Source organism: Anser brachyrhynchus (genome assembly GCF_964034855.1).
Source record: "Anser brachyrhynchus genome assembly, chromosome: 2".
In the NCBI taxonomy this organism is placed as follows: domain Eukaryota; kingdom Metazoa; phylum Chordata; class Aves; order Anseriformes; family Anatidae; genus Anser; species Anser brachyrhynchus.
The window spans coordinates 2902996-3043113 of record NC_137695.1 but is presented as its reverse complement, the minus strand read 5'-3'; the positions used below and the strand labels follow the sequence as shown (position 1 = coordinate 3043113).

The 140118-nt window shown below is 45.3% G+C and overlaps 1 protein-coding gene and 2 long non-coding RNA genes across 6 annotated transcripts in view; all 3 read left to right on the top strand.

Moving 5' to 3' along the window:
- The first annotated feature begins 23252 nt into the window (after positions 1-23252).
- WNT9A (Wnt family member 9A) lies at positions 23253-79323 on the top strand. The gene is made up of 4 exons (XM_080579619.1): positions 23253-23411; positions 57127-57386; positions 61067-61329; positions 72486-79323. The coding sequence occupies exons 1-4, from the start codon at positions 23317-23319 to the stop codon at positions 72957-72959; spliced, it is 1092 nt and encodes a 363-aa protein (XP_080435745.1). The 5' UTR covers positions 23253-23316; the 3' UTR covers positions 72960-79323.
- Positions 79324-105017: 25694 nt separating this feature from the next.
- On the top strand, positions 105018-112407 carry LOC308191216. 3 transcript variants are annotated; one of them, XR_013947809.1, is made up of 4 exons: positions 105018-105933; positions 108579-108653; positions 108732-108823; positions 109095-112407. It is a non-coding gene; the product is annotated as an uncharacterized lncRNA (long non-coding RNA). The 3 variants fall into 3 exon arrangements; XR_013947808.1 differs by lacking the exon at positions 108579-108653; XR_013947810.1 differs by having other exon boundaries at positions 108579-108823.
- A 14617-nt stretch (positions 112408-127024) lies between these two features.
- Positions 127025-140118, top strand: part of LOC308191217 — a 15104-nt gene continuing 2010 nt past the window's right edge. The window contains exons 1-5 of one of the 2 annotated variants that reach the window (XR_013947812.1): positions 127025-127464; positions 128003-128096; positions 137774-137924; positions 138780-138983; positions 139521-140118. The exon at positions 139521-140118 is cut by the window's right edge and continues 2010 nt beyond it. This is a non-coding gene — a long non-coding RNA (uncharacterized lncRNA). The remainder of the gene's footprint in view (positions 127465-128002; positions 128097-137773; positions 137925-138779; positions 138984-139520) is intronic. The other variant, XR_013947811.1, reaches the window with a different exon arrangement.

The window sequence follows — 140118 nt, the reverse complement described above, 5'->3', positions numbered from 1 at the left end:
TCTGATGACTTTTTAAAACTTGGATTGTTTCATGTTTCTCAAGAACAAATGGAGAATGAAATATATTTTCCTTAACCATACAAAAAAAAATATTTTGAAGATGTACTTTTCATTCCCCAGTGTTTTCTGCATGGCACTGACCACCTCCATGGGCTCATGGTGCTCATGTGGTCAGTCCCCTGGAAGAGCAGAGGGCAGTGCCATCACTTGGGGAGCAGACCCCTTCTTCCCCCACCTCCTCTCCATCTGTCAGGGCCCTTTAGACAACACTATGGACAACATTTTCTGTCCTCCTGGCCCCTTGCTCCATCAGGGGCACAGTGATGTCCACCTGAAGTCATTGAAGAAAGCCACCCCTTGTAGAGCTGGAAAAACCTGTGAAGACCACCAGGCTGAGGACTAAGCTGGGAAGGAACATGCATCTCCACCCATGCTCTGTATTCAGACAGAAAGGCAAAATGTCACGTTCAGATGTGGCTTCAACATCTCAGAGCCAGCTCTTCAGAGATGTCAGAGCAGTGGTTAACCAATGAGAGATAGGTTCCTCCGTGTCCTGAGGCCCAGATTCTCAAAGGTTTCCTTATTTCACCCAAGGCTTTTCTACCTCAGGAGATAAATATAAGTGGTGAAAATGCAACCATTGGGCCAACCATAATTGATCAGATTAGTTGCCTACTTCATTTAATAGCTAACTACAAACTGTGCCCAATTAAGTGTTCTCCTTGGGAATGATCTTGTGGGAGATCACTCACATGCAGAAGTAATGAGTTGCTTTCTGCCCTGGAATGGGAACACTTTTCTCCTTGTCACAATGCTGGTTTTATTTATTATTTATTTCATTATTTTATTTTATTTTATTTTATTTTATATTTTATTTTATTTTATTTTATTTTATTTTATTTTATTTTATTTTATTTTATTTTATTTTATTTTATTTTATTTTATTTTATTTTAATTTCATTTCATTTCATTTCATTTCATTTCAATTCAATTTATTTTATTTTAATTTCATTGTATTGCATTGCACTGCATTGCATTTGCTGTTACACCTCCTATGCTTTTGTAACGAGCAAAAATGTGTAATCCATTTTGGTATTGGAATAAATTATTGGCTGTCATCTTGCCTCAGTATCTTGCAGTGCTGACTTCCAATGGTGAAAAAATCCCCTTACAGGCTTCAGAAATGTAGGTGCATTTTAAAGAGTGCCTGGATCAGCACTGCAAACTTTTTGCCAATGATTCCCAAATTGTTATCCACAACCATGTCCAGAATGTGCCTGTAATGTGGGATTTATGGAGGGAAAGAAGGGTCACCATCGAAATACTCTGCTTAATCCTTGTAAGGCAAGGACCGAGGGATTCCCAGCGTGGTTTTTGGGCAGCACCAGCAGTTGGGACACTGACCAAAATTTGCTCTTAGCCTCTGAAGGAGCTTCACTGCCTCGCTGAGTAGGTTTTCCCGCTGGGTTGCCAGTCATCGTCCGTCTCCGCACCCCACCGAAATGTCCTCGCTGAGAAGGGTTTCTCCAAGTTGCTGTGATTTCTTCTCACCCTCAGATGCCCCTCAGAGCTCAAGATTTGCCAAATGTAAACAGTCACTGCCATCTAGTGACCGTGACGGAGCTCACAGCGTCTGGAAATCTGGCTTCTTTAGGGTCCATCTCAAGGGATGTGGGAACGGAGGACACCATTGTGCCTCAAAGACCCTAATCCTAGGTACTTTAGAGTATCATCTGGAGCAAGTGTTTCACTGTCCATTGGTTTGCCTTTTCTTGGGCAGGTAGGAAGGGAACAGGAGCTTCACCAAAGCATCCTTAAGGGTAGAGTCTGTGGGGTTAGTAGCCCAGATCCTCAGGAAAAACTGGGCTGAGATTCAACTCTTCAGATTCTAGTGTGACAAAATATATGAGCACATCTGAATGGCCCCTGCAAGACCCTCTGTAGGAAGCAATGTGCGTTTCTGAGCTGAGATTTGTCCCACTGGTTGTAGTTGTCTGCCACTGGGTGACTGAATCATGCCCTGCCGAGCAGCAGCACGGACTCGCTCTCTACCAATGCTCAGAAATGTCTGGATGCTTATGCAGTCAATATCTGCGCTCAGCTGGAGGTGTCTTATCCATAGAGAGGGTGTTTTAGTGGATGTGGGCACCTATTGCCTGTTCAGCTCCTACAGTTGTCCTTGAGCTACGAGTTAGTAACATAGGTTGCATCCAATGGTTTCAATTAGTAGACCATTAAAGTCATTAAATTAATTGATAGCTCTGCCTTCTGCAGTGTAAGCAGGACCCACGGCTAGGAAGGACTGTGATTTGAAGGGGCTCTTTCCCAGCTGTTCATCCTCAGCATCCCGTGAGATGTGTTCCTTTAGGATGGTCCCAAGCCACTTCCCAGAACCAAATTTCTGTCTCATTCTCAAAACCCTGTGGGACACTGGGTTAGCAAAATGGAACCAAAAGTGCTACCACATCCTGGCTCGTTCATGGTGAAAGCTGAAGTGAGTCTGTGTTAATCTGTCTCCATTGCATTGTCTCTGAGAAGCCAAAAACTGAGCTAGCATCTCATGGTATAATCATATAATACTGCACAGATGAGGAAAAGGGGTGGATTTCCCAGCTCTTCTGGGCAGGGATAAGCTTTTATTCTACACAAATGCGCGTTAAAAACCAGTGTTCTGCATTGACCATCAGGCAATGACCAGGCTGTGTGCTGCCTGCCTGCTGGAGCTGGGCTGGGAAAGGTCTCATCTGCCAGAAGATGGCAGTGGTTTGCCAGAAGATGGCACTGGTTCTCCATGGAGCACGGTGTGGGAACAGGTGCATCGCCCCCATACCAGCAGCTTGTGCTCCTCAGCTTGGGGTAAAGCCCCTCTTCAGGGTGTTCCCAGGGACCTTGTGGGTTGCTGCTTGTTAGAAACGTAAATGTAGCTTTGTCCCCACCTAGCTGGAGCCCAGGTTCTGGAGATCCACGTCTCCAACATAAGAAATGCCTTGCATCCCAGATCCATTCTTTGCAGACAGTCCCAAAATCTAGACAAAGGACAATTACGCTGGGGTGAGCATGAGAAAAGCAGGAGACTAAGGACTGTTATCCAGTGATAGCTGAGCATTTCAGTTTGGTTTGACCATCTCTGTGCTTGGGATCTATTCTGTGGCCAATAGATGGGGCCATTTTCCCACCTACCACCTTCAGGTTCACCAGAGAAGGTTCGCCCAGTACTCACAGATGTGGTTCCTGAGTACCTGGCATGAAGGCTTCGCATGAGTGTGGTTATGAAATGCAGTCATGGGGGAAGGTCTGTGCTTAGAGTCTCCTTCATACCTTTGCAAAAGACCAGAAGACAGGCAGGAGCAAATCTGTTGCTGCACTTCTTTTCCGTTGTAAAAGCCTCTTGGATCTCCTCCCAGTATAGTCTGGAGCTACCTGAGGGCAGCACTGGTTCCTCAGGCTGAGGCTTTCCTGTGTCCCCAGGAGTGAACAGCACTGAGCTTTCCCCAGCACTTTCCACACCCCCCAGTGCCAAGGGTGACCCATTCGTTTCCCTGAACTCTTCACCTTCAGAGATACTACAGCTCTGGTCTGTGCCCCGAGAAAATTAAGCTATTAATACTTGGGTGACTCAAGGCACTTGGAAGAGGTCATCAGCTGCTCTTCCTCTCTGCATCGGTGAATCACAGGACTCCCAGAACAGCATCCAAGAGCAGCAGTGGATCTGTCAGAATGGTGGAAGATCCCAGTTCTCCCACCTCTGGGGGAAATAGAGAAACACTCGTTGGAGAGGAAGGCAGGAACTCCTCTTTTGTTCCAGTTTCAGCAGTCATTTTCACTCCCATGGGCACTAAGACCTCAACACGCAGAAAGCTGAAATAAAGACACCCACAGCAGATTTTTCCTGCTGATTAACTGCCCTTAGACATGATGAAGTGGCCAAGTTGAAAAGAGTGGTGCTCTGACTTGCTTCGGCCTGCTAGCTACCATTTGCTGGGTGGATTTCATTGTCTGAACTTTTGAATTATTGCTTATGTCCTATGAAAAAAAGACATCAAAGAATATCCCTGTCAGCCTCACTTTTAATCTGGGGCATGTCTAAGTCACCCAGCCATAATTCAGCATAGGTGACCACTTGTCCTATAATTTTGCAAGGCTACAGCCAGTCACAGTTGGGGAGGTGCTTCTGTTTCCAGCCTTGTGTCCGCTAACAACATCACTCTTGGTCAGAAATCATCACAAGACAGGGGTGTATGGCTCTGGTGTCCATCAGAAAGGAAAGTTCATCAGGACAATATGGTCCAGGACATCTCCATTGGCTACAGAGCAATGGGGTGGTGTTGCTTGAGAGCTAACACCAGGCTTCCATTCATCAAGTGCAGGACTCTAAAATGATTTTGAATCGCTTAGTCCATGCAGTTTAACTCTCACTAATAATATTTTCAATGTGACTTTGCTCAGACCTGCACAGACACCAATCCTGCCCTAAAACATCCAGACACATATAACCAAGAGGAGAAAAGATTTACACCATTTGGGAATACATCATTCATATATGTGCCAGATGCAGATCAGGCATCCCATCAACGTCTCTGTGAACTTATGCACACCACAGACTTAGTTAAATGCTCAGCTGAGGGATCCTCCCTTCCTAGAGGACTACACTGCATTCGTTTCTCCAGAGCAGGGAAAGGTGAAGTTTCAATGGGCCCCTTCCACCATCTGGAAATAAAAGTCTTCCTGGCTGCCAAAAATAAGGAGAAACCTATTCTCACTCTCTGGATATTTAAGCCTTGGGTTTCTCAGGGTGAAAATACCCATTTTTTTCACTGCAATTAATGCTGTTGTATCCTAGTTCTTCTCTTCCATGTTCTGCATCCTCTCTCAAGGCCAATTAGTTCATCCTGAAGCCTCTTCCCAGGCTTTAGGCTCCTGTTGTCCAGGACTACAGGACTAGATCCTTTCAGCACGAAGGCTGCCCTCAGCAGCTAAACCTTCATTCCTTGTAACAGCTGGACCTGCCAGTCCCAGATTTGCTGTAACTTGCAATTGCACGAGCCCTTACACATTTCAGGATGGCTTTGCTTCAAGACAGGACCTGAAGAAGGATGGACTAGGTCCAGCCTGTGCGAAAAGTGCCAGCAAACCTTGGCCAACTCACACATACCTCTGAGGATTTGAGGCAGGTGGGTAAAACACAAGAGAATTGCTTTTACCTGCCCAGCAGCAAGGGCCGGCAGAAACACGCATTTGGAGGCTGCACATGCCTTTGACTTTTTAAAATGCCATGGTGAAGGGAACGAAAGGCACACAGATACTTTTTTTTTTCTTTTTTTTTTTTTTCTTTTGGCAGGAAGCCACTGCTGCACCCTCTCCCTGAACATGGGGTAGCAAAGACTTAGCAGGACACTCATTCCAGCCCCTTTCTGCCACCGTCGTGGTGGAAACCCTACCATAGCCCCATTCAAACCAGGCCAAGCTCCCTATGAATTGTGGGATGTCAGAATAATTTGGATTGGGAAAGGTCTCAGGAGGTGTCTGGTCGAGTGAGGGGTGAGGAGAGATGTGGGGAGATGGCTGGGAGGCACTTGTTTGTCGTGGAGGTGGGATGCAGAAAGAATGTAGGGTTGGAGAAAAGAATACCTGGGCTGATAAAAAGGTTAAGAAGGGGATTAAGAGAGGCTTATGCAAGCTGATCATGGTGATCTTTGTGTTTTCCATCCACATTGCTGTTTGCCTGGCTCCAGCTGACATTAACCATCAACATTGTGCTTAGGAACCACGAAATCTCTCAGCAGATAACCTGGAGGAGACTCTTGGCACACGGCCGATGGACTGCGGTGTTCTGAGCCTTGCCATGGCTCATCCACACAAATCACAAGCCTGAAAGTGTGGTCACGGAGTGGCCAAATGCTCAAGTGGGTGCCGACAACTGACTTGGTCTCACTCCTGGTTGATGCTGTAGGTGTGCTCTGTCACTTTGGCCACCAGTGAAATCAGCATCGTCCATGTGCAAGGCACCCCGACGTGACAAGGCTGCATTTCAACCCAATGGTTTTATTCCCCGCAGCCCAACACCCCTCTGAGCATGAGGAACCACCCCGGGAGCGCTGTGCTGGGACTGCTGGTAAATCAGGGGTGCAATGGCATGTTTGGGAGTGGATGCTTCATTGGTTAGTCCCTGAACTATGGCCTAATATGTGTGAACGTTGACAATGATTTACAGGCCAGGAGCGCTTTGCATGCTCACACACACACACTCGCAGGTGCTGAAATGTCCCATGTGTGCTGACAGCTCTCCATCCTGGCACGGGACAGGCAGGCTCTGCCTCTTCAGTGCCACCAGCTGTGCAGGGCAAGGGGGACAAGCAGATTGCTTCCCTCTTGCTCTGCTTTGAGGTTTGTCAGCAGGGCAGGGGAGGGGATGGCAGGCAGGTAACGGGGAGCAGGCTGCAGGAGGAACTTGGGGTGAGCCCTGCACCCCAGAGAGAGGCCACCACATTACATATGTAATCCCACAGTCATAAACACCATGTCCCCTTCTGAATTCATGGACCAGGATGGCTGGATGCTGATGGTGTTTACCCCAAATCCTGAAGCCATCTCAAGAACCCTGTGGCAAAATCTCTGCCACTAAGTAGAATGAGCTGGAGTGGGTAGTCTTCATCTAAAGGCAGGCAGAGTGGTGCAAAACACAGCCTGATACCTGCATGGCATCCCCCCTCCGAACAGGGTGGCTGCCCCAAGCTGATCAGACCCGGGGAAACTACATTTTCCCTCCAAGTTGTCTGGAAGTTAAAAGTCCCCATCAATTGCATACTGGTATATATACACGTATATAATCTGATCCCTTTCTCATTTGCGTGCACTATTTTTATACAAAAATGAAAAGCTTGGGCAAATGTTTCTGGGCAAAGCACCTGACCTGTGACTCGTACACATGGTCGCGTGCTGTGGTGTGACTATTTCTGAGCAACACAGAGAAACAGGACTGAGTGTTCAGTGCCTGCAGGGCACACCGCTGAACATTTTCCTACTAGCTCATCCTTGGAAATCCAGCACTGGTCTACGAAAGATGGACAGGAAAAGTAAACTGGAGATAAAGTAAACTGGAAATTAGTGATCAGGGCTCCCATAACATCCCTGGCAGGAAGGATGCAAATGCAGAACCACAAGGAGGCTGTTTTGTGGCTCCTTCCAAGGTCAAAATTTGCTTCTCACACCAGGTCAAAGGTGAGGACATTAGGCAGTGATGTGCAAGTTACGTGCCACTTGTGGAAAAAAGCATCCCCAAAAAAGGCAGCGATGAATCCAGTGAATTTAAGTGATATTTCCTTGCATTCAGGCAATTCCACTCGGCTCCATCGGGTCCGGCACGTGAGCAGAAGATAAGCAGTCGCTGCGTGTTTGCCCAGATCAGCTGGTGATTGCCCGTGTCCTTCATGACGGTGGCAAATGCCATGGTATCTGAGTCCCTGAGCTGACATCAATCCCTGGCAGGAGCAAGAGACCCAGAGACACCAGCACGTGGATGGCTAAAGCACTCCACAGTCCCCAGTGACCAGATCTCCGCTGGTTATAATGGGAGCTCAGATATCCACTCAGATGGAGACCTCAAAGCTTGATTCAATTGTCTTGATGTGGGAATCTGCTGCTATCTGAGGACCCCCAGGGCATTCGGGACATCTTGAGGACGCAGGGATGTTCGGATGCCTGCATTCAGATGGAGTGGCAGCTGGAGGCTGGTGGGATATGATGCAGGACATCTTAGGTGGCAGCACGTATTTATGATTAGGCAACTGAACTGTGCCTCGAGATGCACATAGCAAAATTCAGGCTCTTTTGTGAATAACCAAATCCAGCCTCTACTGCTCCTGCAAGGTAGAGGTTAATCCAAAAGCATCCTATTGTCAGCAGGGCCTTAACCAGCAGTGGCAAATGTCAGAAGACCAGCCAAGCTGGTGAATATCTGGTAACCGGGGGCTGGAGGCAGGTCTCCACCATCAGCATCATTTTGTTGGCTACAAGCTCTGTGACCAGCAGTCAGCTACGAATGAGCTGTGCTGGGCTGTAGCCAGCCTTGCCTCTGGCCATGCAGATCCAGAGCTCACGTGGAGCACTTAGGAAGAAGGTGTAAAGTAAAATGGTTTGCTATGGGAAAGTGGCTGACGTTCAGAAGGGGAATCACCGAAAACCAACATCCAGGTAGCTTTACCCACAAGCTTTTTTTTTTTTTTTTTTTTTTTTACAGCAATGACATTGACATTGTAAAGAGAAATCACACTGTAAAGAAATGGAAGTTTGAACTATGGTTTTGTTTTTCCTATTTTGTTTGTTTGTTTGTTTGTTTTTAGCAGACAGTTACAGTGACAAACACCTTGCATCTGTAAGAAGGAGAAATGTGGGTGAGGAGAGACCTGGTTATTTGCATTGCGTTGCAGTGCTCTGTGGTGGGTACTTTCGGAAGGAATACCAGCCTCTATCTTCCCTGGCCTATCCAGGAATTTCAGTTCCTGCCCTTTTCTAAAAGTGCAAAGAAGAGAACAAGCTTTGAAAGAGTGAGACAGGGGAGCTGCTGACTAGCTGCAAGAAGCAGCAGAAAGATCTGAAGGCAGGTATGCTGTTAAAAATGACTGAGGCATGACTCCATTGAATATTTTTTCTATACATTGCAGACTTTTTTTTACAGCAAATGAGGTGGGATTTGGATTTGTGTTGGATTTTAAGAATTGCTGGGGTTGCCTTTTCTCCCTTGGTTAAAATATTGTTTGTTGAACTGATTTATTCACTTTGGTAAAAGGTGGAGTTTTAGCTCCCTGGGCACCAGAATATTTTCCTGGATGTCCTCAGGTCCCTTGGGTGGGAGGCCCAAGCTGCTGTTTTATGAGTGACCCCTTCACACTTGAGCCCGGTCTGTGCTGGTCAGCCTGCAGATGGGTCACACTAATGTTTAACTCCAGCCTGTGTCACTGCATTCAGAGTTTGTTCCCCTCCAGATGAGCAAGCAGTTTATTCCCTCACTTTCCCAGCAGTGCATGTGGATACTCTGACCCCATCTGCCTTCTGCCTTTGGCCTCCCCTGTACCAACAAGTCTATTGCCCTTCACTGGTCCTTTTTTTGATTTCTTTTTTCCTCTTGGTTGCTTTCTCCTCTCTAGAGGATCCACATGAAACAATGGAAAGCCTGAGACAGGTCAAGGCTTGTTTTTGCTAGGAAGCACGCGAGGATTCCTGCCTTGGGATGAGTAGAGGGTCCTGAGCTTTCGTATATGCTAACAGGCCAAATCTGGGACTACAGGGTGAGAGGGCTCTGCTTCATGCAAGAGGGAGGTCAGTGTCCTTGTTGTGCTTTACCCACAGTGGAGTTAGTTATTTTGGCCAAGGCAGTGGGCTCACCTGGGAGAAGCAGGGCTCCATCCCACAGGCTCCTCTGGAAGTGCTGAAACCTCTGGCACAAGGACAAGGGGAGGAACTCATGTCTGAAACCAGGGCATAAGGATCCATGCCAGCTCAGACTGTAAGTGTTATCTCAACCTGCTTCCTTGCAGAGAAACTATAGCCTGCCTCATTCCTCCCGTTTTTAGGATGTGAGTTAAGCACATTTTGTCTCTGGAGACAGGAACTAACTTCTACTGCTGATTCTCCTCTTTATCCTCGTGGCCATGACCTCTCCCCATCATTCATCAAAATGTTCACTGCTTGGCGACAAAAAAAGCTGATGAGGCTGAGGTGTCGGTCTGCCTCTCAGGATGGGAAGGGGATCTTTACTTCAAAGGTTACCCATCCGTGACCTGGAAGGCTTGAAGTACTTCCCAAGTGAAAAGTGTGCCCCGGGAAGGAACAAACACTGCAAGTGTTTGTAGACTGCTCTCCTATTTCCTCTTACCACCCTGGATGATGACATGAAGTCAAAGCTGTTGTTCCTAAGTGGCCTTGAAGAGTATTGACTGTATTGAGTCACAGGCATTTTGAGACTGCTGTGGGGAGCCCTTTGTCTGGCCTGTAAGGTGTTATTGTCTGAGAGGTGTCTTTTTCATCTAGGGTAAGAGCCATTTCCCCCAGCCTCAGGTTGCCAGGCTGTGTGACTTACCAGACAGGCAAGTCATCACATCCTATCGAGGGAGATGGGAACGTGTTGTTGGCGGTTGTAAAAGACATCTCCCCGGTGTGCTGGTGGTTGGTGATTCCTCCCATCGCCTCCTAGAGACACTCTGGACAGACACAGGTCGTGCTCTGGAAGTGATCTTCTGGAGAAAGTGGGGCTAAGATGCTCAGCTTAGGCTACTGTCAAATTAGGGGAGCTTGGAGTGAAATCACCATTGCCTTCAACCACATAAAGACAGAGACTTTTAGGTCAAGACATAATTATGCACTTTGATTGCCTGAATACAGTAAATCAGAAAACTGAACCCAGTGACTCCTGTCTTGACCTTGGCAACCTGTGAATTCTCATCTGGATGCCTCCAGGTGCTCCCAGGACTCGAAGTAGGTGTGTAGTCACTGTTTTAGAGATGTCCAAAGAAGAGACGCTTCCAAAATGACACCAGGAAATCAGAGACAGCTTGGTAACCTGAATCTGAGGTCCAAAGCATCTTTGCTGGGTCTATACAGACAACGCAGGGCCTAGAGGTAGGATTTGTGAATTTGGGATCCAGGAGTTGTATGATTTTAAACAACCAGGAGAGATACAACTGAGACTCTGAAATCCTAAATGGTGATGGCCCTCGACCGGAGTTGGTGCTTAAGAGAGGTTGGACTGAGTTCTGCGTGTCAATTTGCAGCCATTTATGTGGTATCTGATAGTCGTAAAATGGTGTGGGGCTGGCACATTAATTTCACATGGATCAGTGTCTGTTCATACACATATTACTGAATGTACACACATGGTTTTGTACAGACACATCTATGTATTTATGTGCTACTGCTCCAGATGTTTCCACTAAGCTGGAATCAGAGCCCCACGGCTCCACATTTCTCCTCTCTCCCATTATCCCAGTGTCGAATACTTTCCCTGCTCACAGCTGGGAAGTCGGCCTGTCGCATGCGCTGGAGGCAAGGAGCACTATCTGCGTGGGTTTACTCGTTGAACAATGTGAGTAGATGATTAACCATTAAAGCAACAGAGTTTGCTGACCCATTAACCGCATAGGAAGGCCCTCTGATTTGCCAAACAATGGGTCCCATACAGAAAGCACCCCGACTTGCCCATCCCGCCAGCACCACTGCTGACAGAGCCATGAGGATATTGCCATGAAATGGCTCATTTTGGGCTCCCACGCAACAAATCACGTGCCGCAGCCTGGTGTTCCCCACGCTTTCATGGGCACTGTGTTGACCTTGGAAATTAATCCTGCCCCAATCCACACTCTGTATCCAGCCCCTGGAGGCTTAGTAGCTGCTGTTCGTTTTGCACCTTCACTTCTGTTGCTTTGCTGGGGATGCAGAAATGCTGTGCCCGAGGTCAGCAGCGTTGTAGCACAAGGTTTACCCATCAGGTTCATCACAGGTGAAACACAATCGGTTCTTGCATGGGGCAGAATTAATCATTCCTTTCTAGCTTATCATTACTAATTAATCCCTGCATTGTGTGCCGTCATTGCCATGTTTTTAGATGCATCTCCAGTCCAGCCATCCCTTCTGTAATTTTGCTCAATGAGTGCTCATTTATCCAGTAATAATTACCTGTCTTTCTTCTTGGTGCATGCTACTGAAAATTCAGGGAATTGAATTTTCCACTTCTTTAATTTCTAATGAGAAGGAAAATTTGTGTTGTAATAATATGATGGGAGAATCTGTTCGATCAGGATGTCATCAAAGTCATGATGAGACAAAATACCTGATACTGTCATAGAAAGATACCTTTTTTTCTTTAGGCTAGTACATGGATATAGACTGGATGGGTGTTCTGCAAGCTGTGTGTTATATGGGATACTCCTTGGCATATCCCAGGAATCCTGGGAATAGTGAACGAGGAAGTTCCCCAAATGCAGAACTAAGTCTGGGATCCTCAAAGGTGTCTGAGAGCTGGATTTCCAAAGGTTTTTAGTATAATAAAGAGGAAAACAGAAGACAAAAGTTCTGTTTTAAGACAGGGAAGAAAGAGACAAAACGTGGAAGTCCAGCATTTGAATTGAAACTTCAAAATAAAACGTATATTTGAAACAAATAAAGAGAAACACTTCAACATATTGAGCTTCAATTCTACTTCTCTTTTCCCCCAAATAGCTTTATAAATAAAACAAAACCTTCATTTCCAGCAACCACCCTCCTTTTAGATAGGAAACCTTGCCCAGCTGTTTCAAACTGATGCACATATACTTTTCGAAGATATGGAGAGTTAGATTTAAGCACACCTTCAGCTCAGCTCAGGCAGCAGATGTTCTGCATGCACACAATATTGCATCTTTGGATGCTAAAGGAACATTTTACAAGATCTTTTAAATCCCCAGCATGCTCAATATGCCAGTGTCAGGCAGGGCGTGGGTTATTTTGCTTTCTCATGTGCTCCTGGGTCTACTTGCCAATACTCTGCCTGGGTTGCTCAGTAAGAGACTCAGTGTATTTTGGCTCTCCAACCCTAGCTTTCAGGGCTGTGTCTCTGGAGATGTTGTCTCAGTCAGTCTTGCGTGGCCTACAACTGCTGATCCAGGAGGGCCTGAGTCATATCTGCCAGCTACATGCTGGTGCCTTGGATATCCTAGGTTCCCTCAAGTGGCTAAAGATGCTTGTATTAAGACAACTGATTTCCACATATAGATTGTACTGACTAGAATGAGGCCTTAGATGCTTAAAGGGAGAAGAATTACTATCTAGGTCCTGCCACACGTATTGTGTAGATCTCCAATAGCTATAGTGGAAGCCTGCCGTGGGTGTTTAACTTAGATGGAGTCATCTACACTGCAAACATCTACATGCAACTCATGAACCTCATTTAAGGATTGGGTGGAATTCAGATTAACCAGACATATACTGACTGCTGGATTTGGGAATAGATCTGGAGAGACCCAGTTGGTACCTCCAGGATGAGGATTCTGCCCTATAGACTGCACTCAGATGACAGCTTATCCTTGTGAACGGAGAAGGCAATAGGCTGCAGAGAGGGAAGAGAACAGAAGGAAACAGTGAGATGACACTGCTCAGTAAGGGCTTACATTGTAAGAAGCATTACATGCTATTATCATCTTTGTTCATCACGATGGTGTCCCACCATCAGTGGTATCCGAATGCCTAAGTATGAAGGCATCACTCAGTTCAGCCCTGAGTCATTGCAACGGCTGTGTTTGGAGACCACCCCAGCTGCACCAGCTACCTCAGCAGTGATATTCAGATTTTCCCCAGAAGTGAGTTCCCTATTGAGATCTGCATTTTTATTCTGCCTCTTAGATGGAAAGAAGTGGTAAAGGATTTCAGTGGTGGGCTGGGATAAGGTTTGCAAGAGCCTGAGCAGCAGCTGGCACATTGCAAAATGATTATTTCATCACCCTGGCTGTGCAGGGAGGAATTAAACATTGAACAAGCAGGCAGAGAGCAGCACTAGCAGCTGACAGGTAGCATAGCATGCATGATCCTGTACTCTCTGCTCAGGCAGTCCTAACCCTAAAAAAATTGAAGTCTTTACTAGCAACCTGGGTGTACAAGCTCCCTTTACAGCCAATGGAGACACTCAGTGCAGCCAATGGGGTGGGATTCAAGGGTCCAGACATGGTCATCTGGTATTGTTTGAGATGCCCCAGTGTGTCCTGGTGTCCTTCAGCTGCTGCTGCAGAAGACATATGGATCTGGGTCCCATTGATGGGTTCTGTGTTTTGCCCAGTATCCATCCAGGAGCATCACTGCTGACCAACCCAATGACTGTGATGCTGACTTCCGAGCTTGAGTTTTTATTTATTTATTTATTTATTTATTTTTCCAAACTGCTCACTTTGCTTATGGGAGTGGAGACTCTCTCATGGGAAACTTCTGCCATCTGGGAGTTCATGAGCCAAAATCTGGCAGCCTACTCACACCTTAACACAGGTAAAAACACCCAACTCCTAGACTCTCTGGCCAAAGACCAGAGAGAGGGCAACCTTCAGGACAATGACATTGCAGTTGCAGCCATAAATCATAAACCTGCTTCACTAGACTTTAAAAGAAAACTAAACACTGTGAAATAAAACCCTCTTATTTGTAAGAAATGTCCAAAAACTGAAATAACATGTCCAAAATCACCCTGAGTCTAAAAATAAAAGCAAAGAGAGAGTTTAAGTGGTGCTGGAAAATACCTGATGCACGGTCAATGGGTGGGCTTGATATTGTGACTACAAAAATATTTTCCCTCAGTTTGTTTCTGGCTGTTTTGCAGCTGATCGTTTGCCAGATCTCTTGGCTGGATCCCTTCTGCTTCAGCATTCAGTAGGATGGGTTTGCTAGCTAACCTGCCTGGCGTGAACAGACAGTGGCGTGGCTGGACTTGGGAAATGGCTCCCTGGTATATATCCTAGAAATATTCCCCCGTTCGGAGCCTCCACAACTGCCAACAGTTTGAGACAAAATGGCCAGAGCTGCTTGAAGGACAACCTGTGGCTTCTTAGTCCTGCTTCAGTATCACAAACGGGATGTAGTGGGACCGAGGAGCAGCAGGTTTTCCTTTTCTTTAAATAAGTGTGCCTGCTCGCAGGACGGAGGAGCAGGAGAGGTCTCTGGGGACACGTCTGCCATCCAGGCACTGGCAGTGACAGGTTTTGGATCACATTTTTGGCTCCTCTCTGCAAACCTCAAGCAGCCCTAGCATGGGGTGAAGAGCGATGGTTCTGAGTGAGAGCCAAAGGGAGGCCGAGCCCCAAATGGGGGGCTGGAAAGTGGGGATAGAAACAAGTACAGGTAGATTGGAAAGACCAAAGGTATTTTTATTTATTTTTTTCTCACCGAGTTTTTCCAGAAAAAAAAAAAAAGTGAAATTGGAGAACAGCAAATGTCCTTTTGGCTCAGTTTGTAACTGTGCATTTGAGCCCAGTTACTGATTTTGTTTCTTTCTGAGGGCATTGTGTTCCTCCCTTTGCTGCCTTTGCTTTGCACGCAAGGATTTTTTATTTTTTATTTTTTTAAAGACAGTGTGTTATTAAAAAAAAAAAAAGGTCATATTTGGAAATGTTTAAGGAAATCTGTTAGCATTTTGGACCTGCCTTGAGACCATGGCAAGGAATTTTTTTTTTTATTTTTATTTTTTTCCAGAAATTTTCTCCCAACTTTTCTCCAGCCCAAACCATTTCAACATGAATTTGTATCGTCTGTCACTTCCAAATGTCCATTTCCAGAAAATTCACTATCCAAATAAAAGACACTATCCAAATCTGCTCCTCATCCTCTGTTATGATGTCTTGTTCTTTGACGTGTCCAGAATTGACCTAGCATCCTGTAGCCTTTTACAGTGAAACAGTGGAAGGAACTGGATCCAAGATGAGCTTCTCCACCCCATGCACCCACACTTTTTCCTTCCTTCCTTCCTTCCTTCCTTCCTTCCTTCCTTCCTTCCTTCCTTCCTTCCTTCCTTCCTTCCTTCCTTCCTTCCTTCCTTCCTTCCTTCCTTCCTTCCTTCCTTCCTTCCTTCCTTCCTTCCTTCCTTCCTTCCTTCCTTCCTTCCTTCCTTCCTTCCTTCCTTCCTTCCTTCCCCTGACCACTCGCTGACATTCAACACACACCAGCCCATTTCAGCCTCATCTGGCCTCATGCTGCAAACCATGTGCAGAAGGGCACTCCAGGAAAAGCAGATGCAATGACTTGTCCGCTACCAGCAAGGAGAAACACGAAATGAGATGGTGGCAAGAAACTAGGAGTCAATAAAAGGATGGTGATGGTTTTTATTTTTAAACGAGAGCAGCAGTTTGTCAGAGGAACTTCAAAAAACTCGTGCATGGCCACATCTGGAGACTGGGGTGGCTAGAAAATCACAATCCATTAAAAAACTTCAACTGAAAATTTATTTCCATGGATTTGATGGGATTTCTTCTTGAGAGGGCTTGCACATTTCTCTGCACTTCCCTCTGAGGGGACAGCAGTGAGCACTGCCAGGGCACACAAACAGGGTCCTGCTGGGCTGCAGAAATCAGCCTCTTCTCCCTGCTCTCCCTCTCTCTGTCTGCCTCTTTCCCCCTTTTCCCACATTATCGTATCTCCCTTTTTCCCTCCCTGGGCCCTTGCACAGTTAATATATGTTCAAGGTCAAAGACCCTTGACTTGGGCATATCCCTGGTCATTGCCATCCGTCCCTAAGATACAGAGGCAAGGTGTGTGACCTTAAAGATAGAGGAATAGGTTACCCCAGGGCACCTGTCACCCTAAGGATGAGGTAAACAAGAGGTTTTATGGGAACAGAGCTAATGAGGTCTCCTATGGATCTGCAGGCCGTGTCCTGACATCTGTCCGTGCAGTAACCCTGACTGTACTTTCAGCTCCCCTAAAGCCTCCCCCACATATGTACAACCTCAGTTTCCCGATTTCCCCATCTCTGGTTGCTTCCCAACCACCTGCAGCAGCCCCCAGCAACACAGCCAGGGGCTGGCACCACACTTGTGGCATTATCAGCAGGCTAAAAAGGGCTTCTGAGCTCACCCAGGGGCCTCACAGTGCACAGATCCAGGTCTCTCTCTTCTATCTGGCTGCTGATTTTCCCGAGGAAGCAAACTATCAGTAAACACCCTTGAATACTGGCTGGTCAATCACTGCATTTTACAGCACAGGCTCAGGCAGATTGTGAAAAGAGTCCAAGCTTGCTTGGCACTATTCCTTCAGACCTAAAAAACACCTCCTGCAGCTCTGCCTAACAAAAACACATTCATTCCTAACATGCCTGATTGTCATAAAGACACTAATGACCTTATTTTGTACTGGGACTAGTTGCATTAAAAAAGTCACTTTGGTCCATGCTATAAAGTCCCTGATTCTCCATGAAATCATGAGAAGAGAGGTGTCAATGCTAAGGACAACCCATAGAGGTCTACTTGAAGGGGCTATTTTGATGGTACTTTAGCAGAAAAACCTTTGCAAGTGCAAAGCACAACTCAGGAATGATACACGTGGAAGCAAGAGGAAAAAAATCCCATTTTTAGGTCATTTTAAAGTAATTTTGCCAGCTCTTGGGAAGATCAGCAAACAGAGATGTCCTTTGCTGCCAGAGAGGAATGCTTGGACCTTCAGAAAAAACATTTGCTGGGCTTTCCAAGAGGGTGAGATAATTTATGGTTCCTTTATTTATTTATTTTTTCAATGATGAAGAAAAAATCAAAAGTAAAACATTTGAAAACATTTGGTTTCACACACATCCATATAATATCAGCAAGCCCCAAGGTTTGGGGGACCCCTATGGGTGCTTTCCTGTGACTCAAGTCCATCAAAAAGATTTAGGGGAGACCCACCAACTCATCCTATGCTCTCCATATCACTGAAAGTCCCTGTTGCTTGCATGAGTTAATCTCATCAATGGATAAAGAGCCCTGACAAAGCATCATTCTTTACCCCCATGGAGACCTTGAAGCCCAGCTGATACTTTTTTTTTTTTTTTTTAAAAAAAAAAAAAAGAAAAAAGAAAATAAATAAGGGAGCTGCTCCTGCTGGGGAGTGGGGGCTGGACCAGGTGACCTCCTGAGGCCCCTTGTAAACATATTTTATGAGATTGCCTGATTATACCAAGAGCTGGCAATGCTGAGAAAGGATCTGCGTGAGCCTGTTACCACGGGCCAGGAGTAAGGTGCTTGCTAATGCTTAATAAGATTTAGCTGCTGCTGTGTAACAGATGCCTATTGGGACCTGTTGGGTAAGTCTCTTTCAAAGTATTTTAATGTGGGTCCTGTAATTAGTTAAGAAAAGGAACCTCTGATGGCAGGGGTGTTAGAGAAACCCATTGCTTGTGGGGATTTGGTGTGAGGGGCCCTGCCAGAGGTCTGGCCTATGGCAGCTCTGTGCCCTGGCCTGGTTCTGATTATTTTCATCAGATCAGCTCATTCTGGGGTAGAATCACAGAGAAGCAAGCAAAAACTTGGTAGGCATAGTCCTATGGGCTACGGCTCAGTCTGGTGGTCCTCGACCTTCTGTAATTGGGGTGGGCACCCAGCACCCTCGTGTCCCTGCATCTTTGTCCTTGATGGAAGGGGAAAGGTGGTGGATAACTACACACAGACCATCACAGCATGACAGGCTCTCCTTTTTGCCTCGAATAGCCCCAGAGTAACAGGCTGCTGCAGGTTTCAGGGCCTTTTCTTCCTTTGGAGAGGTGGGGACACACGGGATGGGGGCAATCAGAGCCAGGCTGCTCCTTGCTTGCGGTGATTCGCCCTCCCCAGAGGCCTGGGAAAAGGGGGATGTTCTCAGGCTGGTTCCCAGCAGCCTGGCTGGAAGCAATGGGCACATTTTGGGCACATCTTTCCCCCCAGAAACGTTGGTCTTGGAGGGCTGGGCAACAGCAGGTCCAATACAACACAACTCAACACAACACAACAAACACAACACAACACTATACAACACAACACAACCATGGTGCTGAAGTTCAGAGCTGTCCCCAGGGTGACTCTGGCTGCCTGCTGGAAAAGAAGCATGGAGCTGGCTCTGAGTCCATGTGTGGTCACTTGGAGGGAGGGAACACCCTGGAAGTCCCTGTGACGGCGAAAAAAGAGTAACTGGAAACGAAGGCGGTGGCGGCTGGAGGAGCTTGTACGGTGTGGTCCCTGAGATGGTGGAATAACCAACGACCCGTGAGCAGGCAGAGCTCCTGGATCTTGTCTGTTATTTCAGACCATATCCGGAGGGCAGATAAATGCCAGGCCCACTTCTAATTAAGGAAACTGAGGAAAGGAAATGTGAATGGCTCATCTCGGAGGTGATTTGCCAGGAGGAAATGCAGCTGAAGGCTTCTCACCAAGGTCCCCACCTCTCGCTGCCTTTCTGGAGTTACTCCCGTCTGGGGAGCAAGTGCCAAGGATCTGGTGGGGAACCCATGCAGAACTGGCAGCGAGGGATGAGCCAGATGACTTCATGGGTATTTTCCTTCCCTCTTGCACTCCTGTGACTCAGCCGCCCCACTGAGCTGGCAAGGTTTGGGTCGTGCAGCGAGACCTGGGTGAGCTTGGAGGGCAGATGGCTCTGTGGGGAAAATGATGTGGAACAGAAGCATAGGGAGAGAAGGGAAGCCCCAAGGGAAAAAAAATAAAAAAGAGCCAAGCTTCCTTCTAAAATCCTAGCAAGGATGGTGGCGAGGTCTCCTCTGGGACACGGAAGCCTCTGGAGCACTGGGCACAGGCTGAGCCCCGGGAGCCACTTGAGAGCTGAGTCACGGAGCAGGAAAACTTAAAGCCACCCTCCAGATCCCCTGTGCCCTCACGTGCCCAAAAAGCTTGGCGGGGCGGCCACAGCTGGATTTGCTGCCTGAGGATGTCCCGGTGGCTGTCAGGGGTCAGAGTCACCCCTGGGGCTGGGAGGCAGGTGGGCAGTGGGTGCAGGATGCTGGGGCCCTTTGCGGGACCCCAGGTTTGCTGCTGCTCCCCAAGTTCCCCAACCTCCTTGACCCGCATTCACGTTGTGCCCTGTCTTGCTTCGATCCTAAAGACTTTGCAGTGCCGGCAGCAGCACTGTTTTCTGATGTGACCTTGTCACTAAAAGCACAAAACTCGGCTGCTTCACTTCACCCTGGAAATAAAACGCCTGCTCAAAGTGCCGAGTGCTTCCATGCCTGTGCCGATGTGCCACTGCCCTCTGCTGTCGGTAGCTCTGGAGACACCGGCCAAGGCCACCTCGCTGAGCAGAAACACCCAGCTTCTGTGTCACCCCAGGAACTGCTGAAGGACCTGAAAAGCCTCAAGGCTGCCCGGGGAGGATGCTACACCCAGGACCGGTGCACGGTCTCCCAGCACCACAAGCAGCATCAGCGGCGAAGTCAGCATCTGTTTAGGCTTCCCCTTCCCCCTGGCCGAAAGCAGAAGCACCGACTATTTTCGGTGCTGTCTCACTTTGGAAAGAGTCACGCACACCCCGGCACATCTTCCCAGCCCTGGCACCCTGCTGCAGGCAGAGGAAATGAGTAAGGGCCAGGGCTGCGCTGCCTTCCCAGGAACCGGTCTCACACCTCTGCCATGGGGCTGCTTGGAGCAAGCCTGGCTTCTTTCCACTCTCCCCTTGCTGAGCACACCAGCTTCTTGGGTACGTGCATGAAGGATGATTCTTGCACTTTTCCAGCAGGGAAACACGCAGGCAAAGCCTCCTGCTGAGATGTATTTACCCCTGCTTGTCCTCCCCTCCATCCACAGCCTGGTTTTGCTTTTATTTAAGCTGGAGGAGCTCAGGTGGGAGCATGAGGACACCCAACGTGACCCCAGAGCTGGTCCCTGCCTCCCAAAGTCTCCTCGGTGAAAGGCCTCTAGATGGGGCTTTAATGCAACGTTGCTGCCGGCTGCCCGCGGAGCCCAGGAGCCAGTCATCTTCCAGCACCCTGTGAAGAAGCTGGGATGGAGCTGTGCTGCTTTGTCCCGACCATCAAGATAAGGGGACTGAGATACTGCTGGGCCCTGGGGGGTCACACAGGTGATGAATTAATTTGTTGCATTGGAGTTGACCCCCTGAACCCCCATGTTTTGCACCCATTGATGCTGAGTGTCCTTGGGACCACCCCGTGCATGGATGTGCAAAGCTTGGCAGGGTGCAAACCAGGCTGTGATATCACAGGGCTGCTTTGCAAAGGTTGAGGTACGGAATGGCTGAGATGTTTTATGGGATCCTGGAAATTAAAACAACCTCCCCCCCTTCCCTTTTCTCCCTCCCATGATTTTATTCTGAAAATAAACAAAACCCAAATAGTTTGCTCAGTGTTGGGAAGGCTGGACATGGCACAGTGCATGAAAAGCAGAGAGAATAAATTCCTGATGCTGTTCCAGGGCCTGTTCCGAGGGTTATCTGAGGGTCCCGCTGCCTCACCCCTTTGGGCATAGCTCAGCAGACCTGAGAGGTTTAAACCTCTGGGGATGGTGGCTGGCAGATGAGGGTGCCAAGTACCATCCCCTCCCGTGTCCGTCCCCGTGGGACGTGAGGCCGTTCCCACAGCATGACACACACACACGCACGCTCGGGAGGAAAACCTTTTTGTTCTCGGTCCGTGGCAGGTGCAGAAGTTGCTTTGAGCGTGACGGTGAGAGTGACGTGGAGAGCAACGCTGCCACCAAGCGCGGATCCAAAGGCTGACATTTAGGGCATTAACTGCTTCCCAGCCACGTCCTCGTCCTTGTGCCCACGCACCGGGGGCTCTGCGCTCCCCTCTGTTGCATGCCACCTTGCACGGTGGATCAGCCCCTGTCCCTCTTGCCTTTAAAGGGCTGAATAGGCCGTGCATAACTTAGTTCTTGCATGAGGGATCAGCACTGTCCTAGCGTGCCTTGCCCAGCCTTTGCACACCCAGTGCTTGTGTGGAGAGATTGGCCCCTGCATGCCTGGTCTGTGCACGGCTGGCCAGCCCTCGCACAGCTCCTCTCTCTTGGCATGCCCCAGTTAGCCCTGGTGTGTGGACAACCCTTGCAGGTTTGCCTAGCCCTTTTATTTATAGCCTTGCATGCCTTGCATGTGCAAGCCTGCTTAGCCCTTGCACAAATGGTAAGAGCTTGCAAGAGCATCTGGCCTTTGCATGGCTGGCCAGCCTTGCGCGCTTAGCCCTTGCACAGCCTTTTGGCCTTTGCATGACTACTGAGCCCTTGCACAGCTGGTCAGCCCTTGCACGTCTAGCCTTTGTGTCACTGCTGCTCTCTGACCGTGGCATATTCTGTGCTTGCACACCAGTGCACTCCTGTCTGGCTGTGGCACGTCCAAACCTTGCATGATGGGTGCTGGCACAGCTGACCAGCCCTGGCACAAACACCAAGCCATTGCACATGGCCTGGCCCTGGCATGTCCAGCCCTTGCACACTCAGCCCTTGCACACCCAGACCTCACACCCCCAGACCTTGCACAACTGCCCAGCCCTTGCACAAGCAGTTTTTTTGCACACCCGGCTCTCACACACCTGCCCTGCCACATCACACACCTAACCCTCGCACAGATGTCCAGCCCTTGCACACCTGTCCAGCCCCCGTACATCCAATTCTTGCACAGCCAGCTCTTGCCTGCCTGCCTGTGTCCCAGCTCTGGGACACCCGTCCTTGTCCATGTCCCTGTCACATCCCTGTCCTGTCCCCATCCCCATTCTGTGCCCGTCTCCTCCCTGTCCCTTTCCTGTCACCAGCCCTGTCTCATCCATGTCCCCATCCCTGCCCTGTCCCCATTCCTGTCCCCGTCCTGTCTCCATCCCATCCCTGTCACTGTCCCTGTCCTGTCCTGGTCCCTGTTCCCACCCCCATCCCTGTCCTCATTCCCATTCCATCCTCGTCCCCGTCCTATCCCCAACTTGTCCCCATCCTGTTCCCATCCCGTCCCGGTCCCATCCCTGTCCCTGTCCCGTCCCCATCCCTGTCCTGTCCATATCCCCATCCCATCCCTGTCCCCATTCCGACCCCATCCCCATCCCTTTCCCTGTCCCCATCCTGTATCATCCCATCCCTGTCCACGTCCCCATCCCCATCCCCATCCCGCCCCTGTCCCCGTCCCCGTCCCCATCCCCATCCCCATCCCTGTCCTGTCCTTATCCCCGTCCCGTCCCCGTCCTGTCCCTGTCCCCGTCCTGTCCCTGTCCCCAACCCTGTCCCCATCCCTATCCCATCTCTGTCCCTGTCCCTGCCCCTGTGCCCATCCCATCCCTGTCCTTGTCCCTGTCCCTGTCCGGTCCCCATCGTTGTGCCCATCCCATCCCTGTCCCCGTCCCGTCCTTGTCCCCCTCCCGTCCCTATCCCATCGCATCCCTGTCCCTGTCTCTGTCCTGTCCCTGTCCTGTCCCCATCCCGTCTCTGTCCCCATCTCCATCCCCGTCCCGTCCCCGTCCCCATCCTTTCCCTGTCCTGTCCCCATTCCTGTCCCTATCCCACCCCTGTCCCTCTCCCTGTCCCTGTCCCTATCCCATCGCATCCCTGTCCCTGTCCTGTCCCCCCCAACCCTGTCCCTGTCCCTGTCCCTGTCCCTGTCCCCGTCCCCGTCCCATCCCGTCCCGTCCCTCCCCGTCCTTCCCCTCTCCGCCCGCCTCCCGGAGGAGGGGGAGGACGGACCTCAGGGCGTGCCCACCCCTCCCCTTCCCCTCCCCTCCCCTTGACCCCTCCCCTCCCCTTTAGCCCCTCCCCACACCCCACGGCCCCTCCCCTCGCCGGCCGGGCGCTATAAGAGGCGGCGCGGGGCGGCCGGGGCGCAGCGGGCGCGGCGGGGGAACGAGATGAGCAGCGCCGGCGCCGCTGCAAGATGCTGGATGGACACGTCCTGCTGGGATGGCTCTCCTCTTGCGCGCTCCTAGGGCTGCTCGCCTGCGCCCCGCGGCCCTCCGCCGCCTACTTCGGGTAGGTGCCGGCTCCTCCGCTTTTTTCCTTTTTTTTTTAAAGTTTTTTTTTTTTTTTTGAAAAATGAGGTTCTGCACCTTGCTCGCCCCGAGGAGGGGATGCTGTGCATGCCTGCTGTCTTCTCTCGCTGGAAGGTGCTGGGCATCCCCTGCTGACAGCCGGCACCCGCTCCGTGCTGTCCCGGGGCCGGACCCCCCCTATCCCACCACCGGCTCGCAGGGAAGGGTTTGGGTCCGCCCTGCCCCGATCGGACGGGTGGCCGTGCCCTGCACGGAGGGTGCCGGGATCTTTTCTAGGGGTGCTGCCAGCACGGGGCACCCCAAATCCTCTCTTTCCCCCTACTTTGCGCACAGGTGCTGTCAGCATCCCCCCAGCGGGGTTATTTCCCATAGCAGGAGGTGCATCCCGCTGTCCTCAGCCTGAGCAGGGCTTGCACCCCAAAAAGCCGAGGGTCCCCCCGTCCCCTCCCGGGGCTGCCCCGCATCCTGGTGCCCCCGGCGCTCACCTGAGCGCTGCGCAGCGGTCGGCAGGGGGCGGCACCGGCCCGCGCCCGCTCCGCACCCCGCAGGTGGATCCGAGCCCCCTGTCCCGGCCGGGGGCTGAGCCCCACGAACTCCCCCCGGCCCCCTTAAACCCACCCCATAATCGTAGCCCCTTTACAAAACCCTCTCCTGCACGGAGGGTCCGCTGATTTTTCTTCTCCTATTGTCCCCGCCTTGATTTTTTTTTTGGGGGGGGGGGTTGTGTTTTGTTGTCGGGAAGACTCTACCCAAATAATGAGGTCGGGGCCAGGGTGTGAGCACCTGGCTCAGCTGGAGGAGCGGTGGTTCTCGCTTCGGTTTGGGATGGTGTGCTGTGGCCGCTGGTAGGAGCCACTGGACTGGCCCCGAGGAAGCCGGAGCAGAGTTGAGGTTTCCCCCCCTCTTTCCAGTAAAACAAATCCTGGTGTCGAGGCTTGTCCATTGCTTGTGGTCTGGCAAAGTTCTCCGAGCAGTGCTACTTACATCTTCTCTTTCCAACTCGAGAGCTGTTTAACTTCCTGCTGCTGGGGCTGCTTTAGTGAGGAAACCGCCTGTCCTGTGTGTGCAGGTTTGGGGGAAAAATATTCCTTTTCTTCTGCTTCAGCACACGGTGAGGTCTGCACTGAGCCAGGGAGCTCGTGTATCTGCTGAAGACCACCGGCACCGAGCAGTTGTAGTGTGCCTGGGGGACTGTTGGGGCTTGTAAGGAGCTTGGCTGTAACCTTGCTGTTAATCCGTGCGGCGCTGGTATCTGCGGTGCAGCAGGTAACTCCTCCTGCTCGCTGGCTTATGGGATTTTGCTCCTGGCCTCATGGGGCTGGTGTAGACTTAAATTCAGGGTGAAGGTGTTGAGCCGAGGGCAGTGTGCTGATGGTTTGGTGTCCCGACCGTCCCCGGGGTTATTCCCTGTGCACCAGGACAGCTGCTGTTTCTGATTTGAGGCTCCCTCCCTGGCGAGAAGAAGGGAGAGGAGATGCTGCCAGATGTGCGCCCACTCAGATGCGCTCTCCAGCGCTCCGAGGCTGCTGCGGTACGGGGAGAAGCTTGCTTATGCAAAGCATCCTGCTCACCCCTTAGCAGCATCTGTTGCTAATCTCCTCTTTGTTCTTCCTAGGGGCCCGCATCGGAGCCTGCACTTGCTGGGCTGCTGGGGATGGGGGGAATAGTCAGTACAGAGGTCCTTGGTCCCCACTGATCCCACTGATGTGTGATCCCACGAGGGTGTGGGAGAGGTGAGCCCTGCTTGCTGCTGGCTTCCTTACCCCTGATAAAGGAGCCTGCTCTTCCTGGAAGTCTCACCAGGAAAAAACTGTGTGTTCCTGCACAGCTCCTGATGCTTCAAGTGCCCTGTGATGTCTGGCATTAGTCCTTCTTGCTACCCTGCTTATAGAAAGGTAGATGTGTGCCTGGAGGATCTGCCCTAGGTGTTATTTGGTTGTGAATCTTTCATCCCCAAAAAATGGGATTCATCACCCCTTGCTTTGGGACTGAGCTGAAATGCCAAGGTGGGCTCAGCTAATGCGACACCTTGTCTAGGCAGGGGAAGGGATGCTCCTTCCTGCTCCAAGGTGCCATCAGAGCCACCGTGACACCCTTTGGTGGCCTGCTAGAGCCTCTGCTCCAGGTGCTGACATCCCTGCTGGAGCAGAGCTGCTGCATAAAGCAGATGTCGTGCTGCAGCTTCGCTGCCCCCTTCTGCAGGCTGCTGGGGGATAGGGACAGCTGTGGGTGATCCCTTCCCCCCCAGCCCCAATGTCTTATTTCAGGGAAAGAATTTGGTGTCTCCAAATATGTGGCCTGCCAGGGAATTAGTGCGGGGGGGGGGGGGGGGGGGGGGGGGGGGGGAGACAGAAATGGGGCACGGTTACATGATAACGAGATTGTGTCAGCATGTAGTTATGTCTGCGCCTGCCCCGTGGGGCGGGGGTGATGCTGGGCTGGGGAGGCCACAGCTGGAGGCTGCTGCCTTCTCCATCCCCAGGCTGCCTAGTTAGGACATGGGCTGAAGGTGACAGGGAGGGACGGGCTTGTCCCTTGCTTGGGGTTATGCTGGCAGCCTCAGAGCTGCTCGCTGGGTGTTGCTGACCTCCTCCCTGGTGCAGGAGGGGAGAAGCTGCCAGCTTGACCTGACCCACCAAAGGCAGGGGCTGAAGGGATACTGGTGCTTTCCCCAGTGAGCAGGGCTGAGTCCCTTACAGACCTATAGGATCAGAAGGGACTTGTTGGTCCTAGTCACAGAAAGCAGCTGAAGGAGGCTGGCCTTGGGGATGTGGTGATGGAGCATCTCCTGAGCCCTGTCTGATGGGACTTGCTGGTGTTATGGAGGGGACAGCGTGCTTGTGACACTGCCCAGGAGCTGGTGGCTTGTGGCAGGCTCAACGTTACCCATTGGGATGCCTGCTGGTGAGGGTGCATGTTAGGATAGGGATATGTGTGGGAGATGTGACCCCAGAAGGGGACGCATTGCCCTGTGACAAGCCTGGTGAGATGCACAGGCTGTGCCCCAAGCCAGCCTGCTTGTAAGTTCAGCCCTCTCCTCTGCAGCTGGGCTGTCTTAAAACTAATTTTCACTGTATTAGTGCTGGCTGATGGGGGATTGCTTGGAGCAGCCCCAGGCTGCTGGGATCCCTGAGAAGGCATTGCATTTCACTTGCCTCCCCTTCCTGCTTCTCTTGTGCCTTGCAGCCTTGGGTGTGGGCACCTCCCTTTCCGCCCACAAAATTGGGGGTGGTGGAAATGCCACAGCAGCATCTGGGAGCTGCATTGGGCCCTGCAGTACCGGGCTTTGGAGGTGGCAGATGACAAGATCAGCTCTGCTGGGGTGACAGGCAGGCTGATTAACTCCAGCCCTGCGGTGCCCTAGGATGGAGAACTGGCCCGCAGGAGCTTGCTGCTTTCCTGAGCCGCCTGCTCTGCGGCTCTGAGATTGCATCGTGTCAGGGCCATAAATCAAAACCCCTCTGTTTCTTTCTGGGCGTTCTGATTTACGGCCTGACTCCGTTTTGATACACCCCTAACTTTTTGCTGAGGGAAGCGTTGCTCTCTGCAGCTCGGCGTTTGCTCTGCTCTCCTCCCTCTGCAGAAGGAGCTGAGCAGCTCTGCCCCCTCTGCAAACACTTGTCAAGACAGTAGTAATGTTACAAGTGGCTCATGCTCACATAGTGTTTATATTGACAGATTGCAATGTTCTTCGTAAATGAAACTGATCTGTACCCTGCACGCAGGCAACAGGAACCCTGAAATGCTTGCGTGGGGGAGAGGGAGGGAGGGGAGCATAGCTTGCCCTAATTTACCAACACGCTGCTACTGAGAGCGGGTGCTGAATTGCATGGTGGGGTTCTTGGTGCAGGAAGTGCAGAATGGTTTTGCTGCCCATGGCAGGTGCAGGATAGATGCCCGAGCTACACTTTAGGCGCTGCTGGGGTGGACGCTTGATGTGCCATGTATTCTGGGGGATTTTTGGCAAAACAATGAAGAAAATTGCTGTGAACACTGGACTAGAATGGATGTCTGGGTGCTGGTGACCACCCACATGGGGTGGGCTTCTCGGGAGGGTCTGAGTTAACAAGAGCTTCTGGATGGGGTTGCTACAAGTGCTTGAACGTCCCCTCCAATAAAAGCAAACCCCATGGGTGCTGGCCCTTTGCTGACCAGCTACTGCAGCCTGTGGATGTGCTAGGTGCTCACCCAGCTGCTGCACATCCAGGCTCTCTGTACCTGTCACTTGATGGTGGTGTGGGGCCATGCACCCGCCTGGTGGCTCCCACCCGCTGCCTGTGAACTCGCCGCAGCCAGGCCGCCCCGGGTTTGCTTTCCAGACACGCTGGCCGTCCCCGGCGTGTGTGTGAGATGGAGCAGCTGGTTCTCGGCACAACCCAAAAACAAAACCTGGGCTCGGGTGGTGAGGGAGGAATGCAGCGCACAGTTGAGCGCAGCTGGAGCGCCGGGAGGCGGCTCTGCCATCCTGCACTGCCGCCAGGAGCTTCTCTGCCTTTCCCCCAGATGGTGAGGCTGGGGTTTAAGGTGCTGGATTTCTGGGTTTGCTTGGAATAGAAAGGGTGGGCCTGGCTGCTTTCCCTGCTCCTTTTCAGCTGGGTGAGTTGTCACGTAGAGGCTCTGCCTGCCTTGATGGGCTGCTCTCCTTCACTTAGCCTCTCTGTGCCAGCTGAAAGCAGCATTTAACCCCCGTTCCTTTGCAAAGGGGAGCCCCCTGTCCAGATGAAGCACTTGCTTTGTAGGTACTTGAAGGTGGAATTGATGAAGTGCCCTAAGGATGATGACAAACCTGGGAATATTGGAGAAGTAGCTCTGAGAGTGCATATGAGGTCCCCCAGACCTGCATCGTCAGGCTGGGGGGTGCCTGGCGGTTCTATCCATCTGTAGCGTGGTGCTGGAGCAGAGCTTCATTCAGACAGGTTTATGCCTTGGACTCATGCCCTGGGTTGACCATGTTGCTTGAGACATGAGGACAGTTGCCTTGTGCCTCAGTTTCCCTTAGCTGCAAGGTCAGCAGCTAAACCAAGCTGGTTAATGGGGAGTGTTGTACATACCCTATGTCCAAATACTGTCCCCTTTTTGGGATGGACACCAACACTACAGATGACTCCTGGGGGAGAGGGTGGCTCGTTAGGAGACCATTAAGTGAATACTTGGCAAAGCAGGAGGCAGCCAGTGACTTCCTTTAATGTGACTAGTGATGCAGAACCGGAGACCAGAGATCTATAGGACTCTGGTCTCCTGGTGAAAGGCTTGGTCAATGATTAACTTGCTTTCTTGGAAGCTGCTAACAACAATAAAAGGGAGTCCAGCCCCACAACCCCAACACAAAAAGCCCATGAGTGTTTAATTATTAAAGGCCTTGTGCTTTATCGAAGGGTAATGAGAATTGCCTTAAGGCTTATTCAGTGGTGGGTAATTGAATTAGGCTGTGGGATTTTAAGGGGGGAGGGTTGAGAGGAAGGTCTAGGGGGCTGCATGGAGAATCCAATGTGATGCTCCTTGGTCTGAATCTTTCCAGCTGGACTGGGTTTTGTCAGTTTGCTTTCTTTTTGTCTGCTTAATGCTCTCTGCTGGTGGTGTAGTTGCTTCTTGGAGATGTTCCTGCCCCAGGGATGCTCCCTTCCTCTCGTTTAAGTGGATGCTGACAGTGTTTTCATTCCTGGTGTCTTCCTTTGGTGAAATGCTGATATTTAATGATTCCTTGAGATTTTCTAGTGGGAGAGCCAAGCCAGAAGATGCTCAACTAAACCGTCTGTACTCGTGGAGCAGTCTGAGAGGCAGTACAGAACTAGAGGGCATCCCCTGTGTTTCCAGTGCACAAGGTGGCTTCTGCTGCAGAGCTGCATGGGGATGGCGGGGCCTAGGAAGCTCAGAAGAGTTGAGGACATCCGTCTGTGCTGTCTTCCACTTATGTCCCTGTTCATGCCTCTTAATTCAAGAGAGGGATTTGGGTTGGAAGGAAGATTTGCAGGTTTTTTTGAGGTGGTTGAGCTTTCCTGTTAGAATATTCCTATGAGGGGGAAGCATCTTGAACACTGACTCTTGGGTCAGGTTACTGCAGGTGTAAAGACTTCTACTGCCAGAAGCTCCACATAGATCCTCAGCTCCAGTTACATGGAGCAGTGACATCTTCAGCATGTGGCTGAATCTCTGGCCACTTGGTCTGTGGTACTGATGGACAAGTCCCTCCCAAATTTTGGTATTTAAGCAGAGGCGGCTTAAAGCATTAAAACTGTTTTGCTCTGCTGTATATGAAAACTCTGATTTTTGCCTAACCATGCAGCTACAGCTGTGTCCTGCAGACAGTACTCCTGGGTGGGATGGCACTTTATATACTAAAGCATATGTTAAACCTCATCCCAAGCTCCCTGACCGTCCAGGTAGGAACCTGCCAGGTTCCCAGTGTTTTCCTGAGGGGGTGTGGTGTTGAAGCAATCCCAAAAGTTTAGCATACCTGGCTCTCTGGACTGCAACCACACGGAGCCCCTGGCTTCCCTCCATAAGGAAGCAGCCTCACTCCGTGCAGACAGAAAAGCTCTCTAGTGGCTTGTGGCGTGTTAATGCAGCTGGTTTCTCAGTCTGAGCAGCCCTCAGCCACCAGGACCGGGGGGAACGCTGTCCCTCCTGCAGGATGTGGTTGCATGAGACTGCTGCAGGTCCTGGAGCAGCACACCAGGCAGGGCATGTGTTCCTGAAAGACTGGACCCAGAGCTGGGAGTAGGAGTTAGAAGTTATGATGCTGGATGGAAAGGGTTAACCCTTTTGGAACTAGATGTCAAAAATCCTGTTTCCCGCCCCCCCCCCCCCCCTGTTTGACTGTGCTTTTTAAGGTTCCCTCAGATCATGGCTGTAAGTGCTAATGAGCCTTATCTCTCGAGATACGGTCATAAAATACACTTATGAAGTTTATCAGCTCAGTAAGCTTTACATTTTATTGTAATGTGTGTTTGCAGTGTGCTAAGTGGAACAGGGAGTATTTTGTGACTACATGGATAAACACAGCAGGTATGGGATTTGCTTTAGCTGATAGAGTTCTTTGCAACAGCTACGGGGGGAAAAATATCAGAATAGATTTTTCTATTTCCAGTGGATCAAACAGCTCCCGTATGTGCCCTGTGGTCCTCCAGTCTGCTTGTGACCTGAAATCCTCCTTCTGCAAGGTGGGGGGAATATTTTGCTGGTTCAGTTGCTGAAGGGCTTCTTTTGGGGGAAGGGGAAATGGCAGGTTAAAAAAACTTGAACTCTTCCTTTGGAAAGAACATGGAGCAGAACAGCGCTCCTATACACCCGCTGCAGAACATGCAAACTCAACAGTATCTGACATTAATGCTGAGTCTGTGCTGGCTTGGAAGGTAACATGGAGCGTGCAGTTCATGTTGATGGGATGTCATGAAGTATGGGAGTTGGCAGGGATTTTATGAGCAGATTCATTTGGCCTAGCTCATTAAAACAGCATTAATTGGATAGCCAGACGCTTATAGAGCTTGGGGAAAAAACTAGCTTGCTCTAACTTCTGCATTTGCCTTGCACTAGGTGGACGTGTTTCACAACAGCAGCAAAAGTTTCCTTTCTTGGAAAAACTGTTCAGAGAGCTACAGAGACTGAAGGAACACAACTGGCCATTTAATGTGCGTGGTAGGAGGTAGCTGCTTGTGCTCTGGAGCAACAAGTGACTTTGTCTGGAGGTGAATAATGAAGTACTGAGATGCACAGAGGCATAGCTGAGCTTAAAAACATGTTGACTGGCTGTCCCCTGGCTATGGAAATACTGGGAGGCATGGGCAGAAATTTAGCCAAGGCCTTGGCCTGCTGTTGGGAAACCCCTGTGGGACCAAATTGTAGAGCAGCCTCCCAAAGCAAGCTAGGGTCTAGCAGCCTCTGGATTCAAGACCAAATCCTTGTGGAGGAGGTCAGCTTAGGAGTAAAAGAATGAGCTTCTGTTTCCTCTTGGTCTACTTTCAGTTTTCTTTCATCCTTAATGTCCAACAAAATTAAGCTTGAGGTAAAAGGGTGTGTCCTGAGTGACCTCTGGGTGGTGTATTCATGTGTAACATAGTTAGGTGGGACAGGTTGAGGTGAAATATTTTGGTGTACAGAGCTTGTGGCTTGACACTTTTATTTTGTATCTTAAGCCCTTCAACATGTCCAAAAGGAGCTGGCCACAATTCCTCTCCAAAAGCATCTGCACTGCCAGGTGGGCACTGATAGAGGTGGGCTCTTCCACAGCTTCAGTAAAACCTATTCTAACCTCCAGTCAGAGGAAGTTATTACCCTTTATATTCCACCTCCAAGTGCTCTATTTCTGTTCCCTGCTGCCACCACTCAGCTGTAGGTGCCAGCTTCCCCAGCCCTGGATGTGGGTATGAGCTGGTGCTGCTGACCTCTTTGTGGGCTCAGCTGTGGGATGACACAAGGGCTTGTGTTAGAGTGCCCACTTCCAGGCTCTGACATCCGTGGCCTGGCAGGTTGCTCTCATGACATTGTTTGATGCAACCTTTGTAGGCTCCCCACCTTGTTACTGGACAGGGACGGTGCAGATCTGCCTGCAGCTAATTCCCAGTGTAGATCTTGCTCTGTGAACCCCTGCTGAGCTGAGTGCATTGACTGGCTGTCAATGCTATGGTGAGCTCAGACCTTTAGATATCATCACTGTAATGTTTTCTCTCTACAGGTTGATTTTTTTTGTCTTGATCTTGTTGCAATAAAACAAAACCGGGGGCACAGCAACACTTGCTAGAGTTTGCAGGTGAAGACTGTAGGTGGAGCTGGTTCTGCTGTGCAGGTGGACCTGTTGCAGAGGATTTCTTGTGGAGCTTTCCAGCTCTGTCTTCAAGGATTACTGTTGGCAAACACTTTGGTCTGAACTCTGAAGCTGCCAAGTGTTCAATCTTCTGGATGCTCAAATAGTGCTCCTGGGCTGTGCCTTGAGCTGAGCTTAGAGGGGCTGTATTTTAGCCTGGTCACCAACATGAGCGCATCGCTTTGGATCTGTGCTAATACTTCTGGCAGGGTGTGTTTTTGGGGATCAGTGCTCTGCCCAGCCCTCCCACTGAAACTCCCCAATACCTGCAGGAGGTCTGCTGCATCCTTTCCCTGGTGACTTTCAGGTCAAATCCTGCTTTCAATGGAATCAGGAGACACTGAAATTGAAGGACAGTGGGAAGCACCAGTCCTGCCTCTTATGGACCTGAGTCTCTTCCAGGACAGTACCTTTTAGTGCTGGGGAGCTTGTCGTGTTATGGCATTTAGGATGAGGATCCAACCTTTTGCACTAGCTCCATTGGTGTTGGTTTTGGGGACCTCTCCCACAGCAGTTGGCTTCAGCTGGGCTTGTCCAGCTCAGCTCAGCTTGCAGGCTGCTGTGAGCCCTACAGTGCCACAGCTCCTGGGGGCTGCCCATCTCCTCTGACCAGAAACCCTACCCTGGAGCCCAAACCCCTCTAGGGACAGTTCACCACAACTGATACTTTATTTAACAGAACTGGCTTGTTTTTACTTAATCTTGACAAAATTCTTTCCTAGCCCTAATCCTCTTCCAGTGTAAGGTGAGATCCTGAAATACCTGGCAAACTAATAGCACAGCTCTTTCTGCATCTCTGGGCCTCTCTGTAATCAGAAGTGGGAGGTGGGGGGGGGCAGGGATGTTTTCAGCCCCTGCCAAAGATAAATCTCCTGCTGGGAGCTAGCAGGGAGCTATTTCCCAGTCTGTGGTTAGCAAGCTGATCTGACAGGCCAGAGGTGAAACAGCCACTTGAGCTGAATTACAGGGTCTAACCAAAGATCCAACACTTCCTTTGGCTCATTAGTCCACTGTGTTGCATCCCTGGTGACTATTTCTATCTTCTGGCTTGTCCCATGTTGACTCTGGAGAATCCAGAGGCTTAGCATGAGTTTGAAGAGAAGACTAAAGAGCTGCTCTCAGGAGAGAGAAAACTGGACGAAACGAGGCTTTGAGCAGTCCCTGCTGTCAGTGTTACATGCCTGTTCCTCCTGTTTTTCCCATTTGAAGCCAAAACCTCCATGCTGGCTTCTGTAGCTGTTGCAATGTGTTTATAGACAGATGTGTCTGCAAGATGCAGGACTGACATTGCTCCAAAGAGCTGGCATCTGGAGGGGAGTGGGACCATATATAACCTTGCATTTGTTTCCTGAGCTTGCAGAGGGATCGGCAGTTGTGCAGAAACAAATCTCACTTGAGGTACTGGGGATGCCTTCAAATTAATTGCATTTTGGCTCTGGGGAGCTTGTGATGGGTTGGGTTCCCTCTGTGCTGTCCCAGAGGCTGCCTCCCAGATGTACTGGGGAAGAGAAGGGCATCTTTGTTCAGCACCACATCCCCTGCAGCACTCGCTTGGGCTGCTGCAAGGTTTATGGAAAGCCTGAGCTGGTGCTGGGAAAGGGGAGCTTAAAGGCTTGGCCTTCTCTGACCCATCTGAATTTGAGACTGCCACAGGCTTGATGGCCTCATGCAGTGACACCGGCATTGTTTTACCATGTCCCTGCCCAGCTGGCAGGGGCTGGGCTCTCTACCTTGCAGACCAGGCTGTAGGCAGGGGAGCACCTCGTGGTGGGGAGCTGGGTGCTGACCCCATCTGCTTGCAGGGACTGATGGCTCCTGTGGTGGGTGCCATACGAGGCTGGTGAGCTGCTCTCCATGATGCTAAGCTTTGCCTGCTGTTGGACAGCTCAGCAGCACAGGGGCAGAGGTGGGGAGCAGAGGGACTGCCACAGCTATCTGCGTGGGTTTGGGCATAAGCCTCAGGGTGCCTCAGTTTGTAAAACAGAGCTGTTACTGGGGGAGCAGGCTGTGAGCAGAGTCAGGGACTCAGTTCACATCTGTTGGGTGGCTGGGATTTTCTCAGGAGCCTTCTGATGGGATGGGAGTTACTGCTACTCTTGCAGCAATAAAGAGGGTGCCAGGACAAATGTTGGGGGTGGATGCACTGATTGCTTGATCTCTAAAATGCCCAGTCAGCAGGAATCCCTGGCTTCACCTGGCAAGGTCTGCTGGTGAAGCTAGCCCTGTAGTTGAGGCTTTACTTTAGGGGTGCAGTGTTGCACCGCTATCCTCCTCCAGAGCCCTGCTGGGAAAGCACGGCTGGATTTTCAGTGCAGCTGCTGCTGTTGCATAAAGCACTGGCCATGTATTGCTCACTACTGTCAGCTGCCTGAGCGCCTCTGTTTATGTATCTAAAGCTTGAAGGCTGGACAAGGAAGAAATCTGACCAGTGCAATGGAAACCTTCAATTCCCTGCAGTCCCAGGAGGAGACGAGTAGCTTCAGGCTGGGGCTAGGAATGAACTCCATTTGTACACTGCCTCGTCTCTCCAGGAGGAGCAGCCAGGAAAAATATCAACAGTTCCATTAAAAAGTCTGCTGGTTTGCTAAAGTAGTGAAATAAACATACCTGGAGGCATAACAGCCTGAACCACACAGGAAACATTAACTAGAACGAACACACGCAGGCTTGCTCCCTCTCCCCCTGTATATGTACCAGATAAAAACACTCTGCGTCCATGGTAATGTGGAAATCAAACAGCAGCTGGGGGGATTATTCTTAGCTGGGGAAGAACGGGCTGGGATCAAACAGGGCTTTCCTAGAAAGGCAAAACCTGTGCAGAGCCTGCTCTGTGCTGCTGCCAGCTTGGTCTGGGGGGGACCTCCTGTAGGAACTGGGGTGAGCTGGGGATGTCAGTCCTCTCCTTGATTTGTTGCCCTTTCTTAGTGTCCCCTTTCCTAGTTCTGTGGGAACTGTGTGGGGCCGGACTGGTTTTGCTCCAACCAGTTGAAAATCTGGGGTGGGAACTGGTGGGAAGTGTTTAGCACCTGGGAACACAGGAGTGGGGTGGATGTGATAGTACCAAATTAGAAATTAATAGATTAATGCAGGGTGGAGATGGGGCCCTTCAGTCCTTCCCTAAAGCATCTCTGAGGCAGGGAGAGGGCAGACAAGTGAATGTCTTGGTGGCGTTCAAGTATGGTCTGAATGAGAGATGGTGCCAATGCTTTTTGGAGCGGTGACCCCGGTCCCTTAGCTGCCCATAAAAACAGCAACCCCTTGGCCATAGCCAGTGTATATGGCACGTAGAGAAAATACATGTGGAAAATGCCTTCGCTTGCAACCAGATGGCACCTGTCAAGCACAAGTAGACATTTCTATTACAGTAGTCTTATTTGAGTGTCTTGGACCACTCCCAGCTTTGCAAAGCAAAATATCCCTGCTCTAGCTGTCCTCCCAAAGCAGCCCCGGAGGCAGATTGATGTGATCCTTGCATGCTAGAGACAGTCCCTGTGCTCCCGGGCCTCATCTGCACAGCCACTTAGCACAACTAATCTGAGCTGACTTTTAAAGTGGATTAGTTCAATTACTCTTAACTAGCCCTGGTGGAAACACTCTCCTTGGGGATTAAAGAGCCTTAATTCACTTTAACATACTTGATTTCAGTGCAAATTGGGCTAAACTGAATTAAGAGCACTTTAGAGCCCTGTGTGAAGGCAGTCCTTCAAATTGATGTGGTTTAACCAACCCACTTTGCATTCCTGTGCTCAATTCATTCCTGTTAGCATTGCTGGAGTGTCTCCTTACAGATGGCTAATATAAGCAGCCTCTCAGATATAAAGCTGCAAACACGTTACCAGGCTAATGTGTGAACCAGCTCCTGTGCAGAGCTGCATCTGATGATTCAGTGCTCAAAAGTGCCTGGCCAGAGTGTTTTAGAGGTGTTTGCTGTCCTTTTCCTCTGTATTTCTTACTCTGCATTTTCTTTTCCAGATTTTTCTTTTTTTTCTTTTAACTGAACTCTTTGCTTTTTCACTTAAAGTCAGGACAGTGAGTCACACACTAGTTTTTCTCTGCTGTCCTTAACCCCCTGGATAAAACGACAATATTTCACTAATAGCACATTTCCAGCTGAAGATGAGCTGTGGTTGTAAAAGAGCTTGGCCTCTGTTTCCCTGAAGCTTGGCTGAAAAACTGTCTTTATGCCTGTGATGCACTAAGCAAGATAATTCTTGCTTTGGAGAGAGCTGGGCAGGACAGGGAATTTCTCGTGGGTTTTACACATCAGGTGATGTGTGCTGGGAAGAAGAGGGGAATCCTACCAGTAGCAAGTGGGGAGAAGATTCCTGAACAGGGGGGAAAAATGTCACAATTTTTTCCTGTATTCTGACACTAAATGTCTTGGCTCTGTTTTCCTAAGGGAGAGGGATGCTGCAGTCCCCCTGCAGCTGAAGCTTTCCATCCGTCTAGTCCATGACCCCATTTAATACCAACCTGACCCCCCTCAGGCTTCACTTGGGACCGTGGTTTTGCTGCTCTGCACCCAAATTTATCCACTGAGTGGGTCCCAGCAGGCTGGGGTGGAATGGTTATGTGGCACAGCTTTGCCACCCTTCACAGGGAAGGGAGAAGAAAGGATTAAACCCCATGACTGCACCGAGCATCAGCACTGCTCCTGGTCCTGCTTCTTCAGCCTGCCAGGGTGAAAGTTTATTTTGCTAATCACCCTGAGTAATGTCTCTCCCCTGTTTGTGATATTTCAACTCCTCTACTTAGTTCACCATCATTTAAGAAATAGGTGAGCAGTTTGGGTGGTCATAGGAGCAGCTGGGCAGCCAGCTTTTCCACACCAACCTTTCAAATGCTCAATGAAAGGTGCTCCGCAGTGAAACCAGCCACTTTCATTGGTGCTTCACCTCCCAGCAATTCAGGCTTTTCTCTAATTGATGGCAGTTTCTCTGGCTGAACCATAAGCTGATTATTTTCATGCTGTTGAGGAACTGCTCCTTCCCTCCCTTGTAGCAGCATGTGTGTTGCTGAACACCATTGCTGTGGGGCTCCTCAGTCCTCTGCCTCCTTCATGCATGGTCATGAGATGGGTACAAATGATGACAACGTGGATATTTACTGATATAATCAGGTGTTAAACTTGATTTCTCTGGCTAAGTTTCCTGTAGCAGTAAAGTAAATCTGGTCCTCTGTCTTGCTGGGTTTTGGTGACCAGCTCCAATGAAGTCAGCACCCCAAAGTGATGATGTTTTTTTTTTTGAGGCCATTAACCTCATTTAGCATCTTGAGATTTTTCTGGAGGCTATTGCTGTGGGCAGTACTGAAAAGAATTACTACTGGGCAGCCGTCACCTTTTGTGTGAGCAGCAAATTTTTTAACTTCGCTCCTGAGAAAAGGCCAAGGCCTTGCTGAATGGAGATGCTAATTTTTACTTCGGGATGACACGGCCTTCCAGCCTTATGATGCATGAAGAGGCACATCAATACATCCTGCCACGCTGTGCCATGTGCAAAACCTCCTCTCCTAGGGATGTCAGGCCAGGCCGGGGGGATCTTTCTGAGGTAGCTCTTTGAAGGCTTCTCTGATGAAGCCATGCTTTTAAGTAGGCTTTTCAGCAGAAGGCAACAAATAGGGTTGCAGGTGCTGGGAGAAATGGTATCACATTAGACAAGAAGCCGGATCCCCTGAGGCACTGGCGTCTCTCTTTGCAGTAAGTTAGAGATGAAGATCTTCACTGGCTAATTAGTCTCGGGCCTCTATCTCAGGGGCATCACCCTTATGCAGAGTCTGCAGCCAAAAGGCCTCGGACTCCAGTGGCTGAAGGCAGCTGGCCTTTAATTGAGTTTGTAACCACCATCTGAATGAGGGAGGTTAATGAGCTGCTTTTGTGAAGTGGGAGCTGATCACATCAAAGAACAGCCCCATATCGTGGCTTTCCTCCCCTCGGGGCCTGCCAAGCTGGTGGTGGGGAGCTCCAGGGCTGCTCTTGTGTTGAGGAGTGCTGGAAACCTAAATGTGAGACCCTCGGAGATTTGTGAGTGGCATTTTGGCCCCAAGTTAAGAATCCCAAGATTCTGCTTGAGATGCGACCTCCATTGCGTATTGCTACCACCACTGGGCAAATGTCAAAGGAGCTGCTGGAACTGGCCCTTAAAATGGGTTTTCAGTAGGCAGAAAAAATCTGGCAAGGCCTGAACTGAAGTCTCCCTACTATCAGTCTGTAGTCTGAGGGATACTTCTCTGTCATATTTGTGGGGTCTGCGGGGTTTCCATGATTTGGTTGCAGGCTGTGGGAATGGACCATTTCTTTATACTGCAACTTGTCCAAAGGTTTGGAAGGTAACTGCTGTAGAAAATGCCCAACTTTAGAAATGAGCTAAGTGGTGTCAGAACTAGGAGCAGTGCTCAAGTGAGTTGTTGGTAAGAGGGTTTTGTGGCTTTTTGTGGTTTCATGTTGTTAAGTATGAGCCCCAGAAGTTGAGTTCTTGCTGTGATCAAGTGAGGAGGAGGTGAAGGAGTGGATGAAGGAGCTGAACGACAGATCCAAATCTAATGTAGCATCCAGACTGCTGCCAGGTTCTGGCGGGTTCTGGCGCTGGCTACAGGGACTGGTTTATAGGATACCGGAAAGACAATTATTTGTAGACTAAGCTGACTAAGCTCTAGTCCAGTTAGATGATGAGGGCAGCATCTTCTTGAGTACTTATAAATGTATGCTTAGCAGAAAGATGGTTCTCTAAAAATCCCTGAATATTGCTGTCACTTGTTGTGGGATTTTTGTACGTCCTACTTAATGGATTTGGACTGAAACACCTCCTGATCTCTTGCTGCCCTGTTTTCAGTAGCCTCTGGATGCCCTGAGGGCTGTTGCATTTAGATGCTGGTATAATTTTGTAAGGATTTGTCCTTTCTAATGGTTTCTTTCCCATCTCGCTTTTTAAAGCTGTTCTAATTCCAAATTGCCCTAATTATGATATGCAAATTTTACAAGGAAAACTGCAGCCAATGTATTTTAAGATTCTTATGGGCCAGCAGCCCCCTGCTTAACTTGATAAATTTGGACAGCTTTTCTCACTAAGGAAAATAAAAAGCCTTCCAAATCAGAAAATTACGTAAGCAAATCTGATGAGCGTGCTCTAAAATTAAACCTGCCTTGCAAGCTCTGGGGCCTTCAGTGTGAAACCAACAAAGACTAATCTGGGGAGGCTGTAAAGCCTTGTCTGGGGTAAGTCTAATGATGTCCTGAAATTCTGCCCCTCCATTGATCCTATCTGATGTAACCAGATGTGTAGGAACCTAAAACGGATGGGGACCTTCTTTGTCCTGTGACCACCTCCCCAGAACTGTAATTTGGTGACATTAGGTGTTTAGCCCAAAACTTAACAGAGGTGCTGGCTAACTCGTTCCTTGCCCTCATGCACCTCCTGCTGTGCAGTGTCCTGCTCCGATGAGTGACTTTGAGTGCAGTTTTAGGTTGGGGTGGTTTTGGCTGTGGTGGAGCAAAGCAGCATCTCACCTGTGATGCCTTGCATGAGCTTCCTATGCCTGGAGTTTGCAGGCTGTTATATGCACTCTGCAAATGATAATTATTTTAAGATGAAGTTGGCAAATGGTGTTAGAGGGGTTTTACTTGTCTTCTTGCCATAAACCGATATCCTCCCACCACTTCCCACATCTCTGTGTGTAAGGATCCCTCTTGTACTGCTGTCTTCACCCTCCCTCTTGCTGTATTTTTTCCTTTTCTCCTTTTTGCGGTTTCATAAAGCATCCTGTCAGCATTATCCTCCAGGGATTTGAGTGTCTCCCCATGGGCATTCTGGTGCCGAATTCCCTTCCAGCTTGGAGTGGGAGAAGGGGAGACCTTTGTCTCTGTGTGCAGTTGCTAGCACAGTATCTCCAGCCACAGCAGTAGCTATTTGACCTCCTCCTTAGAGTTTGTGCTGAGATAGCATTGAGCTTTTGATAGGCTGGGGTGATCTCAGGGGGTTCATGGCACTTCTGGCTGAAGCCAGATATAAACACCTGGAAAGTTTTAGCAGGGAGCAACCCTCACGTTATGCTTAGTTCTCGTTATGCCCAATAGATCTGTCAACTCAGCCGCAAAAGGTATTTCCATCTGGGGAAAAATCTCCCCTAATTTTGTTTTACTCTCTTATTTGCAGACTGGTGACAGGTTTCTAGCAAACACACAAAGCACTTGTTAGAGTTGCTCTCCTTCCCCCTTTGCCTGAGTCGTTCTCTTTCTTTCTTGGCCTGTGGTCCCCCTGAGTTCTTGCAGCCAGGAGACACTGAAATCACAAATGTGCAAAATACAAGATGGATAAACATCTTAATCTCATGGATACCTCAATCTAAATGTTTTCCGAGGCCTTCCTTCAAGAGGGATTAGCCAGTAACCACGTCTGAAAGGTCGCAGCCTTGCTTCTACTTGCTCTGCTGCTCAGGATGCTGAACGTGTGTGAGAGCTTCAGCAAAAGGCCTGAGATGCCATCACCATTCTCTAAGGCTACAGGGAGCATCTGTGTGTCCTCTTAGGCTTTGGACATTCATCTTGGAGCTCTGCCTGCCTCTATTAGCCATTGTGATAGCGTTGCCTGGAGCACCCAAATGTGACATGTATCAACTGGCATTTTGGCTGCACTAAGTGTAAGATTTTTCCAGTGTTGGTTTATATCTTTTTTTTCCTCAAGTGTGTGCATATTACTGCTATGATTTATTTTCAGGCTGTAACTTTGGTTTTATCACTTGAAATACTTTGGAAACTTGGAGGGCGTTTTTAATTAGTTGCAAGCCCTCTTTTAACTTGGAGGAAAGTTCCAATGTGAAGAATGCTTTTGATTCACAAAGAAATTAGGTTGCTGAGCTCAGGTCGAAAGGTTTCCTCTCATCTCTGCGTTATTTGGGCCTAACTTTCCTCCCTAAAGCTGCTGTTTGCATTGATAAAGTTGACTTTGCTTCTTGCTAGCTCCAGATTAGATCAGAGTTTGTTATTGAAGTGTCAAGATTATCCATGTGGATGTGCAGCGAAAAGCTGGGTTGGAAGTCATGAGCATACAAAACTAATGTCTACTTAAACACTCAGAGGAGGGATGAAGTAAATTGGTATAAGCTTACATAAATAGTTTTTGATGTGGTAGCAATAGTTTTGTGCTAGGACGGGTTACTCCTTCTCCTTTCTGCTTTGAAACCTATTGGTCAGCCTGTAGCGCAAAAAAAAAAAGTGACTGTCTTCTGGTGATTCCTTTGCTATAAAATAAAATGTCTGTCCCTGATTTTAGTTTCAGTATTTCTTGTTGCTCCAGCTGCACAAGCAATATGCTGTTGGGGCACTTTCAACCACTACTATTTTGAGGCTGGAGAGGGGTAAACTAGAGGGATTCCTTTCTCCGCCACTCAGAAAACAAACGTCACTCTGGGGCTCGTGGTGGAGAGAAAGCTGGCAAAGCAAGCGGGATCCTGCCACTCTTGTTCCTGTGGTTCATTCTGCAGATCTGCAAGTGTAACCCACCCTCGTGGGGCTGCAAGGAAAGGAGGTGTGAGACTTGTGGGTTTGTGTCCCTTGGGGTTGGGGAGCAGGCATGGGAACTCTGGATATCTCTGTAACCTCGGGGAGAGCAGGGGAACGCTTGGCACAAGTTGTGTGCTCTTGCGGAGATGAGGGACGAAGGTTGGGGGTGGGATGGTTTTCTTGATAACGGGCCAACTGGAAAGTCTCAAGTGCAGACGAAGAAAAGGGAAGGGGAATCTGATACTGTCTACCAGGGCAGGACGTACACTCTGGGAGAAGGATGTAGCCAAGTTTCATTGCAGTGCTATGGGCTTTCAGCTTGGGATTAAATAGCAGTGCTGTTTTCCAGCGATTTGCTTAAATTTTCTGAGAAATCTTCACGTTTGTAGAGAAGACCAAAGACATGCCTTATCTGGGTGCATGCATCTTTTTTAAGCTTAAATATCCTGGAATCTCCTAAGTATCAGCTTGCATTCATAGCCCTCCTTTCAAATATGCTTTGCCACAGGTTTTGAGGGCAAACATAGCTCACGCTAAACTGAAGTGCAAAGTATTGCTGGTGGTTCAGCTGGCTTTGGACTTCTTTTGTCCTGACTTTCGTCCTCTACATGTTACCTGGTGTTGAGTGGACAGCCTGCTTTCCCTGTACTTTAAGAAAACATGCTGAGCATGCTGGGGAGACTTCTTCATAGGGAAATTTTATCTTTTCATGAACAAACAACAGAATTTGCTTCTGCTTCAGGATCACTCTTTAGTTTTTGAGATTTGACTGTGTAGCTGCGTGTCTTTGCAATGCTTAGAAATTAAGTTAGATTCTACCAGCCTGACTTTTTTTCAGCTCATTGGCTCTAATTCTAGATTCTGTGTAGTAATGTCCTGCATCACCCTGGGGACAATGCCTCAGTCTCCAGGCCCACTGAACGAGGTGGCATGTGGGAATTGTAAAGTGAGCCCAAGTGCATTTTGAAGACAGATGGGAACTCTGTTTTGGGCTGGAGCTGCTCTGGTTGAGAGTGGCTCTAATGAATATCTGTTGATGGAATAGTCCACGGAGGGGGTTCTCAGTGTTCGTTCCTACAATCGCATTAGGACATGAAGGGCTAAAGTAAAAAGGAAGGTAGAGGTTGTTCATGCAGACTTAGAGAGAAATGATTTTGCTTAGGGAGTATGCCTGATCTGTCTTATAATTTGTCTTTGGCTGTTTGTAGCATTTTCAAATCAGACAAATTCCACCTGCACTAAAGCATTGTCACAGGTGTAGCTTCATTTGATTGTATGTATATGCCACAAATCTCCCTGGTGTATATACTGTATGGGTATAGGTTGGAGTCCCTGGAATTTGCTTGTCCCTTGTAGTGCTGAACACAAGTTTCTGATAAACACATGGGAAAACCGAACATAACTATTGGAATGCATCTGCAAATGAATCCAGAAACAGTGTGAATTATTGTGAGTGCATAAAGCATCTGGAGATGCTTTTTAAATACAGAATTATTGCTAATGTAAAGCTCCACAGTTACATTTGAGAAACTTCAGAAGTAAGCTGCATGAGTAAACTCAGTCATCTCCTTTGTGCGTGTAGACTGCAACAGAATTTTGTTTCTGGATTGCATGCTAGTTTTGTTCTGCAGTGAATTGACAATTATTAAATATTTCTTTTCTCATTAACCATGGCTTATTTAGAACATGTTTTCCAGATTCTGTACACAATTAAAAAATGCATTTGGTTCCTTGTGGGTGTTTTAAAGATGCTGAGACAGAGCTCAGACAATGCTATTGAGAGTCCACATAAGCATCCTGTCAGATTCTTAAAGTCAGCTTTTATTTCATTACTTCTGATTACTTAAAATTTTATTATAGCTTATTCCATGATTAGTTGCTGTCATTAGGGGTTCACAAAAACTCAGTACTCAGGAAAATAAGGTGTGCTAATGACTTGTGAAAGGCTATAAAAACTGATTGACTGAATTTGCCTTGTACAGTTCCTTGCTTCAGTGGGTTTTAACTTCCCAGCATGTTACTTGTCACAGTTGGTGCTTCCCTGCCTCCTTTCTGGAGGGAATCACTCTTTCTGGAGGGAACGAAGACAAGATGGAAGTCTGGAAGAGAACATCTATCTAACACAGTGCTCCTTTGTAGAATGTTGTCACATGGCCGTTTGAGATAAAAACTGATTTCCTAAGGTGTGCATATAGTTATGTTGATGTTTCCTGGCCCTTGAATGGATGAATTGCAAGTGACTTGTATAAAAAATTTTCTCCATGACCACTTCTAGTTCTCAAAACAGTTCACAAGGAATAATTTAAATATAAGGCTTTCAAATCACCATCTGTTTCACAGATGGACTCAAAAACATACTGAATTCAAGAGAAGTTTAGGATTATAAATCATAGTTACTTTAAATGGGATGTTAGCTAAATGTCTTTGTGAATGTGGGCAAAACCAATCATCCAGTTCTGGGCCGGGAGATGAATTGTGTGTTTTCAGACCTTAAAAAATTTATCCTGTAAGATGGACTATCAACCTAGGTCATTTTAGTAGAGGTGACTTCAGAAAGTGCACTGGTTGGATTTTGTTCTTCCCTGCTGGATGTTTCCCTGATGTGTAGATTTATGGAGCATCTCTCAAAGCTGCTGACCTCACTACAGTTTCTCAAAGTCAACTGAAATCTCTTGCCATTTGTTCAGATGGAACTTGATAAACTTTTTGTGAGAAATAGAAAATCCTGCTCTGTAGGTTGGTTGAAGAGAGTGGACCCAAAGTAATCTGGGGGATTTAAGGAGTAAAAATATTAAGACAAAGGGAAATGGGCTGTACTTTCCTTTTACCATAAGCACTGTGGGGCAGTGTGCTGCATCAGATATGTAACCATCGTCTTCCCCTTTGAACTCTGGAAACTGCCATACCGACATTGAAATGGAATACTCGGTGTTCTGTGACATTGTTTTATATGACTTAATGCTATTCAGTAGGTGAAAACAGAGGATCAAGGATCACGGTGCTGTGCACCAATGTATCTCATAGTGTACCTCCAAGGCATTTTTGGGTAACCAATGATTTTAGGGCAGCCTTCCTGCTGTGTTGTTTGGCTAGCTGTTGGTAGGTAGTTTAGAAGTGCGAGCTGGCACCAATTGGTTGAAGGTATCTTGGATGAGGTTTGCATGCTAGGATAAATCCCAGTGTGTGGATCTCCTTCCCAGGAGAACTGTTGGTTTTTTTTTTCTCCTTTAGATGTTTTCTAGCTGCTTTTGTTGCACATCTTCCTTCAGTATTGAAAATGTTTCTCCGTTCAGATGTCTGCAGGGCAATGGGAAGGAGTGGGGTACTGTAGCTCTGCATTTGCTGGGACTTCTCTGTCAAGCATGTTCAACCTGCAAATCAAGTTACTTCCTCTCCTGGTTTGCTGTTCCTGAGGTCATCTTTTGCAGGCAGTGATTATACCTGAAGGCCTGCTCTGAGCTTCTTCTTGGGAGTGAGATGGAACAGTCCCAGCTTCATGAAGCATACATGTCATGGGGCTGGGGAACAGTTCTCTGCAACACGAGCTAAATGAATATGGATGCAGCTGTGGCATCCCACAGTGCTGTGACTTTATGTCCAGTCTTAAAGTGAGGCTTTATTCCCCCCGCTAAATTACCTTGAAATCTGTCAAAATGCTGTGAAGAACAGCTTTCGTGTTTGGTGAGGATTAGGTGGCAAGGCGCAGTGTGACATAATGTCTTTGCTCTCTGTAATCTTCTACCCCTTCCAACATCCAGGAACACAAGAGCCGATTCAATTCTTAATCTTGGTGTAACGAAACCACCTCGTGGTTTCTGTATTTGGGTTGATCTAAATTGGGATGGCAGCAGTTCCTGAATCCAACAGCTTTGGGCTATTTTAGGTGGTGAAAATCTGCCATTGGCACTATGTAAGGCATTTATAATTAACAAGCTAATTATGTAAAATGCACACTGTCCACTTGTTAAGATCTTCTTAAAGTTTCATAATCTAATCAGAATTTGCTATGTATAACACTTGGCTTGTTGTCCTCCTCCCTGCCTTTTCAATGCAACTTGGATGGATGGATGATCGATACAGGAAGGAAGTGCTTTCCTTAATACTGGTTCAGGGAGTGTGCCCCACATACTTTTTTAATACAGTGGATAAAGGATTTTCTTAATTCTTGAGCACAACCACATTGCTCTGATGGACAATTTCTTTCCTTCTGCTAAGCAGCACTCAGAATAAAACTTTGGGCCTCCCTGGGTTTTTGTACTCTGGTTAATTTGACTTCTGTTTGTATAAATTCTATATAGTGTAATAAAAAGATGTGCTTGCTGCAGTCACAAAGCATCCTGAGGTTATTTACCTGAAGTGTTGGCTGAGGTAGGTCTGGCTGAGGTTTGTGCTGATATTCTGTAGTCCAGTCACCTTCAAAAGGTAAGTGAGGATCCTGCCAGCAGCACAGGTCTGTTAAAGATGTCTTGGCTATCTATATCAATTTATTCATCATGTGTGATTGGCCACTGTTGCAGTGTCTGCATCTTCCACAAAGCTGTGCATGGATTCACTCTTTTGAGGAAGGGCTGTGCTGTTTCTATAGTGTTGGGCCTGGGTCTTTTTTAGTGGTGGGGAATGGACGTTGGGAAGTTGATAGCTGGTGTTCACATTGTTGGTTCTTTCCTCCTTGCTCTCATTGGGATAAATTGTGGATTGGATGGTGGTGTTTTGGGGTTCAGGGGAGATCGAGAAGAGGGAGAGCGGTGTTGTTCAATAGATGGCAGTGAGGGAAGGCCCTTGCATCTGGAGTAGAAAACAACAAGGATTATGGTGTTGGCTGGCTTCAAGGGAACTTGTCCTGCAGTGTGGGATACCTCACAAGAATGCTGCCTCCTTCCCTGTTAACTTATCTTTATCTGGTGAGTCTGAAACCTTGGCCAGAGCTAGTTCGTTTGGCTGGAGGCCTGACCCTTGGAGTTTCATTTGGAGCTTGTAAAACCCCAGAACTGCAAAGCTTCTTCAGAAAGGCATGCATGAGACACCTCTTGTCACAGAAAGGCATTAATGTGAGAACCTTTCAAGGTCTTCCTGTCTAGTTTTGTAAGGAACCAGCCTCTGCTCACAGTTGATTCTCACAGTCTCTGGGCTCAGAACGAGGATAAACCTGTACCATCCCATCAGCATAACATGTTGCATGCATCCTGCTCTCTCCAGTGCCCAGAAAGTTTGTTTTTTCACCTGTTTAGTTTTTAAATCTTCCACGAGGATAATGTGACATTAGAGTGGAAAAGCTATCGCTGCTGTGCAGGGGAGGAATTGCAGAGCTGTAAACTGCTCCTAAAATAGATCAGATGATGTGTCAAACCGCCCAACCATCTAAATACTCCACGAGCTGACCTCCATGTGATATCAAATAGGGGCTGGGTGAAATGTTTTGAGGGGAGGGGGAGGTGACCCCCCCCCCGTCCAGCCTGAACCTGCACACTTGTTGCTAGAAGTTGTCATTAGTCCGTGAGCTGATTAGGAAAATGTTGAGCCAGTCTCTGTGGCTGGGACCTTCAGGTTCTGAGTGTTATGTCTGGGGGTGGGGAGGGAGGAGAAAACTCCTTCTCCAGTTGTTTTTCTGTCCTGAGGAGCCCTGCATTCACTGTGACTTCCCCAGAGGGTTAATTTCAGCCTTTCAGCCCCCCAGTTTTTGGGGTTTGTGTTGTCTGTAACCTTTATTTTTTGTTGTCACTGCAGCGCTGCTGGAACGTGCGTGCACATAGGGCTATCTACAGGCAGTGAGGGAAGCGGCTGTGCTGGCTACGAGGAGTTTCTTCCCTTGCTGCCAATCTCTGTGGTCTGGGCAAGGGCAGCTCCATAACTGTGGCATCTGCTGAGAACAGACCAGGCAGTGTTTGGGACGGACAGCACGATTTATACGACAGACAGACTGAGGAGGGGAGGAAAGGAAGAAGCCGAGTCCTGCAGTGTGATGCGTGCTGTGGAGCTGTTAAATTTGGGAGATAAGGCTTAACAAAGGGCTGGCCGAGGTGTTAGGGAGACAAATGGGCGATTCATTACAAAGTCAGATGCGTTCCCTGGCAGGGGTGGGTGGGAGAGACTGACACTGACACATGGCTGGCCGTGCTGGCGCTGGAGCCGTGTGAGGCATGCCCACGTCCCGGCGTGCTGGGGGCTGCCGTGGGTGGGAGGCTTGCTGGGGACGTGGTAGGGTGCTGGGGTTGCAGAGCTGGGGTGGACAAAGCGAGCACAGCAGCAGGAACCGCTCCGAGGAAAGAGGGGGGTGCTCTGATCGTGTGAATCCATCTGCACGGTGTTGGTGGTGTGTGCTTGGGGTTGCTGGGATGGTTCATACTTCCATCCAGAGTGCAGGTGGGTTAAATGCTGCACCCAAGGCAAGGTCCTGCAGTGCATCTCGAGCAGGTTACTGGCTCAAGTGCCGAGAACATAGCAGAATCACAGCGGGTGAGGTTGGCAGGATCTCTGGGTCCATCAGGTCCAACCCCTGCTCCAGCAGGGCCACCCAGAGCAGGGTGCCCAGGACCATGGCCAGACATCTTTTTTAGATCCCCAAGGAGCTTTCAAGGAGATGTAATTCTGCCATACAGGGTAAAACTGAAGGTCTGATCCCTGCATTACCCTGAGCAAAACTGCCCAGCCCTGGGCAGGTCTGCAGGGCTTCGGTGGGCTTCATGAAGAAGCCTGAGTGGTAGAGAGCCAGAAGGATGGACAGAAATTGCTTTGGGCACCTTGTGAAGGAGTGCCCTTACCCCACGTGGGATGCTTTCCATTGCCCTCTTTGTGAACATAACAGAACACCAGTGCAAAAAGCACAATTAGCAGACATCTACGGGGTTTATTTTTAGTCCTCACTGTTTACGTTTCAAATTCTAAATATCCTTTGCTTAAGGGCAACTCTTCCCAGACAAGGGCATGTACCAAGAAAGACCATGAACTTGGATTTCCTTTGCTTAGAACAGGAAAGCAAAGTTGTTGCTGTAGGTTTATATCACAGATGACTTTCTGCCTTTTGGGAATTTGGTCTTCATTGTAGGAGTAGACGTAACAGTTTGATGTGGCTTAACCCTTTGTTGCAAGAAAATTGTGCAAATGCTGTGTTCCCTTGGGTGATCTGTTAGATATGTGGTATTCTGGTCCTCAGCCCCACCAGAAATGATTCAAAAGCAAGGGGAGGGATGCTTATGTAGATTTCTGTAAAGATGATCTAGAAATGTTCCTTGTTTTTATGTTATGGGGAGCTGTTAGGCCCATTTCTGGATTAAAGTGAGCTGCTGTAATCCCCCTGTCAGGGAGGGAGCAGAGTTGCTGTGCTTTTTTCTTTTTTACTGCAGCAGGGATCTGAGGCCCTGGGATGTGGGGGGTGTCTGTCAGTGTAAACAACAACAACAAAAATGCCCCTCCTTCCTAAAAACAAAAAACAAGTCAAAAAAAGCCACCGCAAGGTGATTATGTTCCTGCTAGGAGGGGAAGCTTGGTGTTACTACAGGGCATAAACGTGTGTACAGTCATCTCTCAGCATTTCGTCCTATCACAGAAAATATTCTGAAAACCTCTTTCCTCCTTCCACCCCATGTGGTACTAAAAGGGTTAAAATAAACCTTTCATTCTCTTCTCCAGGCTCATTCCTTCATCTTCTCCCATCGCACTGCTCCCCTCTTCCCTTTTCCCTGCACCAAAACCCCCAGCTACGGGTTGCCTACGGTCTAGTAGGACACGTGCCAAGTAACTTTTTTTATAAAGCCAAAAAAAAATAAAATAAAAATCAAGCAGTGGCCAGAACAGCAGGCAGGCGGGGGGCCAGGAGCTGTCCCAGCTGGGGAGGGGGGCACCGGTGGGGGGCTGATTCCTGGCAGAAGCTGAGGAGGGTGAAGTTTAAAGCTGTCTTAAATTGGGAGCGAAAGCCCTTGCTGCCGCCTGGCCCATGCATTCCACTGGCACCGCAGTTCACCGGCTGGTTTTAAGTTGGGTTAAAAATCCCCCATAAATCTGGCTGATTGCTGCTTCATTCTTGAGAGGATGAAGGGGAGAGGAAACAATTCTCCCCTCCTCTTCTCCCCCCACCTCCCTCCTCCAGCTCTGCCCACTTGCAGGCACAGGCAGTTCTTGGGGTCGAGGGACCTGCGAGCTCCCAGCTGATGGCCACCGGGTTGTAACAACACCACCTGAAGGTGTATAGTTTAGTGACACTTCCAAAGGTCATCTGGGAGCTGTTCAGCCCCTTCTGGCATGAGCCATGTAAATTACAAGGGCATATTGCAAAGACTCACAGAGCTGGCCCTACATCTGCCCTCACCCTGTGTCATCTCCTTGCTGGTAAATTTTGGCTCTGCCACTTGCCTAAAATAAGACGCCCCTTGCTCCCGTGGACAGGAAACTTGCTGAATACGGTTTGTTGTAAGGAGAGGGAGGAAGAAGGGAGCGGTAGCTTAGCCTTGTGGTTCAGGCACAAGCCATGGGCTGAAAGACCAGAGCTTGGTTCCTTCATCTGCTGTCGGGTTCCTCTGATTGCTCATGTCCTCCTCGCTGGGGAAGGAGGGGGGAGGGAGAAGGGAAGACACACTTCCTTCAGGGAGTGCTGTCATTCATAACCTGCTCTGCTCTCCTGCCCTACATGGGTGGGAAATGCTGCAGCCGAAGTATTTGCTTGTGGTGTTTCTGGTTGCCACAGGGCAAAAATAGCTGTTGCTCATGGCACCTTGGTTCCATAGGTTGTACACAGGAATGTGCCTTCCCAAGAACATCCCCAGCCCCCCACGTCTCCATATCTGAACAAAGTCACGTATCCCCTGCTTTCTTTGTACTATTTTGCCTTTAGTAGCTAAACCTTTATATGCTGTGTGCTGATTTTTTTGGTAATTTGTGCAGAAGTTAAGGGCATGCTTTGGCATGAGTTTATATGGAAGCTTATTTATACACACAGCAAGTGTTCTGTATGTGGGAGGCAACCCTCCCTGTCTTGCCCCATTCACAGAAAAATCCCTTCTGATCTGCTGTGAGAACTTCTCTGTTGGGCTGGTGGGGCCACCTCTCTTCTCGGGTAGGATGGCTGGCTTGTGGGGTGGATTTCTCTTGCTTGGACCACTGCATTCAGCAGCCTGGGAGAAGTCCTCTGACTCCTGGGTGAACTTCAGCTAAGGCAGGAAACTTGGATGTAAATGATTTCTGTGGTAATGCCTGGGTCTGAAAAGAGCTTACTGACTTGGGATCAAAGAGCGGTGAATGCTAGAAGCGTTGCTCCAACCTTGCACGTGTGAGTGTGAGAAGCATTCAGGAGGGCTGTGTGGGACAGGAAAAGCTAGAGATTTGCAGCAAAATCTCCTCCATCCCCTTAGCCAGGATGATGAGAGCCTGGAGGGAACCTCTGTGCAGGTCTGTCCAGGCAGAGGAGTGATTCAAGACAGGTTAAATGACCAAAGCCTACAAGAATCTACACATTTTTATCTCCTTAAAAAGAAAATATGAGCATACTTCTTAAGTCTGATGGAGACTGATGCTTCCTTCCCTGGTAAGTGGGGTCTATTGGTCTGGAAATTCCCCCAGGCTGTAGTTTGTCTCCTCTTTATACTCCTGATTCACACATTGAGAAGCAGAACCAGGGCATTGAAGACATTTCCCATCCTTTACTTGCAAGGATCATGAGCGTAGGGTATGGCTGCTTTCCATCTGCTCCTGCCATGTGCTGCTGGAAGCATGTCATGTTGTAGTTGTCTATCTGGTGGGGGCTGCTGCTTGCTTCTTTGCAACCAGAAGCTGCAACCGAGTTGTGTGTGCTACTGGCTAAAGAGGACACCCATGTCTGAGGGGTTTCCATCTAGAGAAAAGCTCTGGGGTTGTGTACCATGCTACTGAGGAGGAGATAAGGATCAGATTAACAGTTAGGACATACATGTCTTGAGAATCACAGCATTTGTAACTTAGGTTTCCAAATGTTTTTTTGTTTTGTTTAATGTCTCCAACGGCAAGGCACTATTGTTTGTGGAGAATGGCATGGAGAGTAAAAACGGGTGCGCACAAAACAGCGGGGTAGTTAGGATTGACCTTGAAGGATGTGCACAAAGGGCAGTGCTCTGTGGATGATGGAAAGAAGAAGGAACCAAATACCTTCAAGGGTTATCTTCATGGAGGCACTTACTTCATGCTAAGATTTCAGGATATTGTAGAAGCTGAAAAATCCTTGCTGAGGTTTGAAGAATACCTTGCATTATTTTTTTGAAGGGGTTCCATGGGACATGGGATTTTTATTTATTTTTTTGGCATGTGTTCATTAGCCAAAGTAGGAAATATTTGGTTTTGTAGCTTGGAGGATTGCAGTGGATTTTTAAACCAGTTTGTGTGGTGTTGGGTTTTGTGATCTTGGTAAGGCGGCAATAGATGCCACTACCTGAATGCTGGGGTGAGCACTGTGTATTGGAGCAAAAATGCTTAGTTCTGACTTTAAGGAACAGAAAGAAAACTGGGGAACTAATGTTTTAGTATCACAGGGGAAAAGACTTCTCTGACTTGAAGTGATTTGGGGCTCACCTGTGTTTTGCAAGCTCTGGCAAGAGCAGAGCTGAGTTTGGTGGGTGCCTTTTTGACAGTTCTGTCCGAAGGATGTTGAGTTACAGTGTGGGCACAATGGTGGCATCTGTACATGTGAATGCTTAAAAAAAAAAATCCACAACACACCACACACAGTCCAGAATGAGATGGTTGGCCATGGAAGAATCAACTGTTTTACCAAATATCTATTCCTAGTTTTCTTGGACTTTTGACCTGTTATATTTCAAACAGCAATTACCCTTTTTGGGATGGGGAGGGAGCATGGTAGATCAGCTTAGGAAAGCCTCTTCGTAGCGTGGCAGTGGGGGAGAGAGAGGACAACTGTAGGTTGTTGGATGCAAGAACCAATTATATGCCTGGTGGTCCAGCATAACTCGATCTGGCTCCTTGAGTTTTGGAGTCATTAGTTTAGGTATTGCAGTGACAACGGCTAGTGTGTGCTGTTTGTCAACTTGTCAGAACCTATTTTTATTATTAGAAGAAATGAAAGAAGCAGTGGAAAGAGAAGAACAAGGATTGGAAGAGTGGCGATACCACAAGAAAAGCATTCAAGTAAAAAGTGAAAATACAATTACCTGAGTCCTCGTCCAGGTGTACCAAAGATAAATCTCCCAGCAGAGGAGGAAGCTCTGGGATAGGAATGCAGTATTTCAGCAGGCTGGCCTTTGGGGGTGCATATAGCAGAGGTGTTTTCTCTCAGGAAAGCAGTTCACCTTGGCTCATGTCTCTGGCACTTGCAGAGGAAACTCTTGAGCATGTCAAAAATGAGAATACACTCACAGGTCTGTGCAGATGTCATCCTTCTGTCTTGTCCCCCTCAAATTCCCATCAGGAAAATCCCCAGTTAAATACAGGTATGCTTAGGAAAGAATGAGCTGATGAGGCAATGAAAACCCTTGACTTCCAAAATGAGCTGAAAATGGGATCCACCTGAAATTACCTCTCTGGCAGGGCAATGAGTCCATGTTGCTACAGGCACTTATCGGTGTGGGATGTGCAACGTGGGATTGTGCAGTGCACAACAAAGGCAGCTGAATGCCACCAGCAGTGGTTGTGCAAACCTAACAGTTCTTGCTGCTCACAGCCAGTGATAATAAACCTTCTGGCCTCAAACCAGCAAGGGATTGAACTGGAAGGAGATCTGGAAGGCAAAAAATGCACATGATGTTGCAAACTTCCTCTGAGATAGGCAATGTGGCACTGAGCAACCAGGTCCTTCCTGAGGGCTGAACAGTGCAAGCATGCTGCTCAGAGCAGAAGTCAGGTGAGGTGCACTGAGAAAGATCCGGATGAGATCTGAAGCACAGGTTGATTCCTTTGGCTTTTTAGCCCTCAGATTGCCCTCAGTTAAATTTCACAGTTAGAGCTTCCTGGGTTGGGTGAAATGAGCTATTTGGTCTCTGTCCAGTTTTCTAGAGGACAAACACCTTTGCCTGATGTTCAGCCCCCTCAATTCAAAATAATACAATAGCACAGAGTGCTGGCTGGCACTTTAATCATAATTATGGATTGGGTGAACATAAATATACATATTAAAAATAGGGGAAAAGGGAGGCTGGCTATCGTGAAAGATTTTCATGGAAGAAACACTTGGTCTTTGTGAGGAGTTGAGAAAGCATCCCACTCTGACACCGTTGCCTTATGGGACCTCACTCAGCCTAGGTTGCATAAAAGGGCTTTATGGGATTACAAAGGTTCCATGCAGTGGCAGCTCCAAGGCAGCATTTCAGGTGGGGGCACTGGCTCTGCCTGTGCGTGTTTATGATTGATGCCATGCTCTGAGGAGTGCCACCTCACTGCTGGAGCTGAGGCTGCTGCATGGGTCCCCCTGTGAAAACGGGCACGAATCCAGCGTCGGGAGGAGAAAACATGTTCGTGTGTGTTTATGCTGCTGGTTTCACTCATGGAGGTCTTCACCTGGAGGAGCTTCCTTGCCTGATGTTTGGAAGAAGTCCCTTTCCACTCTCCCCTAAATTTTCTCCTCCTCGTGTTGTCCTGGAGATGCTTTCCAAATTCACTTGCTTCTCTCTGATTCACAGCAGCTTGAAAGCCAGTGCAGTTAGCCTGAGCAGTAAGTCAGGCAGGGGCGGACAGGTCCCCATTGAGCTACATGTTGCACGGCTGGTTCGTCACCTGGTTGTATGTTATGTCCCCTTTTCTGTACTGGGCAAGGACTTGGGGAGAATGTGCTCCTCAGCATGGAGATAAGTCAGGAAACAGGCTGAAGGGGTGGAAAAAAGTGTTCTTCTGCCTTTCTTCCAGATCATCGTGCTGGAGGAATTATTTTCGTGACGTTCGTCAGGGGTGAAGTGGGAGTTTGCCCTCTGGCCCACCATGTGCACCTTGCTGTGGTGTCTGTGTGTCCCAGTTATCAGAGCTGGTGAGCTTCTTCCTGAGCCTTTGAAAATGGACATCGATAATTAGTCCATTTAATGTCTCAATTTCCTATTGTTTCCCAGGACCTTCCATCAGCTCATCGTAAGCAGGTGCTGGAAGCCTGTCCTCTGGCTCTGTGCAGCACATACATGAATCTGATTTTCTATCTTCTCCTTGTCCCAGGCTCTTTACTTTGTTTTTATTCAGGAGATTCTTACTGGGATCCCCTTAGAACTGCGTGCAGTTGGGCTGTGCTCTCAGCAAGTTTTACCAGACTGCTCTATGAGAAACCACACACCAAAATATCTGGAAGCCAAGCCTCCAAGGGGAGGGTGAGGAAGGGGCTCCAAAGCACTGATTGCTCTGCAGAAATCGTGGCCGTGGGATCAATTCCTGTACGGCTGCTCCCTGCAGTAACTGACCTGCTACGTGATATTCAGAGCTTATGTTTTCCAGAGCATGCAGCTGACTGGTACCAGCTCAGCTGGAAAGGTAAACTGGGCGAGGGGGAGCTGTGGGAAATGCTCCTACACTTCCTCCCTCTCCTTTGCCAGCTGAGGGTATCCCTTGCACTAGTTATGGTGCCTGCAGGAATGAACCCTCCAAGAAAAAGTATTGATGAGGTCCAGGAATGAAAGTCCTCGAGATTTTGTTACAGGTCTCTGCTACTACGAAGCTTGGACCAAGCCACCTTTCTCATAAACAAGCCACGGGGGCCGGGTGACGTGCTGTTTCCTTGGGCAGCGGTCGAGCCCGAGGGTTAATATTTGCCTGTGTTTCAGATGGAGCTTGCTGCTTGGATGTATTTATCTGTTTTAGGAGCAAAAGTTTTTCTTGAAAAAAACTATTCTGGGAAACTTACATCGGTCACGCTAGTTTTCCATTTTTCCCACAAATCATTTTGACTCTTCATTTTTTACCACTGCAGCTTTTTTTCCTTGAAATCCATGTACTTTTAAAAGTAACTGAAGGAGAGCATTTCCCTGACCATGTGCTTATTAAAAACAAAAACACAACTAAACCCACAAATTTTACTTTTTTTGTATTTTTTTTGCTCTGTTCTTTTGACCTCAGATGTTAAATCACCTCATTAAACAATTAGTAACAATTGTCATCTGTCCTCGACGTTGCTTGGCTGTGGCTCATGTCATGATTGTGTGCATGTTGTGCACGGGGGTTTGGGAATTCAAGCACCCTAGCTGTGGGCCCTGAGGGACTGCACTCCTGGCAAGATGTGTCCCATTGATTGCACCAAAATCCTCATTTTAAAAAAAGGACAACAGAGCACTGTTCCTGGGATTTTTGAGGGGGTTTTTAAGGGTTTCCAGGCTTGCTCTGTGTTTGGTGAAGTGGGTGAGCTTGTGCTCCACTCCTGTGCCCACTGCCCCACTTACCTTGGTGACCCTGCAGCGGTGGAGGCTGCGCAACCCCTGCTTGTGTCTGCCTGTGCAGGGCTGTGATGTTCCAGTGTGTTCTCAATTCCGGCTTTCAGCAATTCTTCCTTTTTGGCTGGGTAAATGTGTCTTCGGGACCTTCGAAACCCTACATAGTGATTCCCATTGACTGCGTGGACTGGCACCTGGCCGGAAGAGGGCAGAGCCAGGAGAGTGGGGTGCGGGCAGCCTGGCCAACAAACCGCTCATGAGCCCAGCAGATGTTCCTGCAGCCTCTCTGCTCCATGGGGCCGATGCCAGCCTGGTCCTTTTCCAGCAGCTCGTCACTTGACACCGGGAACAGTCCGCTGGCTGCTTTTGTTTCACATTGGAGTCAAGGACCTTGTGCTCGGAGGAGGCAGGGGAGGGGAGAAGGCAGCGGGACATATATTTCTTCAGGTCGTTTTTTAGTCATTCCTCATTAAAAGCTTTTGGCAGCATTGCCTCTGAAAGCATATCCTGCTCGCGAGCCTCGGGCTGTGGCTTGCTGGGTTTTACGTACGGATCTCTTCTGCTGAGGGCAAAGTGGCTGTACATGCTTTCTTGGTGTGTCCCTTGGGGTCTGGTGGGACAAGTCACCCTCTTCCAATTCCCAAGCCGGTTCTGGCTCTGCCTGATACCCGAAAATGATTTGTGGAGGGCACAGGAGAGTGGCTGCAGTGTTCTTGTCTTGCTGGTTTCCTGAGTTTCTGTGCTTATGTACCTTGTCATTTTTTCCCTATTTCGGTTTTAAATGAACTGTCCTGTGGCAGTTCTGAGTTTGGCAGGGAGGTGGCAATTGCCAAGGTCTTACATCCAAGCGAGCTCTGTGAGAGCTGGTGGAGAAAATTAATCCAAATATTGCTTCTTACCCTTCTTCTCCTGCTCCCGCCCTGTGCACACACAGCAGAGAGCCTTGCTGCAAAAAACACTTCTCGCCCCAGTGCTGGTGAACCCAGATGGGTGCTCAGCCACACTGAGCCTGTTCCCATCACAGCTCCCATGTCTGCTGCAGGCTCTATTTGTCTCCTCACCGCTGTGCCCCTCTGTCCCTCTGCAGGCTGACGGGGAACGAACCCCTGACCATCCTCCCTCTGACCTCAGAAATGGAGGAAGCTGCCGTCAAAGCCCACTACAAAGTCTGTGATCGCCTGAAGCTGGAGAAGAAGCAGCGCAGGATGTGCCGGCGGGACCCCGGCGTGGCCGAGACCCTGATGGAGGCCATCAGCATGAGCGCGCTTGAGTGCCAGTACCAGTTCCGCTTCGAGCGGTGGAACTGCACCCTTGAAGGCAGATACCGGGCCAGCTTGCTAAAGAGAGGTGAGCGGGACAGGGGGCTCATCAGGGCTGCTGGCACCTCCTGCATCTGGCATTTCGCAGGGTGGTCTCCCTTGGGTGCATCCTCTGCTGCTGGTGGGTGGTCACCTCCCCAGAGGCTCAACAAGAGTTCAAAGAAGGTAAAGACCAGGGTAAAGCTAATCTCAGGTCATCTATGAAAGCACGCAGGAGGCAAAGCATGAGCCGTGTGGCTGCAATTTGTGTTCTTGCAGTGGCAAAGCAACCCCTGTCTGTTTCCTACCGCTGGCACAGCTCCTCTGCATGGGGGCTGGAGATGTCGGTGCAGGCACCTGCAGCCGGCTGCTCTGCTTGCTCCTCGCTCCTGCTGGAAGTCGAGCCCTTGCTGGAGAGGAAGGGGTTAAAGTTCCCAAAGCTGTGTCCTCTTCTTTTAATAAGTTCATTTTTTTTCTATTTATTATATTAATCTTTCAAGAAAGAAATTGGGGAAAAAAGCTTGGTTAGGGAATGGAGACAAAATGGACCGTTCTGTGCTGGTTTGGTGGTGTAGTCAGGGGGAACCCAATCATTATGCACGTCAAAAACTCCAAATGCTCCTGTGCTCTGCTGCTGCTCTGCCTGGGGAAAAGTTCCCTGGACATGCATGGGGGCAGTTCCCACAGCCTGTCCCCGCAGTGCAGGTGGAGGTGACCAGAAGCTGAGGAGGAGAAGGTGGTATTTTCTATCTCCTTCCTTTGCACAGCCTCGTATAGTCCAGTTTTCCTGCAGCCTCCCAGTAAAATCCAGTTCTTATTTCTGTCCTGAAGCTAATGATGCAGCAGGCCCATTTCGCAGGTGGCTTTCCTGGGACTCAGGGGCTTCAGCGACTCTCAGAAAGTCCCAGGCTCAGTGATGGAGCTGGACCTAGAAACCCAGGGTGTGACATGCTCAAAGATAAGGGCAGAGGTCTGCAGTGCCCCCCTGTCTTGCTAATAAATGGCAATAAATTCAGAAGCGCTGGGGCTTAACTCATGCACTGTCACTGATGGCGGTGGAAACAAGGAAAGTCCTTATGAAACCCAAGAGGTCCAGCCAGAGCTGCAAGACGTTTAAAAATATCTCTGCATGCCAGAGGAGTCCCTGGATTAGTGGCGCCTAGGGAAACCCAAGCACTTTCTCATGCTGACACCTGGAGGCCACAGCTTGTTCCTTCAGACGTGCCTGCCCCCGTGGACAGCCCTCGGCAAGGGGAGGGGGTATTTCAAAGCAGCCTGAAGGTTTGCCGCTGGAAAACACCAGCGAGAACCATCCCACCCCCCTTGTCAGGACCCCGTGTAATGAATGGTAGTGCTGAGGGTTGCAGGGCTCTGTCTGCTGTCTCATTCTTCCATGTTTTATGCCCCTGCAACATCTCAGCCTTCCACCGATGCTGTAAATCCTTCAGCCGTTGTTCCCGCGGCATAGCACCCTGTCCTGTAAATCTTTCTCCTCCTCTTCCGAGAGCTGCTGGTTCCTGGTTCAGCATTGCAGTGAGTGATACCCCAGGGCAAAGTGTGCGTGTGCAGCCCACTAAGACACAGCTATTCAGATAGATCAGTGTGGGCTTGTTTTCTCTCCTCCAGGGCAGGACCATTGCAACTTTTTAAAGAGAGGAAAATAAAGGGGGGGAAAAAATCGCTTAAAGTTTCCCCCTCCATTATTCCACTTGGTCATCCGAACAGCTTGGCTGCTGGTTTGCAGTTTGGGCTGATGTGGCCTGTTTCTTAAAATAACAGGGGATTGTTTAAGGGACTTGTTATCCTCTTCGGATACTCACAAACAATTTTGGAAATGGCTGAAATGGGATAGCCATGGATGGCAGGCTGTCGATGCACTGGGGGTTAGAATGCCTGCATTGATTTAAAGCTCATTATCTTGTTACAAAATATCTCGGTGCAATCAAATAGTGCATGGCGGAGATGGCTTTAAATCTGGCCAGAGCCAAATGTCACATGGACTAGCTTGGAAGCTGCCTGCGGGTGAGATGATACCTGTGCTGATGGGCGCTGGGAATCTGTGGGGCTTTCAGTGATGGAGGATGGGAGGAGGAGAGCTGAAGCTGATGCAGAGATTGACAGGGGAAAGCCTGGTGAATGAGCCGTTCCTCCTGGCTTCATGTCAAACCTGGTATGCAGGGTGGTGGCAGGGCACCGACGTCCCTCGGTGATTTCACAATTTCAGTGCTTCGAACCAAGAGACCTTCCTGCAGATTGTGGATTTGTGGTGGCCGCTAAACTGTGCCAAGCCCTGGCTGGCTGCTGCTAATTGCAGTGCCTCAGGCTCTCAGGGGAGAGAGTGTGCATGCCCTGTTCCGTCGAGGACTTTGTTAGCGCTCTGGTACCTCCCCATGTCATAGCACAAGTAGTTGCAGTGGCAAAAGGCCAGTTCTACAACCTGGGAGCATGGAGGCTTTGAGACTCTCTTTAGCATCCTTACAGCGTAGCCTAGAAAAAAGTTGAATCAGCCTACAAAAGATGAGAACTGCTAAGGTGATGTTTAGTGGTCAACATATCCATGAGTTTTTGTTGTTATGAATTAAATAAATCTGCTCTTCTTCAGGTGAGCAGGAATGGTATGACAATTCTTAACAGTTTGGTTTGAGACAGCCCCAGTGGGAGGACCAAGCCTCTGTCTCCTGGACTGGATTTTCACCTTTTTTCTGCTGACTTTCTGGACTGTGCACCTGGCAGTGCTATGGGAAGGCAGGCTCTGGGGACGGGCCAGCCTAGTGCCCCATGAGCTCGCTTGGACTACCGTGAACCTCCCAAGGACCAGTTCCAAAAATGACCTGGCAGTGTCTCTGCATGTCCTTGGTTGACACACCAGTTTACAGATATATCCACTACTGTCACCATCCACTTGTGTTATTTTTGAGTGGGGGATTTCTTGAGTCACATCCAAAGCTGTTCTGGAATTGCATCTCAAATATGCAGTCGTTTACTGCTTCCATAGCTGGAGAATGGGGAGCTATAAATACTGGCATGTTTGCTTTTTATTTTTGTCTTTTTCATTTGTATTGAATTCATTAATCTCTCTGGGCCTCAGTTTACCTGTATGGGGGAGGCGGATGCTGTTGCAACCCTGCAGGTGAGCATAGAGGTGTTTAAAATAATAACAAGAGAAAAAAAAGGTTGTACACGAATGGTTTGAGCTGTAAACAACTTCTTCAGGTATTTGGGGTACTGCCTTGAGTGACAGGCTGGCTATGAAGTGCTTCCAGTCCTCAGGTGCCTTTTGTTAACAATTTTGTTGGACTTGATTAGGTCCTGGTGACTTTTGTGAGGGAGAAGGAAACCCTCAAGCTTTCTACCCCAATCACCTGACTGGAAGTTAGTGCTGGGCTCCTATTATTTGGTGGCCCCTTGGTAGGAGCACTGCTGTACAGTAATGATGGTACCTCCACAGCCTGACCAGATCTTGCTCACCTCCTGTTCTCAGGTACAGACTGAAGAGTGACAGCCACAAAGCTGTTTATTCGATTTGGTTTTGTTTCAATCCTGGTTTGTGCCACCTCAATCCATCATTCCCTGTTCTCCACCACATCCTCTCCACCACCAACAATGTCTGTAGAGCTTGACATGTTCCGATGTCGCTCAGACCTTCCCATTATGTTTTTTCTACCTCAGTTTTTATTTCTTTTAACCCTCGCTCTGGGTGCAATTCAAGCTGCCTCCTCTCTCCCTCAGGCTTTAAGGAGACAGCCTTCCTGTACGCCATTTCCTCGGCGGGGCTGACGCACGCCATGGCTAAGGCATGCAGCGCGGGCCGGATGGAGCGCTGCACCTGTGATGAGGCCCCCGACCTGGAGAACCGCGAGGCCTGGCAGTGGGGTGGCTGCGGCGACAACCTGAAATACAGCAACAAGTTTGTCAAGGAGTTCCTGGGGAGGAAGCCCAACAAGGACCTGCGAGCCAGGGTGGACTTCCACAACAACCTCGTGGGCATGAAGGTGAGCCATGGGTGGGTGCGAGGCCTGCAGAGAGGTGGGGTTGGGGGACTTCTTGGTGGTGGTAGGGTTTGTGAGGGAAATAAGATTGTGAGGGAAATAAGGAAACAAGGTGCTGTCCTGCTTGGAAACGGGATGCAAAATATGTGGAGTCATCCTTTTTTTTTTTTTTTTTTTCCCTGAAGTGGTGAAGTCTTATTAGGGACTTATTAGGGACCCTGTTTTGGTCACTGTGCTTCAAGAATTGTACAAAGCCATTGGATAGAGAGCAGAGGGAAAGAAAAAGGACTCTCCAGAAAACACGAGCTGTGTGAAAGACCCCTGGCTTTTGCTCTTTTTTTTTTTTCATTTTTTCTTCTCCCACCCTTATCCTGGAGGACTTGGAGGGTTTCCCACTCCTTACTTCATACTCCTCCCCATGAGGCTTTGTGCTCCTGCCTGGGGCCTCCACCAGGAGCGATGTAAAGAACAAATTATCTGCAACTGCTGGCTCATCCCAGCAAGAGATGAGAAAGGAAAGGACTTTCCACCTTCTCCCATCAACTGCTTGGATGTACCTAGCCTAGAGCTGCTCAAACACTAAAATCCCCCAGACTGGCCAGCACAGGTGCCTAGGATCAGTGTTTCATTGCGCCAACCTCGAAGGGGGACATACTGTAAGGCTATAAATAGCCTTCAAGCCTCGTTATTGTCCTTGTGATTGGATGGAGGGTTGGGGCAGGGATGGGGACCTGGGTCTCCAGTTTCCCAGGCAAATGCTGCCGAGCCAGTTGTGCATTCTAGGAATCACCATCCCAGCTCAGTTGTTCCTGTGTGTATGCATAAAATGTCATTCCTCGCGACAGAGCTGGGGCATCAGAGAATGCCACCAGTGAGTGCTGGCCAGCAAAAAAGTTTCCCCCTCTCCCCACCACCAGATGCTCCTCGACAGCACTGAGATCAGGATTAGAAATATCCTGGATTTAGCTGGTGTCTGGCTTTGGCTGACAGCTTTTCTGCCTCTGGATTAAAAGGCTCAGTGCCTCTGAACTCCTGTTGCAGCTCTCTGGCGTGTGAAACAGGCTCTGCAGAGTGATGAAATCTGTTTTAATCCTTGTGGTTGATCGTTCCCGAGGGCCTGTCCTATAGCTCTTTGGAGTTGGCTGTGTAACAAATGGAACAGAAAATGGGGAAGGTGGTCCATGAAGGCTGTTATTTCATGCTGTAGAGAGCTGTGAGATGTCCCTGCTGTACTCCTTTTCCAGAGTTACATAATGCAGTCTTCTCAGAACCCAGATGGCTGTGGCTTTAGGTACCACTGACATGTTCTTGTAAATCCATATACATCTCCCCTCCAGCACTGGTGGGGCTAAAACACTTGCCCAAGAGATTTGACCTAACTCCCAGTGCTTTCCATCCCAGTAGCTGCAGGCAGGATGCCCATATGGCTGAGAGCCAGTCCCATATGGCTGAGACCCAGTCTTGGATTTTGGTTAGGTGGCCTTATTTGTCAGCTCTGCTCTCCACTGTCTGTGCGGCTTTGAGCTAAATGAACTCCAAGGATAAGCTGGAGGGAGCGAATCTCTCCATTCTGTCTGCGCTTTCTTGTCCTGATCCTACTGTGAGTTAGGCCCTGGGGCAATGGGAGATATCAGGGACTCTCTTGCATCCTCTGCCTCCACTTTACTTGGCACGGTCAGGCCCTGGTCATTGGCAGTGGTTTCTGAGCGCTAGTGTAATATCTGCAGCTAAACAGCTGAGTAACAGTTGTGACGGTTGTCCAGACACCGAGAGCCCTCATGGCAATCCAAGTCAGAGACCTTTGCTGCAGGTCAGTGATCCGGTGTTCCTATTTTAGTCCACCCACGCTGTGCCTGTTGAGTTGGTATTGCTGTCTGACAGCTTTGCCTTGCCTGTTTGTGGCAGTGGTTGAAATGATTTCTCTGTTTATGCTCCTGGAATAATTGTACCTTAGTGTGGTTGAAAGGCAAGCTAAGCAGCCCACCAGATTCACAGCGGCACCGCAAAGCACGGCAGAGAACAAGAGAATTGCATGTTAAGAAGGAAGCTTTTATGAGGATGGTGGTTAATGATCAGGGGAACATATATCTATGTAGTCAGGATTTGTGGATCTAATGTATTGGCACAATATCATGTCATTAAGTTGATGGTCGGAGATGTTTGAGTCGGAGGTGAGGCTGGCTTTGTAACTGCAAGGTCAAAACCTGCAACACTTGCTTCAGGCTTCAAAATGTTGAAACTGATTTGAAGCCTGAGCCTTCTTGGTGGGGTGGTTGGATTGTCTCTGGCACTGCTTACGCTTGGGTCTATAGTACTATCAGGTTTAATCCGCTTGCTTCCTGCCAGCCCTGTTTTTCACTTATGCTGCTGGTGTAACATTGGTGGGGGATGAGAGTGGTCCAGCATTCAGTACCAGGCTCCCTTACTGAGTTACTGATATCTTCCTTGACAAAGGCAGTGGGTGAAATATGAAATGATTCTATGAAACTTGACATGCATCCTTTACTTTTCTTTCTCCGGTTAGCTGCCCATCAGCTAACTGCTGTCGTACAGACTTACCAACCATTGCATAGCAGGAGATGCTAACCTGGTGGCTGTGAAGATCTAATACTGCTTTGAATTAACCTAGTTTATTTATTTTGATAATAAATCATGTATTTGATGTGAATGAAAAGTCATATAGAACGAGTGCAGATAGCCTTGATTTGTGCCATTTTGGAACAGAACAATTTTGAAACAGTTTGTTAAATGACTAAGTTACTCTCACAGACCTTGGTGCATTAAATATCCCCATGAGCTACAAAAGGATGATTTTGGTGATTTTGAGCAGGAGCTGAGATACAAACTGGGTGCCTTTCCCGAGGTTATGCAGCATGCTGAGGATGGAGCAGGAGAGTGAGGCCACCTCTCCCGAATTCCTGCTCAGCACCCGTTGTTTTTCCTCTAACCAAGCTGCAGATTTTATGTCTATTAGTGAAGCCATACAGGTATGAACCGAAACCTTAGCTGTGCTACACACTATTTTGGACTGTGCTGGGAGTGGACAAGGAGACTTTCTTTTCCAGTACTTTGCTTTGCTGCAGGAGCTTGCTGCTGCGCCTGCCCACGTTGGTGTAGGTACAGCCTATGTATGGATGTGTGTGTGTTTGCTGGGGAGTGGAGGAATATCTATCAAAGATATAGCACAAGCTTGGTGGTCTCTCACTGATTCTTAGCAACATATAATCCTTCCCGTCTAATTACTCCCAACCATGGCTAAATGTATAAATAGTCCCTTGAGACCCAGAAAAAATAGGACCTGTGCTTAATTGACTGAATTGGCAACAAACTCTTCCCTCCTGGTCGGCACGGCAGTTTCTCCATGGTGTCACGCTAGCAAACAATCCGCGTATTTCTGGGAGGGTGACATTATCCTATCCCACCTAGTTTTAGTGTCTCTTGGTAGAAGTTCTCATTTAATTATTATTTTACTTCTGCTTTTTACAACCTTGATGGGCCGACTATAATTTTGCTGCCACCAATGAAATAATCACAGAGCATGTTGTGCCCGTGATGGCTCACAAAGTTATATGATATGACCTCAATCGCTAATGAAAGGGTGAGCTTGTCTAGCGTGAGGATGAGGTAATTAGACCAGAACTTCTCCAGCCTTCTCTTTATTGAAAAGTAGGAGCTCTGAATAGACCACTTATTAAAAAAGCAATTTCCCTTCCTTTGCCAAATCTGCTCTTGCTCATTCAGCTATTCTTTCAGAGAGGTCTTGGGTGGAGAGGGTGTGTGCTGGGGGGAGCTGTCTATGCGTCAAGGGGATGGGGGGTGGTGGTGGTGAGAGAAGTCAACTGTATTAAAGCTCTGTTGCCAGCAATGAAGTTTCTTGGTTATATTAAATGAAGTACAGGCAGCCTTGCTAAGGCTCTCTTCTTCTTTATATCCTCCCCCTTTTCTCCCCCTTGTACACACAAGTGCAGCCCTCTTTTGTAACCCATTAATGAAAAGTCGGAATATTAGAGCACTCAATTAGTTCCACTGGGCTTGAGTAAGTGATGTTTTAATTAAATTTGCCTGGTTTCTCAGTAAAGTATCATTAAACATGACTTTCCAACTCTCTCTCTGGAGCGTTGCTAAGTTTCTTAATCCCAGGAGTGCTGACCTCTTCCAGAGGTATGTCTGGTCAAGCATGTCTTGCAGATCCAAGGGGCACTATTAAAGGGGGCTGCTATTACCCAAGGAAAAAAGAAAAAAAAAAAAAGTCATGTTCTCATTCCCTTTTTCCTTTATGCTTCCAGAAGGAGGGACACAAGCAAGCCTTTGCCTTCAGGACCCTGAAGTCAGGGGTTTAGCCACAGGCTGCTTGAGATCCAACAGTGCAAAACTATGGGAAGACAGAAAAGGAGAACAAGAAAATTCCCCCCTAAAAATTTCTCATCAGGCAGTATTCCCCTTTGAAATTGGTTCCCTTCATGAAGGAACCATTCCTTAATTATTTTCACACATCATCATCCCACGTGTTTTGGTCTGCACAGATTATCCACACAGTTTGGAAGGATCCTTGTCACCTTGTTGCTGCAGGGTTCAAGTCCAGACCTACCCCAAGACATGGTATGCCTGCATCCCCGAGACTGTTTGGGATGCTCTGCAGAGGTCTATGGGAAGTGCGTGGACTTTTCCTGCTGCTGGCTTGCTTGTTTTGGAAGTCCATGCAAGGAATGGCTTTGCCCCTTAGGCAGTCCTGGCAGGGATCTCAAGGGCTGAGCATGCCGTCTGCTCTGGAGATGGGTTCTCCTTATCAAGTAGATGTTTGCCCAGCTATCATCTGTCTGAGGAACTTCACAAGGTATCACGTAACGTGTTATCAGAGCACACCACCCTCTTCTTTGCTGTATCTCCATTTTACAGAGGGGAAATTGAGACCCTGAAAGATTAAGTGACTTGCTAAAGGTCACACACCAGCGTAGCAAAGCAGAGACTTGCACCCTGGTCTCCTGTTGCAGAGCCGGTGTTTGCAAGCACTGCCAATCCCATCTCATATGGTTCCCACTAGAAAACATGACACCAGTCAACCTCCAGAGTTTGTTGAACAGGCACCTTTAGTATGAATCTCTGTTTTTTCAACACTCTGAAAAACTGTCTAATAATTGCTCATTTTGATGAGGCAAATCCATATGAACTTACTGATTCAGTTGGTGCGTTAAAAAAAATAAGGATGCAAAATGCATCCTTTATGTGGTTTCTTCAGAGGTGCATTTGCAGTGTGAAATCTAGCATCATGCTTTAATTGAGGTACAAATCAAACCTAGCAAACAGCCTCTCTGAGACCAGCTCCTGACTTTGTACGTACAGATCAGTTTGCAGGGCCAGCACTAGTATTAATTGCTCCAGGTTATGACAGGTAGGAATGCACAGGCATGCTGTCTGGATTTTCCCCTCCTTCCTTCAGGCTAAGATTGGCTCAGCCAAAGTCTTTCTAAGGCCTGGAAATCAACACTATGGAGAAAAGTGTTTGCTCTGTCCCATAAGTAATCTCAGTTAGTTGTTTTTGCAGAACTTTCTCAGCATGTGAAGCATACTAGGAATACAGAAAATTACTTTAATGTTCTCAACTTAAAGTAGGGTTATGATATTCTATGTTTCTTAAGTGTTTGTATTTTAAATCGTAGTTTGCTAAAATAAGAGTTGCACAGAAGGTTAGTGGCAAGGGAAAACTTCTGAAAAAACAGTTTGAGATAGGCTCAGTAGAAGAGCTTTTTAGAACAAGATAGAGAAAGGAAGAGAAAACAAAGGAAAAGAAAATTTCTAGCAATCTGTGAAGCTCTTATACTTCAGCCACTGGCGATGACCAGTGTTAAGGCAGAAGTCTTTGAGTGGTTTGGGCACTGTGAAGAAATGGCTGTCGTCCAAACCAAATATTAATATTTGAGCTGAGACAATATCTAAGCCTACTTAAGTTGAAGGAGGATCTGTATGCCGAGGATGGAAGCATCTCAAAGCCCTGTCTGAAGCCAGGCTAGGCAAGGGCAGGCTTTTCCTGGATGCACTAAGGTTCATCTGCTCCCTCCTCTCCCCCGAACCATGGCGAATGGTTTGAAGCCTTGGAGCCGCAGACCAGCCATGACGACAGCGGAGCTCAAACCGAGGAATTCCCACGGCTGCGTCCCCGCTTCGGACTGCTGCTGCCCAGACGAGAGTTGTCTGAAAACCACCGCCGGAGCCCCGTGACCCAGCTGGGAATGAATGGGAATCTGTCCTCAGCATTTCAGCTAAAACACTGAGAAATTGTGTGTTGCAGCATGTCTGAGACTGATCATTACAGGGGCACTTAGTCTGAGCTTCGTAGCAAACCATTGTTGTGAGGAAGGATTACATGTTGCATAGCAATGCTCTGCTGTGATCCCTTTTCCCTATGGCTCTTATAAAGCCATTTGGGCGGGTGGTCCTGCAGTGCTATCTAATTTCCTCAGAGCAGCAAGCACCAATAAAGATGGTTCAGTCTTGCTGTATCATAATTGTTTTCCTCATTGTGCTTTTGTCAGTATTTGCTATTCTCACGACAAGATCAATGGGGGGTTTTGTTCCTAAGTCAAACGAACTAATTTGCTTACAGAGCTTTATTTTCCTCCCAAACTGCTGTCCTATTTGTGAGACTGCCAGAGCAGGTGGTTATTCAGAGGAGAGTGGGAGGACATAATTTCAATGTGTGATGCTACCCCTGACCCAGTGGTTGTCTTTGTTCAACTTCTCTTTCATGGTTTTGTACAGCATGTAGCGCACTGAGGATTCAAATGCACTGCTATGTTGGTGCTCCTCTGAGTTACCGTCACTCTGCTGACGTGTGGTAGTTGTAGTGTTTAAGACACGGAGCATGAAGTATTTTACAATTTAGATTTAAGTTAATACAAGCATGTGGCAAGATAGAGGCACACGTGGCCACTTAGCATGGTGTGCATGAAATATGGTTATTAAGTGATGGTGTGAGCGTGCAAGAGAGGCTCAAGTCTATGTAGGATGGAGCCAGATCAGGCTCTGAGCTGTGTGATGTGTCTCAAACAGGACAGGGGAGCTACCAGTGGCTCTTGAAATAGCCGGTGTTAAAGTTTTGTTCTGCCTCATGCATCCTAGACTTTTTTGTTAGCAAAAGCTAAGTTATTCTGGCCTGGAAGTCCCTCCAGGTCTAAAAGCGTGATGTAGGCATCTTCCCATTTATCCCAGGGCTTGGCCAGAAAAGGCTTCTCCAAGCAATGTGCTGGCATTTCATTGGAATAAGCCTGAGTATTCTGTAAGGATGAGATGGATTTAAATGTCTCTGACAGGACCATTCAACAAGAGGAGGAAAGTCTTTGTGGAAGCTGAGGAATGAGACAGGAAACAGAGGCTTTGCCAAGATTCATGTTGGCTGGTGGGTGGTGAGGGGGCCCGTAGGCAGCAGTGCTCCATCACACGTTGCCTTGAGTAGCTGCATCGTGACTGACAGCGGCAGGGGAGGCTGTCTGGGGAAGAAATTTTTCTAGGATTTTCACCATCGCTGCCTCATAACATTCTTGAGCCCTTCCCTGCCCTTCAAGGAGGTTTATGGGGCGGTTGGGATGCACTGCACTTGCACAGTGGCCATATGAAAATCCACGTGCTGGATTTCATGAACTGGTCCATTCTTAAGAATGGAAACTTTTTGTGCTTTTGTTCACCAGTGCACGACACCTAAGATCTTCCAGCCACTGGTCAACAAGGAGCTAGAAGTGGGTCAGGAAAAACAAAATGAAAAGCAACAATAACAAAACCACAACAGCAGATTGGGATTCATTAGGGGCTTTGTTCTTCACTATTTAAGTCCAGGTAAAGAGAATGGGAATTGTTGTCTTAGGGCACCTGTACAATTTGGGATGCCCTGGCAGTTAGGACACAGCATGTATGAGAGACCTTTATGCTTCTGGAGAGGCATCTGGTGGCAAAGTGCAATGTTTCAGTTTTACAGGGCCTAAAGTAACTTTAGATGCTAATTTTTAGACACCTGAATTGCACCCAGAGGGTGGGATTGTGCTCACAGGTTCACCTATATAAATTTAGGCATCTCCATGCGAGCGGAGTCCCTAAGCTCCTGTTAGCAAGTGGAGATGTGGCCAGAACAGTCGGGAGAAACTGGCGAGCTGTTCAGCCAAGCTTGTGCAGGTGTCTGCAGTGCTGCAGGATCCCCTGCCTGCCTTGGCTCCAGCCGGTCAGATGGGAGTTTAGAGGTGTTTCTTGAATGTAGGCATTTAAAGTCATATGTCTGCCTCGGTGAGGTCAGCCCTGGCTGGATGGTGTGCTTCAGGTGCCTAAACCTACGTGTCTGTTCCTACTTGAAGGTCTCCCGCCATCTGCTAGCTGCCAATCCATCAGGATGTGGATTTCCAACACGTATTGTGCCGCATGTACCAGCCCCGTGTGGGTGCTTTGGATACACTGCACCTGCAGCATCAGCCCTCCCCCTGGGCTCTGGAGAGGTGGCTCCTGACAAGAACAACCCCCTGCTGAAGTTTCCTTTCTGCATTTCATGACTGTGCCTTGTTCAACCAGCTCTAAATCCAGCCAAGGCTGTGCACAGGAGTGTGCGTACCAGCCGAGACAACTTCTGCTGGTTGCTTGCTTTCCCATCCTGCACAATGGTGGTCGTCTCCTTTTCCAGGTGGAGCAGATGCAAGTGGGTGTTGGGGGAGGTGGAAGGGTTGAGAAAAGCCTGAATGGATGAATGACTGCAGTGTGTAGCCCTTCTGCAAGTATCTCAGCAATTTTGCCCAGTTTGCTGATGGTCTGGGCGTGAAATCAGGTATGGGAGCTTTGTTTCACATGAGCTCAGTTCTCACTTCTAGACAACCAGTGAAATGTGACTTTATACGAGGGAGAGCATGGGCGAGTTGTGTTTTTTTTTTTCTTTTTTTTTTTCTCGGTGTTGAAATGTGTTCTGTACGCTCTTGTCTAACATTGTGGGATTTCTTGCAGAGTTGGCTAGACACTTTGGCACGCAAAGCGTGACAGCCCCTAACCAAGCCGGCCCAGCTGAGTACTATAAGCAGTAACACATCTCTCTCTGTAACCCGTCACTTGTTTGAATGCTACTGTGTATTATTGGATTGCATTTGAAAAGGTCTTGGCTGTCACAGGAATGAAGTGTGACCATTGGCCAGGCTTTGCTGAAGGCCGTATTATGCATAGTGTCTTTCTAAAAATGTCTCTGTAATATCAGGATTGGGCCAGACCCCAATTCTGAGTCCATGACCTATTGCACATTTGTACATGGTGCTCAGCAGGACTCATGTAGCCAAATAATTAAGAACCGGATGGTCAGGAAATGGATTGGAGCCAGTCCTCTGCTGTCATGAGGCCATAATGTAGGCAGATGCCATAATGGGCAGAAGGGGGAGATTTTTTTTCTTTTTTAGGTACCGTAGATGCCCAAAGGAAGGGCACTTCTCAGCAGTACCTTGTCAGGAGGCAGCTCTATAAAACACGCTCTGTTCTAACTTGCTATTTTAAGGGGTGGTTATACCTCACCCATTTAAAGTCAAAATGTAAACTATTTTAGGGGGAGGGAGAACTAGAGCTATAAATATCTGTTTATAATCTGTGGGCAAAATGCAGGTTATCTGTGACCGACCAAACAACGTGTCTGCTCTCATGTTGCCCACGGAGGAGTCCCAGTAGTAAATCCCTCTGGAGAAGGTGGGGGAGAACATTCAGATGCCATTTAAAGGAAGATGGATATGCTTTTGTGCCAAAGAGCATCTTTATTGCTACCTCTCTTGAAAAGGATGGAGTCCTTTGTTAGCAGCATTCAGCTTATGGGCTTGGGGTTCCTTATAGCACCTAGGGAGCTGGTACCAGCTCTTGCCCTTGTGAGTTATCCCCATGCAAGATCTAGGCGTCTTCCCATATGGAGGCTGACTTGCTTATGCTTTGGGAATGTCACACACGGGTACTTTCTGATATCTTGAAGAAATTACTTTCCTCCTTTAGGGATCTGTGAGATGAGCCTTATTCCTAGCAACAGCACCCACTGCAAGTATTTGAACATTGACATAATAAAATATAAAACTAGATTAAGAAAGGATGTGAATCAAACCTTGCCCTTGGTATTTGTAGTCAAGAGGTGCTGTACTGGGTCTGGCTACCTGGACTTGCTGAACCTTTCACCCAGGTGTCTGTTTTCCATTCCTTCACATCTTAAATTTTTGGGGAAAGAGAAGGCACAGAGGAGACTGACACAGCCTTGGCTTTTACTCTGTAAGAAAACGTACATTGTTAAGTGCGTGTTTGGTCAGTAAGCAATGGCACTCTTTCTAAGATATGTGCAGGCTTCTTCAATGCTAGCAGGAAAAAAATTGTCATCTCCTTTACGACGTGCTGCCACACTGCAGAATAGGATCTATTAGGTGGATATATAGGATAACAGGATATATAGGTGGAAGCTACCTGTGTGCTTCTGGAGCTGCTGGTTTTGGTAGAGGCAATTCAAGATCTTGTTCTCGAGGGCTTATATACTTTTCAGCTACGTAAAGGCTTTTCCTCAGTTGCAAAGTGAACTGGGGGGATGCTATGCCTAGCTGTTACTGTTGGAAACAGCACAGTTTTAACTGCATTTCCACTGAGCCTGTGCTGCTAATTTGAAGCTAGCTACATGGGTTTAAGTTGGCAACCTGAGTGTTGGGAAGAAGGTTCCTGCTGTTCATGCTCATGTTCCGGAGCACATGCCACCACCTGTCTGTGTGGGCTGCAGCAGCATCTCCCCATTAGCTATGCTAAACCAACTCACTTTTGTTGCATCTTATCTCCATGTTCTTATTGAAATGTATAAATAGGTGTTAAAATATGTATTGATCTCTATGTAAGATGAGTGCAAGTACTGGACAGTCTTTGCACTTTCACTAGTACCATTAACTATCCAAGTAAAGCAACATTCTGACAGGTAAGTGTCATTTCCGGAAGCTGAGACTCTTCTAAAACAAGTCTTTCCTGTAGTGTGCATTTTTTGTCTTCTTCCAAAAGATAGTATTTGAGTTGTCATCAGCTCAGTGATTCAGGAATGTTCTTCTAGCAAATGTTATTTTATTTATTTATTTATTTATTTTTCCTCTGTGCCTTGATTTGTTTCCCCACAACTGATTTTCTTCTGGGGCTGTGTGTGTCCGCAGGTCATCAAAGCTGGAGTGGAGACAACCTGTAAGTGCCATGGTGTATCTGGATCCTGCACTGTCCGAACGTGCTGGAGGCAGCTCTCTCCATTCCATGAAATAGGGAAGCAGCTGAAGCAGAAGTATGAGACGTCGCTCAAAGTGGGCAGCACTACCAACGAGGCCACGGGTGAAGGAGACATTTCCCCACCCAAGAAATCCATCCCTGGTCACAGTGATCAAATCCCAAGGACTACGGATCTTGTCTACATTGACGATTCCCCGAGCTTCTGTCTGATGAGCAGATACTCGCCTGGGACTTCGGGAAGGAAATGTTACAAAGACAAGAACTGCGACAGCATCTGCTGTGGGCGAGGGCACAACACGCAGAGCCGGGTGGTCACCCGCCCGTGCCAGTGCCAGGTCCGTTGGTGCTGCTATGTCGAATGCAAGCAGTGCACCCAGAGAGAAGAGGTTTACACCTGCAAAGACTGACGCGTCTCCTGCCTGATGGCAACCCTCAGTGACGGGCGATCGTGATCTATGAGAACTACATATGGAGACAAACAGGGTTTGATTGACCTTCTGGGATCTGAAAGCTATGTCGAGACATAAGCACTTTGTAGGGTACAGGTGACCCAGCTGTGTTGCTGTTTTGTTTTTGTTTTGTTTTGTTTTCCTGTAGACTGAATTTTAATGAGGTCCAACCATGTGGAAATAAGTGCCTGTCACACTGGGGTTAGACACCAGTTGACCTTCAGCTTAGTCGTCCACGCAGTTTGACAGATCATTTATCCTTGGAACATCTTGATCATTTCACCAATCCTCCATGAACTTATGGGCTAATGTATTCTCTGGAATAAATAACCTATATTACTTTATTCCTGAAGCTTACCCAACAGCTTAGAGAGCTGAACAGATAAGATAGAAAGATCTTTCTGCTTTGAACGCAGTGGTACGGGAAGTGTTCATTTTTTCCCTTCTGAAACTGGAGAGAGGTGTGGGGTAAGCAGGAACAGCCCTGATTGTTCCTCTAGTGGAATTTCTGCACATCCAGCAAACAAGGCTCTAACAAAGAGACTCACTTGGAGGGTAAGCTTTTTAATGACAGCTCCGTATCCACATGCTTTGATCACCAAATACAGCTCCAAAAATGTCGGGTCCACCATGTTGCGGATGGCAATGTGTCCAAGAAAGAGGTTGGGAAGACAGTAGAAAACCAGACGTGCCTGTCCCTTTCAGTTGTGTTATTTTTTCATACATTTTCTTCAAAGCAGTTCCTTTTTATTTTAAGACTATTACTGTCTTAAATTTTATTTAAAAACAAACAAACAAACCACTAGATACATTTGTTTTATTTTCACTTTTGTGCATGACATTTTTCTGTCCTCTTCCCACCTCTTGTTGATTGATTTCACCCTGTGGAAACTGCTTCAGAAATCTGAACTGGAACTTTTTTGTTTTATGTCAGCTGAATTTGGACGTATTTTTGAGGAGGACAAGAGAAATTCCAGTGCATCTTGGAAGGCAGTGATGTCTTGCATTGTTTAGCAGCCGTTTTGGACTGGATCGGACCTTTGGAGGATTCAACTTTTCTTTACTAGGTCATCATTCCATTTACCCTAAACCATGGCAGTGGTACATGACACAAGCTGTATGTAGTGAACCCAATGACCTTAAGATTTTTTTAACCACTAGATTGAGAACTGTATTTTAAAAATACAACTGCTAAATTCTAACCAACTATTGGATTCGGAACAGCTAACTGACAGAGAGACAAACCGTCAAGTGGCCAGAGAAGCCAAAAATCAACTGCAGTGGTAGATATATCTCTGATGCTGTGAAATAGATGACGATCTTCAGCATTTCTTTTCCCTTTGAAGAGGATACTTACAATCCAGGACTTGACGCGGCAATACCCTTTAATCATATAAAAGTGCTTCTGGGACTGGAAGCAGCCAGTGAATGCCTCAACGAAGCTTTCTAAGGAAACACTGGAGAGTGGAGGGCATTGTATTTTATTTTTGATAGCAGTTTTTGATTGTCCAGTAGTAGCAATTTCCACCAATTTTCTATAAACCATTGATCTGGTTCTCAATGGAGGAAAGCTGGCTGGAGTTCTTCAAGTAGTAGTAGATGTTGGCCAAGCAAAAAGAGGAGAGCAGTTTTCCAAAATGGACCATTATTTTTACTTTTTTTTTAACTTTATTTTTTTCTTTCCCCAAATAGTAGCCACTAACATTTAAGCTGTTTATGTGCATCTACTGGGAGGAGAAAATATATATTTTTTTCTTGGTAACAAATAATTGCAGCCCAGCCTGGCTTGTTGGCATCAAATCTGGAGGTAGAGTACTGGGGATGGACTTTTACGAAGTTACTTTTAGTAGTGCTATGGTCCTGGAAAGTAAAGCATACTGGCTCTTTTTTTGATGTTTGTTTATTTGCTGTACAATTCTGGAGGTTGGGATAGTGCTGTAGAAGGAGTAATCCACACACAGTATTTGTCCCTTTCCACCAAGGCAGAAGCACAGTGGAGCATCCGACGCAGAGGGTTTGCAGGAAGGTCTCGCGGCTTCTGGGAGATGCACTGCTTTGAAAGTCACCCACAAGCAGTTTATCTAATGGTTTAAAAAATAAACTGACTAGAAAACTATTATTCAGTGTGTGCATGTGTGTATATATATACACACACGCAGACACGTAAATATATATATATAAATATTGAACAAACATTTATTTATTGTAAAGCCCTTCAGAAGGACCTTCTTATGGTTTCAATGTGGTATTATGTTAAATTCTTTCTCCCTCTCTCTTTCTTTCACACACATGTGCAAGCTCACTGTTACATTTGTGTGTGTGCTAGAATAGCTCTTCCCCTCCAAAGTAAGGCGGGATCCAAATGTGCTCAAAACATGAGGATTTTTGGGTCTGAATTACTATTTCTGGCCTCATTCTTTTTTTAAATGTGTGTTCTTAATTAAAGAATGGGCTGCAATTTATGTGCATTATTATTATTATTATTAATTATTATTATTGTTATATTTAAACCATGGGCCTCATTTTCCTTCTTTTCACTGGTGTCTCTGTCTCTGTTGACCTTGCTGGAGTAACTCCACATTGCACTGGTGTGAGAGGAGAATGAGTCCCTAGATGCAGAAGAGAGGGCAGTGCTGGCATGGAGATCGTTGCAGAGAAAATGCCTGTGTCGGATGGGATAGGATAGCTTGGTGTGTTTGCAGAGAGAGAGGGGTGGGCAATGAGGCAGACTGTTAAGGCTAGACTAGAAGAAAGAGGCAAAGAGTGAATGAACTACTGAGTGAAAGAGCTCTTCTGTGTATTATAACTCACGCACTGAAGCCTGGATGCTTTCTGTAAGTATTTAAAAAAAAAAAAGAAAAAAAAAACACAAAAAACAAATTGTATTTATGTTAATGTGGATATATTACTTGCCTGTTATATATTGTAAATAGCAAGGTTTATTCTCCTGTGGTTAAAAAAAATATATAACTAAATAGTAGCGAGGCACATGTGTTAAATGTATAGGCAGTGTATAAAATATACTAACACTCTGAAATCAGGAGAACTTGTCTTCTTGGCCTTTTGACCTAGGGTGGTAAAACATATGTGGGTTATTTCTCTTCTCCCTCCACCTTGTTGTGTGTGATTTTTGGGGGGCACGGGGAGATGTTTAGGTCCAGCATTTTCCAATGTTTGCCTTATCTTTGAATTAAGAATGGGGAAAAAAAGCCTCATTTTGGAAAAAAACAATGGAGCTTGAGTAGCGTGATGCAAGTAGCAGCTGGTAGAAATGTTGTTAAACCCTCTCAAAACCCTTTTGAGTGCTTGGTCTGGGTTTTCTGTTTATGAAGGTTGTGTTTTGGAATTTAATTGATCTGTGGAGCTGTACAGGAGCTTCTGCTTGTGCTGCTCCACATGCACCTTCAGAAAACCCTGGATAAGAAAGTTGAAGTCCTCTGCCAGACACTGAGCTGTGTCCTGTAAAACCCTTTTGCTTCCAGCTGTTTGAAATTGGATTTTTCCAGAGAGGCTAATTCTACTGCCACACCATTGGATCTCCAGTGCAATTGACTGAAATTGCCCATTTTTGTAAAATGACAAGAGTTCATTTAGGCTCTAAATCTTTCATGGTGCCATTTCATTAAAAAAATAAAACAACAACCAAACAAAAACCAAGTGTGAAACAACTTCCCCCCCACACACACTCACACCCTGAGAAAGTGTTTTTTGTGGCAGATATAACTGGAGAAGGATGGATTGGTGTAGGGGAAGTCTCTGGTTTCTGATTCCCTTTTAGCCCCTGTCCCCCCAAAATGTCAAAGTGTTGGTTCTCCTAAGCTGATCCAGCAAGACTTGCATGATCAGTTTTGGGGTGGGGGGGTGCAACCATTATTTATATAACTTTTTTATTAATTTTTTAAAAGAGAAGTTAGCTGATGGAAGAATATTTTTATTGAATAGTGCATTTAGTTATGTCAGAAATATAAAAAAAAAAATATTTTTGTAAACAAGGCAAACTGAAAATGTTTGCTGTTTTATATTAGAATTTTCTATTAAAAGAAATAAAACCCCACACAAATAATTGTTGCACCCGTCATCTGTTTTTTAACAAGCTTCTATTCTGTGTGACTGACTCATATATACCGGATGTGGAGACGTGCAAAACAAGTCCTAAACATTACGTTCTCATTGTCTTCCAGCTCGCAAATGACTCCAGTTAGTGAAATGTAGGCTTTTTTTTTTTTTCCCCTCCAAATTTTATTTTTATTCCTGACACAGAAAATGACTTGTGGAGAGTGACAGGCTTCAAGCTCACACTTTTTAGTTGTGTTTACTGGTCCTGGAATAGCTTTGACTGGAGGAAAACCTAAATCTATTCACAATAACTAGATATTTGCCATTTATCTCAGTTGGCCTGGGAAAAAGACTCTTAAAAGTTAGATGGAAAAAAAAAATACCTGAGTGCATGGGAAGGTTAAACAAAGAGGACCAAATTCCAGGCTTGATCTAACTGAAACAATTTTTATCATTTTGAATGGGGTATTGTAACACTGGGGAACTGGAACTTGGTCTGCTGCAGTTCAGGAAGGCTGTTGTTCACCTTTGGAAGCTATGATGAGCTATGAACCAACTGTTTTCAAGAGAACTGCTGTGGAGATCTGGGCAGGGGAGAAACAATTTCTGTCAATTTTTCATGGTTGGCCAGCTCATATGCATCTGCCTTCCTTCAGCCCAGGTCTTGAATTTTTTTGTTAGTGACTTTTCAGCTGCCCTACTTTAGCCAATATATGAGAAGAAATTAAGTTGGTCTGGCCCATGGTAGGGTTGGATGAGAATCCAGATGAAGGGGCAGATTTCTCAAGGGTACTTTCATGGTGTAGATGCTGCTTAAGGTAATTTTCTGGTGGATTATAGTGCCTGTGAAAAATTCCTCAGTTGCTGCTGCAGTAAAATTAGGTCTATACTGTGCTTGCTAAAACAGGTGCAGCAAAGCTCTGCATTCCCGGTCTTTTTGGCTCTGCATGCACATCTGGTGGGGTGAGTCTGGCTTCCATGGCCAGCTTGTCCTGGTTGTCTTTTTTAAGGATGCTAACTAGGTGATGACTTTTGAAGAGCAATATTTTCGTGCAAAATGACCAGTGTGTTTTATGACCATTACTGTCCATGTAACTCAAAGGAGGCTTAGTGTAGCACAGGATCAGCCGTGTAGAAATCTAGTTATTGCTAAAGCAGTCAAGCTTAGGGTCATGATTATCAATGAATATCTTTTCAATCCAGTTGCCACTGATAAGACTGGATTTGGCCAAATTATTTTAGAAACTATTTTAGAGGTTCCAGGAAACAGAATATGTCCAAATGGAAAGGAGAAAAAATAAATAAAAAAATCTCTAGTATTTGTGGAAGGAGAGGAAAAGAAAATGGATATCTCAAGCATATTTTAGATCTGGCATTATGGTAGGCTTCCTGTAACTACATTTCTTCAGGGGCAGGGTACGAGAAGAGTGTAAGACCATAAATGATTCAGACACACGAAAATTCAGCAGGGTAGCAGAGGACACGTCTGAACAACACATTTTTCTCAGTTGTTGCTGAATGTTTTCAGAAATGGGAAAACCCTGCTCAGCAATATTTGACAAGGTGACCCAAAGGGACAGCAGATCCCCCTCCTTCACCCAGTTCTGCTTTCACTGGGGAGTTGCTCAGGAAAGTCAGAGGTGCTGACATGTTTGGCATTGTGGGGCATTTGCAGTGGGCCTGGAGTCATCACCCCTTAGCTAAGGAAAACATTAAAAGCTTGGTTGTCCAGGCTTTTGTCTGTTGGTATAAGCAACTCTACAGGTGTATTGGTCAGTGTGGAGGTGCCAGTTTCTCCCAAATGACAGCAAAAGGAGATAAAGCACAGGTGAGAGAGGCGGAGATGAATTGAGGCCTAAGCAAGGTCATTGTGGAAACCCTGCCAAGATCCCCTTAGGCATGAACCCATCCCAAAGCACAATCACCAAACTAGCATGGGAATTTTCCCTTGTTCCACCCACCCCACTGTGGTCTCTAACAGTGACCTTTGAGACCTGAATGTAAAGTCTAGGATTTGTTTTGCACACTTGGGATGGCATTTCCTTTTAAAGGGAGGTGGGAATACTAACATGAAGGATTAGTGTATTTCTTTTTTTTTTTCCAATGTCTTATGGGAGCCTAAGTTATTTTTCTCTACCTCATATGTACAGCTTGTAGGTATAAATCTGATTCTGAGTGACTGTTGAGAATGTATTTAAGTTATTTAACATCTTTGTATAACAAAAAAGCCAGAACAAATGAAACAATAAATGTATTTTAAATTATACTTGAAGCGTGCTCCTCTTTCTTCACATCTGTTGAAAAAGGTCTAATTTCAGTGGTTGTGGGAGCCCCTGCCCCTCCCTCAGCATTACTCCTCACCACTGGTCCTGCAGCCAGCCTGTACCTGTGGCTAATGCAAGCCTTAAAAGGCTGGAAAGGCTATCAAGGAAGCATGCTGCCCTAGATTCCAGTCTGAGGTCCCATATCCTTGTTTATTTGGGCTCATTCCAGGCTGCCCCTCTTTGAAAGCCCTCAGGATTTCAGGAGAAGGGGTGCTCATGACCGTCGTAGAAGCAAGCGTTCTTCTTTTCTCTCAGGAAAGAAATCCTTAGCAAGCCTAGCCTTGGGGACACTTAACCCAAGTGACCTCTAAGGTCTATCCATTGTAGCTCCTTGAGCTTGGCCTCCAATCACAGCCAACCTACTGCCTCACAAGTCAAAACATAATTGTCCTTGTAATATCATCATTGGTTAAAAAAGTGCCTCTATCCCAATTTTGAATGATGTTGGAGTGACCCACAGCTAGGACAAAACTCCATGCTTCCTTCTCTTCCCCCCTCAGATCTTCTACTCTGCATGAAACACCTCACAAACGATGATCAGGTTCAGGACTGCTACAGGCTGCTCTGGCTGGGGCCAGTTGCTGTCCCAGTGTCTTGGCCAATACAGTGTTAATTGCAAGGGGCTGATGAGCTCTGTCAGCTTTTCATGGGATTGCCTTGTCATCGTATTGAGCTGGAGAAGCCACGGTACCTTGGCAGAATGTCGCTGTCACGATGTGACTTCAGTTCCTCTGACTGGAGCTCAGAATGAGGACACTGCCAAATATAATCTGTCTGAATGACAACAGTTCTCTAAAATTCATTTCAGTTGAGCTTTAAATATCCAGAGACTGTTGCTGTTCCTCTCACAACCTACTGACATGAACGTGGGCGATTTGGCTTTGCAAAGCCTCTCAGAAACAACCCCATGCCTGTATGTATATGCATGCAATGAAATGATGCCTTCTTGTGCTACAGCTGTGCAGAGGTTCACAGATGTTGCTTTTTTGTGAGGATGAGGAGAAAGATGAGAAACCAACCAGTAGCAACCTGAAGTCTAACTCATCAAGATGTTTAAAAAAATCAACCAGACAAAAACAAATCAAACCAATCTAAACCAAAACCAAGCCCTGGAACAGACTGAACTTGTGGCTGAGAAAATATTATTGGGAGAGTAGGTGGTAGGCTGTTAAGAAGCTATTTAGCTTACTGGGCTGCTGTTTTTTTGAGGCAGGATATCAGGCACCAGCACCCTTGTTATCTCATTTTCCACTTTGGTGGAGCAATCACATCCAGGCCTTTAACCAAACCTTTAAGAAATGGCTCCTTAGTGCTTTTGACACTCAGCATTGCCTGTCCTCGGAGATGCTGATACTTTCATCCAGTATTTTGCTCATGTTTGTGCATTATGCACACTACTGCACTTTCTCACAGCTTATTATCTATAGCATCTACCTAAGGAAAAGTGCATTAAATTAGTCAGATCTCTGCACAACCAATGAGCCTTCCACTTCTTGTTTTGATTTGCTTTGCTTTTTAAAAAAGTTTCAGTTGAAAGCTTCCAGTGCATCAACATCTGTAATAAACAAGTCCTGTAGGAAGTGTTATGTCACCCTTGCAGGGCATCAAAATGTGAAGTCCTGGTGGTTTTGCATGCATCAGCATCCTAGGGTGCTCACCATTTTATACAATGATCTGATGAAGGGACTGCATACACTGAACAATGTTTTCTACTTTAAACCTGATGTCTGAGGGTGAACAGAAGATTCATCTGCTTAAATGCAGGTATTTACACTGCAACTGGATACACAGGGGCTGGTCACCTCCTGTGCCTTTTATAGTCAGTGGATAGCCAGTTAATGAAGCTACTGGAGTTGGGACCAAAATTCCTCTTTTCTTATAAACCATTAAACACCTTGCTTTGATCTTCACCATCTCCACTCACTGATGGAGAGCTGACGTGTCAAAACTCACACTTAGCCACATACAACCCCATCCAGAGGAGTGCCTTTACAAACATCCAAAAGCCCATCCTTCTGAGCAACCTCCACGGATCACCTGAGCTAATGTGGTGCAGGTGAGTTGTACACAGAGCTGTTAGTTCCAGGGAGACCACCTGGAGGAGTTGTATGATGACAGCATTGAGCAGGGGCCATATCCATGAAGAAAGAGTTGAGGTAGGCAAAGGATAGTTAGTCTACATGAGGTAAGGGATGGAAGGATGGACTTACTCCCGATATACTTGCATGAATCAAATCATTTGGTCACAGACAGAAATGAAAGGAGGAGGAGTTTCCAGGACTCACTTTCTGTTGGTCTTACAAAACTTGCACAGTGGGTGTTCCTCAGTTGGCAGTAGACCAAACCCAACAGGCAAGCATGACTCTTGTCATGATGAGAATGATCAGCACGAGGCCCTGAGGAACCTGGCCGATATTTTGTTTGATATTTAGCCCAGGCGGTTTTTAAGCAAGAAGAGTGGAGGACTGGAGGTGATAGGGTTGGACATGGGGGATCCAGGGAGCTACGTTTGGTCTACATCCCATCAAACCCTGCAACATACCTCCCTGGCTTCTTCAACTTCCCATCTGACCTTGCATTACACTTCCTGCCAGTTGGGTAATGAGAAATCGCAGGCTTGAAACCTCACAGCCAGCCTCCGCCAGACCCTTAAAGAGCTGCTAATGTGAGTCGTAAAGCCGCAGTAGCCTAGGATGTAACAGCGTTTTGACAGCTGTTCCCACAGAGGAAGTGGGTGAAGCTAGAATGCATATTGTAAGAATATGGGATTAAAAAAAAAAAAAAAAAGTATCAAATGAGAGTCTACGCCTCCAAAAAAATAAAATGGGTTTTCTTTCGCCTTCTCTCCCATTGCTTTCCTTAAGGCCAATGCTAGGTCTTCACAAGAAAGTGGTTTCAGCCTGCATCTGTGGATGTGCTGAGCAGCAGGGAAGCATGAGAACAAATTAAATCCATCAAACAACAAAAACGTCTTTAGCCTAGAAAGAAATAAAGACTTGCCTGAACCTCTTACAAGTACTGAGAGCAGCCCTGCTGAACTGAAAGTAACCCTGCCAAGAAGGACTTGGGGGTATTGGTGGACGAAAAACTGAGCATGAGCCAGCAATGTGTGCTTGCAGCCCAAAAAGCCAACCGTGTCCTGGGCTGTACCAAAAGCAGTGTGGGCAGCAGGGGAGGGAGGGGGTTGTCCCTTCTCTGCTCTGCTCTCATCAGACCCCACCTGGAGCCTGCGCTCAGCTCTGGCCCCCAGCACACGAAGGACAGGGACCTGTTGGAGTGAGTCCAGAGAAGAGGCATGAAGGTGATCTAGGGGCTTGGAGCATCTCTGCTATGGAACCAGGCTGAGGGAGTTGGGGTCATTCAGCCTGGAGAGGAGAAGGCTCCAGGGAGACCTCACAGTGGCCTGCCAGGGCCTGAAGGGGGCTGCAGGAGAGCTGGGGAGGGACTCTTGGTCAGGGGTGTAGGGATAGAACAAGGGCGAATGGCTTTAAGCTAAAAGAGGGTAGATTTAGATTAGTTATGAGGAAGAAATCCTTCACTCAGAGGGCGGTGAGGCCCAGGCCCAGGCTGCCCCCAGGAGCTGTGGGTGCCCCATCCCTGGCAGTGCCCAAGGCCAGGCTGGATGGGGCTGGGGGCAGCCTGGGCTGGAGGAAAAGAGAATTATAATAATGGGGGGACACATTCTATACAGAGCGTCCCATGAAGCAAGCAAGCAAGATGAAAATCTGACTGTTACAAGGACAATAAAAACAAAAAATCTAATCACTGAGAGAAGAGTTGGCAGAGTCAGGTTGTAGTTATTGATTCATCATCACCATTAACACAGCTCAAAGCCCACAGGTGCTTTCGAATCACAGATGTCCCACCTGAGTTATTTAAGACAGAGATGTTATGTCTACCCTCTTTTTGTCCAAGTAGAAGTACAGGCACAGGGTTTGAAAGGTGAAAGAGGCCTAGAGAGTAGCTGTGACATACCCAAACTTATGTCTTGGTTGTTTTGAGAGCTCAGCCAGAACGAGTGGTAAGGGCCATCAACTTTGAGATGTGGAGTTACCACCAGTGGCCAGGACTAATATACATGCCACACTTCGGTGTTTATATTCTGCTTTTCTGCAATGGGAAGCAGGCAGGTGACGACAGCATGGTTCATGTGTTTCACTATGGATTTTCTTCAAGCCTGGCTCTCCAGGCTTATGCTCGAGGCTGCCTCCTCCACTTCTGCCAATTGCCAGTCTTGCAGGGGGAATCAAAGCTGGCTGGAGATGATGCTAAACATATGACTCCCTCATGTGCTGCTGGCTACAGTACTGGTGTGCTGTAGCCAGGCTAATAAAGGGTATAGCTGTCAAATGCAAAATGGAGCATTTCCTTCAGGACCTGGGATATAGAGATAGTGGCTGAAGATGCTGCCAGCTGCTCAGAAAAGCAAAGGAGCCATTTCATTTTCTACATCCTCTCCCAGGTCATTTATGCTGCTACTTCCAGAAGTTATGTTGTCAGTATAGGGAATTCTGGCTACATCTCCACTAGTTAATTAAACATAGCTCTGATGCTGATGCCTCCTGGCATAAAGCACACCACATCTAGCCTATTAAATGCTCTGACCTTCCAGAACAAAGTGGTTCTATTCAAAATGCCTTTTGGGAATGGCCTTTGGTCTATACTAACACTTGATCCATGCCCATAAATTGCTTGGGAATGTGCTTTTAACTGACCTAAAAGCAGGCTGGAGAATTCCTAGTATTTTCACAATATTAATGCCTCGTATGTGTGATTTTGTGTGTGTCCATGCACCTGTGCTTGTACGCATATATTTACATTCACATATTCTCCAATTTCATGGCTGGCAGCAGTGACTATAAGAATGCCAAACCCCGGCACTGACACAAAACCTTCTAAACAGAAAAATCCTGAGGAGCTTTGATCAGTCTGAAATCCCACTTCCACATAACTGGCATTTAGGTGAGGTAGGGAATACTGAAGTTCTAGTCCAGAACTTGTATTGAATTCATTCTCCATCTCTTTTGATGATGAACTACCAGTACAAAGTCTCTGATAGAAGCCCCAGTTTGCTAAGTGCACACAGCTCCTGCCTTAAAAAGCCTGTCCCAGCAATGCTTTCATTTATATCCTTCTCATCTTCCCCAAGCAGCTTCATTTCCAAGGTGCTAATTGCAAGGGCATTCATCATAAATTATCACTCATTTCTCTCCCTCACTTGCATGGAAGTATCCCTCAAGGGATTATGCTCATTAAAACAGGACCAAGCTCTACGTGAGCAATGCCGCAGGATAACTAGGCAGCCTGCTGGGAGGGTTGGGGGAATAAGAAGAAAACAAAGGTGGTTGGGCACTGAGGTGTAAATATGAGGGAGCTTCAGCCCTGGGGAATCCTCCAACATCTGCTGGGAAAATCTGTCAGCTAACCCTACTTGATTCACTCAGAAGGACAGAAGGCTACGCGTGTCTGAGATTTCACTATTTTTGTAAGGATTAAAGATGGAAAAAATAGGTTTAGTTACTTCCAACAAGGTAGCACTTAAATTGAAGTATTTGACAAATAAAAATTAAAAAAAAAAAAAAAAAGAAGCATAAGGAGGACTTTTGAGTTACTATTGGGTGGTCTTTACCTGATTTAGTGTCTTGGTTGATCTTACAGACCAACAAAATAGCCCAAGCCTCAAGGCTGGTCTGCTATCATATCTTCCCTGAGCTACCTCTCATTTGTTCTTCTGTCTGTCACCCCCTGAAGCAAGGAATCCTCAACAAACACATTTTCCCTTCCCCAGGTGTGAATGATCTCAGTTATGCCTGTTAGTGTTTCTTTCTTTATTCCTTGTGACAGACCACTGGGACACGTATCCAGCTCAGAAGCACAGAGCAGCTGTACAATGACACAGCAAGGAGGTGATTTATTTATAACTTAGCTTTATTTCTGGGTTGCATTGGATATTAACGTTAAGTCTGGTCTTTTAGAAAGTTACTTCTATCAGCTGACATTTGCAAAATGAAGAAGCCATCCTTAATTTTTTTATTTTTTATTTTTTAATTTTCTTTTTTGGATGCTCTGGGCAGCCCATCTCAAAGCCCTGCTGGTTATGGTCTTCCCACATCATGCTCAATTGAGTCTTTCACGATTCCTTCTCTCTGCTGGGCTGGCTCATCTACATCACTACAGCTGTGACTGTAACGCTATTAGTCAGCTACCATCAAGAGAAATTACCTTATGGACAATTGAATCATTTGATTCCCAATTTCCAGGTCAGCAAAGTATGCGTGGAGGCCACACACGGCATATTAAGAGCACGCATGATGGACTTGGCATGAAGATGTTTGTCCTAAATTGCCTTTCCTTCATGGGTTGCCATATTAGTGGTGGTGGAAATATTCAGTCAAACAAGCCTTTGAACTCCATTGGGTCTCTTATGCTGTTGCTTCCCTCAAGGATAGTTAGTGGTGCCTCTGAGTAAAGTGGAAATTGTGGAAAAACTGCATATGTGAAAAGAAACAGAGCAAACGGCTGTTTTGTCTAAATCAGATAGGTTCCACGCAGTGAGGTCTCCCTTATATATTGGCCTCCTGGTCACTCCAAACTCCCCTGATGCACAGCATGTACCTCCCTGGGGGCAATGTGGGAGGTGAATTGGCTGGCAAGCTTGGTCTGCATCTCAGAGCAGTGACAGGAGGCATTTGAGATATAATTCTCATAGAATCATAGAATCATCATAGAATCATAGAGTGGTTTAGGTTGGAAGAGACCTTAAAGATCATCTAATTCCACCCCCACTGCCATGGGCAGGGACACCTCCCACCAGACCAGGTTGCCCAAAGCTCCATCCAACGCTTTCAGGGATGAGGCAAAGCTAGCATGGGAAAAAAAGAGTGTTTTCAGTGAGTGGAAGTACAAGGGAAGGGATAGCAGGGAAGATATTGGACGAAAATAACAATGTTGTTCATTGAAATCAGTGCACATTTTGTGAAAAAGGTAACTTAGCTGAAACCAACATTTTCTTATCAAAGTAAGTATTTACGGGAATATTCAACCCACCTGCAGGTAAGAGGGTCCTCAGAGAAGATCATCATTATAATACTGAAGTCTCCTGATTCTATCTCCTGGCTCCTGCTTCCAAGACCCAACCAAGGTTAACATTACTCACACCACCTCAGTTTTATGTCTAGCTCTCACCTGATATTACCTGACATATGGGATGTGATAGAGCACTGTCAGAAAGGGAACGTTATTTACAGATGTATCCACATTCCAGTCTTACTTTGACGTCCTTTATTGTTGATACCTGGCCAAATCCAGATCCCATCATATCAGGTTATACTCACTCAAAATGCAAAGCAAGCAGCTGTTTGATAGACCTTACAATTTAACTGTTTAAGAGTTTAGAACTGAAGATATTTGGGGAATTGTTTCTTTTTAATCAGATATTTAATTGGGTTAACAAGTGTCATCATTTTTTTTTTTCTGTTCCTCTCTTCCTAAATAGGCATTTGGGGACATTCTTGCTTTTCACAGGGCTGCTAGTTCACTATTTAAAAGCATCTGCCTGATACATTTTCTGTAGGTATCACTAATGGAAGAAAACATATGCTGTGATATACAGCTATTCCTAATCACTATGAAGAAAAAATACTGCCCTTGTGAAAAGCATAAAATCTGAATAAGCAACACATGAAAGCTTTTTGCTAAATACTCCCCACTAAACACTCTGTCAAGCCTGTCACTCACCTGAATTTTAATTCAGCTGGAGTTATAAGAGTGATTCTGACTAGTGTCAAAAATGCTTTGGAATTAATGAGCAATTACTGACTTCACCTTGGTCATTTCTAAGCATATGGACTAATTCCAGCATGACGGGAGACAAAGTGGCTCTTGCACTGCCTCTTTTGGCTGGAAATGCCATCAGCACTGTCCTCTGCCTCACAAGAGAACGAAACTCAGCGTTCCTGTTGTGTCCTCAGGACCTCTGCTGCTCACATCGGCACCTCTCCCTTCCCAAAGGGATCTGCTCAAGTGGGTGGAGGACACAGAGCCACAGCGAGCTGCCCTGGAGATCCTGCTGGGCGGGGGTTAGATGAGGACATCTGCTTTGCTGCTCTCCATTCGGCTTTAGCTTAATATATACTTGGGCAGAGTAAGTGGGATTCCAGTAGGATGCAGTCTGTTTTGGAAGGGTCAGCAGCATGGCTTTCCCTCCTCACCCCCCCACTCCACACCCTCTTTTTTTTTTTTTTTTTCCCTTCCTTGTGCTGTATTTTCTCTATACAGCTTCTTCAGAATGCTCACAAACCCAGCATTAGCCCTCTATAGCTTCTATAATTTCCTGCAAAGGCTTCACATCTCACACCCTGATGTTTCACATAGCAGTGACCTCAGCTCCTGGCATGTATAAGCCAGGCCTGGTACTCGTAAGCTGGGGAAAGATCCCTGAAGGAAACAAGGAGCCTTTCTGAATGTTTTCAGCAAGAATTTATCACAGTAATAGTATCTGTAATCACCTTCATGTTAAAAGTCAAAGTATAACCTGCCTGGGTCTGTCGCATCTTAATTAGCAATCAGCCAGTATCAGAACTTTTCGCCACTTGACTATTTTTGATGTTTAGATATCAGATGTTTAATATTTAGGTAAAAAAAAATGAAGACTTCATTTTTTTTTCTCCCTGTTTTCTCAAGAAATATACTTTGTTGTATTTTTTTAAATATCGAGTTTCCAGCATTTGAAGAAGAGCTAAAATTAATTCCTGCATCCAGGAGAGGGATGCTGTGCATTTGGTCTGGAGTTACTGATCGATCTCTTTCTTTTCTCTCTTTTCCCCTCTCTTTCTTTCTCCCTCTTTCTCTTTCTTGTTCTCTTTTTCTTTCCATCTCTTGGAAGGTAACATAGCTAAAAATTGCAGCGATGCTGCAATTGCTGTTCTTACTGTAGCTGGAGAAATTTGTGGTAAGGCCTCCATGAGCTGTATTTTGGACCAGAAGGTGGCCAAATCCTCGAGCTGTCTTGATCAAGATTGGCATCTGACTCGTTGAAAGGCTAAAGGCTTTGAAAGGTCCTGAACTAATATCATGCTATCTGGGGATGTCTGTATCAGTGTCTTGTTTTTCTACAATCCCTTGTTGTTTTGGTCATGTCAAATACACTGAGAGAGCTGAGGTATCTTCACCAGCATGAGGTAGCAGTGCAACTTCTATTCCTTTGTGTCAAAAGGAAAGCAGACCAGGTGAGATAGTATAGGTCACCTCAAAGGACATGGGATGCCTATGTCTGGGCAATTGTGTTCAGCCTTGGACCTCCTAAATGTCAAGCAAGGTTTCTCTGCTCTAACCACCCTCAGAGAAGCCTCTTAACTGTCCTCCATGATCTTTGTCCATCAGAAGTGCCTTAGCCCCAGGCCAAATACTGCAGACAGCTGTGGGCTCTACCTGGCTTCCAGCCCAAGGCACCCTTTGCTTTGATATTAAGAGCCTTCCCGCCAGCTGGGATGCCCCCAGCACACCACAAGCACCATGCACACGTGCAGGAGACCGAGTTTTCTTCCCTACAGAGAGACGGGCTGTGCCCACCTTGCAGGAGGAGGCAAGCCAATGCCATAAGGAATGGAGGGGCACGAATGCAAAATGGCAGCAGCACAAACTGAACCCCCCGTGCCTTAAAGCCTGGCCGGGTGCCCACAGCAAGAAGCCCAAATGCCCTTTTTGCCACCAGGTGGAGCTGGGAGAGAGCTCCTTGGACCAGGCCAGCTGACGACACCCCGGGACGATTGCACAATCCTTGTGGCTAACTGAAAAGAGGATTTTTGGTTTGGTTATTTGTGTGTTATTTTACCCAGCTCATGGCCCAGGAATCTCATGTCTCTTCCACTGAGAAATTCCCTCCTGAAAATCAAGGGAGGGAGGATCATGTGTCATTTCGTTTTCAAAAAATAAAAATAAAAAGGATGTAAATCTGACCGGTCACCAGACCTTGCAATGGCTGACTGTTGACTGGGAGGAACATTTAATGCAACGCTGTTGTTGGCATTTATATTTCATGCACAACTACTAAGTTGGTTCCATGCTTCTGCCAGTGGCCACCTCCCAACTCAGGACTGCCCACTCAGGCTTGCTGGGAGCAAGTTTGGGTTCAGGTTGTCCCTGTGAAGCTCTTACCCACTTTCCTGGGTAGCTGCTTGGGTAACGCCAGCAGCACTGCTGACCACTTCTGTTATTTCAGCCCTGAGCTGAGGTGCGTGGAAATGCCCTGCTGACGCACTTCTCCCATCTTCAAGAGGCTCGTAAGCACAGTAGGCACTGAGACGGCTTCTCCCACTTAACAGCTTATAGGAGCCACTTAAAGTCCCCTGCTGTGCCTCTCCTTTCTTCCACCACCACAGTGGCGGATGTTAAGGCACCGCTGCTTTGTGCTTTTGGTGTTGAGGAACCTTAATGAGACTTAAATTAACGTGCATTATCAGCAGTGGATATCTGTTGCAGGAGGCCTGCCAGGTCTCCACAGATGAAGTCAGCTCACTTCTGCCTGCCCCAGTAACACGCTGGGAAGGTCAAGTGGTGACAGGCTGAGAGCTCAAAGCCATTCTACCAGGTGAACATAGTGCTGTACCTGTGCTACTATCTACTGCTCTTGAACAAGGCTCATCAGATGAATCAGCACTGTTGTAACATGACTACTGACAGCCCAAAAAGGACCTAATTCACCTGCAGCAGGTCAGAGCACATGTCCATTGCTTGCATGTGCCTTTAGGGGTTTGCTGGATGGATAAAAGCCAGCCACCCCGCAGGCTGGACCAGTATTTGCAGTTGGGAATGTGGTGCTGCAGTCAAGGTCCTTCATGGCCAGGAGCTGGAGAAGCCAAGGCTGAAACCAAACTAAGGGTCAGGGCAAGAAGGTGGGTGTCTTGTTAAACTAAACCTGTAGAAATAAGGGAAGGAGAAAGTAAAGGGGAAGGCAAAGAAGAGGTGTGGTCGCGATACAGAGCAAAGGTCAGGAAATAAATTACACAAGGTCAGGATCTGGAAATGAAGGAAGCATGGCTGAGGCAAAGTCAGGTGCTGGAGGTCATTCAAAGAGCCACTCTTATCCACGTTCTGCCCAGCCAAACCTCCAATTCTGTCTAGGTGGAGCTGTGGTGGGTTCACCAGCTGATGAAGAAGTGATGCACAGGTCATTTGGTGGCCTGTTTCCAGACAGGGGTGACCTCAAATGCCATTTGTGTCTTCCACACAAGGTCCAACAGCCCACCTGCTACAAATTTGCTTCTCCTGTGTTTACTTTGGGCCCAATACGGGATAACAGCGTAGGTGATTTCTTGTCTGAACTGGTACCCGTGTGATCTTTGCTCCAAGAACAGGAGGAGTTTCTGCTCTTGTAACACATGGGATAAAACAAAGTGACTTGTTGGCTTGTTTTTATGTTTTTAAACTGGACTGACCCTGAGTTCTCTTACCTTCACCTTATAGTAAATGTTTCCCCTCCCTGTTTCTTTCTTTCTTTCTTTCTTTTTTTTATTGTTATTTTTATTCCAGCAGGATTTACTTTCCTTTTGTTGTATTTTTTAGTGCTGTTGAACTTTAATGTTCAGTTCAGAGACTCATTTGCTTCCTTCCAGCTCGCAGATACTCCCAGTACAAAAAGCTGGAAAAAGAGACCTCTGAGACAGAGCTGGGCTCTAAGAGATGGTTTTGGGGCTTCCTGGGAGTTGTCTCTGGGCTGCAGATCACAGTTTTCCTGTTTCACGTGTTATGACCATATCTCAAGGCCACAGTCAAGGGTCCAAATTTTGCAGTCATAAAAAAGCCCAATTTTGATTTCAACTAAACTGTGCTTTGTGACTTTCTCCTCTGTTTGCATATAAAGTGGTACGTCCTTCACCAAAAATAACAAGCGTTACTTCATGTGAGCTGGCAGTCAGGCCTTTGTGTGATATTTTCAGCACCGTGCAATGGCCTAACCCCCATTTTTGTGCTCACACCAAGCAGGGCTGATTGGCCTCACCCGTACTCAGTACTGGCTGGGTCCAGAGTAGTTGCTCCCAGAGCAGGAGCTGTGCTGCAGGCAGAAGCTGAGCCCCCAGAGGAACCTCTCCAATAAGACCTTCTCACCCTGCAGCTTGGTCCGGGCCCCTTCCTATTAATGCACCTTCTCCATCTGTCAATGCTAAGTGTGTCCATGTCGCATGTATTGCATGGAGGAGATCTGAGCTCACCACAGCTTGCACCTCCTGTTGCTGGTATGATAATCCTCGCTGGGGAGCTGACATTTTGGCAGAGGAGACAAATGTTTTCTCCCAAGGTCCTCACCCACCCAGTTTTATTCACACCCAACCAGTGAGTTTCTGTGCTGTATTTTTTGTTTCACCCAGCCATGCCATTCCTTCCTTAGGCTGGTTTATTTCTTTTCCATATGCTCTGCATCCTTCACAAGGCTGCTGGAAAGGCTTTGCAAGCTAGCATGGAGGTAGCATAGGTAATAAAATACACGTTACCGAATGCTGTGCAAACAAGTGAGGTCACTGTGTTTAGTAAATCTGTTTTTCCCCCTACTGAGGATAAAACCTTGTTCTCTCAAAAAGCTGGAAAGTCTAACGCTTTCCTTCCCCCCCCCACCCTTCTTCTTTTACTCATTTTTAATTCCCTTGTTGGTTCCCTGTGCAAGTATCCCACCTATTTACCCAATGCTTATTATTGTTGTTAGGTAACCAGCAGAGATCGACATCTTGCTGAGCAGTCTCACCCACAATACTGCCTTTTTCTTAGCCCCAGCAAAGAAGCTGAGGACCACTAATATTAGCTTTATTTTCATTGGCACTACCCAGAGCTGGAGCCACCCAGTCTTTCCTTGCAGAGCACTTCTTAATCAATAATAAACAGCTGATAGTGCAAACAGCTTCCCTCTGCAAACAATTATTAATCAACGCTGGGGGGCTTTGGTGGAAAGAAGTATGCAGTAAGGCTTTAGGTCGGGAGCAAAACGGAGCCTGGATGATTGGGGTTTGACAGAGAGGGGTTATGTGTATAATTAGGGATATGCCCACATGATTTTGAGAGCAGAAGGATGGTATCCAGGACCTGACTCCAGTTCTGACAGTGTTCCTTGGGAAAGACTCCTCCTGTATTTGTCAAGTCACATCAAGCCTAGACCTAATTTTAAGTTCAAGAATAGCTTGAGTTATGTATTGAAACTTTGTTAAACGTAAGGAAAATTTAGGTACTTAAGTAAATAAACATGTCTGGAAAATCCAAGGGTACAAGAATTGAAGTTATGAGAAAAGAAAAAGAATCATCTCTACCTAAGGACCATTTGAATTTGGCCTGAACTGCTCCTAAATACACCAAATGAAATAATGAAACTCGTTCAATTTAAAAGGAATCCTTCAACTGCATTATAATCATCTTTTGTGAAATGCAACTTCTGAGAAAAACATAAACGAGCAGTTCAAATTCTTGGACAGCAGAAACAAAAAGTACTCCTTTTGACCTTGATATTGCATAGACCTGTCTGAGAGCCAGTGGGAAATTTTCTGAAGGAATGTTTTCCTGTTGGATGAAGCCAATTTGATAGAACTGAAATGGTTTGCAAATGTTAATTCTAATGAACTTTAATTAAAAAGAAAAAAAAAGTTTTGTTTTTGAATTTCATACTGCATCTTCATTTCCATTTTTAATTTTAGATGCTGTAGCATATTAGTTGCATACAAAAAATAAAACTTGAACTCAGCCTGAAAATTTATCTTTATTGAGATGAGCATTTTTGTCAGAAATTGTCCTTTTTTCTCAAAGTTGTCTTTAGTAGGAAATTTTGAAAATATTTTGATTTCCTTTGGATTCAGACTGGAAAGTTATTTGAAAACAAGGGGTTTACCACAGAATGGAAAATTCAAGTTCTCTCCAGCTATGGTGCTTGCAGGTAACAGGCACTTTATGGTGCTTTTTAGAAAGGATATGGGAACAGATTGTGGAATAGACTTTCCAGGAACATGGTAGAACCCCCCATTGCTTGAGGAATGCTAAAACTGATTTGACAAAGCCCTGGAGAATATGTTCTTGAGAGCAATTTGGTATTGGCAGGCAAGTGGATGAGTTGACTTAAGACATTCTTTATGCTTCCATGAAGGGAGGACAAAATGTTTATTTTGGTTTCAGGGTTTAATAGGTTTGGAGATATTTCAAGCTACTGGAGGCTTCAAAATTAAACTATTCAGCCCAGAGACTTCTCCATTTATTTATTAATTTATTTATTTTCAGGAGGACCAAGACCAATCCGGGCAGTAACAGAACTGCAGTTATCTACACAAAACATATCTCATGTTACACGTTGACTTTGGGCCACAAAACACTTTTCCACCTGAAGAATGAGCATTTATAGGAGAATGTTTTTCCCCCCTCCAGAACCCCATTATTGAATCCCCTCCAATCTTCAGTTGAATTGACATGGTAAAAGTTTAATCAGGGTAAAATAAAATTCCTCAAATGAATATTAATTTGTTGGTTGTTTTCTACAGTAGGGACAGTGTCTCATGGCTTCCTCTTCTTCGTTTCCGTTGGCTGTTGACATTTCCCCAGGGCTTTGCAAGCAGCCGTGTTTTCTTCAGAATGTGAAGACTTTCTTGCCTTTTAATTTTCCAACTGCATGTCAGAAAGCCAAAGTCCTTGGAAATGTCGACTCAAAGGGGAAACAGGTGATGTGAACTCGCCATGAGTAAGGCTGGAGGGTGGTTGCAGAAATGGTGTTCCAAGAGCTTTATATATAAATGCCGATCTGCAGGAGCATGAAATGACCCTGCTGTTTTTTTTTTTTTTTCTACCCAGCCCCCTTTTTTTTTTTTTAATTCTTTTCCTACGTCTTTTAATTGTGTGTGTCCTTTTTGTTGCCCAGTTGGTTGTATGTTTTGGATGAGGAGACACCTTCTGCTCTCTCATGTGACAGGATTCAAGGACGGGTCCACCAAGAGCATTAGGAGAGCAGATAAAACCTCGGGAAATCTCTGAATCCAAGTGTGAGTCATCAGAAGAGTTGATTTGAAAGGACAGCTGTACTAACATTGACTAAGATGCCTATTAAAAATATTGGCAGCCAAAGAAGGATCACTCTGTATTTGATCATCCATTTTGGAAATTAGCAAAACAATCCACAGAGATTCTGAATAATATTTTCACGTCAAGATAAGGACTTTTCATTTGTGGGTGTTTTTTTGCATTTTATGATTTCCTCTCAATTTTATTCAGGAAATTGTAGAAACACAAAATATTCCTTCTTTGGTGGTACTGATATTTGAAACAAAACACAAAGTCTAGGGTACATTTTGTAAGTCTAATTATGACTTTCCCCCATGATCAGTTATTCTTTTTATTAGCCTGTGACAAACTGCCTGAGGGTTCTGGGAAACGAGCAGTTAATTCCGTACCCTCTGGGGCTCAGTTTGTGGGTGGTTTAATGCCTGGGTAATGCACAGGACTTTTGGAATAGTTGTAGCCTTTCTGGGAAAAACCTTAATGTAGAAGACCTCTTTCCCATGGTACCTAATAGGAACTGCAAGCTATGCTTCATCTCCAAAGAGCCTCATGTTCAAGTGTGGTTTTGGGACCAGCTTGCAAGGTTTGTGCCCATACGTGTTGCTCCTCAGCCTCTGTGTATTCTACAGGCTAATTTAGTCCAGTAAGGTGTCCAGTCATTTGGAACATTACTGTATCTCAGGTGAGGAATAACACTGGATCTCAAATGGCTCTTGAAAACAGGAGGATCTGGATGTTTTTCTGTGTTCATTCCAAGGTGGGGTGAGGCTGGCCCCTCTTGGTCCCCAAAACAGGTGGAAATACAGGGCAGAATGTAAGGATGAATTTGATGAAGATCCCACAGCCAGATGCCTGGGACTAGGATGAGCTTCAAGTGTGAGATTTTCCTAGAGTTTCTTTGCATGCAATCCCAGCCTTCACTCCCTGTTGATCTATCCTTTCCACTTTCCCCCTTAATTCATCACCCCTACCAGAGCTGGGATGTAGCAGTGGGGGGGCTTTGCTGGGTGTCCTCTCACTCTGGAGATATGAGAGTGCCAAGGACTGGTTTCATTGTAGAAACCAGGTCTTGGGACATATAGATGTATGTATTGGCCCACATTTCCTCACCAAACTCTTCTGTTCAGGGCTTGTTGTGTTTAAGGGTCACTGTTTGTTTGAATACAAACAATCTCTTTGACCAGAAGAAAATGTTTTTGATGGGGAAATCATCTTTAACTAAAACTTTAACCAAAGAGATAAAAATTTATTTCCAGAGTAGGTGTAAAACCTCCTCTTTCATTTGTGTAAAAACCCAGCCCCAACATTTCTTTAATTGAAAGAATCGAAAAAAGAATGTGTATATTTATCCTGACTGCATAGCCCATTTTTTCCATTAAAACAAACAAATACGTGTTTAATAAAGTAGGTAGTTATACTCATCTTTTTATCAAAGCTAGGTGTGCTTATGCTCCATCAGTGATATTACAGTAGCTCAGCTTTCTGGTGTAAAAATAACCTGATACAGACTGAGCTCTGCTCAGTGCACAAAAAACTCAGCAGAAACAGAACCATAGGCACAACTTTTTTTCCAGCTTTGTGTCATCAAGACCTGGCCTGAATGTTTTGTGTGATTCTGTGTCTAAATGAAAGCAGAGACTAAGTGTAAATAGCATGATCGGGAAACAATTTTTCTTTCAAGTACCATACATATGCTACTGGTTTTTGAGCTTTCATATATTTTCTTACTGTGCATTAAGACAAATGTGAACTCCCAGAGCATTTGTCACAAAATAACAGAGATATGCAGGCACATGCCAGAACAACCAAAGACCTGATGACTTTAAGCCTGACCAAGGACATATAGAAGCTTGATCGTAGACCTCCCATATCCAAGATGAGGCACAGCCCCAACGCAGCAGCTTCTGGAGGAAGGGTGACAGTCTGAGGGTGCTCATGCTGTGACAGCTAAGCCTTTGCTTGGTATTTCCATGTTACCTTCCAGTCAGACCCTCAGTTTTTATATGTGAATGCCATTTTTTAATGGTTCTGTGATGTAGTTTGGTGTTGTCCTCCCTGTTTCAAAGGAGAGGAACAAGGGATAAGGCAAGATCTGCATCCTTTCATTGCTCTGTGCTAATACTTTGAGAAACTCACTCTTTCTTCAAAGATGCTTTACATTGCTGTGGCTCAAGCCACACTTTCAAAAGCTCTCTCCATTCAGCTGTGTCTTGTAAAAAAGTTTTTTTCTTTTTTTTTTTCAACATTTCCAACCTTTGAGGAATATGGGAAGAGCTGAATGAAGAAAGCATCAATAGAGAACCAGGGTGAAAATCTACTAGCAAAGGTTATTAGATACCACCCAGAAAGCCTGTGGTACATTCACCTAATCCGAGGGAATCAAGCAAAAGCCTATCTCCTCCTCAGCCAGAGCCCACTCAGTAAGAAGCAGGCTGGTGGGTTAACTAAATTCAGATTATTTTGTCCAGAAGTCTACACTCTTAATGGATTACACATCTCTGTGTTTTGTGATCATCTTCTAAGAAAAAGCATCATTAAAAGAAGAAAGTTTTGAACTGGTGAATATTTTCCTCTTTTGATTCAGAGTAATTTTTCTTTCCTTTCTCTCCTCCAGCCTTCCACCTCTCCCTCTTTTCTGAGTATAGAGAAGTAAATTTTGTCTCTGTGATATTTCTTTGGCTGAACATGATTCAGCACCACTGGTGCTCTAAATCAAGTTAATCAAAATAATCATGTCTTTTTAATCCATCCACTGGTCCCAACCCTGTGTACTACATACATATTTTTTTTCCTAAGGTTTGGCTCTGACATCACTGGAATACTTCAGCAAAATATCAGGACTAATGTCAGGAATAAACCAGCATTGTTAGTTCCTCCTTTCATCCAAAGCCAAACACCTGCAGCTCTCCGCAGGACTCAAAGAAGACCTCGCTGCCTAGAAATGCCCAAACAGGACTCCTTCTCCGATGCTGTGCTGTTGCAGGAAATGGGTTCATTAATGGGAAAAGCTCAAGTTACAGACTCCAGCAAAACTGCAAAGAAAAGAAAAGAAGAGGCGGGCCAGATCCTCAGCTGATGTCAATTAGCAGAGCTCTGTCAATGTCAAAAACTATCCTGGTTTACAGCAGCTGAAGATTTGGCTTGGGAGCTTCCATCTGAAGCTCCCAGTTGTTATGCAAGGATGTGTTAGTGCTGCTCTTTCTTATGTAGACCTGTAAATGAGCTCCTGGGTTTCTTTTCTGCATGTCCACCAAGTTGTTTCACTGAGCTCTGCTGGCCTGCTCAGCAGAAAGCAATGTGCTCTCCTCTGCCAGGCCACCCAGGCTGCTATACGTTGCTTCCACGGGTGGGGATGGCAGTGGTGCAATGGATTTGCCTCTTGAGAGACTGGGAGCTGATAAGGAGTATGGGAACTCCACCAGAAAGGCGGGAAATATCAGATATCCACAGCTTTGGTGAGGCCCAAGCAAAATGTGTTTATGCTTTAAAGCTGCTGTTTGCTGTCTGAGTAGCCTTCTTTTATTGCTTCCATAGCTCTGAACCAGCTAAACCTACTGGAAGGTAGAGTTTTTCAGCTTACATACAATATCTAATTCTGTACACATGCACTATTTTGTTGAAAGGACTAACCTGGTATCTCCATGTAGTGCCAGACTGCGTTATATCAGACCAGCTGGAAGTTAGTATTAGTGCAGGGATTTGCACCATACCCCACCGCTCAGTCTAAATGTTCCCTACCTTTGATCTTCCCATACAGAAAATAATAATAAAAAAAATGTTTACCTCTATGTGACTACTTCAGGTGGTTACCACAGTTAAGAATAGAGGGGTTGGTGTCTAAGTCTTCATATCCAGGAAATGATATATATGGATGCATGTAAAAATACCTGTAGCTTTTTAAAAGCATTTGCACGCATTTTCTGCTTATGTGTAGCTAGAAAAAACGATGTCTGGGAGTCAGCATGAACAGTTAAATTTTACACCCAGTCCCTGTATGCTGATATCAGGGAGATTGCATCAATTCCTTGTTTGAAAATTTGGCTTTGGTAAATCACTAAAAGTTCCTGGGAAGTAACCAGCTTGAAGTTTCAAGGAATCTCACGGAGCAGCTATGACTAACCGAAAAAAACAAAGGCCAAAATTGGCTTTCTAGCTAACCATTTATTTTCCCAGAGAAGTCCCTTATTAATTTTTATGGTGCATAAATACCAGAAAACCAGACACCATTAATTAGTGACTGGTTTTGGTCTTCATATTCAACTCAGTTCAATCCAAGCCAAAAACTTTTTTTTTCTCCCAAGGTTTTTTTCAAGGTTTAGAGTAAAGTACATATGTGGATAGATTAATTTTGTTGTTTCTTTATTTTTTTCCTATGCCTTTGGCACATTTCTTTATTTTTTAAATTATTATTATTATTTTTAATGATGTATATTCTAAGAAAAGCTAATATTTTTTTATTTTTTATTTTATTTTCCCCTGAAAGCAAGTCTGATCCCCATTTCAATTAGTGGAATTTTTAAATTCATATCACTGGGACCTCATCTCGCGAGATATTACTCTTCATGTGTACCCCATTCATCCTTGTGGTAGCCAACACATGCCATATTGCTTTATGGATAGACACACAGAATGGCTGAGGTTGGAAGGGGCCTCCAGAGATCATCTGGTCCAACCCCCCTGCCCACACTGCACATTGCACAGGATGGCATCCAGGTGGGTTTTGAATATCTTCAAAGAAGGAGACTCCACAACCTCTCTGGGCAGCCTCTTCCAGTTCTCTGGATCTTGAAGTCCATTTATTTTATATCTTGATTTCTATTGATGCAACAGATGCTGTCCCACTGACTTTGGCAGGGATCTCTAGGGTAGCAGGTGAGACCTCTTTTGCGAAGTGTCTTGCTAAGACAGCCACAAGACTTTGTGTGCAGTCTCTCAGCCAATTCTCCTACTCCAGAAATAACAGATCCCCATCCCGTGTGTGCACAGAGGGCTCCAGCAATCATAAGCATTTTGGCTGCCAGAGAAGGGTACATTAACTTCATGCTTCTCAACAACAAAAAACAAACAAACAAACAAACAAACAAAAGCAACAGAAAAACAAAACCACAAATAAATGCACCAAGAAACTGATCTCTGAAATTCTTGGACCTGAGAGGATTTGAATGCAATGAGTTATTGGCCATTGGACTGGGAAAGGGTGAAATTTCTCTGAGCACCACATCTGCCAGTAAATCACACAGAAGTTCCAACTTTTAATTGCTTTGAATGTTGAAAGCATGCCTCAGGTATTGTGTTAACCTTTCTGTTGTCACACTGTTTCAGCACTGTATGTAGAGCTGGACTCTAGCTATCTTGAGAGCACAGGAGAAGTAGAAACATAGGATTTCCAAAGGCCCACAAGAGGCCTAGAAAGGGCTTTCATTAAAAGTGAGTGCCCAGCTCTCTTTGGTCTCAAGACAAAAAGTCAAGCTTAAAGACCTAAGCACAATTTGTTTTGAAAGCCCTGGAGATTGGATCTAGTTAGCAGGATCACACACCAGGGGTATGGCTACATGCCTGTAACACAACCCAACAACATGCTTATGTGAAGACCAATTTTTTTTTTTTTTTTATTTTTCCCTCCCCAGGTCTTATTGCAGGTCTAACATTTCTGTTCTATTTTCCACACAGTCATAATAAATAAATAAATAAATAAATAAATCACCTTACAAAGTATTTTCTGTATCCTCTACCCTCAAGTTTGATGACAGTTTAGATTGGTTACACCTAACACAGTTTTGAAGTGTGAAATTCATGACAGTCTCCTTGTTCATCTGGAACAGATTTGCTTCATTTATGCAGAAGGAATTTATGATATGTGGCTGGTTCCAGCTGAGATAAGAACCTGATGTGCTGCTCACTGTGTGTACGTTGGCTAATGATTCTCAATAGCCAACTTGCATATTTACCTCCCAAATAATTAATTCCTCCTCCTCTTCTTGGGATGAAATATCTCCCTGGCAATGCCTGCCTACTTCTATTGACTGGAGGAGTGTGTATGGTTAACTTAGAGAGATGGGTAAGGCTAGGGCTTAGGGTTGTAAATTCTTCACCCACAAACAGAGGAGGCAAAGAGGCAGGAAGAAGGTGAACAGTGACAGATTTTCTGTGGTATCTCTTATCTGCAGGTCTCAGTGTCACAGCTCATTCTCGCTCCCAAATGTTGTGCAATGAAACCATGAACCAATCTGTTGATCAGTCCATCCATGTAGAATCTCTCCTCTCCTCTCCTCTCCTCTCCTCTCCTCTCCTCTCCTCTCCTCTCCTCTCCTCTCCTCTCCTCTCCTCTCCTCTCCTCTCCTCTCCTCTCCTCTCCTCTCCTCTCCTCTCCTCTCCTCTCCTCTCCTCTCCTCTCCTCTCCTCTCCTCTCCTCTCCTCTCCTCTCCTCTCCTCTCCTCTCCTCTCCTCTCCTCTCCTCTCCTCTCCTCTCCTCTCCTCTCCTCTCCTCTCCTCTCCTCTCCTCTCCTCTCCTCTCCTCTCCTCTCCTCTCCTCTCCTCTCCTCTCCTCTCCTCTCCTCTCCTCTCCTCTCCTCTCCTCTCCTCTCCTCTCCTCTCCTCTCCTCTCCTCTCCTCTCCTCTCCTCTCCATTTGTTTCTCCTCTCTTTGCTTAGTGAATTAGTTTTCAAATAGGGGAGCCAATTCCAGAAGCCAATGTAAATCAGAGCACCGAAATGCAGTGGACTGAAAGTGTTTTGTGAATGGGCACTGCCAGCTCTTTTGAACAAGAAAACGAAGTGAAAATTGGAGATTTGTGTGTTTAGACCACAGAGCTGGGAAAAATGGAGTTGACTGAATGTAGGTTGGTGAGAAATGGTGTGAAAATTACATGTCTTCCAGACTCAAGCACAGCTGTAGAGCACCCAAGGGTATGCACTGCTCTGGGTTTCTGCTATTCTTGGCTCTCTTAGTACCTCTTAAGTGGCAGATGACATCTTGAGAGTCTCCATACGTGACATGATCTGTGTGCTCTGTAAAAACTCCATGCAGGATTAACATGCTGTTTGCTTAGGAGAAAATCTTTAGGTTTTGGAGAGGCTGAAACTCACTGTCATTCAGGGGAATTCACTCACAGAAGTTGCCCGAGTGGAGCACGCAGGAATTTCAGAGCCTTGGGAATGGCTTGTGCCTGTTCAGCTTGACCTTATGTACATAGCACGTGTGATATTATACACAGCAGATGAGCAGATTGTGCAAGGAGTGCTGCATGCACTTTTAGTGGGTTGGTTATTACAGGGGGATAACAGGGGTAAATGGTCTCTCTGGGAACAGCCTGCCTTGCTTTTCTGTTATTCACCAGTGATGAATAGTACGTGTGTGGGCATGGAGATCTCTAAAGAGGCTGGTTTATAACCTGGCGTTTCTGCCGGTAATACTGCACTCATTTTTCGATGTTTGCCTGAAATCTCTGTTGACATTGCAGTTTAAATGAAGGCAGACTGGCTTGTGGCTTAGGAGATCTAGGTGCAAGTCCCGAGTGGGTTTCTGGACAAGCCACTTTAACCTACCCACGCTTTGGCTTTCCTCTTAGAAGTAAAATGTTTTGGTTTTAAACAAAATTTTTTTCCCCTAAATGGTTTTTCCCTCTAGATTTTATGTTTTTTGGATGGAAAATTTCTAAAAGTTTTTTTTTTTTTTTTCCTGGTTCCAGTTCCTGTTGGAAAACATTTTTTGTGGAAAACACAACTTTTCCCATAAAGAGTTCTGAACTCTACTAAAGGAAAGTGCAATGTAAGATCTATTATTCTTGTGGTGCGTTTGGGGTCAGGATGCATTCATTGATCACGTAGCCTTACTCAGTGTGCTTTTCTGGAATGGGAGTGCTGATGGGAGAGAAACCCTCAAGAACGTGTTTTTTTTCTCCTATGTGTTTTGTTTTGTTTTGTTCTGTTTTTAAACATTTCTAACCTCTTCTTAAATACCGTGTTCTGCTTCTTTTTTCAACTATTTCCAAAGGAAGGAATCCCAAACCCGTCTTCAAGATGTTTTGTTTTTTTCTATGTGGAAGTACCACACACAGCTCTTATTACCCTCCTTTACCTCTCCCCCTCCCCATGCTTCATCCTCTCTCCCAGATCCCTCCCAAACACTTGGGTTTGGCTTGCTCCCGAAGCCAGTTTGGTTTTCCTTCAAGAACCCTTTCCACAGCTCTTGTTGCAGACCACAGATTAGCAAGGCAATGAGCTTCTCCAGCTTTTCTTTGTTCCTTACTGGCCGTTGCAAATCCAGGGGGGAAAAAAAATACAAAGAAAAGAAAAAAAAGAAAAAGAAAAAGAAAACCCTACCCCTTGGAATAACAAATATGCTTTTCCTGCCTAGGCTAAAAAGTAGAATGCTCAGATCCTGAACAAGAAGTCCATCAGGTGAAGATCTCAAAGTCCATAGGGTGACAGTGATTTACACTAGCTAAGGAGCTGTGCATCCCAGTCCCATGACACTGAACTCATTTATCTACTGCTTGATGGATTCACTGTCTGGTTTGGAGCAGAATCCACAACCTGGATGGGAGTTTTTAGTTTAAAAGGGAACCTGGTGTCTAATTGTTCTTTGGTTTTGGCTATGCTGTAAGAAAAGCCCTGGTGTGTGTCTTGCAGAGAGGGAGTAAACCCAAAGCTAGTCAGGGCTGATTTGCTTTGGTTTATTTTGTTTAATTGGCATGAATGTAAACCAAGGGAAAAACAGTTAAAGAGTGAGTTTTCTGTGCTGAGAAGCAAGAACGTGATCAAGGAATGAGAATGCAGAATAATTTTACAGCATTTGGTGGTAGATCACTGTGTAGGTGATCATACCCAGCTCTCAGATCTCAAGCCAGGACCTCTGTTTTCTCACTTGCCATCAGACTTGATGGGGTGTTGGGACTCTAAGCAAGATTCTTGAAGCTTCTGTCAGACTAAAGTGATGAAATCAAGTTATTAGTTAGCTGTCTGTGTTTATAGATGAGTTTATACTGGTGCATTCATCCACAGAGAGGAAGACTGGAAGACATCAATATATGTGAGATCTGACTTCAGCTTTGAAGAGAATTCTGTAACTTAAAAAATACTACAAACTTTACCAAGAAGTTAATTTGCTTCCTTATACTCTCTACCTCAGTTCACTCAAATGTCATGAATCATTCCACCCTTACATGCCAGAGAAGGAAATTTTCATCCTAAAGCATTTATTTTCTCTTTGAACAAAGTCTTATCAAAATCATTTTATTCCCATGTAATATTTCCATTTCTTCCTGAAAAAATAAAAAAATAAAAAATTCCAGTATAAAATATCACAGAGGCTCAACAGCCATCTAGGTCCTATCAAATTCTGGACACAGTTCCTTGGTTTTTCACTGCTGTTGATAGTAACCGCTAATAAAACCAACCAAACCACCAACAGAAAATGTTCCAGGACCCTGCTCTGCACCACTGGAAATGAGAAAAAACTGTGCTGAAGAAATCACTGCCTCAAACTTAGGCTCTCTTTTGATGCATGCTGAATCCTTAAGATGTACTTCAGGTCACCACTAACACTTTCATAACTTTCATCCACAGGTATTTTCAAATGCTAGCCCTTCTTTCTCCCTCCTTTTCTGCACTATAGCAAATTTATTAATTGCTCAGACTCCTCCTTTTTCTCTTTGTCCTGTTGAAATCCCCTTTCCTCCCTCTTCATTTTGTGCACGCATAGCCTGAAGACTTGTATTGTCTGATGGCCTTATGGCTCAGATATGCGTCACCGCATGTAACCAGACCCTGACATTCTTACAGTATACAGAGAATGAAATATCTGAGCAGTGAGATTATAGGGACAGATCTGGCTTGTCCTAGGGCTACAACAGACACCTGCTGAAATGGTCTGGGCAGTGGAGCCTGCTAGCAAGGTAAGGTACAGAGCTTTACCTGGCTTATGGCATTACCAACCATCCCCCAGGTGATAGGCAGTACTTTTGGTCATCCCATGCTTAATCTAGAGAGGAGGGCTTCTGAGAGCTGTTTTGGAGCCCTATTGCTCCCCCTGTGCTGAGGAACTTTCCCATCCCACCACGCAGCTCTATCACTGTCCCTCATTGCCAGTCCCTCCCTGGCTCAGGTGGGGACAGCTATTGCCCTGATCCCACAGCCCAGGTGATAAATGCTTGATAACCGTAATGACAGACTGCTGGGAGGGCCTGGGGAGTGGTGTGAAGCCAAAGAGAGGGGCTGAAATTATCATTCTGATAAATCACTCCAGAACCCCCCTGCTCTTTAGTAATTTCTAGATATGCCCAGAAAAATACACTCAAATCTATTTTGGCTTCTTTTTTGTCCTGTCTACTTACCTCCCTTGCAATGACCTCTGTTTCCTTTGGAGTGAACGCATTTTGCACAGTGGGTGATATTTTCACTTCTACTCATCCTTTCCTCATTTTTCAGCCTGCCCTGGAATGCAGGATTAGAGCTTGTAATGCAGCATTAGGAGCCTAAAAGGTTAATATCCTGCCTCCCAAAGTCACTTTTAGGCTCACAGGCTTTAATGAAAGACCCCCATGCCCCTCCCCTGCTCCCCCACACCCCCAAAGAAAGGATTTAGGGAACAGGTCAGGGTCTTGTCAAGGGTGAGAAAGAGGGAGGAAAACAATGATAAATAAAGTAAATAAAGACCAAGCCCTGTTCTTCCATACATAGGACTCAGGACCCCTTTTGCATTTGAGACATCCAGCAATTATTAGCTAATCCATTTGGCAAATGCAAGATGGTGCATAGATCAATTCTTCCCAGCTCAGTTTTTTGTGTGTGTGTGTCTGCAGGGAATGTTTGCTGACTGAATTAAGGGACAAGAAAAGAAAATACCCTCCTTGTTTCCCCCAAGACAGCAAAGTAGCTGGACAAAGCCACTGCCTGCAGCCTTGGGAGCTGGAGGCTGCTGGGCCTCTGGGTGTCTGGGAAGGCTGGAGGAGTAGTGGTGCTGCTGGAGAGAACGCCTGTCTGCACCTTGGTCCCACCTTGGCCACCTCCGTGTCCAACAAAGAAAATTCCTTGCCATTTTATCCACTGCTGGCCACAGCTCGAGGCAGGCTTAAGCAGGAGGCAAGGGGAGAAAGCGAACTGTGTTGTAAAGGAGGAGGGTGGGAAAGCCTGAGAGGAGCTGGTGCAGGTACCTTGAATAGTAACTTATGGACTTGATTCTGGAGGGCTTTGGAGTGGCAAGGATAGCTCTTACATGGAAAAGTGAATCTACATGGGTGAGATTCATTTTTCTGTTCCCTGGGGGTCCTGGGAAGGCCCACGCTCCTCAGAGCACCCAGGAGGGATGTGGAGTATCAGATTCCCCGCTGCAGCTGCAGCTTATTGCCCCGAGGTGTGGGGTGGCTCCTTCACCCTACTCTGCTTCTTCTTTCTGTAAAGGAGCCCTCACTCAGGACTGAGGACTACAGTTGTACATGCCTTTTGGAAAGCATATTTCACACACTGTTCTGAGCCATATGTTAAAATGAAACATTGAATTTGGAGCTGGCATGCTGGTCTGAATCATAGGAAATACAGGTATGGGCTCTTTTTTTTTTTTTCCCCATCCCATGTAGATGCTTTCAGTGTGGTTTTGTGTCCTACCTGTAAAATCAAGAAATTCCATATTTCATTGTCTAAGGAGCTAGTCAGCTGAGCCTTGTAGGAAGCCAAAGAGCTGCACAGCCCAGAAGGTATGAAGGAGAGAGAGGGTTATTGAATACAATTCTGCTCCATGGAAAATATCACAGATGAGTTGCTGACTCTTGTTTTCTCATTCAACCTGTTTCCCTAAGTACTAATACAAAGCAAATTTCTTAGGAAACTTTTTCAGACTCTGATGGGAAATTTTACCCTGAATCTAGCAGACACATAGACAGTAGCTGCCTGGAAATGTAAAAGTTTTTCTGGAATAAAATGACATTTCCTCATTAAAACCAAACAATCAAGCAGCACTTTGAAACAGTGTGTGTCCCACTAGCAAATTCCCAAACAGCCCTGAGTGACAGGCAGGAAAAAACATTTTGAGTAGGTTTGATATGGTCTACTGGGAAGTTATGATTCTGCCACGTCAGACACAGATTAAGGGGAAAATCTCCAGTAGATGATTGCATCTCCAATGCATAATAATTTCATAATAATTCAGACTGCTCTGGATATTTCATGAGCAGTTTCAAAAAATAAGAAGTGTCCTTTCTCCTCCTCTGGACTAGATAGCCTTCGTGCCTGTTTCAGTATTTGAATTCCTATATTATTCTCAGAAAGATGGATCTAAATGATCAATATCTATCTGGATATGTCCAGTAAAGTCTAATACTGAGTAATTGTAGGTGTTTGGAAAAATCTTAAACTGATATTTAAGGCTCCTTGCTTGTTTCTCTTCTTGGTACAATATTTTAACATGGAGAATATTCCCTGTCATAATCCCTACATTCATCACTGATGTCTAGAGCTTTATAAATGATAGGTAAATTAGTAGATAGACAAATCAGTAGATAGACAAATCGGTATACTTAGAAGTGCCTGAGATGTTAGCACCGTGTCCCCCAGACTGACATTTATTATTACCTTTTTTTTTTTTTTTTTTTTTTTTTTTTTGTGGAGCATGCATTTCTCCATGAGAATGGCCCACAGTCACATTTAGTTACCTGAGTTCTGTGTCAGCAGGTACTGAGACAGTTAGTTTTACACTAATTCTAGATTGACTTGCAATATTAAGAGTTGGTCAGGGTTTTTTTGTTTTTGTTTGTTTGTTTGTTTCATTTTCTTTCATTCTCAGATTCCCACAGTCCTCATCAGGTATCTGCTGGAGGCACCCCGCAGGGTATTAAAAATAACTTAGCACCCAGCTCAGCAACTTCAGTAAGCTGCAGTGATCTAGTGGGAGTGACAGTATTTCTCTTACCCAGCCATGGGAAGTAGGGAGAGTTTGAAATGAAAATCCAAGATTTATGGTGCTCATGAGGGCCATATACCTAGAATTACTCCAGTGTTCATAAACTTAGGACATTCCACTCAACAGCTCAGAGGAAAGGTGTCCCTTTGACACCTTGGCTGTCCTCCAGCTTAAACTCCAGAAAGACCTCACACAGGGCCACAAAGAAGGCAAATGAACATGAAATAACCTGAGCCTGAGGCCGTGGCATGTCAAGACCCGAAGGAATGACAGAATAGTTATTAGTCTTGGAGAATTACTTTTTTCCATGAATGTTGTATACAGTGTACATTTGTGAGTTCGATGCTATTTGTAATGTGAGATTATAGTCCTGGATTGAAGGCTTGGAGACCTTATACCCTCTGATTAGCCACAAGACTAATAGACCATAACAAGAGCAAAGAAGCTCTCCCCTATCCTCCTCCACTGTGGGCGATTCAGTTCTGCTGCAGGGGACCTGAACTGCAGGCAAAAATCTTGTTATTCTTAGTTTCTTCTGCCATTGCCTGTCAGATTGGATTTCCTGGCAAGAGCACTAGTAAAGTCTGGTCAGAGTTACTAATTGGGCTAGTAATAACTAAAAAGTTACTACTTATCTATAGGGAGGAGAAGTTTGCCCCATATATTTTGTCTCTCTCGGTCCTGGATTTAACTTAAGACCTGCTGTGGTTTATTGACTTTTTCTCATTGGAAATTTACTAGCTCATTTATTAGCAACTTCTGAATACAAATACAAACAGCTCAGATGTGATGGACAAAGGTGAGACCTTGAGTGGTGTTCCAGAAGAAGGAGATGGGGTAGGTCAATGATTGCTTTGTGCAGGTTCACCTTTCTCTGCTCATCTTTTGTTCAGCATGAGCCTAACAAGCCAAGCAGTCTCCTCTCTTGATGCTGTACGTTGAATAAGGAAGTATTTCTGCAAATAGGAAAGAACAGTGGAAGAAAGAGAGAAAAAGAGAGAAAAAAGAAAACATTATGTTGTGTCTTCACAAAAAAAAAAAAAAAAGAAATTTGCAGGATTTTTCCTGAACTTTTCAGATAATGCTTATGCATTTTTGAGACATTAGTGAATCTTGAACTAATTCCAATAAAACTGCAGCGTATAGGAATTGCATAGAGGTGTGCAGATGATGAGAGGGTATATTGAATGTGTTAGAGGTTTACTGATACCAGAAGACTGTAGGAGAGTATTACTTTGTGCAGCATATCCTGGTGATGATGTGCACAATTTGTCTGGGATGTTTTTAGGCATGGAAAGCCTTATCTGAAGAAAGAAGGAATGGAAAGATCCTGAATGGAGATGGGAAGGATGGTCAAAATGAGGTATCCAATAACATGAGCAAAATTGACTCATCGGGCACAGCTTCTCTTAAGGGTCCCTTCTGTTTCCACATTCTGCAGATCAGCTCCAGACTGCTATTCTTTGCTATTACTGCAGTTCCCAAGTGCAGCTGAGAACATCAGCACACAGAGCACAAAGTAGGTGAATGAAGGTCAGTAATTTATGGTGTTCTCCAACCACTTTACATGGAGCTTACCACAGGCCTAGCAGTGTCGTTGCGGATAATGGAAAGAGCGAGGTGAAGCCTTTGCTTTCATTCTGAACAGTCCCACGGTTCCTGTCAAATGTGGAATTTAAGAACCATCTCTATGTCTAGTTTGAGCCTTTAATTTGGATTTGTTTGATTATTTTGCTTAGTTTTGTTCCAAAACTACTGCACAAACAGAAAGGATCACTTTTTTTTTTTTTCCCCATTGCTTTAGAGAGGAAGACTCAGTTGGGGATTCAAGGGCTGGATCTGGCCTACAGGACTATTCCTTCTACGCTTCTGGAATTGCCTTGAAGAAGAAGGTTGTGAAAACAAAGAATGGAGTCCAGCAGTTAAATAAGTCTTATTATTTGGAATATAATTGGCCCAGACAGTAAACGTCAGCATTTGCTCTTATCCCACCTGTAAAGCTTCTGAGAAAGGGTCCCAATATTGACATCCAGCCCTACCATCTAAGAAGTTAGATCCACTTGTCCTATGGAAAATATAATGCAAAATACACTGCACCTATTTCTTCTAGGTATATAGTTTGAGAGAAGCCTATTTTGACTGTGGTGGTCAAAGGCTTTAGTGTGCTAAGGGTGACTGACGTGAGATGAATTTGTGGTCTCAGCCCATTTCTCAGTACACACAGGGGCTGTGTCATCCTTAACAGCTGGCACTAATTGTCAGGATATTCAGTAGGGAAGCCAAACCCTGCTATGTGTAGGGGGTTAATTAATGGTCTGTGCAAAGGAAGATGCAGTGGTTGGGAAGTGGGAAGAGGTAAGATGCTCTGACCCTGATTAAGTGTGGGTTTGTGGATAAAGCCATCTCCATTTCTGAACCTCTAGGAAAACCAAGGCAAACCAAATAAAACAAAGCAACCATGGGGAAAGCCACTATTTTTTTTTTATTTATTTTATTTTATTTTATTTTATTTTATTTTATTTTATTTTATTTTATTTTATTTTATTTTATTTTATTTTATTTTATTTTATTTTATTTTATCTTTGCAAGAGAAATTTGTAGAATTCAGAATTTACCATCATGGTCTGAAAAAACATCCCACGCTAAGGCAGTAACTAACTCAGAACTATCAGAAACTGTATGTCTGCTTGCCTGTTAGTCCTCAGCTGAGTCTGTGTGTCACCTGTGGACACTCAGTATTTTTAGTCTTAGGTGAAGCTCGGTGAAGTCAATGAACAGTTCTCCGGTGACTTCAAAGGCCACAGAGGTAGACAGCTATTTATGGCCTAGGATTCCCATGAAAGAAAATCTCCTTAAGTGTGTGCTCTGTAAGGCTTTAATGAGACTTGAGTGTTAACTCAGAAACAATGGAGAAAGATGTATATTGTCTTGTGCTGTCTTTACGTTACCACCTGGATGCCATGCCAGGATACAGCCAGCAGCACATCTTTCCTTCCTTGACTCTTCCACTGACTTTGGCTTTCTGTCATATCCCTTCTCTGCCACGTTCAAAATGCTTCAGAAAAGGCCAGTTTGGGATTAACATATCACAAAGAACAGATGAGATCCTCATTTTCAAACTCATTATTTAGACCATGCCTGTTTGTGTTAAGTTGTCTACATTTTGGTCAGAGCAAAGGCTATTTCCTTTGTCAACCATTAGGCAAGGCTGTGGGGTCAAGGCATAATGTGTCTTGAGTGTTGCCCCATAGGGTTGTAAGCTGTGGTGGCTGGGTAGAGGTAGAAAGTAGCTGTTCAAGCCTACATTTGGTTCTCAACTCAGCCTAGGGTGAGGTTTTTGTCATCGACAAGAGTTGTCCTAGATTTACCCCCAAGACAGATGAGACTGGATTTCAGCCCCTTGTTCTTCGGATAGGTGATGTAGTTCATAGCTGAATGAGCTCAGGCCACTCTGAGGTTGTGGTTGGTTATTAGGGCAACCACAAGACTTAGATGACCTGTCTGCATTACATTCATCTTGGAGGGCTTTGAACTGCTCAAACTACTGCCTTGTAAAGGCAACATCTTTTGTTTGCCTCAGATTTTCCCAGGGGCTGTTCCAACAGTGAAATTAAAGGAGGTAAAGGTTAGCAATAGTCCCTCTCATCCATTTGATCATTTGATTTATAGTGAAGCTGGAGAACGTGGTGGTGGTATTTTTAGTCTCTCAGTAGGTATCACACCTGTCTGATAAATCAGTTGTCTTGCCTCATCTTCCTCAACACACACAGACAAAAATAATAATAAGAAGAAAAAGGCATGTGCTGTTAAACATATTTTGTAATATTGTCCATGGTTTTAAAGGCCTTTATTTTCCTTAGCAGCTTGCATGATGTGGCAGATGGCACTGAGTGCTTTAGCAACTCTGCAGTATACCATCTCTCCACACTTCATGGTGACAAACACATCAAGCAAGTTGAGTAAGAGCACTAAAATGCCAGAAATTTCATTGATTCCTGTCCCAGCATTTCACATTTCAGGAATTATTAGTCTGCTGCTTAGTACGTTTATTATAACCCTGCTGCACTGGATGCCAAAGGCTTCCAGCCAGTGATTTCCAGTGGAATGGAAGGAGACAGCTTGACTAGGAAGATCAAAATCAAACCTGGGAGCAGATCCAATATGGAATCATATCTATTTTGAGAATTTGATTTCTAGTTTTAATTAAGGAAATCTTTGGATCATCCAACAGCCCTGTGGCTTTGTGGCAAGCACAGGAGGCTCTTGATTCATGGGTCAGAGACCTGACCCCCCACCTCCCTGTGCAGTGGTGGGATGGGGATTCTTTCAGAGGGTCATCATCTGCATGTCCTGGGGGAGCTGGTTTTACAGGATGGTTCTGACCACCAGCTGCTGATTGAGGGGTGAAGGTTTTCTCCTATGGTGTTGGAGGGGGGAGGTTGACAAGGCCGTTGCAACTTGCATGGGGACAGGACAGTGATTTATCAGAGCTTTAGTGGAAAGGATAGTTGATAGGGATCCTTTGTGCAGTTAAATACCAGCCAGGCTTTGCCTCAAAGGGGTGGTATTCCACTTGGGAGGGAACCCAGCGGCATTAGTAATGTTGTATGACAGTATGCACAAATCATCTGCTGCTGGTATGAATGGTCCTGCAACCCTCGACAGCAACTTGCTGCTGTATTTGGAAATGATCTTACTCATGCCTCCGGGATGCAAATGATCCAACTCCTGGCTCCCCCTCACCCCGCGTCCTTATACCGCGTAGGGCCAGAGGCCAGGGCCACGCTGTGCCCCTGCCATGTGGGGATGGTCTAAGTGACAGGCAGCATGTGGAATGGCTGAGGGTGTGATGCGAGAGCTATAGCATGTGGAAGCGGTGCCGGCGGTGCAAGGCTGTGCTTGTGCCAACTGTGGCTGGGGTGGACGCGCGGGGCAGCCAGCTGTGGCTCCACTCAGGAACGCACCCTCCTTCCCCTCCAGATGTTCCTGCTCACCAGCACGGACAAACCCACTCCCTACCCTCCAAACGGATCAATATTCCCCCGACACCAGCACCCAGTTCCCAGGGCCCCTGTGCCAGGGTGGCAATGGGGAATAGAACAGGGTGTATGTTTTATTTAATAATTTATATGTATATATATAATAACATGATCAGGTCTCAAATAATGAGCTCAGATTTTTTCCTCCTTATTCCTGCTTTCCAGGGAATGCTGGCAGGTTTGGCTCTGTGCATCATACCACAAAAATCTCACTCCTCCAGAAGAGGGCTAATACACGAAGGAGCTTTCTACCAGGCTGATGTATCACACATGCTTTATATATCAGCGTGGATTTCTTTAGTCGAGACAAAAGGATCAAAGACGTAGTGCAAGGCGTGGGTTTCATGGAGTTTTAATTCTTGCAGACGTGGAGAGCAGGGCAGCGTATCATGACTAGAAAGGCCCAGGCACAGCCAAATGTAAGAAATGGTATTTATGAGCTGTGCTTAGAAACTGCCTCTGGAGCTTGCAGAGCAGCTGGTGTCACTTTCAGCTGACATTTGTACAACTGAAATGCTTACAGTGCAGGCAGGAGTAGGAAACAAACTATAGACAAAGGGTTGATGGATGCAGGACCAGGAAATATGTGTCGTGTGGTCCAGTTTCCCTGCTTGCAGATCTCTGTCATTTTATCTTCTTGAAGTTGTGGTGGGTATTAATCCCAGGGTTAAAATGCTGCTGGAGACAAGAGTAAATTTAAACATCTTCAGCTAGACTACTCCACAAAAGGAACCTATTATAGGTTGTGCTGAAGGTTTCCACCTTTCAGCAAGTGAACATCTGAGATCCTGACATCGTTCTTACTCTCTGAGGGTGTCCCCACAGTCACACCCTTGACGCGGAGATGTTACTTGTGAAGGAAAATGAGAGGTGTATCTTTAACAGCAATAAAAAGGAGGATGTCTACAGGAGGAGCTAGCTAATTACAGTAATTTCAAAACTAATTGCAAGTCTCAAATGCATATATTTTCCAAACATAATTTACAAGGTTTTCTATGCACATTAAATGCTTATTAAGAAAGTGCAAGGTGCCTTGTCTTTGAATTTTGACTAGGAATTATGAACACCTACTAAGTGAGGTTTCACATACCTGGATTTTATGTCAGTTTAGTACCTTCAGGAGAGTCTGGGAAAAAAACAAAAAAAAAACAGGTATGTAGCCTGCTGCCAGCTAAACTGACGACAAATGGAGACTTTTGCAAGCCCACCTCCTGTAACTGTCCTCCAGTGAGGAAAGTCTTCTTCCTGGCCTCTCAGAAAACTGAAGAAATAGCTTTTTTATTTTTATTTTCATTTTCATTTTTATTTTTATTTATTTTTATTTTTATTTTTATTTTTATTTTTATTTTTTTAAATGGTAGAGTATGGTGTGGGGGTGAAAGACCCAGCAATGCACAGGGGTGCTCTCAAGCTAGCAGTGATCTGACAATGTCAGCAGGATTTGGAACAAGATGTTTCATTTACTTTCAGTGTGATTGATAGTAGTACCCAACCTAACCATAAAGTGGCCAGTAGGATTTTAGACTGGACTCAATAAATTTGCATATCTTTGCATAGCAAAGGGCAGTATTGCATGGATGTACTGGCTCACCCCAGTGCTAGTTCAGGCCCCTCTCACTGTGTAGACACCCCCACCTCCAAAACTGCCACCAAAATCAACTATGCTTGGGTGTCCCAAAAGGGTAAAGCCTGAGCTAAGCCATGGCCAACCTTCAGGGCTGCCTGCTCTCTAATAGGTTGAGCAGTGCTGAAGGACACCTTCCAGAAGGTCACAGGGCTGCTGTGGGGCCCCTGCTTTCAGGACCTATTAATTCCCTGTCCCTGAGAGCAGTAGAGTCCGTCCATGACAAATCCTGTATTCTCCCTTGCTGGGCCACCCTCTGGTTGAGATAGAATATGAGGGAACAGCACACATCTGGAAAAGTCCTGCAGGTCTCTTGACCTGTTGGCTGTAGAAATTGCTGCTGGCTTCTGCTGCAGAACTGCCTCTTCCTCGTTATCCTTTCACACAGCACTACATACGCAGAGCTTTCACTGGGGACACAAGGATCACAGGAGACCAAATAAGACTTCCCAAGGCCAAGAAGACAAAGTCAGGCTTGTGTTAGTGCTGTGGAAAGAGGGGCGAGAGGTCCTGTTCCACCCCATCCCCATCAACCCAACACAGGTTTTTCTGTTCCTTGATAATATATTTTCATTGCAGGAATAGCTGGAGAACGTGGCGCACATTTTTGTTCGCACTGCCCCTGCATGGATTGGCAGGAGATGTTGCTAGGCAGTCATTGTGAGTGTTTGTATACACTCTGCACCAGGTTACCGTGAAAATTTGGGAAAGCCCCATCCCGGAGGTGATGCTCTCACCACCACGTGGTGACTCCCTGAGCAGTTTTCCATGGATGCAGGGAAATGGTCACTCTTCCCAATCACTGATCTGATTTTTTTTATTTTTTTTTTAAATAGTGCCAAGATTTTTGTTGCTCTTATAGCTTACCATACAGTGGAAAGCTGATGCGATGTCCGCAGGGATAGTGGCAGCCCTGCTTGGAGTAAAAGAGGGAAGGAGCTGTGCCATCAAGTGCTGCAACATTGTCACAACGGATGCATTTACAGCATCACCCCGGGACAGGGAGTGTGCCTGGGATAACCTTATTCCCACCATCAGTGACAAAATTAGGAGAGAATGCAAATATACCACTTCTCTTGGGTGCTTTCAAGATGGGAGGAACTGAGCTCCCCCAAACCTGAGTCAACCATTGTTTTGCAGGGGTAAATCATGATCATGAATATTGTAATACTGGTGCCTTTAGAGGTCTACTGCGGTTGGAATTGGAGATCTCAGGATGGGAAGGGATTCTTAAACCAGAGGTTTCTGGACTCATGGCAGAACAACTGAGTGTGAGAGTGGTTCAAGGGAAGTCTTAACCAGTGGGAGGCCAGAACGACAGGCCTGGTGCTGTATCCTGATCTTGCTTCAGTGGATTTACAGCTGGTTCCTTTCCTGGAATGAAAAGATTAGAATCGCTGGAGCTGTGTGTGCGTCTTCCAGCGAGGAGAACTAGGTATGCAGCAGCTGTAAAAATAAAGAGCCCTCGCAGGCCATCGTAGTAACAAGGTTTGGAAACTGTTGAAAGTGGGGTGGGGTGGGAAATCCTCAAATTTCCTACTTTTTAATTGTTGGTGTTGTTCTGAATTTCAGCTTGTCAGTTTGGAACCTGATTTGAAAGAAATGAGAGATTTACATGAAATTTTTGTTTGGGGAAGCCCTAGAAGAAAAAAAAAAAAGTCTTAACACTTCCTTGAAATCTCTAAAAAATTCTTATTGGTTCTTTCTAGTTTGTCCCGTCACTGCCTTTCCCAGGAGCACTGCTGATTTTGGAGCTCCTGGCTGCAAGAAATCACTGATGTAAAGTCTGATGAGAGGAATTTCAGAGCAACTGGACAATGTTAGACTGTGTGCTTGGTTATGGGGTTAGCTCGTTGCATTTTCATGCCTTAGTACTTCAGCCGAAGATCTATCTACATGGGGGTGACCACATGTGACACCAGACTTGTGATTTCCACTTACTCGTCAGTTACTGAAGGAAACAGAGTAGAAGGACAGACAAATAAGAAAAAATAGTCACTTAACGTAGTCTAGGAAAAGACTGTATTAGGAACTGGAAAAGTGAAATGTCATTTGCTTCTTCTGACAAAATGTTGTATAAATAGGATTGAACAGAATAGCAAATTGCCATTCTGCTGATCAAGACTTGCTGCTGCAAAGCTTCCTATTTGCTTTACTAACTTAAAGATCTCACGAAAGCTGAAGTTTAACACAATGCTAGGGTGAAACTAAAGTAGGAAAGATCTCTTTTCCTCTTTCTTTGCTCTGAACTCTCTTGGACCTGTTCAGAGGAGCTTTCATCTCATAGTGATGGCATCAGTGACACCAGTGGGAGTTACAAGACCCCTTTTCCTTTCCCTTTGACTTGGAGCTGTATAACTGGTAACCTAGCGCTAACCCCTCCACCACAGATGTCCCTCCTAGCCCTGAACTGACTGAGATACCCTCTTCTGGCACTCTGATGAGCAGGAGAAGGAGAGATGCAGGCTAGAGAGGTTCACAGCCCATGGCCAAGGTATCATTAGCTCAGAAGAATGGGTTGATGTTAAGGACTGTTAAGCAATGTTGGTCCACTTAGAATAACTAACGTACTATGTTCCTATGTTCCTTTGCTATTCATGTAGGGGTGTCTGATTTGTCTGGTGTAGAAAGGCTTGACATTGCTGCATGTGGGAGCCTGACTATACATGCTTAAATCTCAGCTTCTGAGTTTGATCATCTGTCTATGCTGGAAACCAAAACCAGGCTGAAACTGCAGAGAAAATAGGAAGGAATGAAAATGTTGACTTCCCAGAGATTATTTTATTGTGGAATTATGCCCCTTTGCCTATATTTCTTCCGACTATTTTTGGGCTCCTTGACCTTTGTTTTGTCTACTTCTTTGTTTAATTCCAGGCATGCCCCTTAGTTTGGGTGGCTGTGGTCTGTCCTTCCAGAAAGGTGCTCTTCAGCTCTGAGCCCTATCAGGCTCCATGTGGGCAGGAAGGCATCATGGCATGTTACTCACTTGGTTTCTTGCATCTTTGTTCTGTTTGTTTTCTGGTCACAGAGGCTGCTACCCTGGCCCAAATGAATGATTCAGAACTTGTTCTGAATCTCAAGCAATGGCAAGCGCCATCTACTCCTGAAAAAAGAAAAAAAAAAAATTGCAAAAAACTTCCAATAGGCAATTAAGGAAAGCTGTCCTTGGAAAGTTTCTTCTTGACTTTCATTAGGAAGAGATCAGTTTATTCTCTAAAGCATGAGAGTTTCCATGCCCTCCCCAAAGTACATTTTAAAATTCCTTATTAATCCAGTTACAAGGTCATTATTGATCAACATATATTTTAATTACGTAAGGACAATGCTAGGATTTGCAGAATTATTTGTTGTGGAAAGACGTTTTTTCCCTTAATATCTTTCCACAGTCCCTCAAAGAATTTGTTGAGCAACCCTTGAGATTAGAGGCTGTTCTGGACTTGGTCCTAGAAAACAAGCCAAGTATGATAAATAAAATAAAACATCTGGAGGTCTAGCCATCAGAATATCATCAGATATCCACTGGTTCTGAGGGAATGTTATGTATGAAAGGTAATAATCTGAAGTATTGTGCTTTTCATAAAACATAACTCTCTGAAAGAATGTAGAAAGAGACAAAAAATAATGTTGATCAGAGCTGATTGTCTAGAAAATTTACTATGGAAAATCATGAGGTCTGTAATGAATAGTTGGATAGCTTTAACAAGCGTCTGTGCCAATAAAATCTAAACATATATTTAAAAAACAAAGATAACAGAAGTCAATCTTGCTAAGCAGAGATGCAAGGAACAATGCGAAGGATAAACACTGTTTAAAGGGGAAAAAAGGCAAATAAGGTTCTAATTAATGGGAGGGACCGAACAGATTACACAAAGAAGATAAAAGCAAGGAAACCTAATTGGAAACACAGCACTGTAGTATCAAACAATCCAAAGTATGTTATCTATCACAAATGGCTTTTCAGCTCTTTTCACAAGCAAGAGGTGAATAAAAAGGTTGATGCTCTTGAGGTTAAGAGACAGGAAGCAAAAGAAGAAAAAATAATAGTCACAATTAAAATGCCCATTGCCCAAATTGACTAAGAATCATATGCACCACAGTGAAGATGGCAGTTTCAGTTTCAGCCCTCATGGAAATACATGAGCATGGAGTGATGTCAAACGTTAGAGTTCACCAAATTCCTGCTCTTCATGGGTTCTGTCTTCATGCTCCTGTCTCTTCATGGGTTCCAGTTCTGGTAGAAGCAGAGATCTAAGTTCAGTCTGAGCATTGCTACCATGTCAAATCACTGTGGTGGCCCATGTAGAAAGATTATTTCTCTTATTTTGGCCCTCCCACTGTAGATATCAGCTGTAGACTTTGTAGTTTGGAATCAGAAAGCATTGGTGAATCCTCTCACTCCCTAGACAGAAAATGGAGAGGTAGGTGCTTCTTACAGTGTTAAAATGGCTGCAGAAATACCATATGATCACCTTGTCATGGATTTTCTGAACAGATATCTAATCAAGGCCTTCGATGTTATTCTGGGGAGTCAACTTGAAATACAAATTCTAAGAATGATGGAGAACTAAAAAGGCAGGAAATCACTCTCCTGAGTTTATGATGCCTATGTCTACATTATATGCTGTAGCTGGGGGCTGGTATATGACCTTTGATTCTTAATGTGCAAACATCCTCACTGAAAAAAGAGCAATCCTCATCTCTTTAAGGAACTGCCATCCTTCATGTCCTTGTTGTCAGACTCAGAAATACATGCACAAGAAGAGTGGCACTTCTTTATTTTTTTTCCCCAAATTCCACCTCTTTGTATATAAAGACAAGGCCAGAGAAGATCTAGGAAAACACTTTGTGGTGAATAACCTACTGGCTACCTTTCATCACTTTCTCTCTTCAGGGATTATGATTTTCTTGAATGGATGCCCTCTCTCTCAGTACAGTTCTGTGAGTACTCATATGGGGTTCAACAATCCTGACAGAAGAGCTGCTTTGTTTGGGTGCCTGGGTCACACAGCAGTGTTTTATATTCCTTGGAATGACATGCACACATTTTGCAAGTGGCTTTCTGGAAGGAAGATCACATTTTCAAATGGCTTTCTGCAGCATTTAATGGATGCAAGGAGATGACTGGCAAATTCACCCCTTTGCAGAGAGCACATGGGTGCCTCGCTGCAATCGTATAGATTTGGCTGTTCTTTTCCAAGCTGTAGACAACCAGGCAACGCCAACTCATTTAGATTTTAAAACACCAGCATATTTGTGGTCACTGTTACTTCTTATTTTGTAGAGTTTTACTCAGCATTATTTGGAACATGTTGGCCTCATGAGTTTCTGGCAGAAGATGGTAGTGCTGTGATCCTTTCTGTAAATAAAGTGTCTGTCTGTCTATCTGTCTGCTCCTCTTGTAGTTTGAACCCTTAAAACAACTTCACTGCTTAGACATGATAGTGAACCCAGAGAATTCCTTATTGGTGACAAAGGGAAGCTGTCTGCAGGACCACACATTTGTAGGAATGATGATTAATGACATTTTTTATTTTATTTTATTTTATTTTATTTTATTTTATTTTATTTTATTTTATTTTATTTTATTTTATTTTATTTTATTTTATTTTATTTTATTTATTTTATTTTATTTTTGTTAAAACATTACGATATTTTAAGGTGAAATAAATACAATCATTCCTGTCTGGTTGACAAATCGGTGCAAGAATGCCAGGAAATATGCTGAGGACAAAGGAAAAAAAGTTACCTTAAGTGAACCCTTAATGGATGAGGAAAAAGAACTTTGGATAAACAGGAGTGAAGAGAGAATATTCAGTGAGAATATTTTACATTTATAAATTTATATTTATATTTATATATTTTATTTTATATTTACATTATATATATTTTAAAGAGTATATATATATATGTCAGGGGTTTTAAAAGGGTATATTTGGTTTCTGTAATGTCTGTAAAGAGCTGAGATACTGCTGAGGCCACTGTGAATAGCAGAAATGAGTCTCTGATAGGAGCTATAGCACGACCCTTTGTCAGCCAGAGGTGGCCGTGTCTTTTTTTTTTTTTTCATAATAAGGACACCACAAACTTCTGAATGAGTTTTGATCTCCGGAGCTTATTGGACTTTAAACTGGAACAAAACTGGAACTGAACTTCTGGAATGGAGAATTTCAGATCTCCCAGTAGAGGTTTTTCTTCATTTACAAATAGGGCTTCACAGAGAGATCACCTGTCCCCCATGTCCTTGCAGGAAAAGTCTTCTCCTCTGGGTTATTCACAGTCCAGACATTTCTAAAGGGTCTTTAGGTTGCAGTCACATCCACACAGTCTTCGAGACTTTAGGAAAAATCTCCTTCTTCCTGTTCCCTTTGAGTGTTTAAGGGTCAGTGCATAACTAAAATTTGCCAGCACTGTTCACAGCACTTTTGGTTCTGTAAAGAGATCAAGCACCTCTGATTAAAAATGTGCAAATAGTTTTACAGCCAGGGGAAATAGATAGGTACCTGACTGCTTGCAGTATGAGCCTGATGGTGTAAGTGACCTGGTCACTCAAGTGCTGACCAAGAAAGCAAACAGCCAACTGTAAAATATAGCTCTCTAAATAAGGACAGGAAAGACGGTTTCAGAAAATGAGTGCTGTCTCTTGTTAACATGTGATAAAGTTTTGAGGTTATTGCTGGTGGCCAAATATATATATAAAACAGGTCTACCATATGTTCTCTTGATAAATTTTAAGCAGGGGACCATGCTGTGGTAGAGGTTTGCATCTCAGTTATGGAGTGATAGAGTACAGGAAAAATTTTGACACAGTAAAGGTCAGGAATGGCGGTGCAGACACAATTGGAAAGTTTTGAGGCTGAACTAGGGTTATGAAATTAGAGGTGGGATCAGATTGTCGCAGCAACAAGGCTCAAGTGCAGTGAGTGGAGTGACTCCTCCATGCACAGTTGTTCCTTGCAGGAATCACAGTGGGGTTTGTCCCCTCAGGGTTCAGTCTAGCCAAGCTGAGCTTTGCTGTAGTGCTTGTGGGAGCTTGCTGCATTTGTCAGGCTCACGGACAAGTCATTGCATGTGGGGGACTCTTTCTTATGGTGGTAGAAATGTGCTCTTCACCTTTCCTCCCCATTTCCAGGACAAATTTTCCCCTGAAAGCCATACCAGATCTTAGGAAAATTCAGGTCAGAGGAGACTGTAGATTATCTTCTCCAACCTCTTGCTCAAAGCAGCGATGGGGACAAGTCACTGCTAATGGTGGGGGTGAGATGAACTTTCACCTCAGTCTCCGTTAACAAAAGGCAATGAACCATCTTTAACATCTCTCATGAAGGACAACTTTTCATGAATCAAACAGGATGACATTTTGGTTTTCTTCCCCAGCCCTGTGACAAATGACAACATCAATCTGACAGTGTTCCTTTTCTGGCTAGCAGATCCATTCAACCTCTGAAAAAGCCACTGGTTTCAAAATGACCCAATGCTGTATAGAACAGCCCTTGTTCCTCTGATTTTAGGCATTCATTTGAATGGGGTATTATGCCCTATATAGATAGAACAAAATAAAATGACGAACTTCTGTAAGCAGAATGATCTAAGGCTAAATCAGGCTCCAAGCTCAAAGAGCGAACATGAAAGACAACACGTCTTAAGCCTGGCTGCTATAAAAGGTATTTTTGAGGTCTCCACTGGTACTGCATTATTTTTATGCCTTTCACCCTTTCAGTACACCATCTTAAGTGTGCCTAGGATGCTCATTTTGCACATGGGAACTGGAGGGTGATAGAAAGGAAAGACTAGGGCTCAGTTCAGCCAACATTAGCAATCTAAAATTTGATATCTTGTCAAAACTGGATATTTCAACTTTTTCTGGTGTAGCTGACACTAGATAAGCATGTTTAGAGGTCAAATCATCTGATTTCACAAGAACCTATAAACCTTCAGATGGGGTGAATCTTTGTCAGACTTTTTCAAAGGATTATTCTGATGACTAAAGATGAAATGGAAGATAGATGATAGAAAGTGAGTTATATCCTTTATTTTAAAATATTGCCTCTGATTTGAAAGACCTGTTTTGCTCAGAAAGCCTATTTTAACATTAAAGAAGTAATTACAATAAATAATTAAATAACATTTAAAGTATAATAATTAAATAAATAATAATTAAAGTAATAACTACATTAAACTTCGAAGTATTTAATTAGTCTTTGGACACTCTAGATTCTGATATAACCCAATTTTCCAATGAAAAACTTTGAAGTGTGCGATTTCCCTTTTCTTGATCATGGGCTTTTCTCAGGGAACAGATCAGAATGCAGAACTGTTTACTGGACTTATTGTGATGTGTGCCCTTAATGACTGCTACTCAGTGATTTTTCTAACTTCCCTGACTCAACTTGACATCCTGACCTACTTGTACCAGAGCTACAATCTGCCACATCTTCAAGATGACTTTGCAGATAACTCCTCTAGGGGTTTCTTTTAAGCTGGATTTTCAGCTGTTTCCCATCTGATCTAGCTTTATTGTTGTTATTATTCCCTTATTTTTTCCCCCTCTGATTTTGTTTAGATCCATAAAATCAACAAATAACCCAGCAAAAAGCATTCCTGGAAGGTTAGGGTGCGTGCAGCCACATTAGCCATTAAAAGTGTCTGCAGGGCACAGTTCCCAGTCAGTAGACGTGGGGGTGGGATTTCTCTCATCTTAATATCAGATGTCTGAAAATTATTTAAGTCTGTGCTAGTTATTCAGTTCTCCCTTTAAACTGAAGGCAGCCTACAGATACCCCTTCACTCCCTGGCCTCCAGGATCCATTTCATTAAATGTCTCTATAATACTGTTCAAAGGAAAAAGAGCAAATCAAACAAATAAACAAAACACAGGCAAATGGGGCCTCCTTTGCATCAGGAAAGGTAGAATTTGGAGACTCTCAGATATTAGTGTCTCTGAATATCTCAGGGATTTTATAAGTCCATTTTTACCTCCAGCTGCTCTCTCCTCTTCTCACCAGAGACTCTGTTAAACCCTAATCCATTGCAGCTGATTTACAAGCCCTGCAAGTTAAATAAAGAGCAGCTACATTTTCAGCAAAGTAGAGGTTGTTACGGTTTCATTCAAAATGCAAAGCCAGGTGCTTTAAATGCACTTTGCAAGAGAGGGTTAAGTTACAATAACAAACTTACTCACACTGGTGTTAACTCACATTGAAGGAGAAAAAAGAAAAATTATGCTCATCCAATTCTATACAGCTTGGCAAGAGATGGGAAAAGCAGTGCAGGGTTTCTAGGAAAGCACAAGGAAAATCACTGCTTAGAAAGCTGATCTTTTTTTTTTTTTTTTTTCCCTGGATTCACACAAAACCACACAGGCCAGGAGGGATTTACTTCAGTGTCTGCCACAGTGCACAGTAATGAGTACTGGTCCAAAAAGAAGCTCTTTGCAGATGATCTTATATGTGCCGTGCGTTTCTGTGGCCCTGTTCAATTAGATGAGAAAGAAAGTCCTGAAGTGCAAGGAACGCCAGACATGCTGTTCTAAAGCATCGTCCATGTAGAAAGCTAGATGGTTAAACACATATTTAAATTGTGACCTGAAAATCAGTGTCAAGCCCCTACACAACCCCTGTAAATGTAGTCTCATTACCTATACAGAATGCTTAGATAGTATTACTACTAACTTATCTAATTTATCTATCTATCCACTTATCTATCTATCAGGCATATTTACTGCTAAAATAACATTCTCTTAGTTAACATAAAACATATACCTCTTTGCTGCTTTAAACAGGCTGGCTTTCTGATCTCTGCTTTGGGAATACTCACTTCCCATCTTCACCAGAGATATATGTGTGAGCAATTATTTAATTCATTTAATTTAAATTTTATCTAATTTATTTTATTTAACTGTTTTATTTAATGTTTCCTGCTACCATACCTAAAGCAAATCTAAGCAAGCATGTCTACTATTTTTACATGTGTTTTGTTAAATCACTGCTTACATTGCTCTCTTACTGTATTTTTAATGGTATTTTACACTGTTTAATACACAAAGTCTTACTAAATTAAGATTAACTGATACATCTGCAGTCTTCTCTGACAAGTTTGGCAGAGAGTTAAATGTATAATCTACTCCAAAGGTTTCTAAGAGCAAAATTCAGTGTATATTCTTGTCATCAAAAAAGGGTGGTCCAGCTTTCCATGTGATGGAGCCTTCTGATGTGTCCAGCTTTCACAATGGTTATTGGATGGGGAATTGGTGACAAATTATAGCTCTGGGTAGCCATTACACTGAACAGATGAGGAGATACTCTAATCTGCATAAAAAAAGACTGAATTGGGCAGGGTTTGGAAAAAAGAAAACTGACACAGCTTGAGTCCTGCTACCATGAGAATATCACTACACCCAACCGCAGTTCCTCTGCTGAGAATCTTATGGTTTACGTAATTGTCTAGCACAGCTATATTGGCAACAGCTAAGGAAAGCTCCCAAATCTGCCTGAAGGGGCTTGGAAGTATTTTCACAAAAAGAGAGACACATCTCCTTTGTTTTGATATTGGGGAGAGAGAGAGATGGTTCTGCTGCAGAAGTTTCACAGATTTAGAGATGATTGTTTGGCCAAAACACCACTCCAGCAACCACATTTTTCTGGGGACAGTGGGCAGAGGATTGCAAATGGTTTAGTAAATTGTCTTGCCATCAGCCAAGTTGTAATGACTTCACCAGAAATTCATTGTAATGAGAAGTATTAATTTGGTTAAGCCATCTTCAGAGCTGTTTCATGGACCTCTCTGCACTGGAGCAAGGGCACAAAATTCCCTGAATATAAGCGTCTAGTGCATTTTGAGCCTCTTGGAAGGCTGAGACATCCACATGAGCCTCGTGGATAATAGAAACGTTAGTAGAATACTTCTGGTTCTCCAAATGCTGGAGATCAGCTAGAATCCCCGAGAGCATCTCAAAGAGCATTGGATGCCTGTGTTTAGGCAAATGAATTAAGGTCCATAATCATCATGGCCAACTTGGATGAAGGCGGAATGACTCCTTCTGGAAAGACTGAAAGCCTCCAAGTTGCTCCAGCATACACTTATGAGGGTAAGACCGTGACCTCAATCTGACTGCAATCCCAGCTGGGAAGAGGAAGCAGTAATCACTGTATTTGCTTACTTGCATATTCCAAATAATGAAGGAAAACCAACTAAGACCAAATGAGCTCAACTGAAATCTGCAAATCCAAGAATTGTATGTGCTTTTGTCTCAGACTTTGCTGTATCTGGAGGGTTTTTTTATGCATCCCTCACACTGAAAGACCAGTAATTATGAAGAAATTCAGGTTTGTTTTAAAAAGAAAATAAAGTAATAATCCTCAAAAGTGCAGAAAGAAGCCTTAAAAAGTCAAAGTGGAAAATTTTCCAGTACGAGAAGGCAAATGAGCCTACATTTATTTTTGTAAAAGTCTGATGGATTTTAATTCGATAATATGCCTGGGATGGGAGGGAAAAGGCAGAGAGGGCTGACTCATGTTTTTTGAATGTTTGGGGTTAGCACCAGTGTGTTTGGCAAATTCTTATGTGTACTTAATATGTGTGAAGGAAATTATAATTGGTCCATAGATGATTTGTTAGCTAAAAATAGGGCTAAAGCTGTAAAAATATTTGTAACATAAAATTTCACCAACTCTTCATCATTCTTTAGCGCTTTTCTCAAAACACATTGCTAACTATGGGGTCTCTAAACACCTCTCCGTGGTAATTTATTTGAAGGTTGATGGCAAAGCTGAAGATGCATTTCAGCACGTTGAGCGAGATCTGCAAAGGCTGTTAAACGAGATGAGGACCTACCAAGCTAATGGAGTAACTCCTTCTCAATCACAACATTGAACTGCCTCACTGATTTCCGTGCCTTTATCTTTCCAGTACCCCTTAATTGCTTTGGTTCTGTATTCATAAGTGAAGGTGCAATGACTCAGCGTTTTGGCCGTCTGAGCTGTCTGTCCTTGGTGGTTGAAAACATCTCCAAAGCAGGTAACTGATCTCAGCTTTTGCTAACCACCATATTACTTTTCCAGCCCTAATTCTGCATGTTGTCTTCATATTTTGAACATCTTCATGCCATTGAGCTTCTCCTGGCCACTTTTTCTTCTAAGACAACAGAAACCTGCTAGAAGATGCATTTTGCATTTTCCCTACAGGAATGTTCCCAGGAGAATTTAGCAAACTTGACATTAGAGAGGAATCTCAAGCAAGCCCATGAGGTGGTCCCACTAATTACATGCTATGTCACCTTATTTTCTTAGGCGTATGCAGGGAAAGGCTCAGTCTGCACATGGAACAGATTGAAAGTCCAGTTGAAGTTGGTGGTAATAATCCTCTCTTGACCTTCGTGAGCTTTGGCTCCTCTCCAGACTCATGATGTTCACACCTCCTTAATGTAACCTCCGGCACTTGAGTAATGCAAAGCTGGTCAGGGAAAACGTCAGGTAACGCGGCGCAAGCAGCCACCCCGGAGGAGACGAACTAGTCGGATTTTCCCAGCCCGGCCGTGGTTGAGTGCAGAGTTTATGAAGTGCTCCTTCTCTAAGCGCATCCAAGCTGAGCAGCGGTGTTTGCTGTGCCTGTGAGCAGAGACCGCAGAACATGAGCTGCTGCTGACACCTTGCTGGTGACTTCAGTGCTGCTTGCCTCTCTCTCCTCTCCACAAGCTCTGCTCCCTCCCAATCACCCCCCTCCTCTTCCTCTCCCCACCCCCATGACAGCACTGCAGCTGGCTCCAAAAATCTGTCAGCTTTGAGTTCCTACCCCTTGAAATTATAGGTGACGTTTTGCAAAATGGTGGAGGCCTGCTCAGTGTTATCTCCCTGTCACTCCGTGTTTGCCCCTTTTTAATATGTGGATGAACTTGGACAAATCCCACAAATTCCTCTGCTTTCCTCTTTTTGCCTTCCTATCTCATCTTTCTTCTTCAGCCCAAGTATAACAGCAAGAGTAAAAACTGTCCTTTCCCCAGGCTGTTAACCAGTCATTTAATCCTAAGCTTTGTTCACAGCACGAATCTAAAAATGACGTGTACATATATGACATACGTGTGCAAACATGTGTATGTATGTGAAAATATTGCTCTTTCACATCAAGATTTTCATCTTGTTGTGGAAGGAGTGGAGAGCCTGGGAGGAAATCCATCTGGCAATGGGAGCAAATTGCAAGTTTTCAGTTCATTTTTTTTTTTGTTTGTTTCAATCTTTACCCTACCTCTCGTCATTCAACTATGTATTTTCTCCTTAGTTAACAGAGTTCTGCTCTTGACAGGCACTAGATGGACCCATGTGGACCACATCTCTGCTTGATGTGAAATTAGCAGTTACAGGTGTATGCAAGCTGACAAGCCAGTTCTCATTTATTTGGGTAATCGTGTCCCTTCCTTACTCATACCACTGGAGGATGCCAGAGGATGTGTAGCATGGTCTGGTTTGAAGAGGCCTAGGCCACTAATGTCAAAGATGGGATGAACAGTTTGGAGTAGAGAAGTAAGGATGATATTTGAACTTGTTGCCCCATGGAGTGATTATCACAGCAGTGATAGCATGGGAAGCCAGCATCTGACAGTGATGGACAATATGTCAGAGCCATTGTTTTCTTAAATTTGGATATCACATTAAGAACCGAAGTCTTCCTTAGATAGACCCAGGAAAAACTTTGTCACGATGTTTGGGCTACATATAGAAAGCTTATACAAAAATACATAAGCTTTTGGCTTATACTCTAGCATAGGTAGTGAATGTAAAGTGAAGGTAAAACTTTGAAATAGTAGTTCCCTCCATGAAATTTGTGTCTTTTTAGTTACTAGTATTCAGTGCTAATTAAATAGACTTGAAAGTAATGTTTTAGACTGAGAATGTTTTAGGCTGAGAATAAATGAATAGTTTATTATATTAAAAATGTCACCTGGGGCTCTCTGACTTTGAAATCTTATATTTGGCCTATTTTTTTCAAGAAGAAAGATTACCATTGGCTATGCTTTGTGTGTTACACCTCCACAAAATAAGATTTTTCCTTTTTCTTTAGGAAAGAAATGTCACCCAGCCATCAGCAGCAACAATTTCAAGTGTGTGTCAGTGGAGGCAGGTCTATGGTCTATACCCTTTCCTCTATATAACGGGTAGGCAGAGATGGGTTTATTTTGCTATGCTTCTGTGATTGGAGCTGAAAGGACAAGTTTAACTGGAGGCGATCAGCACTGTTGTTCATGTTTCCAATAGGAGGTGCTTTGCCTCCCTGTATGACAGTGGGATTCACCCAGACTTTGAATACCAGGGTTCTCCTGGATTGTTGGGCTGCTGGTGGAGACTGGTTGGATTAAAAATAAATATTGCACTGGCTTTTTAGAGATAGTCCCTGATCTCTCCTATTGCAGACCACTGCATATCAAGGGCCAGAGGATTAATAGACAGTCCTAGGGGATTAATAGACAAGCTACTGTCAGCTGCGATACTGGAATGCAGGAGTGATGCCTTTCTCTGGAAAGAAAACTCACAGCAAGCACCCTGCATATATTTTCCCCTTTCCTTCCAACTTTGTCTGTGTGTGAATGCCGAATTTGTGCCAATTCAGGTCACTGCACACAGCACATCAACAAAACAAAAACCCTAGGGAACTCAGTACAGCAGAGCAGTCCAGGCTCCAGTAGCTGCTGCAGCAGGTGGGCAGTGTTAACTGGGCTTGGCTGTCTTCAGCTGTTTTGAACATTTGCTGGTAGAAGGAGATGATCAGAGGTCATGTCTGTGTCATAAGGCAGCACTGTTTCCGGTTGGGGATATTAGGCATTAATTAAGAGCAGGTGTTGGTTGTCTAGACAACTATTTGGGATAGCCAGAGAGAAGTGGGTTTTCAGGTGATTATTTGCAAAAAGTTGGAAATTAACCACTTAACAGCCTTCACTTTATTTATTTATTTTTTAATTTACTACGTTTAACCATGGAATATCACTTTTTTTTTCTTATATTAAGTCAATGAATTATTTTATAAATACAGAGCATCATATTTAGATCTGTGATATGTGCATATGCTGTGATTCTCCTTCATGAAATGCAGATCAGAGCAGTACCTTGTAGGATTTCACTCTGTTTGAACTTTCAGAGAGAAACATTACATCTCAGAATGATCTCATCCTCTCAAACACCTTGTAAGTCCTCACAACTTCTCAGCAGTGATGTATGTCTTTGTATATGTGTAAAAGTATAGCTATATCTGGGTAGCTGCATACAAATATGTGTACGTGTACCTATACTTTGCCCTGGAAGAGACTACTTGGCCTGCTGTTTTGACCATCATACGGTAATTTCTGTGTTCCTGCATTTTACTTTGTTCAATCTGTTAGCCTATGTGGTACCTGAAGACAGATTTCTTTGGAATCTGATCCCATTATGCCTTAGTAGGTAACGGTAAAAAGTAAGAAAAGTATTAAAAATATTAGAAGCAAAAGAAGCAAAAAAAATTCCCCAGAAAACAATCCTTGGAGGGATAAGAATATGTTCAACTAGTAGTCTTGCTGGTATGGTAAGGGGGTGGATGAAATGTCCTTCTGAACCTCCTTCCATTCCTATATCTTTATGGGACTCTGAATCAGCATCTACACAACTTTTAAGTAGAAGTGCTGATTTGAAAGACATTTTCTCCCTTCTGACCTATTGCTTCACCCACTTTTAAAGACAGGCACATGGCTGATGCTCTAGTCACCCTATTGCCTGTTATACATGCTGTGGTATACTCCCTGTGGTTTTGTTGACACAGACTGAACTTCTCACCTGACTCACAGATAACACAGGTAGAGGAACAAAGCGTCACCTGCATTACACCAAGGAATGGCTGCTATTGATCTGTATCACTTTCTGATGTAGAAATAAGTTGTAAAACACACTTTCTAATAGGTTATATTAATGATAGTGCTCTGGATTCACATCATCTTAAATTCAGTTCTCCATTGGTGGTATTTACATGCAGTCTTCACATCCTCTTTAAATAAATTCATAAGAGACATGTGAATCCTTTGGTATGAAAGGTGGTTTATGAGTACAGTGCTTGGTTCTGATTTTCTGCTGTCTTAACTTATTCAGGGCTTCTATCCCATCAAAGGATCTCACCACTTTCCATATCAGGAGGAAGGGGGAAATGCAGGCCATAAGATTTTTCCTGCTCAATGAGCTAGAGATTGTTGTCCTGTTGGCATGAATCTGAGCTCACTGGATGGAGGCCACCAGGAAATCCATTTGATGCTTATTGTTGAATTTATGAGGGGTTAGTAACTCATCTGGGTAGAAACAAAATCTTACACTATGGTTGGGAGGCACTGGAATTCGCTCGTTTGGATTTTTGGATTTGTGTCTTCTAACCTTAGATGTTCGAAAGACTGATGTCTCAGTCGAGCCTCGTCATTACAGGTTGCCTTTACAATGCCTAGCTAGAATACACTTCCCACGGTGCAATAATACACATTAAAGCTGCTACCAAAGACCAGAAGCTACAATAATAACATGGTTGTGAGAGCAGGAGAGAGCACCAATATTCTGGGACCCTCTACTAGGTTCAAGTTAGGGTCTCCATGGAAGAGGCTGAGGCTTCTAAATCAGGTGCTTTCTCAGTGGGAATTGCCTTCGGTTTGGGCATCCTGGCAGAAAGTCTCGGAAGCCTTGGAGACCTCTGTATAGTGGGAGAGCATTTTTGAGATGCGTCACTCAAAGCTTGCCCTGTGCTCTGTCACTACAGCTGTTGGCCTCTGTAGAAGATGCGATACCAGGGAAAACACGTATCTGAGCTGGGCAGGTATGGCACTTCCCTAATCAGGTTCCTATTTGTTTTCTTCTTCTGCACCATATATTAATACCACATAAATATATTTCATTTTCCCCGAATGTTCAAACACCTGAACTACACCTCAACTGTATGAAAGCTGATGGAGGATTAAAAAAATATGTATTTTCTTAATTGAGACCAACTTTTATTACAGTTTTTTAGCAACAAATGTGAAATTTTGATTTGTAACTAAGGATCATGCTCACTTTTTTTTTTTTTTTCCAGGACTTAAGAATATGTTCAACATGCTGTACATTTTCAGATTCTTTGTTGAAAAAAGGCTTTGATCTCATTTCTTTCTTTCTTTCTTTCTTTCTTTCTTTCTTTCTTTCTTTCTTTCTTTCTTTCTTTCTTTCTTTCTTTCTTTCTTTCTTTCTTTCTTTCTTTCTTTCTTTCTTTCTTTCTTTCTTTCTTTCTTTCTTTCTTTCTTTCTTTCTTTCTTTCTTTCTTTCTTTCTTTCTTTCTTTCTTTCTTTCTTTCTTTCTCTTTCTTTCTTTCTTTCTTTTTCTTTCTTTCTTTCTTTCTTTTTCCCTTCCCTTTCACCCTTCCTCATCCTTTTCTCATCTGCTACTTCTAATCTAGGCTTGCCTTGTATAAATAAATCCTAAATTGACGTCATTTGTCTGTGGTATGGAACGCTGTTTATGTTGAATCAGTTTTGCTGTTTTGTTAGCATGGAAGGCAACCTGAATTGTCCAGGTGCAGAAGCCTGAAGCTTAGTGGCTTGAAATGAACTTGTAGATTGATCCAGTCAAATTCTTACATTAATTAACTGTACTTCTTAACTGTTCTCCTTCTTCTCTGTCTCCCCTCCACTCCCCCTTGTCCCCAGCTCCTTTGTAAATGAAATCATAATCTTGATTCATGTTGCATAGCTTTGTTTTTGGTCTGACACAGAACTGAAGTGGGTTTTGCTTGGCAAAGCAAGGTATTGCAAAGGTTGCCGGAAACACTGTGTGATTGCTATGAGATTTTTTCCCTCTCTTTTGTTTCTTGCCCTTACTGATGAAATCAACATAGATCTGTAAATGAGGTGTGTCTAATTTGAACTACTGAGTGCTTTATAGGTGATAAATTTGCTGTAATTATTTCCTGAAGATATTTGTTTTCTTTTCCCCACTTATGCTGAGAGTTGTGCTATTATTCTTCTATAGAAAGACCATTTTAAAAGTCTACTTTCAGCTGAAACAGCTCTAGTCTTTACTAAACTATATATTTGTTTAAGAGACTTCTACAGAAAAAGAAATAAGAAAAATAACCTCTGAAAATACAGGTCTTCAATAAGAACTTGATTGTTTGAGCTCAATTAAAAGCTTTGCCACTAATTTCCTCTATTTGTGAAATGGTAGAAAATATAAAAACACTCCTTTTGTCTTATTTTTTGATGCTGGCCTTTCTGCATAGCAGATTCAGCATACGACTGAGTGTCACTTAAGGGTCCCTTTACAGTGCCAGAATAGTTATACATTTATATGTATACATAAGAATCAAGCCTTTAATCTCTCAGTGCCTTGATCTGTAAGGACCATGATAATACTTGCTTTGTCTCTAAGCTCTTTGATGCAGCATGGTTCCAAACCCCATTGCTTTTGGGAGGGTCTTGCCGAGTGAGGACCTTGTTCTTTGTTGGACCTACTACAACATTTACTATTTACTCAGACACAGCATATGTCTAAACTATAACTGACGTGGCAAAACCATGCACTTGCCTGCTAGGTAGGGCTAGAACAACTCCTCTGCCATTCAGTGTTCAGAAATGAATGTGTCCCTCTTAGAAAATGGCTATTCAATATTATATATTATTGATGTAGTTTGGGTTGTTGCCCCTGGCTAATTTTCTGAAAGCTGTTCAAGCCCTGATCTGACAGTAGAACAATTAGCATCTTTTTTGACTTTTCTGTGACACTCATATTTCACAACAGCAAAGCGTTTGCTTTCAACCCTTTTGCATTTGTGGACATAGTGAGGATTCCTAAAGCTGAAGCATATCCTAAGCAGAAAATTCCTCTGATAAACTGGATCTTTTTGTTCACAAGAATCAGAAGCAGAAACCGCATTTAACTTTCTACAGAATTTACAAGATAAAGGATGCCCAGTGGAGAAATGAAGGGCTGGTTCTTAGGGATTGCCATCATTACAAAATAAGAGTAAAGATAATAATAATGAAAACATTCTGCACTCATCTCTTGTAAGTTAGACTAATAGGGTGGGATTCATCTCTCAGAGAGGAAAGACCTGATCTCTTGTGTGGTTCTAGGTACCTTCCATGATCAGTGAGGCTGGTGGGAACAACTTGGTGCAGTGATGGGACATTAACAAATAGCCCTTCTATGTGAATTTTAGATGTTGATAAGATTTGGTGAATTAAATTCCACTCTATTGTGTAATTCCCTGAGGTGCCTTCATGAAGACCAGTTACCTGCCCTCCTTAGGGTGGTTTGATACTATCAGCCTCAAAAGACCTTGGATGGTTTCTCAGCCAGGTTTTATTCTGCCTCCCCATAACCCAGTCCTCATTTAATTGAGAAATATGTGAGGGGTCAGTCCACCAGCTATCTTGCAGTCCTTCTCTGTGTCATTGTGCTTAATCTTAGGGTATATCTTAATCATAATTGCACAGATTCATACAAGGAAAGATAGTGTTTGTACATAGGTTAGCATAGTGGCTGGATCTTGAAATTAGTTCAGTAACACAATGCTGCTGAAATGCATGGGAAGTAGTCACTCAAAGATGGAAAAATCACAAGCTTAGTTTAACTTTTTCTTGTATTTTTTTTTCCATTTTACCTAAATATCAGAATATGAAACAATAGTTAAAATGTATCAAATAATGGAAAAGCAGCTAAATAGAAGTTATATTTTGGTTTCCTATGCCTTTTGATGCAGAAATTAGGATGTCAATTTGGGGAATAAGGGAAGGAAAGAGATAAATTTTTCAATGAACTTTCACCAAGTCAAACTGCATTTTTTTGGAGTAGTTGGGATCATGTGACACAGCTGGAAGTTATGGTGGTGAGGAAGATGCTAAACATCGCTTTGTTATGCAGATGATAGAAATTTGGCCTATGGACATGGCCAAATTCCCTGTAGCCTGATGCAAAACCCAAATGACGGTATGTTAAAACAGACTTGGAAACTATTTGGCCGCAGACAAATTTACATCTCCCTGGGTTAACGACACAAGGGAGAACAGTCTCGTCCTGTTGCCCCAGCTTTCTGACTACTTGTGATTTACCTTCCTCGCTGGGATGTTATCAAGCCAGCCCAAACTCCTCCCAGATTCCTGCCGACTGCGGTCCCTTTTCTTCTGGTGCTTAGCAGCTTTTCTGGAGAGTGTCTCGGTGGGACAGTCTTTGTGCTGTAAGATGATCCAGCCGTCAGGCAGGAGGTTTGAGCATGCCTGAAGAATTTGGGAGAAGGGTTTCTAAACTTCTCCATGCATAAGCCATGTGAGCATATGGTCATAAATCCTATAAGCTTGGGCACTTAGTGGTGATACAATACCACTTGATGGACTCCTCTGGATAATGCTGCTGTAATGTACGTTGGATGCAGCAGGGAGAGACTGGAGCCTCAGGGTCGGCTCTACAGGCTTTGCTGTCTTAGGCAATGTGGCAAATATCCACCGTACACACAGACAGCTCCAGAATGCAGCAATACCTCTGGGCAACTGCTTATTGAACACCCCAACAGAGATATAATGCTCTGAAATGCCTGCCCAGAGGAGTTTTCAGGAGTCCTGATTTCCTCGCAGTGCAGCCGAGAGCTTTCCACTTCCCTCCCTCCCATCCCCTGGCTGAAGGCAGAGAGCATTTGTTTTGTCATCTCGTGAGTTGTGCTTCAGGGAAGAGACATCTAGCTTCTGGTTTTTGAGCCGGGTGCTGTGTATCCTTCATGAGCATCATGGCCCCAGAATACCAGCCCTTGTGCCAACAAGAAGATATTACTAAGGATTGTTCTGATTTGCTTCTATCTCATTACAAGCTGATCACGGTGATTCCTACTGGGGATTTCTGAGTAAGACCACCCCCTTCCTCCCCTCTCATATGTCCTGGGGATGAAGGAGCTAATCCTTTACATTAACCAGCCCATTAACTATTGTGCCTGTAAAAACACCCAGCCTGTCACAATTACTCCTGGCTCTGTTCCCTTCTGCCCATCAACTTGATCGAAGATAATGTGTAACAGGATAGCACAGCGCTGCGTGCTGTTGACACTAGGAAGAAAGATCCCAGGGCTGAAGTGCCACTCAGGTTACAGATGAGCTGGAAAATCCACCCACTCATGAGGGTGGTGACAGCTTTGTATACAAACTCCTGCTGCCTGTGATACTGAGATTGACGAGGTTGAAATTCTGCAAGTGCTTGACGGGCAGGACTTTGACGAGAGCCAACAGGGAGAGGGGCTGGGTGGATGTCGCTGGAGGTCAGCTGGGTCATCTGTTTTTTAAACCTTGATGCTGTAGCGTAAGTGGAATAAGTTATCGGCTTAAGATAAATCAAACAAGGATATCTGCTTACCATGCACCTCATCCTTTTTTTTCAGTCAGCACAAAGGGCAGACTGAGAAGTTAACGTACAACTACTTTGTAGTGGCCACGGGTTGTGCGCATCACGATGTGGTTAGATGAATTTCTGCAAGCCATGACTGAGACGCCTGGCAGTCTGCTGCAGGAGCTAGGGCATTGAAGCCAAACCACTTGGCATCAGCCAAGTCATGCCCAGGAGCCCTACCCTGTCTTCTTGATTCTTACTCTGGGGTTACATACATGATTGAGTTGTCTCATATTGATACTTTTATAAATGCTTAAGTGCAGGACTCGAATATTGACATTTCTTTCTCTCTCCCCTCCTCCTCTTTACTTTGCTCCAGAAAGTGCCTTTTTCATGGGAAAAGGTTAAAATGTCAACTTCCAACCTGAGGTGCCTCAGCCCAAGGCAGAACATTTCAATTTTATCAGCTGGCACAGAAAGGTCTGTTTCAAATCTTTTTTTGACAGCATATTAAGCTGCATTTCTACCTCAGATTGGAATTGGTCTCCCCATTGGGCCATCCCCTTTCTCTAGAAATGAAAGTGCTTTTCTCCACCTAAAAACCAAGTAAAACAGGTGAGTATGTGAATCACTGAGGCATGAACTTGACTCAGAAGAGAGAAAGAGGGATTAGGATTTTCAGAATATACCAACAAAGGAAGAGTTAAATTCTCACTTGATGTGAAAACTGGCATTGCAGCTAGCTTTACTGAACTGAAATGCGATGTTACATCTTCAGGATTAATAAAATATTTTGTTTTAAGTAAAAGCAAGCTTTTTAGAATTAATGTTCTGTGAAAAGTTCAAAATGTCCCCTATTTCAGCTTGGAATAAAACAACTTCAGGAAAGCCAGGACTTTCTTGAAGGACAGAAATACTGCAGTGCACTTAACTTTAACATTTATATGACAGCTGACAAAGCATGACTTTAATGTTGGCTGGGATTATCCATGAAATTGTAGCAGTAATATAAAAAAAAAAAAAAAAGGCTTCTGAAGTACTCTGGGCTGAGGTTGCTTTCCTGGGAGGGATGAAATATGCTGGGATTAGGTGTAATTTTTAGAGTATAAACTCACAGAAAAAGATTATCCATATTTGGATGGAAGAAGTCCACCCAAACTGCCTTTACATTTTTTTCATGCATGGCCATTCATAGATGGTACTGTGTAACACAGCACCTCTTACTAATGCAGAGTGAATTGGGCAACAGAAATTATTTGTCACTGGGTTTCTGGGGACTCTGCACCATCTCTGAAGGGTCATTCCATGATCTGTGCATTTCCATTCCTTTTTGGAGTCCCCCAAACATTTGAGACCTCTTTCTTATTGCTGCTATCCTTTTGAACTCCAAGTATACTGAGATTAAAGGAAGTGCTACAAACACAGTCATAATGCCAGCACAGAAGATGTTAATGGTTTCACTATGAATGAACAGTCATAATAATAATAATTCTTGGACTGAAACAGGTTGAAAGGTAGGGTTCAGCAGGCCAGAGTGAGTTTATAGTGTCAGGAATGCTGCTTGGCCTCAGAGAGGTTATTCTGCCAAAAATAGCTCTCCCCATCTCTGGGGTAAGATTAGGGGGAATATAAAATTCAGAGCACATTTTTTAAAGAACTGCTCAGCACTTATGTGTTCTGGTCAACAATGCCTTACTCAACAATGGCAGGTCCAAATGTCTGAGACTGTGGAGTCTAAATGAAATCCTGTGTTCTATACCTAAACAAGATGAATAACCAGCAGTCCTGGATTGGTGGTATCTTTTTTTCACAGCTCTCTCTGTTCATAGTAGGAAGGTATGTTCCAGCTGAAAACCTTCAGGAGCATTTGTGAATAAAGCAACAAAAGCAGTGAGAAAACCTAATAACCTGACATAGATAAGCAACCCTGTGAATATGAAGGAAAAATATGATTATATAACCTCATCTTAGTTTTAGCACTTTTGGAAGCCTGTAGGAAATGACACTGGGTTACCTTCTATTGAGCTAGCACACTCAGACTTAACTAAGAGTATGGAGACTGTTGTGACTCCAAGATATGACAGATAGGATAGAATTTATTTTGAGATCTAAGCTTCTCCAAATCTCAGAAATGGCTTTGTATACCCTAGTTAATATCTATATTATTTTTTTAGTGATGCATATACAAACAGAAGGGAATGTCAGTGAGCGTATGACTACCTAAAACAAGATGTCTCGGTTTTGTTACTCTTAACTTTATGTCAAGAGCAGGAACCCTGTTTTCTTGCTCCTGTCCCATCACCCATGAACAGCTAATGGTTCATGACAGAATGCCAAACACTTCTCTTCAACATTTTGGCTGCCAACCAGCTGCTCAAGTGAAGTATAGTTTAAGACAAGCACAAACTTGCTAGTATTGTTTTATGCTCAAAGAAGGGCTTGCCTACCAAGGAACTTGTCTTATTTGCTTTTCTGTATTTGTATTTTTCCCTAGATCTGTGTCTCCAATCTAATAAAACCCACTGACTTACCCTGCAATCTTTACTGATTGCCCTGTTGCTGTGAGGTTGTGTTTCCCAAAACAGGCAGAGATGTTGCAATACACCATGATGAAACATCTGGAAATTGAAAAGCAACTACTGCAGGTGAGATGCACCTTGCTTCCCTCTCTATTGGGTGTGGGGAGAATTAAGCTCCTAGAATGAACATCACAAAGCCAGAATTACAGGTGATAACTACTCTAATCAGAGGGAAACACTAAGAGGAGAGATGTAGGGAGTTTGGTGCTGTTTCAGGGCTGTAAATAGGAGTTTTGGGGGAGCTATTTGCAAAGGATATTTATATTTTATTTTAAATACCAGAAACAACTAAACACTGGGTTATACATCCAGAATCTGCTAAGCTGTCTGTTTTTCCGGCCCCATAAATCTTGCAAACTTGATGTAACATTAGCAGGAGAGATGAGAAGCATTCACTTTCAGGCTACAGCTTCATTTTTAGGGTGCCTTTCAAGCTTCTGCACTGATTAGTTCAAAAGTTTGACATTATTTGTAGGAACTTGTTGACCACTGTGGTGGTCTTTGAAAAGAGTTTATTCCAAGTGTGTTGGATGATATCTGTGGGGTACTGCTGCAGAATTAAGTACCAACATGTCTCTTTTCTTGTCATAAGGAGGAAAATAGGTGTTGATCACCCTGTTATTATTTACTTTATCATTTGTTGTTTGCAATTCTGGTGAGCTAAGGAACAATGGGTAGTGCAGACGTAGGTAATAAAACCAATTTAGCTCCAGAGATCCCAGTGTGCAAAAAGAGAAGGATGAGCATGTCTGTATGTTTGTGTGTGATGTGGGAATGGATTTGGAAAAGAGAAGTAACACTGAAAGCAGTAGCATTGCATTACAAGCCCTTCAGCCTGGAGACTGTAGAAACATGGAACCTTTTGCTTCTCAGCTGCTGGAATTTAACTTTATTGTTGTTCATTTCTATTCCTTTAATAAGGAATCCTGAGTTGAACTCCTTGCATGCTTACTGCACTCTGCCTTTGGCTGGCTTACTCAGGCTTTCCCTTGTAAACTCTGGAGTGAATCATTTAATCTGCTGGACCGGAGTTAGAGAAACCCTGGAGCAGCTCATTCATTCACTGGCGAGGCTGCACTTCTGCTCTGCAGTGGCTGGGACAGCCTATGCTTGCTCCTTGACTCAGTAAGCTATCTGTTTCACTGGCTGGTTCGAGCTGCTTGCTCCCTGCATTCTTTTGGTCACAGGGGCGTAGGAAACGATCTTACCGCTCAACTTATATAATGAAATGTCCTGGCAAAGCCAACCGTGATTTTGTCGTTAAACTTCGATGTCTCCTCTCTCAGCCTTCCCCTCCTCCCCTCTCCTGCCTCGAGTTTGTGCTTGTAAAACCAGCAGTGAGTCTGCCACAGAAATCATTAATCCAGCAAGGTAGGGAGGTCTGTACGCATACGTTGCTGACACAGGCTTTCATCGGTGTGTTTGTATGGCTTTGCTAGCCTGGGTTTTCCCCTTAAGGGCTTGGGAATGAGTGGTGGTGGACCCAGGCAAAGACTTGGCCTGCCAAAATGCAGAGCTTTGTGGTTCCAGTAACCACTGGCTCCGAGTGAAGACAGAAAGCCAGGGGGGAGGAAGGAATTTCCACCGCAGCACTATGTTGGTTTTGTGATTCAATACAATCAGCGTGTGTTTTTTAACTAATTTATTTATTTATCTGTCTAGAAAGAAAATGGAGGCAGTTGTCCTACAAGGGAAAGAAGCTTTGCTCTGCAGAGCTGAGGACAAACTGCACTGAGGCTCCAACCTGCCACGGCAGGAAACGGACAATTGGGAAACCCATGGCATGACTGCTGCTGAGCTTAGGATTGCTCAAAAAATGCATTCCACTTGTATAGTAGAGCCAACAAAGCCATGGGGTTAAGGAACAGGTAGGCTCCCTTTTCTCTAAAGCCAAGGTGCTGGTGATGGATCCATATAAAAAAAGCTATGGAAAAACTGTTGCCTCACATTACTTTAATCCTCCATAGTTAGTGCACAGTAACTTGAGTTTTGGGGTGGTTTAAACCATCTAGAACATCACCTTATGGTGGCTTTACAGGACAAACAGGATTATTTTCTACTAGTGCATTCACTTGCGGCTGGAAGCTTTCTGAAACTTTCTGAACATATTGTTTCTGTCTTGAAAATACATTTTTTTTTCCACAAATAAAACTTTTGGAAAAAAAAAAAAAGAAGTGGGTTGTAGCAGGTTGCAATTTGCAAACATATGTGTGAATCTGTGCATATGCAAATGTAGCATTTTGTAGGATGGAAATGTTCT

Coding starts and splice junctions, on each gene's coding strand:
- WNT9A (XM_080579619.1), top strand. CDS start 23,317: ATGCTGGATGGACACGTCCTGCTGGGATGGCTCTCCTCTTGCGCGCTC. Junction 57,387..61,066: donor GGCCAGCTTGCTAAAGAGAG/GTGAGCGGGACA, acceptor TCTCTCCCTCAG/GCTTTAAGGAGACAGCCTTC. Junction 61,330..72,485: donor ACAACCTCGTGGGCATGAAG/GTGAGCCATGGG, acceptor GTGTGTCCGCAG/GTCATCAAAGCTGGAGTGGA.